The sequence below is a fragment of the Ambystoma mexicanum genome, chromosome 2q (assembly GCF_040938575.1).
Source record: "Ambystoma mexicanum isolate Mex_15411 chromosome 2q, UKY_AmexF1_1, whole genome shotgun sequence".
In the NCBI taxonomy this organism is placed as follows: domain Eukaryota; kingdom Metazoa; phylum Chordata; class Amphibia; order Caudata; family Ambystomatidae; genus Ambystoma; species Ambystoma mexicanum.
Window position 1 is genome coordinate 451371702 of NC_090924.1, and position 144179 is coordinate 451515880.

At 47.0% G+C, this 144179-nt stretch overlaps 1 protein-coding gene across 1 annotated transcript; it reads left to right on the top strand.

Annotated features, from left to right (window-relative positions):
- Window positions 1-20255: 20255 nt before the first annotated feature.
- LOC138569508 (myosin-4-like) lies at window positions 20256-107715 on the top strand. Its single transcript, XM_069647543.1, has 40 exons — window positions 20256-20297; window positions 25214-25429; window positions 25514-25657; window positions 26219-26375; window positions 26480-26507; window positions 26610-26727; window positions 26821-26913; window positions 27002-27065; window positions 27159-27257; window positions 31671-31774; window positions 31872-32010; window positions 33540-33658; window positions 33756-33905; window positions 33994-34164; window positions 34250-34556; window positions 34652-34734; window positions 34880-34967; window positions 35062-35179; window positions 35893-36016; window positions 36104-36240; window positions 36332-36587; window positions 36680-36922; window positions 37063-37239; window positions 63928-64073; window positions 64401-64491; window positions 64587-64976; window positions 65058-65184; window positions 89646-89764; window positions 102615-102811; window positions 102902-103085; window positions 103176-103341; window positions 103703-103827; window positions 103922-104230; window positions 104371-104574; window positions 104658-104783; window positions 105036-105206; window positions 105292-105396; window positions 105625-105720; window positions 106158-106292; window positions 107575-107715. The coding sequence occupies exons 2-40, from the start codon at window positions 25229-25231 to the stop codon at window positions 107593-107595; spliced, it is 5832 nt and encodes a 1943-aa protein (XP_069503644.1). The 5' UTR covers window positions 20256-20297; window positions 25214-25228; the 3' UTR covers window positions 107596-107715.
- Window positions 107716-144179: the final 36464 nt, after the last annotated feature.

Sequence of the window (144179 nt, forward strand, 5' to 3'; positions counted from 1 at the left end):
GTGGATCCGTTATCGACATTTTTTTACCGCAGTCTTGACATTTCTTGAAGCCGGATCGGGGCGTCGTCAGTTCCGATGAAGATGCCATCGAGAACGAGTAGGTATTATTCGAGTAGATATAGAGTTATCCTGACTGAACTGAGCAACGACGTTCCGAGGCCCCATGAAGCGCGGAAAAACGGAACTGAGCAACGGACGCAGCGCGTGGCTATTCATGGGCATGATGACGTCGGCGCCGATACGGTGGCCGTCGAGGGACATCGACTCGGCGGATGTCGACGTGCAGCGCCCTCTACAGAAAAAATTTCTGAGGCCAGCAAGCTGGAAACGTAATATCAAAGATAAGGAATACGTCGGAGGACACAATCCCTTCGAAAACAGCATTGCTGCGCATTAAGGATTGCATGTGCACAATTTACCACCCCCAGGCCAATGCGGATGTGGAGAGGATCAACGGCCTATTAAAAAGGAAATTGTCCAAGTTCGGCACCCCATTAAAGAAGAATTGGGTGCACTGCTTGCCCCTTGCGCTATTTAGCATGTGTATGCAGCCCTGTAAGGATAACCATTTATCACCTCAGCGGTGCTAATGGGACGACCAATGCACACACCGCTATCTCCTATCAGGAGGGCATCTGATGCTCACCGGGCTGCCTCCGTGTTGGGTGATGAATTCAAAAGTTATCTGATTGCTCTAATAAAAGCAATACAATGCGCCTCATTACGAGTTTGGAGGTAGCCATGGCGCCATGGCTGCCAGCAAACTCGTTCCGAACTCCCCATTCACCAGGGCCCTTCCCCATTCCCATTTGAGCCCCCATAGGGCTCAAGGGGAATGCGCTAATAACGGTACCGCAAATTGCGGTACCGTTATTAGCGCCAGAGTCCCTTTGCGGGTCCCGTCCTCAACACCTGGAAAAACCAGGCGTTAAGGGAGGACCCGCAAAGGGAACTCGTAGTAGGGCGCTAAGGGATTACCGGCACCGGTGCCCTTACCGGTGCCGGTAATCCCTTAGCGCCCACCTCGTAATGAGGCCCAATGTGTCTCTCAACAGATAGCACCACCAAGGACTGAAGCCCCAACCAGCGCTGCATCTGACACACCAGCGACATCAACTCCTCTCCAGCTATTCCCAGGCGACTGTGTGTACATAATGAACTTTGGTGAGCCTAGATATAAGGGACCCTTTGAGGTCGTTTATGCCACTCCTCCTGTGTGGCAAAAGTTCTAGAGTTGCGATATTGGGTGCACCTGTCTGATGTACGCAAAGCACCCCAGACCCCAGCACCCACCCAAGTACAGTAAATAACTAAGGAGGGAAAAACCAGTTGTGCACCATTTCTCACACCATATTTGTGTTGCGCAACTGATCCACCTCTGCGATAAACAAAAACGCTGCTATGCATTATTTGCACAAAAGCTCTCTTGCTCTCTCTCTCTGTCTCTCTCTCTGTCTCTCTCTCTCTCTCTCTCTCTCTCTCTTTCTCTCTCTCTTACTTTGCAATGGATGTACACAGTTCCAATCATATCATTTATAACGAGCAACATTCTGGCTTTCGAGGATACTCTCTTATAACAGTGTTTTCCTCCATGTATACCTGTGTTATGCATTGTGGCTGGTCTATTTGCTATTTCTATGTTTGGATTAGGTATATATTTAAGGTGTAGTTTTATATGGGGTGGTCATTTAAAAAAAGGGGGAAATAAGACATGCAAACATTACTAATGATTCCTTAACTAATGATTTGTTAACTTATAACAATGCTGTATATATATCCTTATCAAACAGTTACTGAAATGTATAATATCACGGCCGCGGCCCTTGATACAAAGCCTAATGCAACTGCTAATGATACATCTTTCAGCCAGTAACGCATGGGGAAGCTTGCAAATGTACTCATGTTGTCATTATATCCTAACGTGTTTTCTGACATAATTGCAAATGTCAGTTTCTCTCCCAGTGTACCACATGTTACTGTTTCAAAACGTTTTAAAAGACAATTTGGAAGGGCCAAGTACGATCAGTACCAAGGACTTTGGTTAGATACAATAGAAGATGAGCACCATTCAGAGTTAAGTAATAGTTGGTACGCAGAAATGAGCTCAGTGGGGAAAAAGAAGGTTAGTGGAAGCTGTTATGTTTGTTCCTTGATACCACATTCGTCGGAAGCCCCCAATGTATTAATGCCACAGGAAACTCCGAATTTGGAGGCTCAAAGTTTACTCCATCTTACCTTGTGCAAATTGCAAAGCACTTTCCAGGCATGAAGCGTGCGACTCAAAATAATGGATCCAGATCCACTGCAATGTGCCCAAAACCCCAAACATGTGCAGTGCTTGCAAAGACTGTACCTAAAGTTGGAAGGCGTGAAGTTTGTGGCAAGCAGATGGCAAGAAACGACAATGAGCTGTATGGCAGGAGGGCTTGTAGGATTTGGAGAAGAAGTGATGTAAAAAGTGAATGTGGTATGCAGTGGGTACTGAAATGAGCATGTGGCAAAACTCACGGTAGTTGAGGCAATGCAGAAACCAGTGAAGGTGCAAAAGCAGGAAGAATATATACTGTGTTTTTATAACAAATGGAGCCTCTTTGTGGGGACCAACAGCATGTGCAATAAGACATTATACACCCCAGTAAAATTTCACACACTTCATAACCAGATGTTTTAAGGACTCCTCATTAGCCAGGCAGAACCTGCATCTAGCCAGGTCCGCTAATATCAGCCCTCTTCTGACCAAAATTTGTCTAGTTGGAAGAACATTCCATCTAGCTCTAAGGACAATACCTCGGTATAATCTATCTGGAAATTGTAAAATAACCTTCGTGGGGGAACCATGGGCTCTATGTTCATGGTTCAAATACAATAGTGAAGGATAAGAATGAAATGTAACTACAGTTTCACACCAGTGAAGATTGAATAATGCACGCTTTACAGACATAGGGTTACAAATCAAAGTCTCAGTTGACATCCCTATCTTTTCCAATAAGGACTCTGATCGGTCCCTTAAAGAGATCAATGTACGCGAGAGATCCAGGTTTCCATCCAAAAGATGATACAATGTGTTTGGCACTCTGGTTTTCATTTTTAAGTACTGAGATGTACAAGCCCACTGTACCTGTGACCACATTGATACAATTACCAGGTTACTCACCGTAGTGACCACCTTACTCCTAATCCATAGTCCCCTTTCCTCCATACTTGTGGGACATCTCTCCGTCCTGTGGGACGGGACCGGAGCACTTTGTAAAAAGCATCCACATTTTTTTCAAAAATGTGTCCCTCCTCTCTTTCCTGCGCAGGGCCCAGAACGCGGCTATAACCCCGCCCATCTTGGCTCCGCCCCGCTCATCGCCCATCAGTCCTTTTCTATCGCCGGGTCAAAGACCCATTAGCAATAACAGAGGAACCTTATTAGAGGGGACGGCAGGCGGGTGTATGGAGGAAAGGGGACTATGGACTAGGAGTAAGGTGGTCACTACGGTGAGTAACCTGGTAATACTCCTACGTCCCGTCCCCTTTCCTCCATACTTGTGGGAGATTCCCAAGCACTCCTTACAGGAACTACGGATCGATGGAAATACCCCTTACTGAAACAGGTTCTTCAGCACAGCCTGACCAAACTGAGCATCAGCTCTAGAGCTCATGTCGAGACAGTAATGCTTACAGAAAGCAGATGGGGAGGCCCAAGTAGCTGCCCTAGCAATGGACTCCCAGGGAACATATTTCTGAAAAGCAACCGCGGCTGCCTTGCCCCGCACCAGGTGTGCATGGATACCTTTAGGAGGTTTCAGCCTTTGGACGGTGAAAGACTCTGTGATGCAGGCGGCAATCCACCTGGAAATAGTTGCCTTAAATGCCGGCTTGCCCTGAGGGTTACCGAAGGTCACAAAAAGTTAAGAAGAACTCCTAAGCTCGGAAGTCCGTTCCAGGTAGAACTTAAGAGCTCTTTGGACATCAAGACAGTGTAGAACTCTTTCAGCCTCTGAGGTAGGGTTCGGAAAAAAGACCGGAAGGGAGATCGACTGATTCAGAGGGAATTCGGTCACTACCTTAGGTAGGAAAGCCGGGTTTGTCCAAAGGACTACCTTGTCCTTGTGAAAGACCAAGAAAGGATGCTCCACCGACAATACCTGGAGCTCACTCACTCTCCTCGCCGACGTAACGGCGACCAGAAAGGACACTTTCCAAGACAAGTACTTGAAGTCTACCGTAGCCATTGGTTCAAAGGGTTTATGGCACAGCGCCGTCAGGACTACATTTAGGTCCCATGGCGGGTGCGGATTACGAACCGGAGGGTAGAGGCGTGTCAAGCCAGCAAAATGCCTCTTCACCACTGGGTTAGTTAGAGAATAAGAACACAGGTCTGTAGAAAGGTAAGCGGAAAACGCTGAGAGATAAGTCCTGCATGACAGAACTTGAATCCCTGACTCTGCTAGGGAGGACACGAAGGGCAGCACCGTGTAAATCATGGCCACCCTCTGATCCAACTTCTTCTCCAAACGCCAATGACAGAACCTGAGCCATTTACTCCTGTATTGAGATCTGGTCGAGGGTTGCCTGGCTGCCTGGATAATGTGCATGTTATCCGCAGACAAACTCAGATGCTCTAAAGACTTGAACTCAGGCACCATGCTGCAAGCTGAGCGATTTTGGGGAGGGGTGCCACATCTGTTGTTCCCCTTGGTGAAGAAGATCAGGAGTTACTGGTAACCTGATCGGCGGATACACGACAGGTGTTGAAGTTCTGAGAACCAAAACCTGGCCGGCCACCAAAGGGCTATCAGTAGAAGGGAACAGTTCACAGAGTTCTTCAACTTCCAAATTGCTCGATTAACTAGAGGCAGAGGCGGGAAGGCGTTAGCTCTCATGTTGTGCCATGGAATTTCGAGAGCATCCCCCAGAGAGGAGGCTCCCAGCCCCCCTCTGGAGGCATACTGAGGAAGCTTCTTGTTTACCACCGCAGCGAAGAGGTCTACCTCTGGTGCGCCCCAACGCGAGAAAATCCATGAGAGGACCTCTGCCTTCAACTCCCACTCGTAGCTGACCACTGTCCGCCGGCTGAGGGCATCCGCTGCGACATTCAGCTGGCCCGGGATGTGCACTGCAAGCAGCCAGACACCATGAAGCACGGCCCACTCCCAAATCTGGATGGACAGGTCCACGAGGGGGGGAGACTTCGTTCCCCCTTGCTTGTTTATGTAATACATTGATACCACATTGTCCGTTCTTATGCAGACCACCTTGTTGACAATGAGCGGTCTGAACGCCCTGAGCGCTAGGAAGATCGCCATAAGCTCCAAATGATTTATGTACAGGAGCTTGTCCTGAGGCAACCAGAGGTCCGAGACCTGAAAAAGATCTAACGTCGCACCCCACCCGAGGAGGGAGGAGTCCGTCGTGATCGTCACCGTGGGGACTGTGTCCTGAAACCCTGCGCCCCCAGACAGATTGCTGAGAGATGACCACCAATCCAGGTCCACTCTCATGGAATCCGGAATCATTATCCGCATGGAATCCGGATCCACTGCCTGACGCCATGAATTCCGAAGAGCCATCTGGGTCCGTCTCATTTTGAGACGAGCAAGAGGAAGAGCCAGTACACACGAGGCCATGAGGCCCAAAAGCCTCTGGAACCACCAGGCCGACATGCTCTCCGACTGCGCAAGCAACTGACACGTGGCCAACAGATCCACCATTCTGTCTCCGGTCAGATACACTCTGCAGTCGATCGTGTTCCAACGAAAACCTAGGAAGATCAGGTCCTGTGAGGCCGTCATGGAGGATTTCCGCCAGTTCACCGACAGCCCAAGATGGAACAGGAGCTGAAGGAGAGACTGGAGGTTGCCTGCTGCTGCCAACGGACAAGGGCTGCGTAAGAGCCAGTCGTCCAAATAAGGATACACATGGATACCCTGGAGACGAAGATAGGCCGCAATCACCGACATAATATTCGTGAAGACAAGCAGCGCCGAGCTGAGGCCAAAAGGAAGCACCCGAAACTGGAAGTGCTCCTCTCCCAAAGAGAAGCGGAGGTATCTCCTGTGTGGACTCCAAATCAGGATATGCATGTACGCATTCTAAAGATCCACCACGCTGAGCCAATCGCCCATCTGCAAAGAGAAGCGAATCTGGCCGGGCGTGACCATCTTGAATTTCTCTTGGGGTAGGAAAAGATTGAACTGGGAAAGGTCTAGGATGGTGCGCAGGCCAGCCTGGTTGGGTTTGGGCACCGTAAACAGCCGGGAGTAGAAGCCCTCCCCTCGCTCCCTAAGGGGAACGGGTTCCACAGCTCTGAGGTCCAGAAGTTTCTGAACCTCGGCCTTGATGGAGGGTGAACCCGACAGCTGAACAGGAGGGTTGAGGGGTGGGGTAGGGGGTAAAGGTAAGCGGAAGCCCGCTCGAGCGACTGACAAGACCCATCTGTCTTCTGTGATGGTCTGCCACGCCTCCCAATGAGACGCAATGCGTCCTCCCACCCGGGTCTCGTGCGAGCGCGGAAAACCCTCATTTGGCAGGCTTATCGGTGGCAGTGCCACCTGAACCTGCTGAGGAGGCTGAGGAACGGGAGAAAAACCGCGTATGCTGTTGTCTACGGCGGTTATTCTCCGCAGGAGTATCCACTCTGCGAGATTTGCGGTCGAGGAAGCCCCTAAACCCAGAGGAAGGTCAACTTTGCGACAACGGTCTCTAGGATTTGAAAGGAGCTTTAACCAGAACAGACAATGATTTAGCTGTCTGAGTGCTATCCTTGGTTTTGGTGAGCTCTACATTAGTAGAAGAATGAAAAAGCTCCTTACCATCGAATGGAAGGTCCGACACCTTGTCTTGCACTTTCTTAGAAAATTTAGTGGCATGCAGCCACGCCTGCCGTGAGGTATCAACCCAAACATCAGGCCCCGAGCCGAGGTGTCTACGAGATGAGCCGCAGCCTCCAGGAGTTCCTGGGCCAAGACCCTGGCATCGGAAAGGCCTCCTTTGAAATGTTCCAGCTTCTCGACCGGGATGTTCTCCTCAAACTCCAACAGACCTTTCCACATCCGCATGTTAGCTCCCGCCAATATCAATTCGGCGTTGGCCTGTCTGAGCTGCAAAGCCGAGTTGACGAAGATTTTCCTCCCGAGGGAGTCGAGGAGCTTGTCCTCCTTTCCCAGAACCTGAGTAGCCGCCGTGGAAGAGGATGCTGCAGGCCTGCACTGCAAGGTGGCCGCATCCACCACTGTGGAGGAGGGAGGTGGACAAGACGACAGGGCCACCTCTTCCGAAGAATGCAGCCTGTACCTCGCGTCAATCTTTTTATTGACAAAAAGTCCCGAGTGTGGCTTTTCCCAGACTCTTCGGAGCTCGGCCAAAACGTCCTTCTGCAGGAACAGGCCGTTACGCTCCAAAGGAGACAGGGTGAACGCCCCAGAAAGCACGCCCTCCTCCGGAGCGGGTGCCTCGGGCACCGGAACATCTAAGAAACTCATCATGTTCAGTACCCGGTCATGAAAGGCTCTGATAGAGCGGGGAATTTCCTCGTTGTCCTGATCGCCTTGAGGGTCATCTGACAGGTCAGGATCCTGCTGAGCTGTGTCAGGCACTGCCTTGTCCATTGGGGACAATGGAGGCAAAGGCGGGAGAGCAAGGGGGCGCACCACGGGCAAGGGAGGCGCCGGCGGAACCACCGGAGGAACAGGTGGAGCCGGAGGCGCCGGTGGACATATCTCCTTGAAAAGCCCTTTGAAATATTCCCTCATGGGGTCGGTGCGCATAAGCGCTTGAAATTTACCGAAAAAGGCATCCTCGGGAGATTGTTTCGGGACCTGCGGAGGCCTCTCATGAGGTGGACAAATCCAGGGACGTAACAGGGAAGCGTGCCACACCGGCCCCTTCACCGATGTATCCACATAAATCAAAGGAGCCGCCCCAGCGGGCAACGAAACATTGTGCGGAAGAGGCATCTGGACGTTCCAATCATAAATCGGCCGGAAAGGATGCGCACAAGGGACCTTAGGTTCACCCAAGAGACCGAGCCCTACACCAGAAGCCGATGGCATAGTTGTAGGGGTAGCACCTAAAATGGCCGCCGTGGTCTGGTCGTGCCGGGAACGGGCGCCATTTTGTCCTCATCTGAGGGGAACTGCGGCACGTGAGGAAGTGAGGCAGGGGTCCCCATTGATGGATCAGGGGTCTTAATCTTAACCTTAACATAAGGAACCTCGGCCAAACTGGTACTACGAGGCCTGGAATGTTTTTGTGACATACCAACCGCCAACTGAGCCTTCGAAGGAAGGACCTCGGCACTGCCGGTTAAAGAAGAACTTTGCTTCTTTGCCCCCTCAATAGATCTGGTGTCACCACAAGAGCGGGAACGGTGCACTTTCACCGACAAAGCCTTGACCGGCCTCCCAGAACTGTTGGTAGCTTTAGCCTCTGTACGAGGGACCTCGGACCCAGGCCCGGTAAAAGCCTTTTCTGCGCGGGCCTCGAATATCCGTTCGGTAACTACAAGCCCAGCCAAGGCCTCGGGGCGCACCCCGGTTTTGTTTTTGAGGGAAGCCAACAGAGAGGCCTCAGAGCGAACTCCGGTACCCCACGACTCAGTAGAACTGGGTCTACAAACAGCCCCCACAGGATGGGCCTCGGAGCGTACTCCGGTGTTCACAGGCCCCTTACGGAGACCCTCGGAGAAAACTCTGGTAGAATTATTAGGCCCAACGGGCACCTCAGGGCGAACCCCGGTAACAGAGCGATCAACGCCCCTCCCGGACCGAGAGGAACCCGGGAAGGTATCCCCTGGCCGGGGTGCTCTGAAAAGTAAAGAATTTACCGGGCGTTTTTTCTTCTCGTCGATGAACGCCTGAAAATGCAAAGGAGGAGTTTGTCGGAACACCTCCTCCCACCGCTCCAACCGACGTTGAAGTGCCCGGACCGAAAGGGAGTTACAATAAAAACAGGAGTCCCAACGGTGTTCCAGACCCAAACACTCTAAACAAAGAGGATGGGGATCCGCCCTCGCGAAGCTACGGTGACACGATGAACAATCTGGAAAGTCTAATTTGAAAGACATAGACAGACTAGTAAACGAACGCTAGCGAGAGCCAGAGAGGAAAAAAGGGAAGAAAATCTTCCGAGGATGCAAGTGCGTCCGGCCCCGATCGAGCGGAGAAAAGGACTGATGGGCGATGCACGGGGCGGAGCCAAGATGGGCGGGGTTATGGCCGCGTGCCGGGCCCCGCGCAGGAATGAGAGGAGGGACACATTTTGGAAAAATGTTTTGATGCTTTTTACAAAGTGCTCCGGTCCCGTCCCACAGGACAGAGAGATGTCCCACAAGTATGGAGGAAAGGGGACGGGACGTAGGAGTATACCCAATTCAAATCTAATTGCAGAGATCGGGATCGCATTTGGCATGCCCAACAGTCTTCTCCAAATGCGACCCTCTATGCGATTCAATGTATCGCTCACTCTCTCAGGAACCAATTCAAGGCCATAGATTATTTAAGGTATAATTTTCCTCTCATAGAATATCAGGGCGGGCTTCAAAGATAATTTACCAAACTTTCGATCAATCCTGACCACCTGCGCTTCTAGCAATTTTGCCTTATGTAAGATAGGTTTGGTTAATGCCTTAGAGCCAGGGTAGGCAGGGATATTAAAACCCAAATATTGCATAGACTCAACCAATTTCAAAGGATTCTCACCCAACTTACCAATGTAACCCGAAATCGTGACCCTCGCTTTTCTAAAGGATAAAATTCAGGTTTTAAAGGGATTAATTGTTAACCCATTGGTTTTAGCATATACTTCAAAATTACTCAAAGACCCTTGCAGCCCCACTTTGGTATTGTTAAAAATCAACAGATCATCAGCATATGCTAACCAAATCATTTTGTCCTTGCCAATCTTAGGGGCCAGGAGTCCTCCTTGGGAAAGTGAGATGGCTACATCTGAAAAGCATTGGTTGAACAGCCAGGGTGCCAATGTGCAACCCCGTCTAACCCCCTGAAAGGATCTAATTCTCATTGAAAGATCTCCTCCATGATTCAAACGACCCCGAACTCCACAGTTCTCATAGACCCCGCTGATTAATCTCAGGAGCCCTGCAGGTAGACCACAACTGGCCAGTTTTAACCACAACCTGCCCCGGTCAACCTGGTCAAACGCGGCCGTCAGGTCGATTGAAGCCATATACGTGCAGCCGCCTATTGTTGACCATGCCGCCTCTTGTACACACTTCAGGGCAAGCCCCTTTACATTGGTTGAGTGACCCCTTCTAAAACCTGTCTGGAATTGATCCAGCAGGTGACTCCTGAGAGCCCACTCCTCCAAGTGTGACAACAGGAAAGTCTGCATCGATTGATGAAATCGGACGATAATTAGCCGGATCAGTTCTGCTGCCACACTTGAAGAGTGGGACAACATGAGCTGTGTTCCAAGATACAGGGGTCACCCCTGAGGACAGTATGTCACTGAACTCCAGACACAACAACTGGGCCCACAAATTAGGATTATCCTTGAAGGTGTTATTTGTGAGGCCGTTTGGGCCTGGAGCTCTTGAGCGCTTACATATGGACATCAGTGCTAAAATGGTTTCTACCTCAACATGCGGATCCCACCTGTCCTCTCTACTCAGGTCCCAAACCAGCAGCGGGTCCATAGAGGACTTCCCAAATCTACTCTCCAAGAACACAATCCATTCTTTTTCAGAAATCGAATTCGACTGACAACTTGTATAATTTGGGTCCTGCCCATTTACCAAGTACCAATGTACTTGTATCTGCCGCAATTAGGGCTCCAAGCATCTTTTCTGAATCTTTCTGCAATATTACAGATTTGATAGACTTACAGTAGTTCTTATATGATTGCTTAAGTTTCCCAATAAGCTTTCTGCTAACTGCCTCATCCTGATTAGTGCTCTGTTCTACGTAACATCATTTTTGCAGATGCTACATCAGTATTATAACAGTGGGAAACGCTAACTTGGCCAGAACCAGTTGCTCTCATTCCCAGGGCCATTTTGTCAGTAATTTGACCCACAAATGATTGGAACTCGACTGCATTGAAATTTTGGAGTTTCCAATCATAAGTCGAGTGGTTCAGTACATGATATATTTGGGAATTCATGGCACGAATTTTCGGGTCAGTCCATTTAACAGCATTACGCCCTACCTTAGCCACTAACTGTAATTTTTGCCGACATTTTCTAATATTCAAAACTCAATTAAATTGTGCCATAAGAATGCAATGGTTGCTCCAATCATTTTTAAGTATTTCAAATGACAGACAAGAATTCATAAGGGAAGTGTCTATAAAAATATAATCAATCAGAGACGAGCTATCCCCTCTATGCCAGGTAAGACATTTACTGGAATACCTTGATTCAGTGCTTTTCCCCGCCAGAGGAAAAAGGCCCCTACCACCTAGAGCTGTTATCCACTTCTGTCCAGCCACTTGCTTCTCTGAGCTACTCCCACCGATCTCTTCCAACTCCCACAATTTCTGAGAATGAGTACAGTCTGCATTCAGATCTCCCATAGCTATGACCCTGCCATCTGGGTGAGTTTCCATCCACTCATCCAGCACCTGGCAGAGCCCGTCTACAAATGGATCAACCAATTCAATACCCTTATGCCAGTAAATATTGAGTAGTAGTAGATTGATCGAACCATCCATTGACCTACAATCAACCCCCAATACACCAAAGGGCAAGTCAGCATTTACCACCCCACTGAAGCCAAGCGAAACATCCAAAGCAGTCAAAAGGCCTCCCAATGGTCTCCCCCCGTCCCATCTCTAGCAGGTTGGATAAAAACACTATATCCGTCAAGGGTGGGTGTAGGAGTTAACCATGTCTCTTGCAGACAAATGCTATTAGCCTTTCTCAACATTTTCATACACACAGAATTAGCAAAAAGATGGACATTGCCACGAGTATTCCAAGATTTCAAACATAATGTTATACTCTTCCAATGATCACCCAGAGAGGAATTATTTTCATGGGACCAGTTCTTGCCATAGAGAGGAGATAATGGATGCCCAATCCATATCATTCAGCACTCCACTCTGGGCCAATTTATCAGAAATAGCGGCAACCTTGGGAAAGCTAGCAATGGATTGGCTTATACCATTCTTTACGATTTCCTTACTTGATTCATGAATCTGAGAGATTTCGAAACCCAATCCTGCCAGTTCTTTTTGAGTGAAGATTAGTTCTCTTACTAGCGGAGAGGATAGAGACATAATGCTAGTACTCGTATCCTCTCTAACTGCGAAGGAAACTCTCCCAATATCAGCCGATGACACCAAAGCCAGGCTTGGGATAGACGCAAAGAAGGTTCGAATGTTTGGCCGATTCATACAAATCTAGTAGTCCAAACCCAGAGTACAGTGAATTTTAACTTGATGTATATCACGGCCCCCACCCTTCACCCTCTGTTGTGTAATTGCTTTCCCTTTAAGTGCATCAGAATAGGAGTGTTTTATTGGTGGAGCACTTTATGGACCATAAAACTAATCACCATTCCCCGCAGGTGCACTAGTGAGTCCTTTCACCGTAGCACCTGAAGAATAGTGAAAACACTGCAACTGATTCTTCATTCCAGCTGAAACTCTGGGATAGTTAGATTCCGGGGGGAGGTCAGCCACCTCTTTAAGGAATGTTGATTTTCCCATACCAGATCCTGCCACCACCCTGCCTATAGGCAAAATGGGGTTAAGACATGGGAGAGGCAGTTGTGTTATAGGTATATCCTCTGTAACCAGCCTAGGTCTGATAATGTCCTTCACAGCGCCCAAATTCACCACCGGTATCTCATTCGGGACTACTAAAGGACTCACTGTTGAACATGCATGAACCACTTTTCCCTCCACTCTGTTCCCCAACATTGTAGAGGTAGTTGCCCCCTCTGATGGGTCCCAGATAGACTGAGATTGGCTAGAGAATGGGCTGAATCTATAAGGGTCTCCTCCCTGCTCACCCCAAAACCCATGTAGGTGTGGAAATAGAATAATGGGAGAGTCTTTCAACCTCAAACCCAGGCTCATATCGGGAGCTCCCACTATCTTATTAAATTCCATGTTCTTCACAAATGACTCTGTAATAGGATTCCGGGGAGCTGGGACTCCAACCACCCTGTACAGCATAGTTGGAATATTCTCAGGTATAATCTGAGATTTTAACACCGGTTCATGGATTGAAAGTGCCTGTTCTGGTACAGGGGATAATCTGACATGAAACAAAGTAAAGTAATGCTTTTTCACGCGTGATAGTACAGTTGAAAAACACAGTGTTGGACGGGCAGGGGAGAAGGGTGGGTGGCATGGTCTGTAGGGAACAGGATGCCAGGTAGAGGCTTTGATTTGGGGGAGAAAGGATATGTGGGAGGATGTGCAGAGGAGGGGGGGCAGCAAAAGGGGCTGCACATGGTCTGGGGGTGGCAATGTGTTGGAGAGGTGAGAGGTGGCAGAAGGGGCCACATAGTTCTACTACTTTTACTTGTACACATTGACCCCTGGGTTTACAAATGTTTGGAAGCTTTTCAAGGTATAGGGCCTAATTTACCAAATGTTTTGTGCGGCATAAGGTGACTTTGCACTGCAAATGTAAAGGGATTTTGCGCTGCGCACAATGGGCTCTTCCGATTCAGAGATCAAACTTTCCACTGGCCCTTCCCAGTTAGCGCTGTGCAGGATTGCTTTGCACTACACTGAACGTAACGCGTAGGAAGGGCCAGCACAAACAACAAAATAGTGGGCGGAACATGCAAAATCCCCATTATATGCAGACAATGAGGAAGAACATGGGCTTGGGGAGTGAGGCACCGTGCAAACAAACAACACACCCCATGAAGTACTAAGTAAACCCTATTCAGAGAAACCAACGAGCAATATGCTCGATTACAAAGGCGAACAAGCACACCACCAGCCGTCACAAGTCGCAAAGCCCAAAGCGCAATAAAAGCCCAGAAAAACCGAAATGCAACCCGAATGAACATAGGATTTACACAATGCCGGACCCTGCATTGCTAGCACTGATCCTACTACATGGAAGAAGGAGGAGGAGGAGGGCCAGAGTCATCCATCAGTGAACTACATTATTTGGGATACAGATTAGGAGGTATATGGAAGATAGTGCTTGCCTCCCCATGTCATCCTAGTCCTGGTCAGGGAGTGGGAGAATGACCTGGCATCACCTACCATTTGCTCGCAGGCAGTGACACCTCTGGTGAAAGTACTATCAGCCTTACACTTCCTGACTACTGGATAATTCCAGCACACCAAAGCTATTGTTGGGGGCATATCACAGCCCAAACAATCCAGGTATTACACTGCATTTTAGCACGTGTGCATAGGTACATATACATGCCACGCACACTACTGCAGGCAAGGCTGAGAGTGTGCCAGGAATTCTATGCAGCTGCACACTTTGTTGGGGTCCTGAGAGCCATTGACTGCACAAATGTAGCACTGTTACCCCCCTCCACCCTCCCACCGAGAGACAGAGCACATATATATCGCAACAATCAACGTGCAGGTGATCTGTGATGCCAAGGGACACATCATGCATGTCAATGCCAACTTCCGAAGATGCATGCATGACAGCTACATCTTTCGTCATACACCCGTATACCAGGCCCTTGCATCGGGAACCTTCGGAAACACCTGTCTTGTGGGTATCAAATATCATGCACACACGCAAACACAGTCACATGACACAAGGCAACACAAGAAACAACAATAAATGCAAACAATAGCCATTTCCTCCTTTGCAGGGGACAGTGCCTACCCACTCTCACCATTCCTGTTGGCACCGATCAGGAATCCAGCCACCCCAGGTGAGGCAAGCTACAACATAGCACACATAGCCACTAGGGTCATTTGAATGCTCATGCCACGTCCCGCTTCCTTGACCACTCAGGTAGCGTCACCTGTAGTATGCAAAATCATTCTGGCATGTTGTGGTTTGTACACATTCCTGCCAAGCTTCTACTTGGTCTGTCACATGGGGTCCCCCATCCTCTTGTAGACTTCTTCTGCAGTGTGCCTCTCCACACCACAGGCATTCATGTGGTTGGTGACCTCCTGCAATATCCTCCACCACTTGGTCACAGGAAGGGTGCTGCCAGCCCAGGTCTACAGGTGGTGGTGTGTTTACAGGGCCCTGGTGTTTTTTTTTACATAATCAGTGAGCATTGTTACAGTCCCACCTGAAAAGCGCTTCTTCCTTGGTGGCCCCATCTCCTTGACCTGTGCCTCTTCGTGTGGTGCAGCCTATTTCCTGCTCTGGAGGCTGGCCACTCTTGCCTTAGTAGACCGTGGTGGTACAGGGGCACCTGTAAGCACACCACCAGGTTTAGCAAGTGGACCCTTCTTCTGCCATTTCCCCGTCCAGGTCTTCTCCCTCCCTGCTGAGCTCTACCATTCATGGTGCAGTTATGGCAAGGTATGCGCAAATCTATACGCTAAATACATGTGGAATTCCCAAGATTCGCCTGCTCCGGGCATGCCAGGTAATGCGCATTGCACCTCCTAAATGTCTCTGGCACCCCGCAGCAAGGTAGGGCACGTCACATACAGCATTACGTGAGTAGGCCCTTCCTCCCACTTTCATTATGCTGCTGCATGCAGCAATGGAAGATACCTGTTCATTCGTGTCACTCCTGCCTTGTGTCATATCTTGCCTCATTCTGCCTACAAAGCTCAACATCTCCTGGTGCCTAGTAGTGTGTCATTGGCTACTGACCACTAGCACTGCCTTGGAGTGCCTGGTATTCCCTCCTAGCCTGTTCTCCTGAGGCTCACCTGTCAGACTCTGTGATCACCTCATCTGCCATATTAGGAATTCCACACCTTAGAACGACCACCACAGCACCACACCAGCCTCAATTGAAGCCATGTCCAGAACACTGACCAGTACCCGCAAGGAAAGGGTAAGGGCTATCAACTTCAATGCTGCAGAAGTTGGCATCCTGGGTGAGTAGGTCCTGTCCCATTACAATGCCTTCTTAGATTTGCAAAATCAGCTTGGGACATATGGGCATCAGAAGATCTGGGTGGACATCACGGCCGCTATCAATGTGGAGGAGGTGGCAGTCCGTGCCAAGGACCACGCCAAGAAGGGCTGGGATGACCTCAGGATCCGTAGCCAGGTGAAGGCAGACCTCAAGGCTAGTGCTTCCATGGAGGTGCATCATGCAGGCCACCATCGGGAGTCACCCCTTCACCTACGGGTCCTGGAGAGGATAAACCCAGCTGTCCATGCCCAGGTCCTTGACCTGCAGGCACGGGTCCAAGCTGCTGGTGCATACTCGCAGGGTGTACCTTTCCACTGAGTTTGTGTGTCCTGCATGGGTTTGCATGATTTGAGCAAGTCAGTTCTTTTCACAGCAATTCTTAACGGGCATGCAGCCTCATGCAGATGCTGGGGTTATGTAATGGCACACATCTATGAAGTGGACAGGTATAGGTATGAGCTCTTTCATGTTGGAATGTCAGGGGTGCATGTTGCTAGATGTGGTTGGATGGAGATGTGCCTATGGTGCTACGGTTACATGTGGCCAGGTGCCCTTTCAATGGCCCTGCCTGTAGGATAGACTTGGGTCAATACAACATTAGTATTGTGAGGTGAAGTTAGTTGTTGCCATATATATGTAGCCACTCATCAATGTGCTAGGTTCGCATGTGCATGTCTCGTCTTTTTTCTTACACCTGTGAGACTGTATCCATTCTGGTTCAGGGCATGGGCCTGTGCGCATGAGGCAGTTACTTGTTCACCCATGCTGACTGAATACTACTGTTACTATTGCGGAGACTACACATGAATTGGCACTGATGTTCTATGTTCCCTTTTCCACAGTTGCTGCAGCTGGGGAAGAGGGTACAAGCTATGCTGTGGATCTGCAACCCAGGGACAATGCCTTCAGATCCAGGCGCCGACCCCAGCCACACCAAGTTGTTGCCACCTGTTCTGAAGGCGATGTGGCTGGGGGAGGTCCCATAAATCTGTCAATACTCCTGGGGCAGGGACATAGGGGGGTTCCCAGGATTCCACCATTGAGGTGAACACCTCGGCGGCAGTGGGACAGGGTGGTGTTGACATTGCCACACCGGGGCCCTAACCCATGGAGACCTAATTGGAGGTATCTGGGTTGATGGAGGAGAAGGCCTCTATAGGGCTCAATGGGAATGGGGAAGGCGCTATTTACGGGCCTGCTAATGGCAGGCCCGTAATTAGCGGCCTGGTCCCCTAAAGGGACCCGTAAGGGACGTGTGGTCCGACCATGTGTCCCTAGCGGTTCCCGTTAGGGGACCTCGGAATCGGGCGGTGGGGGATTACTGGCACCGGTCTCCTTACCGGTGCCCGGTATCCCCTCCGCCCGACTCGTAATGAGGCCCTAAATCTCAGATGAGGTAAGCCCTAAAAGCCCTCAGAATACAACAGAGGCCCGCCTACAAGTGGAGGAGGTGGAGCGGGCATCGGCCTTGGCTGAGGCATTGTCAGAGATCTCACTGGAGTAGCCTGCTGACTTAGGTATATAGTTCAGTATTTGTTTTTTTTTTTTGTATTATTTCTTTTTTCCTGGACAATTACTCCCTTTCCATGTTTGTACATAGTTTGTCTTCAATACATTTTTATTTCATGATTCTACCACACCATGTGCTGTTCCTTTTGTTTGACCATATTCTCAGAGTGAGTATGGTTTACGGCTATCATGCGGGTTTAAGGAACACTCTGTGGGTCATGTTATTGTGCTGTTTGCTGGGGGACATGTGTGCATGCTTCATGTGTGTTGTGATGTTCAGTATGTTGCATTCATGGTTGATGAACGTATGTAGTCTATTGTAAATATGGGAAGGCATCATGTTTTTGGAGTCACGTGTTTCACATCTTTGTCATGCACATCTGTTGATTGCCTACTTCCATGCTTTGCAGTACAGGCATGTTGGCCAATTGTGTACATGGTGTGTATGGTTGTGTGAAACATGTATGCTGTGGTTCACATGCCACTTCATTTGTGAATATGTACATGGGCGTTGGGTAATGTTGTGGCCTGTTTGTGGTTGGCACGATGGAATTACTTTGACTTAGACATGTGGACATATGTTTCACATGTAGGGAAGGGACCATAAAACAGCTGGAGGTGGCAAGGGATGGTTGTCTGGTGCCCTTCCTTGTGCATGGGCACTGCATGTTTGGTATGGGTGTCTCAGTGTTGGTTTAGTACATTTTTGATTGTGTGTCTCGTGTTGTCAATGTGGGGATGCATTTGGTGATGCGTCAGATGTTTCATGATTGTGTTTGGGGTCCCTCATTGGGGATGGGTGCTAATTTTTTCGTCTGTCTTGCCAGATGTTGCACAATGTATAGATGTTTGTGGTATCTGGTGACAGCTCATCCACCTCTATCCATTCATTTCTCGAGGTTCGGTTTAGTGTGTGTTGTGTTCCTTTCTGATCCACTGATGTTTTGATGTCCTTTTGGGACTTGCTTGTCAATGTGGATGTGCTCACACTTCTCTCACAGGTATGGCTTACTGGCCTTGGGGATATTGAGACGGGATGTGGCCTCACTCTGGATCACTGGGTTACACAGATCACATGTGCACTATGTCACATACACATCAAGAGACCAAAGTGTAGCTGCATTAATAGTATGGTTGGCTGTTGATGTGCAGCTGAGTGTGATCCAATAGGGAGCCATGGAAGAGGTGAGAGTCCTGGATTCAACGGCACTGCTCCCGGGCATTCATGTTGGCGGAGGATTACTGGCTGGTGCACTTCATGGTGGACATCGGACAGCAAAGTTGAGTTAGGTTACTGCTCCACTTTGGACTGGGACGAGGGAGGATTTGTGAATACCTCAGCTTAGAGGTTTGGGACACAAATCAGTGAGGGTACTGGGTCCACAAGGGAGGACTTGTGGGTGCTACCTTAAGTTAGAGGCTTGGGGTACAGATCAGTGGGGGACTGCGACCAGAGAGGCCTTGTGCGTGCTGCCTTAAGTTGGGTGTCCGGGGTGCAGTTTAGCAGATACGTGGGTACTGCCTTAAGTTAGAGGGACGGTGTGCAGTTTAGTGGAGGTACACAGGTGCTGTCTTAAATTCGGGGGCCGGGGGAGCAGTTTAGTGGCGGGAGGGGAGTGCATCCTTAAGTTAGGTGGCTGGGACACAGTTTTGTGGGGCTGCTGGGATGAGGACTTGTCGGATGCAGGAGTGGAGTAGGAGTAATGAATTGCTGGTAAGTAATTGATTTTTTCCATGGTTCCGGCACAAAGGTTTTTCGACACTGCTATGTTCGGTTTGTGTTGGGACGTTCCGGGTGCTACTCGTTATTCTTTGCGCTGCAGGTTTCTGCGCACATTTAATTTCATGAATCAATTCCCAGGCTATTATACTCCCGCTAACTACTTTGCGCTGACTTTGCACTTTCTTTGTAAATTAGGTCAATAGTGTGAAACGAATAAACCAGTAATTCAAGTTGATTTCAAAATCAAAACCAAAAAATGGTAACACAAACCGAGCCAAACAAATCCTCTAGCCCATCTCCTGTCATCATGATGTTTGATTTTACGGAGTTAGGAAGTGTTGAAGTGCCCTGCCCACTCTCCCATTAACTAGTAAGCCACCTCGTTTTTACTACTGCTGAATCGTAAAGAATAGGCCCTTACAATCATGACAGTTATATTTAGTGTTCAGAGCGAATATAGTGGTGCTGGGTTTCTGCCAGCTAATCAAACTAACTTGGCTGAGCGTCCGTCCTTAAGAGGGAGGGCACTAATGCTGAACAAGCAGGCGGCCATCCTATATAAGAAAGGCTGGTGGCTCCCGTGTGTCCAGGTTGTCGGTAAGTAATGGAAATCTAGCATTGCTGCTTGGTTATGGTGTCTTGTGATGTCTCGATTAAAAAACATTATGTGATTAAGTAAAAATTATAGCATTTTTTATGAAACCATGTTATTTTTCATCAGAACATGGCCTTTTCCAGAACACCAATATGCTGTGTTTTATAACCTGACACGTTGCTAGTTAAAAATGTAAATATGCCGAGATTAAGCTCGCTGAGATACATACACACAAGTAAAATAGAATACCTTCAGATTATGTGTTCATAATTTTTAAACAAATCTTGCACAAGCACAAAGGGTCTGGTTTACAAAGCCTTTTTCAATGGGGTTTTTCCATTTAAACGTGTTTTTGTAAATCAGGCCCAACATGTTTAAGAAGCAATCACAAGATTATTTATTTCTCTCTGTCACGTTGTTCCTTTTCACAGTGGCCTGGTCAGAGATATATTCTTAGGAGTGGAAGTGCAAGGTAAGGATTGGTGGCATATGGGTGGTGGTTAGAACAAATAGCTTTGTACTCCTGCAAGCAGGGATGCCAATTGTCATAAGGAATGTACTAAATACAAGGGTACTTCTGGTTGTGCACCTATATAATTTTGCCTTAAACTGCATTTGTTTTGTTCAGACCAGAAAACCCCTCTGGCGTCTCTACGCCGAAATCAAATCATGTGTAAGGCAGCTCCTAAACAAGTGCAGCGATGTTTGGAATGAACAAACATTGGGAATATTTGCATGTAGTAGGAAAGTTGAATTTTCTAGAAGATGCCCCGTACAATAACATATGCAGTCTATGAACAATGTAATCAGGTTATAGACCAGTGTATTCAGAGACTGACATGAACACACTCACACGTTTCCTGATGTAGCACTTAACTCATTCCAAAACCTGCACATCGCATTATTTCTTTTGATATTTCTAAAATAAGAACAAAATCCACAGAAAAGCATTAAAGAACAGAATAAACTCATTCACTGCCAACAATGTACCTCAATCATTTAACGTGTGCGTAAAAGAGGTCAGATATCCCCAACTGGGTTTACAAAGTATCCCACTGAATGGTGTACACATAGATTACTTATTTTTCACCGTTTTCAAATGCTTTTCTTCCTCACATTTCATACAATATGTATATTGGAAATCCCCATACTCCTTCTGGCTCGCAGGGCCTTGCTGTAGCACTGAAAAGCATTTCTAATGACTTGCTTAGCTTTGCTCTTAGAGGACTGCATATTAAAGCTTTTATTCTGGAAATAAAATAGGGTGGGTAGGGAGTGTAAACAGAAATACTAGGAAGGTCATTTTACATTGTAAAATGCAGGGACTTCACCACATGCAGTCTGAAATGTTGTGATGACAGCAGGATGTCAGCAAGTCTTTCACCGTTCACAGTTCAATGACATGTGTAACGTTACACTCGGTAAGAGGATCCCCGAATATTATATTCTAACGGCCTTATTGTGAGTATGATATTTTAAACACCACTTCTTTTCAAAATACCACTTAATTATGAGTTGGATACACAAGGAATATTTATTGACTGGGGTGCCTATAAAGTACAGTAGGGTTTGAAATTAAGATTCAATGAGCAGGAGCAATAACCAGCTCCTGGGTGTCAGGCATCACCCAGTAAGCAGGAGCAACCGCTCGGGAGCCAAGCGCGAATAGATCGTACACTGCAAACCTAACTTTCATGTGAGATGCACACTTACCTTTTGCCCTTTATTTATGATTCATTATATTTAAATGTGTGCTAATTCTTATTTATTTACATTCCAAACACTCAGGCACCAGGTGGCATGTGAAGCCAAAAGTAGCTCCTGGTCAATGTTAGATGTAAACTAGCCAAGCTCTCCTAGGGTAGAACAAGGAGCTTAATAGCTCCCAGCAATTTAGAACCCAGCACTGGAAAGGGTAAACAACACAAGTTCATACAAAGCAGTTCTTTCTATGTACACATTGCTGTAATTATCGCATTCAAGCCCAACTCACAATTAGGTGGTACTTTAAAATTAGGCCATTGGAAGTGGGAGGCACCCTGACGGAACCACTGTATAAAATCCTGCTATTGTCATTTAGCATTATTATAATATTACTTATTTATTTAATGTCATATAGTTTGAATTCAAACTTTACCCATAATTAAATACATGCATACATACATCAATCTTCAATCCATTCAATAGTTTTAGAACCACAATAACAACAATATACATACATAAATATTTAAAAACAACCCTAAAACAATAACATCTAAACACATAATGTCATACTGGACAGTACTTAAAAACTCCAAGCACGTACACAAGTGCCAAATTCAAATGTCCTTACAACCCTAAAAATAATGCTTCCGTACATATAGCTAGATACGATAAAGTGCGATGTGCATAGCTACTGAGTTTGTGTTAAGGCAGTAGATCCAAATTTCTTGAGATTTAATGGAATCGAGATCGTAAACCTGGTTACCCAAAGTTGCCACAACACAAGCCCAATATCGGGCACTCAGTAAACATGTGTTTCACTGTCTCTTTCTTTTCTGGTAGCTGGCACATTCTACAATACCGTAACTCACTAGTCAATTTCCATCTGGCCCGTGTGAGGCTTGCAATGGAAGTTGGTTTGTGTGCATTAAAAGCTGCAAACAACGCACTGCTAGAGCGGGCACAACAAAATGTATGGCTGAGGCTTCTTATAAACATGGGTGAATGTGGCCACGGGAGCATAACTATTACTCAGCCCCATCTTTCCAGTCTTCTAGAGAAGGCTCCCTTCACCACATTAAAACCCTTTCCCAAATCAAAGTCAGGAAACCATTTTAAACTCTCAAAGAGTCCATTATTCAATTTCGTAAAAGGTCCTATTATTATTATTATTATTATATTAACAGCACCAATGTAATATCTTAAGTTGCCCCAATAAAATAGTAATACTTAAATCAGGTTTTTGTATAGTGCTTCATGATGGATTCTTCACGATTCGAAGCACTGTAATAAACGCTGTTGTATTTGCCCAAAGTAATAGTTCTTAATTTACAGTCCTTGGAAGGGTGAAGGATTAAGTTGGATCTGTAAGGAATTGAATTTGATGTGTAGGCGTGTCCAATGTCACAACAAAACGTTGAAAGTCTGGTTCTGGCTGCAAAAGTTTTCATACCCTCACACAGACATAATCATAGGTTTTTCTCGAATTTTATAGCATAATTGTGTGTGTCATTGTCCTAGCAATTTTACTAGCTAGGTGAAGGTCTATCTATCTAGCACTCATTTCTTTCCTTGTAGCATTATTTTAGTATACATGTTGTAAACTATATACTTTTCACACGGTCTGGACTGGTGCCTCTTATCTCTACTTTATTATTGAATGTATTATTCTTATTTGGTAGCTTACATGCTGCTCAAAAGCTGCTTCATAGCTTTTTCCTGAACGTGAAAGGCAGGTTGCAGCAGTCGTATGCAACTTGATTTCCCAGCCTTGTGCATTGCCTTTAAAGGAAATACTGTAATGTGACATCACTTCTTATAGCACATGCAGTGTACTTTTGTCCCATAAGGAAATTGACGTTATTAATTGGTGTTAAATTGTAAAGTTCAAATCATATTTAGGGGTGATATATAATATTTGATTATTGTAAATACCAAGAAACTAGAAAAACAGGAAATCAAAAGAGAAAAACCCTTAAGCAATTTGTCGAGTGCATCTAAAAATGCAGGAAGAAAAGTAATGTCATAAAAAAACAGCACTAACATTCACACCATTGCAAGTGACAACAATCATTAAAATACTTAAACAAAATAGGAACAAACTTGAAACCTAAAAGTAGGACAAAACACACACTGTTTTGTAATTCTTCGTAAACCTGGGCTATTTTCATTATATTGACAACAGAGGTAACACATTGCAAATAAAGCACACAGAACATTCCCCCTTTTCGCAAATATAGATGCTAGAATTATACAAAATGGGGGCATAACGACAAATCACTGCGGCTGATTTGTTTTCATAAACATTTTCCATCTACACTATCCTTAAGGATACATTTCGTTTAAGTAAGTGTATTTATGGAAAACATATGAGCCAAAAACGAAGAGAGGAAACTGCCAGCTATGAGTCCATTCCTTGCAAGCAGACCCGGCATACCAGCGCAAGTGCACGTTACTTAAAGATCTGATACAAAATGAAACATCTAGCAATAATATTTACAGGTTTAAAACAAAATGTTGATACATCTAATAGATACGTTCCGAATATGATTATATGAATTTTGGTTGAACCTTCTTAGTGGATAGTATGTCAGGCCTTTTAACAATTAAGCAGACATGGAAAGATACTGAGAAATGATTTGTTTTGTATTTAATGGGATTAAACCTTTTTATCTATGTGGGAAGTCAGGATACTCTAGCAATATTATATCCTGAGCGGAGATTGGATTCCTTTTAACCTTACCACCTGATTATCCATATTGGGGTAGTTCGTATTTTGTGTCATCATTACTTGTGTAATAGGATATTAATTGTGTAAATTCGATGTAATGTCTAAGAGATTGAATGTAATTGAGTCAAATACAAACAACGAATGAAAGGAACGGGCAGCCGTATTTAGTTAACCACAATGAGGTGAGTAGCAATAGCTTTCATTGGAACAACACAAAATGGGCCTGATTAGAAGTTTGGTGGTAATTCTTTTGGAGCTTGTTCACTGTGATCATTTGTAGTGCATATTTACTGCAGAGTTAGGAGTGGCGGTAAAAATGTGTTAATTCCCATTTTGGAGTGTAAAGTGGTTATTTCGACTCAGCAAATCTGACGATTTTTGAAAGTAAAGTGGAGTACTTATCTCTAGCCATGTGCTGGGGGTAAATCCTCCTATTCACTACTAAACTCGAAATTCTACAATGGAGTAAAGTGATGGTACACTGGTGGTAATTCCATTGCTCATTTTTTCCCTCACCACCAAAATCAGAATCAAAATCAGAATGAGGCCCAATGAGTGATAAAATACTATAGAGCTCAATCGTTGAAAGATAAATTACTTTTATACAACAGTATTGAAAACAACTATACTGTAGCAACATAAGAACGTAGCTCATTGATTTTTTTTTTTTAATTGGCTTTGAGTTCAGAAATCTCCCTTCCATGAAAGGATTGAAGATCGATGGGCATGCCATTGAACTTGTGAATCACATCGGCAGACTGAAAGCATGACCTGAAAAATATGTCCGTATACACAGAAAATATTTTTGGGAGTTTAAAACAAGCCTCTTTATTATATTCACAGTAATGGGGGACTCAGAAATAGAGTCGTTTGGGGAGGTGAATCATCCCAGAGTCATGTAAACAATGCAGAGAAAATGTATTTTGGAGTTTAAAACCTCTTTGCTATCTTCATAGTAACACTCTGCAGTCATGGGGGACTCAGAAATGGCGGTGTTTGGGGAGGCTGCGCAATACCTGCGTAAGACTGACAAGGAACGTCTGGAAGCCCAGAACAAGCCCTTTGATGCCAAGAACACCTGCTACGTAGATGATGAAAAAGAGCTTTACGTCAAAGGAACCATCACAGCGCGTGAGAACGGCAAAGTCACTGTGAAGACAGATGATGGAAGGGTAATGAACAAATCTGAGTGAATGACAACAAAAACAAGTGCATATAACTGGATGATAACGTTTTCCGTGTTTGTTTCTTTTCAGACTGTGACTGTCAAAGACACTCAGGTCTACCCTCAGAATCCTCCCAAGTACGACAAGATTGAAGATATGGTCATAATGACCCATCTGAATGAACCCTCTGTGCTGTATAACCTCGCTGAGCGATACGCGGCCTGGATGATCTATGTAAGTATTGCAGGCCTTGCATCACATGTCAGCTACTGCAGTAGGCCTCTGAGACCACAGAGTTAACATGACTGGGGATGTGAAACAATACCACAGTGCTTACTCCTCTCTGCTGATCTGCTGGCGTTCCTATGAAAGTTTGTAGCATAAAATGTGTTTTGGAAGTAATAGAAGACTAACTACAACATGCCATCTGTAAACTTTACTTACAATGTCTTCACAAAAGTTCGGGGACAGAAATATATGCAACACATCTGGTTAAATAGATGTGGAACTTCACACAAGTACTGCAAACAAATTCCAATGTTAACATCAAATCAAAACATGATTAAGCGCACCCATAAAATGATCACATCTTCAGGCACCTAAATAATGCAGGGTATGGCACTTTCTGAATCCTTTTAATGAAAATGCTATAAAACACATCTCATCATGTGTTTATGATCCGGAAGCAAAATAGGAACATCACAGTCCTATGAAACGTTTTCTGCCCTTTGAGAACAATAGCTGTTCAAAGTCACTGCTGCAACAATGATTTCTAATTATACTCTTTAATTGCAGACCTACTCTGGCCTCTTCTGTGCCACTGTAAACCCCTACAAGTGGTTGCCAGTGTACAACCCTGAGGTGGTCGCAGCCTACAGAGGCAAGAAGCGTCAGGAAGCCCCACCTCACATCTTCTCAATCTCTGATAATGCCTATCAGTTCATGTTGACAGGTAACGTTTCTCTTTGGTGGCTACATTATTATTTTCAAAAACACATAAAGAAAACAACATTTTTAAGCAAATCTTATTCCTAAAAAACAATCTTCTCTCATCAGATCGTGAAAACCAGTCTGTTCTAATTACGTGAGTACAGTCTTGTAAATAGGAAGTGATTGTGCTTGTATTGTGCTTAGGGTAGAGTTGGGTTTGTGTTACTGTTTTTAAGTGTCCTCTCTATACCATTAGTGGAGAATCTGGTGCCGGAAAGACTGTGAACACCAAGCGTGTCATCCAGTACTTTGCAACAATTGCAGTGGCTGGTGATAAGAAAAAGGAGGCCCCAGCCATGGCCAACAAGCTGCAAGTCTGTACACTCTATAGAATATTTTTAATATATGCTGCTCATTAGCAATCGTGTAATCAACTAATCAGTTTGCATACAACATTGCTTCTCTAGGGAACTCTGGAGGATCAAATTATACAGGCTAACCCGCTGCTGGAAGCCTTCGGTAATGCCAAGACCGTGAGGAATGACAACTCCTCTCGTTTTGTAAGTCTTTCGCACTTCTTCACTGACACGCATTCATAGCCTGTTTACAGAAACCCGAAGTCACTGAAACCTCTTTGTTAACCTCTAGGGTAAATTTATCAGAATCCATTTTGGAACCACAGGAAAACTGGCTTCCGCAGATATTGAAACATGTAAGATACCCTTGATTGCCTTGCAAGGTGTATATCAGAGATGCTTGTAACTGTATGTTCATTAAAAAATGTAATGTTAACTTCCTATTACAGACCTGCTGGAAAAATCCAGAGTAACATTCCAGCTCTCAGCAGAGAGGAGCTACCACATCTTCTATCAAATCATGACAAACAAAAAGCCAGAGCTTGTTGGTAAGTCCCTTAAGTATGTATTATGTCCACATTTTAGCCCAGTGTAAAAGAACTACATGATACAAGCGACAGGTGCACAATATAAAGAATGTGGCATTCATAGTCTTCTTCCGTCAGTTAGAGCAGCACATGCACATTTGCTGACGTGCTGGCATTACTATTGATATCCGAGCGATGCATGGTCAAAATGCATACATTTGTGGCATCGAAAATGCGTTACTCCAAGTTCTAGCGTTTTAATGAGGACATACATAAAATGTAAAGACCGGAAGTCATATGCCTGCAATCCACAGGTTAGAGCATCTAAACTCTGTAGCTAGCTGATTTGTGCAGACATTTTCATTGTTTATTCAATGCGGTTCTAATTACACATTTACACTCCAAGAGGTCAATTCACAAAAATATGCCTGAACTTTCCCTTTGCACTAGCACAACTGGAAACTTGCAAGAAATCTATAAATGTGTAATTCAAAGAACGCAGGCATCTAACATGTGGCTTAAGATGCACACTGCAAGCATGCCAATTGGGTTGTGGGGGTCTGCCCCAATGCTGCCAAATCGCAGAAAGATTATGAACAATAATGTGGTGCTTTCACTCGTCTAAACTCAATGTTGTCCCATTTGTATGTCACGCAAGGGTCAATCCCGAACCCTGTGAAGGAGTCTGTGCTGCACTACTTTCAATTTTTAAGATTTTGCTTAACTGCCAATGAGGGTCAGGAGGGGATGGACGTGTTTCACAAAGAAGATAATAAACAGAACCTCATAATGCCTTTTATATAGGGTGGGCAAGATCAGGCGCAATTAAAGTAGGTACTTTATAATACAGCTAACAATGACCACCCTTTTAAAATGTTCTTGTGACTTCTTTGGTGGTAACAGATGAGCTATGGGAACAAACGTTGAAGACAACAGCTGGGGGGAGGTTATGCTCAGTTAGCCATTGGTTCAGGAAATCAGTAACTTCCTTGGAGCTTGAAAAGCTTAATCAGCTCCGCTAATACCCTACATTACACTCGTGATCCCTCACAATTGGGGAGTCGTCCGTGTGAATAATGTAGTTGCCAAGGAAGGAATTCGCAGATCTGAGCACGATTTCCACGATTTATCTTCAAAGTTTTATTCAGTGGAGTGGCTCGGGCCAAGTACCCCACGGTACATCGCATGCCTATCAGACCAGTTGAGATTCACATCGTCTGAATGCATTTATACATTGCTGAATGAAACACACTGCCTACATTTAAAAAGGGATTCCGTTATTACAGCGCTGCTAATTGAGCACTCTCAAACCAGCACGTTGACACCATCAGCATCAGAACTGTAAAAAAAAACGCTCGCACTGACGGCGGTTCGGGTTATTGTGCTAGAATAGTAAAGTGACTGTTTTAGCGCCTGACCTTCTTGTCAGTACGTTGCTACTGTCCCACCCTATGCTCCTGACCCTTAAAGCAATCCCTGCAAGTGTTTCAAGAAGTATTTCAAGGGGACAGATAGAGCCCGACAATGCGACTGAAAGGGAGGCAGGAAGTGATCTCATGGAGCCATAACACAAGGCTCTGCTTCACGTCATATCTGTAAGGCCAGAGAAAACCCCAGGGCATAATAGAATTTATGTTAGGGTTAAACAGGCCGCCTATAGTTGGAGGCCGTGTCATGCTGTTCTCTTTGGGGCAATTTTCAATATGTTCCTATGAATGTATGCCTATTATGTCTAGCTTATGGGAAAATCATACACAAGCAATGAAGATTATCGTTGGTGGTGGTTTGCCCTGGTGCAGCCAACAACACTCAGCTGCAGTCAGCCTATGCTCAGAGTCTAGCCTTATGTGCCAGATAAAGCCATGGTATAACCAGGTGCAACTCATATGCCGAGTACAGTGCTGTATATCAAGGACAGCATCTCATTTTTATTACGTTTATTTATTTGTATCACACATATCACAAAGTAAATTGCCACTAGTGCTAAAAGTTCCCACAGGGTGATGGTAAAGTAAAGTGGGAGTGCTGGGGAGGGAAAAGTCATGTGAAGATATACAAGTCTAGGTGGCAAGTTCCTCAATCATGCTTGAATAGCTTTAGGAGATTCCAGAACTATAGCAGGAAAGTGGCAGCTGGAATTATGTTTCCATAACTCAGTGGCCATCACTGAGAACCTACCCTCTCCTCAGCTAGTGCATCTAGAGATGGAACTTTTAGAAGTAGTTGATCACTCAATATAGTCCCATGCCTTGACCGTGTGTCCCATATCACATTTGCCTCACCCTGGGAAAATTCTGCCACCAGACTGCACATCTCGAAATCTAGTCTCAAGATCAGTATAGAAGCCTACATATACACTCCACCTCAGTACAGATATCCCAAAAGAGCTAAAGCTCCCTGAATGCACCTGCATCAGACTACTTATCCTTGAATGCCCTTCAGCCCACTTACTAAAAAGGCCTTCATAAGACTATCTATCCCTTGTAGTTGAATAGTACAGTACATTGTGGGAGATATCGTTTTTGAAGCATAGTATCCAGAATTGCTTTCCAAGGAAAATTTAAAAATGCATATTTAGGCTCCAAAGCATTCAATACTGCAGCACTGATCAAGGACGTGACTATAGGTTAACGGTCACCGGTAATGGTACCGGTGACTGTTGACCCTTACCGCTTTACTACGAGGTCCCTTTGCGGGTTGGTACTTTAACGCCTGCTTTTTGCAGGCGTTAAAAACCAACCCGCAAAGGGACCTTGGTGCTAATTACGGCACCGCAAATTTGCAGTACCGTAATTAGCACCTTCCCCATTCCCATTATGCCCTATGGGGCAAAAATGGGAATGGGGAAGGGCAATGGTGGAAGGGGGAATTATCGCCCCGCCAACCTTGGAATAGGGCGGTAATTCCCCTTTCCTCCAAGGCGGTGCCGGTAATTTACCGGCATGGACCAAAGTGCTAATTGCACCTTGGTTTACCGCCTTCCGTGTAATGAGGCCCTATATGTTGAAAGTGCATATTCCAATTCCATGTCAGCTATTAGATTTGCACAGGGCATTGTGGGGGTTGCAGTGATGAAACGTGCATACTATGTGACCAGGTCTTGTAGTAGACCAGTACCATGCACTGCAGGAGATGTAGTATTGTTATCATAAGCATGCAAAATAACGCATACAATTGATGAAGTCTTCTTGCAACAAATTATCTTGACTTTCAAGTCTTAGACTATCAAACTATTCCACCCTCTTCTAGCCATAGCCACAGATCCTACACCAGAATTCATGGTGACTCACTCAGAAGACCTATCCATCATGACTACATGTCCCATAATGCCACTGATTTAAAGGGGAGGATGGAGAACTACAGACAAATTAGTAAACTCAAAGGCCCTTTCAATCCTAATGATTAGCCCACCCATTCAGTCTTCCATTCATTAAGAACAATGGGCAGTGGTCGAAGTGTAAGAAAAGAAGTAGTGGAACTATGTTCCATGCTAACCTACCCCACTCCACACAAACCCCATTGCCCTGCCCCCTCCGACACACAATACAAACTCCCAAACACATTTGCCTGCTGTTTAAGGGAACGTTCAGTGTAGTGCACTGAACGTGAAAGTTTCAACTTCTTTCTTCATGTTATTTTAAAATGAAACCGTTCCGGAACGGTTTCTTTTTAAAATAAAAGTATAGGAGCTGTAAAATGTAATTTAAAAACGTAGAGGAGCACTGCTCCCAACCGCTCCCGCTCACTTCGACCACTGACAATGGGGTGAGCTTAGGGGGAGGGATGTCACGGCTGCCAAATAGCTGATTTATGCAGAGACAATAGGACTAAGTTGCCAGCTACAGGACAGGAGAATGACTGGCTTCCCTTTCTAGCTTTCATCCTTGTCATAGGGACTTTTTCATGGAAGGAGACACACTGAACAAGCAATTTTTACATTTATTTTTCTATTCTAATAAAATAGCACTGGTTGACTGCGGCCAGACCTAAATAAAAAAGGAATGGTGCAAAGTGTTTGCTATGTTTGCTCCAGCTTTAGTGCTTTCTGATGTAAAACATACAAAAACTACACATATTGACAAATGTTTTCATGATGCAAGATTGTGTACTGATTTTTCACATCGTAATGTATGTTTTAAAATATGAAATTATCAGGAAACATATTATATGGAAGGGAAACTACAGAATAGCAACCCTAAAGGGTCTGCACTCGATCCGATCAGCCAACCAAAATAAAGGCTACGCCTAGTGCAAAAAACTTTCAGACCCAAATTAAGTCCTCATAATGTCCAGTTTTATTATTTCTTAACCATTTAAAAATAAGACAAGAGAACCACGGTACGACACGTTTTGCAGCGTCCTCGCTGCTTGTTCACATAGAAAAAAATAAAAACTACAATAAAATAAAATCATTGAACTGTTTCTGTTCCACAGAAATGCTTCTCATTACCACCAACCCATATGACTTCCCATCCATCAGCCAGGGAGAAATTGTGGTGAAGAGCATCGATGACGTAGAGGAGCTGCTGGCCACTGATGTAAGTTATATGCTAAAGTTCAAACGTCTTTGTAACGAAAAGGAACTTTCAGTTTAGCTAAAGTAACATGCAATTAATTCCACCACGTGCTTTACAGGGGGCCATTGACATCCTGGGGTTCAATGCAGATGAGAAGATCGGCATCTACAAGATGACTGGCGCAGTAATGCACCACGGAAACATGAAATTCAAGCAGAAACAGCGTGAGGAGCAGGCCGAGCCTGATGGCACAGACGGTGAGCCTCTGAATGCGGTCTCTTATTACTGCATAGGAAGTGGTGCTTGCAATACTCTACTATATTTGGATAGTGCAGATATCCAAGTGCAGATAGGTGAGCTACTTTACTACTGGAGCAAGAGGAGCAATTCATTCTGCATTTCAAATAAAGAGCACCTCTTCATTAAGAAGCAAAAATAGGCAAGTGCATCCTACGTTTATAAATGAATGATTATTCCAAACCATTCCACTGTAGGCAAGTCAATTTAAAACACTAATGAAACAAGAAAAACTAAATATGAACAAAGACTGGATAAGTATTCATATTCTAATCTATACCATGCTACATTAAGCTTTCAGAAGCATTGCCAATAGCATCTCTATTTTTGTAGGGACTCTATTAAATTCAAAAATGTCTTTACTTTAATTATTCAGTTCTATTTCGTGTGCATTTAAAACTATGGGGTGATCGTACACAAGGCACGTTACGTGTGTGTGCGTACGTACGTGCGTGCGTGCGTGCGTGCGCGTGTAAATGCTTTTTGGACCACATCTTTCTTTCATGACATTAATGTAATCATTTAACATGGTGTAAGTATGTAGATAGAAATGCTAACAAATTTTGCCACGTATAATTAAACCTGTGCATAAATGAAGCTATATAATGATGGTTATTGGTTTTGATAAATGCCAAGAAAATAAAAGGAAACATTGTTACCAAGAATTGACAATCCGAATCTCGGGTTCAGATGATGTTGTTCTTAGCTCAACAGTTCAGCAGAAATATGAAAAATGGAGCAGATAGAAGAGAGTCAAAGTAATTCATGGCAAGAGGCAAGCCAGAACTGAGCCACAGGATCTGGCTTGGCTCTAAGGTACAAAGACGAGCTGAGCCGGCTAGAGATTGCAACCTGCCATTCTACTTTCCTGCATAAAAGACCCATACTAGGTGTCTGCCTCAATACCTCCCACAACACAAAACCCATACCTGGTGTACTACTGTTGACAACTGCAGCACAATGAGATCAAAACTATTCACCCAGAGCCACACACATTAGATGAGAGGTGAAGCCGAGATGCGATCCCTCTCTACAGTATATAGATTTGACCATATATCTTCTCAGCCCTAGCTAATTCAAAGGTGTGAAGGTTAGGTTTTAAATAGCTCAAATATGACTATTTTATAGCGAAAACTTGAAAAGTGCACATATCACATTAAAAAACCACATGACCAATATATACATCTTTATTTTAAGATAAAAGAGTATAATTGTAGCTTTGTTTCCTCCATCCTGAATGAAGGAATACAAGTACCAGAATGTAAAGCAATGTTAACCTAAAAATCTCCTCTGGGACTTGCACCTGTAAAATTTAGATGCAGAAAAATAAAAAATAAAAAACTGTGTGCCAAGCTCACCTGCTTACAGCTTGTTGTTTTGCGTTATGCTAAGAAATTGTGAATAAAAGCTTTAAGTTAACACAGAAATTAGGGATTAATCCATAAACGTGGTAATAGTAATTTCTTTAACACCTCCTTTCCACTTTTAGTTGCTGACAAAATTGCTTATCTGATGGGTCTGAACTCAGCTGACTTGATTAAAGCGCTATGCTACCCACGAGTGAAGGTCGGCAATGAATTTGTTACCAAAGGACAAACTGTCCAGCAGGTATATATAAAAAAAAGTAGAGGGGCTTTGCAAGAAATAATTTCACATGCAAGTAAATAGTGCTTTCCCCTCACAGCCGTGATCTTTTTTCCACCAGGTCTATAACTCCATTGGTGCCCTCTCCAAGTCTATTTATGAGAAGCTCTTCTTGTGGATGGTGATTCGTATCAATCAACAGCTGGACACCAAACAAGCCAGGCAGTACTACATTGGTGTCCTGGATATTGCAGGCTTTGAGATCTTTGATGTAAATTTATGTTTTTCATAAGGCATTGTAGCTCAATGGTGGCATTTAAGAGGATACACACATCTAATAAAAAACTATCTGTGTTCAGTTTAACAGCTTGGAGCAGCTGTGCATCAACTTCACCAATGAGAAACTGCAACAGTTCTTCAACCACCACATGTTCGTTCTGGAACAAGAGGAATACAAGAAGGAAGGCATTGACTGGGAGTTCATTGACTTCGGGATGGATCTGGCACAATGCATTGAGCTTATTGAGAAGGTGGGTCACTGTCTAGAGAACAGCTAGTGGAGTATATATCCTTCTATTCTATGCCCAAGGCTCACAGATGTCTTCTATATTTTAGCCCATGGGAATTTTCTCCATCCTTGAAGAGGAGTGCATGTTCCCCAAGTCCACAGACACCTCCTTCACCAACAAGCTGTATGACCAGCATCTTGGCAAGTGTAAGTGCTTTGAGAAGCCCAAGCCAGGCAAAGGAAAGGCTGAAGCGCATTTCTCCTTGGTGCACTACGCTGGCACTGTGGACTATAACATTTCTGGCTGGCTGGAGAAGAACAAGGATCCATTGAATGAATCTGTTATTCAGCTCTATCAGAAGTCATCTGTGAAACTGCTCGCCATGCTCTACAGTGCTGCTGCTGCTGAAGCAGGTAAATACAAATCTATAAAGTATCTAAAACATATGCCCACATTTAATAAACATTGCTGTATTAACAGCAGTTCCTCATGTGTTCCTTGACTATAGAGGCTGCTGCTGCTGCAGCTTCTGGAAAAGGTGGAAAGAAGAAGAAGGGTGGTTCCTTCCAGACAGTATCTGCTTTGTTCAGAGTACGTTCTACAGACGATTATTAATATAAGTGTGTGTGTAGTGTACTTAATTCCTAACAACCCAATTTGTCACAATGTATCTTTCTGGTCAATTATTGCGAAGGTTTCTGACTTAGTTTGAAAAATCTCATTTGTACTAATATAGGAAAACTTGGGCAAGCTGATGACTAACCTGAGGAGCACTCACCCCCACTTTGTGCGTTGTCTGATTCCTAATGAAACAAAAACACCAGGTAGAGTATCTCTGAAATGAACTACCAGTTATTGAAATACTCTTAAAATAAACTGAAAATACTGTACTGAATTAAATGTGATTTTTATTAATAGGTGTTATGGATAACCACCTACTGATCCACCAGCTGAGATGTAATGGTGTGCTAGAGGGCATTAGAATTTGCAGAAAGGGGTTCCCAAGCAGGATCCTCTATGGTGACTTCAAGCAGAGGTAAAAAGCTTGCAGAGGTAAAAAAACTTGTACTATTTTCTTTGAAGTCTAGAAAATGAAGCATTCAGTGTTTCATGTACACAAAGAAACAATGTTTTAACATTGACATCCCAATATATGGTATTGTTAAAAGTTGGAACACAAGAGACCAGAATTCAAGTGTTATTGTACTGAGCCTGGGAGGTTTTTAGAGTCAACACTTCCATCTCAAAGGGGGCGAGATAATGTCCAAGTGGCCCTGTAGTGTATGTGGAGAGTAATCTAATGAAAAAAAACAAAGATCTGCCATGGGATTGGTGCGAATTAAGAGAGAGGGAACGCGGGCACACATCCAAATACAACAACAGCAGGATCTGTATCACTCCTGTGCAAACATATCCTAGCAAACTCAAAACTCTGTTCCAAAGATGGCAATAACCCTGAATTTGAACAGAATATCATCTGTTTTTCAAGCTCAGTATTAAATAAACAATGATTTCCTGCATTTGATATGACATGATTTCATAGGTAGATGTCATTTTAACAAAAAGTCACATTGATATCTTTAATTAAAAGCTGAATTTCATAAGAATATACGCAAACAAATAGAAAGTGGGCAGAATATAGGGGATAGTACATGTGATGCCCTATATATAATTTATTTCACAAGTAATTGTTACATTTGTACACTTGTTAATGCACAACAAATAACTTATAACACATATTCTTTAAAGGTACAAGGTTCTCAATGCGAGCGCTATTCCTGAAGGACAGTTTATTGACAGCAAGAAGGCATGTGAAACATTATTGGGTTCCATTGATGTTGATCACACCCAGTACAGATTTGGACATACTAAGGTAGGAAACCATGCAATCGACTACGGAAAGTAGAAAGGTAATACCACAGTAAAAGAAATAATCAATGCTCCTGCATCCTTCTTAAAGGTATTTTTCAAAGCTGGCCTTCTGGGTACTTTAGAGGAGATGAGAGATGAAAAGCTGGCAGAGCTTATCACCCGCACTCAGGCTGCTTGTAGAGGGTTCCTCATGAGAGTGGAATTCAAGAAGATGATGGAAAGAAGGTATTTATTGGAATTGTGACTGAATAAAAACATATATTAGCAGGATGCACTGTAAGCTATTTTGAATGTTCTCTACTTCCAACTTGAACAGGGAAGCCGTACTTGTCATCCAGTACAACGTCCGTTCATTCATGAATGTCAAAACCTGGCCATGGATGAAGCTTTACTTTAAGATTAAGCCTCTTCTGCAGAGTGTGGAAACAGAGAAGGAGATGGCCAACATGAAGGACGAGTTTGAAAAGACAAAGGAAGCTCTGGCAAAATCTGAGGCAAGAAAGAAGGAACTAGAGGAGAAAATGGTTTCCCTTCTGCAGGAGAAGAATGATCTTGCACTGCAGGTTCAATCGGTAAGAGAATATATAATGTAGACATTCTACAGTGTTTGAAACCTTTAGAAAATATCTAAAAATAATCTAACTCAAATAACATTATTCACTAGGAAAGTGAAAACATTGCAGATGCTGAGGAAAGATGTGAAGGTCTCATCAAAAATAGAATTCAGCTTGAGGCTAAAGTGAAGGAGCTGACAGAAAGATTTGAAGAAGAGGAAGAAAGTAATGCTGAACTGACCGCCAAGAATAGGAAACTGGAGGATGAGTGCTCTGAACTGAAGAAAGATATTGATGACCTTGAGCTCACTCTAGCCAAAGTAGAGAAGGAAAAGCATGCCACAGAAAACAAGGTAATACTCAGAACTACGGAGAATTATATATGTACCAATAAAACTATAAACGATATCCTTTAAAAAGTACCTAAATTATTTTTCCCATGAACCAAAAAGCAACATGCGTAATACAAATCCATAACTTATGACATTTTCAGGTGAAAAACCTGACAGAGGAAATGGCGGTTCTTGATGAAAACATCTCAAAGGTTTCCAAGGAGAAGAAAGCGCTTCAAGAGGCTCATCAGCAGACCCTGGATGACCTCCAGGCAGAAGAAGACAAAGTCAGCTCTCTGACCAAATCCAAAACCAAACTGGAACAGCAAGTGGATGATGTAAGTATTCATGTATCAAACAAACATCTTATGATACAATGGACATCCATGACTGCATATCTCCATGTATCCCAATCAGAGAATTGCCAATTCAACTGCATCATTGATTATTTTGCATTTATAATATCTCTTAGCAGTGTTTCTTCAGAGTTCCCGGGACAGAAACAAATAGATTAAACACATTTAAACAAATTCACTGAAGGCCATGCAGTAATAATCAAGATTCAAATGCCTGCATATAGGCCCTGGTTTGTGTAGTCCCTTAAATATGTTGTGGGAATGTGCAAGAAAAGTTCAGTCTTCCATCATTGTACCACTGGAGAGACAGAGTTGAGTTTATCTAGCATCTTCAAATGAGTATTCTTTCTACAACAATAATTACATATATATTTTTCAGTATCAAAGAGATCTGTTTTTTCTCGAGCAAACAAGCTCAAGCAACCTCAGGCTTCGATCTTGGGATCGAGGAAACTATCTGAGAAAACATCCTATATAACTCAATGGAAGTAAGAGAACTGCCTCTGACTACAGGAGTCCTACACCTCTAGACCAAGGGCATTTTGCCAGATGCATTAGGGCCATGACCCTACCTTGTTGCATCTGTCACATATTGTGGTACGCTATAGGATGAGAAGCAATATTTGATATACATCTGAAGGCATAGTCAAATTCATACTTTTCTGCATGAAAACATCAGAATTAATTATTTCGTAGATAACAAGCTCCAAATGTAGCCCTTTTATTTCATCTATCATCAGCTCAAGACACTATTGTTTTAGGCTATACTTGGGAATACCCTGCTATTTAATTAGATTCCGCCAACATATGGAAAATGTGGTAAACTGACAGGAAATTTAGCTGAGGAAAAACATATCAATGACAGCATGACCTAGGTCTTCTGGTTGCCAAACATTCGAAAAGAGGATTTATTTTAAATCATTCAACATTGTACTCAAGGCTTTTGTAGGACAGGGCATCCATTCCTGTCCGACTATATTCTACCTGATATGCTTAGGGTGGCCTCAGAACATCTGATACCACCCAGTGTAACAAAGTAAGCAAGCACTGGCAAAGCCAGCTGTTGTGGCTTGTGTATCAGTATTAGATAGGCATTTGTCAGGCTCTGCTAATGTATGCCCAGGTACTCACACCATTTTCCAGCGGTTTGGCATTTTATGACCAGGTAGGACCATTATGGCCGAGCCTTGAAAAAGCCTACAGAAAAGCCAAAACTGTTTGGCAGTGCTTATTATTAGCACGTATTTAGTGTAGGAAAATATATAAATCAAGTGCATGAAGGCACACTTGGTTTATAAATGTTATTACACCAATAGCACATTTACAGCACCAAATAATCCATAACCTCTCAGCAGATTACTTGGAAATAACTCTGGCAGGTCAAAGTGTGATGGCATTGATGGGTTGAGCTAACTCAAAGAGATCCAAGGAGGATGTGTTTTGGGAGGAAGGGGGCAGGAGATGGGTGGGAATGTCCGTAGTGAGTAGAATGGCCATGGGCACTGAATGGGGGTGGGGGCAGTTAAAAAACAACACAACATCCAAAGACTGTGTGTCCCTCATCACATGTTAGGTTATGTTATTTGGCATTTAAATAGCGTCTTTCACAATTGTTTTGATTTCAAAGTGCTGTGGGTTGAACGACCTTGAGGACCACAGTCCAGGTCAGTAGAAAGAGTAGTGTAGTAAATCATGATTGGGTGCACTCAGTATGTGTGCAGCCAGTGTGCAATAGGTTGTGTGTAGCTGCATACTAGTGCTAGGTGTGATGCAGTGGATAGTGTAAGATCAGTAGAATGTGTGCATCAAGACCAATGGACTATGGTATCTGCATTCTGGAGGCGCTGGTGCTTGAGAATTACGTTATGTGTGCAGCTAGGTCGAATTCGAAGGCAATAGCTGCATTCTAAAGACTGTTGAGGTGAACGTGGAGGTGTGTGAGTATCTGTGCAGCTAGGCCAAATTAATTGAGGAGTGTAGCTGAGCTCTATTTGTTGGTGCAGAGACAAGAGTTAGCATAGTGTGTGTTTGAGTGTCTGTGTGCTTTCCAGGAAGACCTTGATCCTGTTCAGGTTCCAGTGCCTGTCGAGTGTGTGATATCTCCCTGTTTCTTGATGGGTCAGATTGTTTTGGCGAAGACTGACAGGTGGCGACAGGCAGATCTGTCCCAAGACACTTGTTGTTACTGTATAGGTGCTAGTGATGTCCTTGGGGGGCAGTTCTGTTAAATAGACTCCCGATAGGCAGATCTACTCGGACATTCCCATATAGTTGGGATTAGCATAGAATAAGTGCTTGAATGTTCCTTGCTATATAATTCCCCACAGGGGATGTGTAGGATTAGCAAGCAAGGGAATTTCCTGGATTGATAGCGTATTGCATGTTTGCAGGGCAATGATCAAGTTCAAAGTGCTATTGGTGCTTGGGTTGTTAGCTGCGCTGGATAGATTGCTGGTGGGAAGTTCTGCTATATACATTCACTGGTAGGTGTGATTAGCAGGATAACTGCTAGACAGCCCCCTGGTATTTAGTTCTGCTCTTGGATTTCCAGGTGCATAGAATTATTAGGCAAGTGCCTTCTTGAACTGATTGCGCAGTGCATAATTACATAGCCTTGATCAAGCTCATGAGTAGTTGGTGCTAGGGTTACGAGTCTAGCACAATCTCCCCTAATTATTGTAGATAAATAACTCTAGGCCTTAGAGCGTACAGCATTCCTGCACATGAGGTGAGGAATACATTCTGTCAAGTACATGGGTGCTGCTACGATTCGGGCAGAGGCTCTAGGTAGTGGAATTAGTTATCGTCAGGTCTGACAGTCTATGTCAGGGTCTGTAATCCGTGTGGTACCACGCCAGGTGTCATTCATGGTAGTAGGTCGGGTGGTTCATTGCAATCCGTTATGTGTTATTAGGCGAAGAGCTAAGCTTTGAGAGCCTTCCAGAACACCATGTAGTCTTTGCTGTGTGTAATGCAGGGAGGCAGTGAGTTCCACAAAGTTGGCTCCAGGGTTGAGTAGGCTGACACTCTGATCCTTGCCGGATTGGAGGTGGGGACCACTAGGAGGAGGGCAGTGCTTGACCTAAGGGTGCGAGTTGGGTGGTAAGGCGTGGTTATTTCTTGTAGGAATTTGGGGCCTGCTTTGTGCACTGCACGGTAGGTAATATATAGGAATTTGAAGGTGGCCCTGAATCCAATTGGTAGCCAGAGTAGGGTGCAGACAGCTGGTGTGATGTGGTCCATTTGTTCCAATGTGAGGAGCAGTCTGGCAGCCGAGATTTGTACTCTTTGGAGTTTGTTTAACTGGTAGACCGGTGCATCCAGCCCAGGTAGAGGGAGTTCGCATGGCAAGTCTGGACATGACAGTGAACATAATTGCAGCCAGTATGTTCGGGTAGGTGAGGTAACGGAAGATACGCTTCAGGAGCCTAATGTGGAAATGACAAGCTTTTGGATGTATTGTTGATGTGGTGAGAGAGAGTTCGGTCCGAGTCCATTGTGCAGTCAAGGTTTTTGACAGTGGTGGTGGTCGCGGGAGTGTGGGGGCGAGTGTGGGTGGCCAAGGAGTCGGTTGGGGGAATAGAGCAGTTTTTCAGCATACCATGATATCCGTTTTACCTGGGTTCAGGAGGACATGGTTGGTGGTCATCCCGCGGCCAGTGTCTGGGAGACATGCTGCTAGGTCAGGGCTGGTGTAGTTAGTCGATTTAGGAATTCTCAGGATGATTTGTGTATTATCTGCATAATTATAGCAAGTGAGGTTGTGTGAGCGGATGATCCTGGGCAGGGGGTCAAGTAAAGGTTGAAGAGAAGGGGAGAGAGGCAGACACCTTGAGGTACTCCATTGTTTACAGGGCGTGCAGTGGAGAGAAAAGGGGGGAGATGGGTGATTTTCTGTCTATTGGAGGGGAATGAGGCGATCCAGGAGAGAGCTGAATCACGTATTCCTAAGGAGTGCAGTCTGACAAGGAGGATCATGTGGTTGATGGTGTCAAACACTGCCAAGAGGTCAAGTAGAATAAGAGCTGGACATCCTTCCGAGTCTGCTGTAACTTTGAGGTCATCCCAGATAGAGATCAGCGTGGCTTCTGTTCCGTGGCGCTGACGGAAACCTGATTAGTCAGGGTTTAGAAGATTGTCTCCACAAAGCCATTAAGCTGTGATTAGGCTGTGCGGTTGATGAGTTTTGCCAGGTACCTGGTGTTTGAGATTGGCCTGTAGTTGATTGGTAGTAGAGGGTCATGGGATGCTTTGGGTCAATGGATGCTTTTTTAAGCAGAGGGTTGACATGCGCAGTTTTGAAGGAGTCTTTGAAGTTTCCCAAGGTGAGTGAGTCATTGAGAATGGACCTCGCTGACTCTTCTGCACAGGTGGAGGCGAAGATTTATTTCAGGAGAGAGAAAGGACAAAGGTCTAGGGGAGAGCCGGAGGGTCGGCTGATGGATACTAGTTTTGCGAACTCCTTGCTCGAGATAGGGTTAAAAGAGCAGAAAGGAAGGTTCTCGGGGGTAGGGGTGGGGTTGGGGGTGAGAGAGGATGTGTCTGGTAGAGCAGGTGTAGAGTGGGTGGGCAGGAGAGTTTGGCGTTTAGGGTTGGCGTGTCCTGTCTAGGGCTGTTTTGCGGAAGTATTCAGACAGGGAGTTGCAGAGCGTTTGTGAGGAGGTAGTCAGGGGTGTTGTGCAGGGTAGGTTCAGGAATTCAGTGATGATCCGGTGGAGCTCTTTGGTGCCGCTGCGGCAGTTCAGTATCCTTTTATTACAATATGCTTTTTTGGACTTTCCGATCTCTGATTTGTAGTTTCTGTGGTGGTGGGCGAGTACTGATTTGCTTTGGGGGGTTTTGGAAGCTCACCATTTGCGCTCAAGGGAGTGGTTATGGGTTTTTATAGTCCTCAGGAGTGGGGTGAACCATTTGGGGGTAGGTCCTATGCGGGAGGGAGTGGACTTGGAGGGGGTTAGGGGAGTGAGGGAGTTGTTCAGCCAGGAGTTGAAGAGCTCTTTTGTTAAGGATCTAGCTGTGGTCGGGAGTGAAGGGAGGGCGCTTAGCAGCGCTTCGGCCAGGTCTAGTAGTACCTTGACCTTGTTCCAACACCTGGATTGGGATGTTAGGGTAGAGCATGGCTTGGGAGTGGCAGTGGTGTGAGGATGGAGAAATGTATGGCAGAGTGGTCTGTTCAGGTGAGGGGTAGGGGATGGACATGGAGATGAGGTCGGAAGAGCTGAAGATGGTGTTGTTGAGGGTGTGGCCAGCAGTATGTGTAGGTCCTCTGATATGCTGGCTGAGGTTGAGTGCCTCTAGGCTGTCGGCCAGGGGTAGAGTCATGGAGTTGTTGGGGAGGTCGAACCAGATGTTAAAGTCTCCCAGTAGGGTGAGTGCAGGGTGGTTAACTAGAATGGCTGCTAGTGAGTCTTATAGGCTGTTGGCGAAGGGACTGTCACAGCCCAAGGGTCTGTAGATGAGTAGGAAGCTGTGTGAGAGAAAGGGCAAGAGAGAGAGTTTGACTAGGAGGGATTTGCAGTTCGCTGTGCTGGGTTATGTATCAGTGGAGGTGATGGAGGCATGTGCAGCATTGCTAATCCGCCTACTCTGGAAGGTCTGTTGTGGGTGATTAGTGAGTAGTCAGGTGGGAATGCTTCGTGAGTGATAGGCTTGAGGTCATCCGAGAACCAGGTTTCAGTGATGAAGATAAGATTGGAGTTTTCGGAGGTTAGAGTCAGGTGACTTTGTGAGAGGTAGAAGGGGCAGTGGTTACCTGGGTGTCCGGGGTTGGCCGGGCTGGGAAGCTTGGGGTCGTCGGAGCGTTGGTGTTGGTGGTGGGGAGAAGGTCAATTGGGAAGGGCAGTGTAATAGGACGGGCAGAGATAGACGGGGCGGGATACTGTAGTGGGTGCGTAAAGGACCATAGGTGGCTAGGGGCTGGGAAGAGAGGGCAGATGGTGGCAGGTCTTTGACTTAGTAGTGGTGTGGCATGGGTGGTTCAGCTGGTAGCGGAAGGCTTGGAAGGTTGAGGCATGGTGGTCAGAGGTGGTGGGTAGTATATATGTGTCTGGCTAGCAGTTGTTACAGGATGGTGTATGGGGGCTGGGAGAGGGGGAGAAAAAGGGGTGAAGGAGAGGGAAGTGGGGATGCTGTCTACAAGGAGGGGGGTGGGAGGCATAGGTGGTAGAGGGGTTGTGATAGTGGGTGTGGGAGATGGGAGGTGGGTCGCGAGGTGTAGGGCAAGTGAGGAGACAAGAGTTAGCATAGTAGGGCAGTTGAGGCATGCAGAGCTGAGGGTGAGGGTCATCTGCGAATGGGTACTGAGGCAGTGTGCGAGAGGGAGGGGGTCAGCGGGAAAGCGGGTGGAGGCGATGGTTCAGGAAAGAGCAAGCAACACCATGCTCAGCGCAGGGAAGGGGGTTGCCAGGGTAGGCCATTTGGGGGTTGTCGGTGTGATGGAGATGGAGGTAGGGAAGTGTGCAGTGCTTGCAGAGGGAGGTGTGGTTGGGGCGAAGCAGGTGGAGGTTGCACCGGCGTAAGCTGTTACAGTGCCCCTGGAATTCCTCTGGTTTGGAAGTGGCGAGAGTGAGGGACAGGTCGAGAGTGTGTGTGAGGGAGGGTGTCTGTTTGGAGGATGCTGGGGGACAGGAGGAGCAGTTTGCTTGTGGCAAGCCTCCCATCGTGTGAGGGGTGGGCTGAGGCCGATGTGTGGTGGTCGCTGGGTTTGTAGCTGAGGGGGCAAGGGACAGGGCGGCAGCACGAGAGGTGCAGGGTATGTTTCTGAAAGGAGGTGCAAGGGTTGAGCTGGCTGAGGAGCCATATTTTTAGAGCGACAGAGAGCCCCTCTGGTATGAGAGTTAGATGTTGGGCGGTGGGAGAAGTGGAGAGGGGAAGAGGGGGGCAGGGAGGGAATGGGCCAGGGCTGAAGAGAACGGTGCAGGGATCAGTTGTTTCTGGGTGCACCAGAGTGCCCCCCTGGTCTAAGATTTGGAGGGTGCTGCTCTCAGGGGGGAGGCTCTGGGTTCTCGCTGAGTGGGGGTTGGAGGAGAGCATGCGCCAGTAGTTGGTGGGACGGTATGCAGTGGGTGGCTCAGGGTGGGGCAGGGAGTGTTAGGACAGTTTTTCTAAAGTCCAACTAAGGGCTTGGTAAAACCATTCAACTGAGGCAGTACAAGACTCCCCTCTTAGTATAAGGCTGCAGCCAGGCTAAGCTTAGGAGGCAGAGGGAGAGAGGGCTGTAGAATCAGTGCAAAGAAATTGTAATACAAAGGGTCAAAAGAAACACTGAAACACTGAAACGCTAAGTATCAGACTTTCTGCAGGAGCCAATCAAATAACCCTGCAACATTCAAACTTGGGGGGTTGGTAATCCTTACAGAAAAGCCAGCCTCCCAGTTTTAACTGGATCCTCACACTCAGGCTGGAAGACAAAGGACTCCTCCCTCGCTTCCTGCCTTCACAGACACTCTGGAGCCCGGGTGGTGAGTCCAGAGGACTCCCGCCGAAGATAAAAAATCACACAATGAAATCTCCCACCCTAAAGGTCACGGGAAGGAACAAGAAAGGACAAGAAAGCTAAAATGGTGAAAAAAGAATATAGGGGCTATTTTGATAAAATGGGCACCCATGGGTGCCTTTAACGGGGCTGTGTAAACAGCCTGCAGTAAAGGTGCACCAAATTGATAAAAAGGTTCACTGCCACCAGCCATTAAAGGTAAGTTTGTATTTGTAACATAAATGTTACATTTAAAATGAGAAAGGGGATACCCAATATCCCCCAGCACACCACATAAGGTGGGTGGTGCTGGTCTCACCTAGTAATATGTAAAAGGGATACAAACATCCTTTCTACCCTTGGGAACTGCAGTTCTCACAGGGTTAGCCAGAGAAAGTTAAAAGGGGAGCCCCTAGGGCAACCCAGCAACAATAGGCACTTTTTGCCAAAGAAGTTGTCAAAGAGGATCACTTTTAAAAGACACTATGGAGAGTCTTAAAAATGACACCCATAAAAAGGTTCCCACTCACAGAGATATAAGGAAAAATTATCTACCAGTAAAAGTAAAATGTTCTTGGGATGACCCAGGTCAGGAAGATTTATCATTACTATGAAAATCTTACCTAACTGGGATCTCTTCTGGTCAGCCAGTTGGGGGCCAGGGGGGTGGGGGCTTCGGATAGCGGTGCTGATGAGTCGGTGTGTGGGATTCGAATGGATGGCTCGGAGGTGAGGAGGTTTGTGGGCTGTGAAGTGGGTTTAGGACTGAGGGTGTTTGGGTGGAGGATGTAGGTCGCAAGGGGTGTAAATGGGAATGTCTGAGAGCTCTGTATGTATGAGAGTGAGGTAGTGTGTGGTGAGAGGTGTGTATGTGAGGGATTCTGGGTGTGTTTGAAACTGGGTTAGGGAAAGAGGGTGCAAGGGTGAATGATGAAATACAGATGGGGTGTGTTCCGGAGGGTCTAAGAGCTCCATGTGTATGTGAGTAGGCGGGTGTGTGGTGAGAGGCGGTGTGTGTGTGCAGTATTCTGGAGTGTTGTACTGGGTTTTCGAGTGGGGGTGCGTGGGTGGGTAGTCTAGGTCAGTTGTGGTGTACTCTTTGAAAGCTGCTCTTGTATGTGGGAGTGGGGGTGAGTGGTAGTGTATGGGTGAGTGCGGTAGTGGTGTACGGGAAGGTGAGGGGGTGGGGACCTAGGTAGCGCGTGTGTGTGGCTTGGTAGTATTCTGATTGCCATGGTCGAGTAAAGGTGTGGCTGGATCAGAGCGGGTTGGAGGCACTTGTGGGTGGCTGTAATTTAAATGCTACTGTCGATGTTAGGGCTAGGTTTTAGAGAGATTGTTCAGTCTGTGAAGATGCCCAGGGTTGAGGCGGCAGTGGCTAGTGCATCTGTGTTGAGGGGCACAACAGCAGGCGCAGTAACCCCCAGATTCGGGACACCTGGACAGAGGGAGGAGGGCCCAGAATGTATGCACAACAGCAAATGCGGTAACCCCTAGCAATTGGGATACCTGAACCTGAAATGGTGGCACAACCACAAATGCAGCATCACCCAGATTTGGGGCACTTGGGAGAAAGGCCCAAAATGTGGACACAACAGTAAATGCAGTAGCACATAGATTTTGGACACCTGGATAGAGGGAGAAGGGCCTAAAACAGGGACATGAAAGTAAAACTAGTAACCCCTAGATCTGGTACACCTTGACCTAAAATGGTGACACAACCGCAAATGCAGCACCGCCCAGATTGGAGACACCTGGACAGAGGGAGATGGGCCCAAAATAGGGACACGACTGTAAAACTAGTAACCCCTAGATTTGGGATGCCTGGACCTAAAATGGTGGGACAGCAGTAAATACAATAGCACTTAGATTTTGGACACCTGGATAGTGGGAGAAGGGCCTAACACGGGGACACAACAGTAAAACTAGTAACCCCTACATTTGGGATGTCTGGACCTAAAATGGTGGGACAGCAGTAAATACAGTAGCACTTAGATTTGGGACACCTTTATAGAGGGAGAAGGGCCTAAAACGGGAACACAACAGGAAATGCATTAGCACTTAGATTTGAGACACCTGGATAGTAAGAATAGCAACCCCCAGATTTGGGATACTTGGAGACATAAAATGGCGGCACAGCAACAAATGCATTAACACCCAGAAGAACAAGTTACTTACCAACTGTACCATTCTTTCGACTGGATGTTCCTCCCACGTATTCCTCATCTTGTGATAACTCGTTATCGGCAGCTTCGCTGCTTCGGAATTGTTTTTTTCGGTAGAGGGCGCTGTTACGCTCACCTGGTCTCCACAGGGGCGCCGAACAGGACTGACAGATCTGATGTTAAATGGTTTCACGTGTCTCCACTATATCCATGACGTCACGAAGGTGCGCCTAAATGGTTAAATGAAACGGTACTCAACTGTTAGGCGGAAGGCCCACACCCGCCCCAGTGGTCTTCTGAAAACCCCTCTGCAATGTCTCACCTTTGTTTTAAGAATGGCAGGCTCTCCGTCCTGCAACAGTATGCAGGGGTGCGTAGAGTTCTAGGATCCAGTTACTTCACTGATCCTGTCGAGTCTCAGACAACGTTGATTCAATGGGTAAGTCTTTACCATCTATATGGTTCGCCAAAGAGTTCTTTGTTGTCTTTCCCTTGTAGGTTTCCCTTTGATGCGTAAGTACGTAGAACGCAGAGTTGTTTTCCAAGAAAAGGTAAGTTCACCCCAGCGTTCTGTAATAAGTCTTTATATGTGCTATTGCTCTTCTGTGCGACTGACCTGCTGCTCTTCTATTGCAGGTGCTGTACCTCGGACTGCGTGGTGAAGACTAGCGGGATCGCTATTAGGAGCGGCCTTCAGGTGAGTATGACGCTGCAATGAGTTGACTGTTCAAAGTGGCTTTTCCCCAATATGCGCTAACCTGATGTTTTTTCCGGCATCCGACAGGTGCGGCGACTCCGGAGCGGCGGGCGAAAGATGGGAGTGGTCGAGAGATGGAGGTTCGTTGGTTCGCCGGAACGAGCAGCTCTCAGGTAGGTATGAACGATGCGCTGGATAGCGATGTGGAATCCTTGACCAGCGCGGCTAACTTGGTGTCTTTTCCTTCCTTTGCAGGTTGCCTGAGAAGAAACTGGACTGGCGTTGCAGCAGACTGGCCTGAAAGTAACAGACACGGTGAGCGTTACGCTGCAGGAGTGCAGAATAATGCGAAACTTGTTCTCTACTAAAGGCGTGGTTTATATAGCCTTCAGAAAGTAGTCCCCAGGTAAAGTAGTCCCAGCAACTACACCCAAACAAATAGTTCCCTAGGCAAGTAGTCCCTTCAGCCTGCCTCAGATTGATCCACACGTGCTTCACTTAGTTTGAAACTTGCCATGTTGGTGATGGCAGCATGAGCCTGGCACCAACGGCACCAGGACCAAGTCCAGGAGGCCCCTGAGAGAGCCTTTGGGGCCTTAAAGGCTCTCATGGAAGTCGAAGTCTTGGGCAGGTTGGTCTGCACCTGATGTGTGGGGGTATGGACCATGACAGGCACTGTGCTCGAGGCCGTGGCGTTGATTGTCCCTTGACGGGCTCCGTACCGTGTCGACGTCACTAATGGTATAAGTAGCTCGAGCCGCGCTCGTTGGCTTCAGTTCTGTTTTTTCCTCGTGGAACATCCAGGCATATGCTGTGACTGATAGGCCCATAGTGAGAGGAAATTGCAGGAAAACATAAACTGTACTGCGGGGTAGGCTGGGAGGGTCAATGAGGAATACGTGGGAGGAACATCCAGTCGAAAGAACGTTACAGTTGGTAAGTAAATTGTTCTTCAAATGGATTGTGTCCTCCCACGTATTCCTCATATTGTTATAGACTCCCATAGCAGTGATCAATTTGGAGGTGGGAGTGATAGTTCCTGTTTTCCAGAACAGAGTGAAATACTGCTCTGGCAAATAGATCCTCATCGGCGGAGGAGGCATCTAAGCAGTAAGGCTTGATAAAAGTATGCATTGATGCCCATGTTGTAGCCGAGCAAATATCTTTTGCATGGACTCCCCTCTTCAAAGCCGCAGAAGTAGCAATTCCCCTAGTGGAGTGAGCACGTAGGCCATCCAGTGGGTCTTTTCCTGCTAATCTGTAGCATTCCAATATAGCTAGAATGATCCAGCGGGATATAGTTTGTTTTGTCACTGCTAACCCCAATTTACGACCTGTGTAACCCACAAAGAGTTGGTCATCTTGACGTAATTCTGTCATTCTTGAAATGTAAAAGGTGAGGGCCCTCTTGGGGTCCAGTCTATGTAATCTCTCCTCTTCTTTTCCCAAATGAGGAGGATAGAATGTTGGTAAAACAATTTTCTGTGACAAATGGAAGTCGGAAACTACTTTCGGTAAGAAAGATGGTTTAATCTTCAGAACTACTTTGTCCTTGTAAAATGTGGTATATGGAGGTTTACATGAGAGAGCCTGTAGTTCACTAACCCTGCGGGCTGATGTTAATGCCACAAGAAGGACAGTCTTTAGTGTTAAAAGCCTCAATGGACAGGAATGCAGAGGCTCAAATGGTATATATGTTAGGAATTTAAGAACTAAGTTTAAATCCCAAGTTGGAACATGAAATGGTATTGGTGGATATACATTTGTAAGTCCTTTCAGGAACTGTATTATTAATGGTATTTTAAAGTAAGAAACCTCTTCCGAGGAGCGCTTAAAAATGGACAGCGCAGCAAGATATCCTTTCATTGTCCCGATCTGGAGCCCCAGATTGGCTAGATGTAATAGGAAAGAAAGCACCATTGGTGTGCTACATTGAAAAGGGTCCACATCCCTATCTTTGCACCAGTTACTGAACTTGTTCCAATGACACCGGTACAAGGATTTTGTTGCTGGCCTCCTGACCGAAAGCAAAATCTCGATTATGTCATCCGGAAGATCCCAATCCTTGTATCTCAACCTCTCAGAAACCACGCGTGAAGGTTGAGTGTCTTGACCTCTGGATGGAGAACACGACCTTCCTCTTGCGAGAGAAGATCCTCTCTTTGTGGAAGATGTACTGGAGGGCAGATGGACATGTCCAGAAGGTCCGGGTACCACTTTCTCCTGGCCCAGTCTGGGGCAATTAGGATCATGGTTTTCCTGAACTTTCTCAACCTCCTGATTACTTGAGAAATCATGGGGACTGGAGGAAACGCGTACAGCGGGGAAAATCCCAATCCACTACGAATGCGTCTTCTAGAACTCCTCTCAGGGGAAATTCCCTTGAGCAATACTGATCGCACTTCCGGTTTACCGTGGTTGTGAACAGATCCACTTGAGGGGGTTCCCCAAAGGACGTAGATCTCCAGAAGGACTTCCTGAGCCAACTCCCACTCATGGGAGACTGTGCTCTGCCTGCTCAGAGTGTATGCCGCTGTGGTCTGCTCTCCGGCTAGGTGAACTGCCGATAGAGAGATTCATTCTCGTATTGCCCAGAACCAGAGCTGCATCGCCTCTCTGCACAGAGGTAGTGATCCTACGCCTCCTCTTTTGTTGAGGTAGTACATGGCCACTGTGTTGTCCGTCATTATCAGGACATTCTTTCCCTTTACGGAGGGCAGGAAGGCCTTCAACGCTAGTCTGTTTGCCCTCAGCTCCAATAGGTTGATGTGTAGTTTGGACTCCGATGGAGACCAACGTCTGCTGATTGTCAGATCGTTGGTGTGAGCGCCCCACCCCGTGAGTGAGGCGTCCGTCACTACTGTTATCTCCGGCCATGGTTGCCAAAAAGATTCTCCCTTGAGGATATTGGCATTGCAAGCCCACCATAATAGATCCTGAGCAACTGCGCTCAGGACTTGCAGAAGATCTGACATATTCCCTGAGAATTGGGACCACTGAGTTGTGAGGGCCCATTGGAGGGATCTCATTCTCAGTCTGGCCTCTGGCACCAGAAAAATGCAGGATGCCATGAGGCCGAGCAACCTCAGAAAATTGAAGGCCGGCAGATGCTGGGCTTTCTGGAATTTTGTTACCATCTGCTGGATGTGGAGAGCTCTCACCTCGGGCGGCGAGGCTTTGCCCAAGGAAGTGTCCAAGACTGCTCCTATAAACTGGAGTTGTTGGGATAGTATCATGTGAGACTTCTTGAAATTGAGGGAGAAGCCCAGGTTGTGGAGGAAGTGGCAGGTGATCAACAGATGTTCCTGAGCTTGTTCTGGAGAACGTGCTCTGATCAGCCAGTCGTCCAGGTAGGAGTTGACGTGAATCCCCCCTCTTCTGAGACTCACTGCCACTACCGCCATCAGCTTGGTGAAAACCCTCGAAGCGGAGGTCAGCCCGAAAGGCAGAACTCGAAACTGATAGTGAGAGCCGCCAACTGCAAACCTCAGGTATCTTCTGTGCTTGGAATGGATTGGCACATGAAAATAAGCATCCTGAAGGTCCAATGATACCAACCAGTCTTGGAGTTGGAGAGCCTGAAGAATCTGAGAAAGGGTTACCATCTTGAACTTCCGGAGAAACTTGTTCAATTTTCTTAAGTCCAAAATGGGTCTCAGTGCTCTGTCGTTCTTTGGGATTAGAAAATAAGGGGAGTACCAACTCTTGTTCCTCTCCGCTTCAGATACATGGTCTATTGCACCTTTCTCTAGCAGGGTTAAAATTTCCTGCAAAAGGAGCGGATCTGGAATTTTGGTAGAGCTGGCTCCCGGTGGATTATTGTGAGGTCTTTTTAGGAAGGGAAGGCAGTAACCTTGAGCTACTGTTTCCAGTGCCCAAGCATCTGAAGTAATGCCCCGCCATTCTTTCAGATGCCGAGAGATTCTGCCTCCCACTGGTGTTTTGTATGATAAGACCTCAGAGTGATTTGGAGGCGGCTGCAGAAGCGGCTCAGGGCATAGATGCCGTTCCTGATGATGGCTTTGTGGTCTTTCCCCGTCCTCCACGAGTGACATTCCTTTTTCCCCTTTGAAAAGCCTGTCCTCTTCCTCTACCAACAGAAGAGTAGTATCAAAAAGGGCGACCCCTCCAGGAAAATGAGCCCGAATAGGGTTTCTAAGGCTGTCGCATGGAGGCACTAAGGGATTTAGCTGCCGCTTTTGAGGTCTGTAGTTTTTCTAGGCTCTCATCAGCCTTACTACCAAACAGCCTCGAGCCATCAAATGGCATGTTGAGAAGTCTGGTCTGCACATCTGGTGCAAACCCCGACTTTCTGAACCACGCAAATCTGCGTAGCACTGTGCTTGATGCCATGGATCTGCTAATACTGTCGGCAGTATCCAGTCCAGACTGGAGACATTCCCCCATTGCCTCCTTCCCGTCATTGACTATATTCAGGAAGCCTTCCCTTTCCTCGCCTTCCGGAATACGTTCAGCCGCCGCTGAACCACATTCCCACAGGGTATGTGTGAACCTGGCCAGGGTACAGGTGACATTGGTTGATTTCAGAGCCATGCTACCTGAAGTAAAAGCTTTACGAGCCCAAGCATCAACCTCTTTATCCTCCCTATCCGGAGGTATGGTTGGGTATGCTGTCTGCCTGGAAGTAGTAGCAGCCTGAATAACCAGACTTTCTGGAGTAGGGTGTCTATTTAGGTATTCTGGATCAGAAGTAGAAGTTCTGTACTTCTTTGGAAGATTGCTGCCTACTGCAGCAATGCTATCAGGCTTTTCCCAGTTCCTTTCAACTGTCCTTTGGAGCGCCCTATGGAAAGGGAGAACTGGATCTTTCCGGGGTCCCCGCACTATAATGTCTGTCATATATTCTTGCTCAAAAGTAGGGGAGGCTCTTCCCCAACCCATATATTCTATCACCCTACTCATCAAATTCCTGTACCCAGAGTCTGCATGTTCTGCAGGATCAGGTGCAGCAAACTCCAATTCAGGTGATGTGTCAACACCACTAGCAGAATTCAGAGTTTCACATAGGTCTCTCATTTTAGTTTCAGGGTTTATAAGGTCCTCTGGAACTTGTCTAGTGCCATATTTTACTTTACTCCAAAAGGAGTGACATCTTCATCCTCTGAGCCAGATTCTTCAAAAATTGAAAGACATGGACCTAAACAAATATGACTTGGGTAAAGGTCTCTTCCTCGTGATTTTCCGTCGAAGGAATATGGTTTTCTTCGAAGGGGTCGAAGGAACCTTCGACACACTCGACAAAGCCTTCGATAAGGGTGTCGAGGATAATGTAGGCTTCGTTGTCGGAGAGTCGACGCCATCGGCGCCGACGAAGTTGCACTCGACTTCGACAACTTCTGCTTTTCATGAGGGATCGGAGAAACACTCAATCCTCGAGGATCTCTCAGTGATTTGTCGACTCGAGTTTTATGGGTACTACTGGGTTTTACCGCCGTAGTTCTCGACTTCCCTGTGTCGTCCTGTGGAGCGACCGGGGTCTGGCTTTTCTGAGGTTTCTTTGAGGGGGTCGAGGCCACGTTCTCAAAGACCTGCATCATTTTTCTTCTAAAGCGCTCGCATTTTGAAGGGGAATCCAATCTTGTTGGACATCGAACAAATTTGGTCGATGTATCGGATGATGACGATGGAGATCTATGTCTCCTTTTTAGCTTTTTAGAAGAAGACCCAGTTTTGGGAGTTGAAGCGGTTGATGAAGAAGACATTTTCTGACAGAAAATCTCGAAGCGCGCCGTTCACGAGAGCGAAGCAATCGGAAAAACAGAACTGAAGCCAACGGGTGCGGCTCAAGCTACTTATACCATCAGTGACATCGACACGGTACGGAGCCCGTCGAGGGACAATTGACGCCACAGCCTCAAGCACAGCGTCCTCTGCCAAATGTTTTTTTTCCAAATCAGCGAAGCTGGCGATAACGAGCTATCACAAGATGAGCAATACGTGGGAGGACACAATCCATTCGAAATTATGTTTATCAACACAATCTGGCTAAATGCGAGATATGGCAGATTGACACAATCTGGCTAATCTGACCAATCTGACTTATTTTTGTCAGTCGCTGCTGCTTGACAGCTGTAGACTCCGCTGTCGAACCTAGGCAAACACAACTGGAGCTGCTTCTTTATGCAAGGGACCCTTAGCCGAGGCTGCCCGGGCAGAAGGCTGCCCTAGGGGTGTGCCAGGTCTCAGGGAAAGGCCCATGGGCCAATCATCGGGTGGGAAGGGAGGCGGGCTTGGAGAGAGGGAAGCGCCAACGAGAAGGAGCGGGAGGGAGACAGGTGGCGAGTGTGTAGGGGAAAGTAAATTGACTAAAACAGGCACCAAAAAAACAAATATCTTTTGGCCAGAACGAAAATGAGAGCGTTGGAGCACTTGCCCTAAGTTTGCTCAGATTTCAGGTAAGAATGAGTCCTTGGGGGATTAGCTGCAGGGATTTGTGCGAAGATGCCGCTTCCGGTGAGGGAGACAGGTGCCGTGTGCACAGGGGAAAGTACATTGACTAAAATGGGCACCAAATAAATGCACATTGTACCCTGGACTCCCCCGTCACATGCACACTGCACCCAGGACTCCCCCTGCCATATGCACACTGTGCCCTGAGCTCCGCCCACCACATGCATACTGCACCCTAGACTGCCACTCCACACATGAAAGCTGCATCCAGAACTCCACCCCCACCACATGTGCAGAAAACCCATGACTCCCTCGTGCTCTTGTCGGCATGCACCCAGAACTACACCCCATTACATTCACACCGCACCCAGCAATCTCCCCCATCACACTGGCTCCCTTAAAAACATGCGACCCCTGCTGCATGCACTCTGGACTGCCCCTGCCACATGTTTGCTCCACCCTGGACTCCAAAACCACAGTATGCACACAGCACCCAAGACTCCACCCTGCACCTCCTGCACACAGGACTCCACCCCTGCACCACCTGCACGCAGCACCTAGGGCTCGATCCCCCACCTCCTCCACACGGCACCCAGGGTACCACCCCTGCACCACCTGCACACGGCACCTAGGGCTCCACCCCCACACCACCTGCACACTGCACCTAGGACTCCACCCCCACACCACCTACACACTGCACCCAGGACTCCACCCCACACCACCTGCACACTGCACCCAGCACACCACAACCTGCTCACCGCACCCAGACCTTCCCCGCCCCACATGCACACTGCACCGAGAACTTCCCCCACCCGACATGCACACTGCATCCAGGACTTCCCCCACCCTACAGGCACAATGCAATCAGAACGTCCAGCCCCCCCTCCCCACTGCATCCAGCACTTACAGCCACCCCACATGCATCCGGCACTCAGGGCTTCCCCTGCATCCTGCACTCAGGGCTCCCCCTGCCCCACATCGCCATCATATGCACATTGGATCCTGGACTCCCCTGCCACATGCACACTGCACCCGGGACTCTCCCGCCACATGCAAGCTGCACCCAAGTCTTCACTCCTTCACCACATGCACAGAACACTCAGGACTCCACCCCTCATATGCACACTGCACTCAGGAGTCTGACCCACCCCACCACGTGTGAGCCCCCCGTCACATGCACACTGCCGCCATATGTACATTGGATCCTGGACTCCCCCGCCACATGCACACTGCACCCAGGAGCCCCCACCACATCCACACTGCACTCTGGACTGCCACTACACATGCAAGATGCACCAAGGACTTCACTCCCCACCATATGCACAGAACACCCAGGCCTCCCTCCTGCTTCACAGTCACCATGCACCCAGGACCCCACCCCCATCACATGCACACTGCACCCATCAGTCTTCCCACCACACTGGCCCACCCACCACATGCGACCCCCCCACCACATGAACAATGGACTCCCCCCCCCAACATGCATTCTGCACCCTGGACTCCAGCCCCACACTACCTGCACACTGCAACCAGGACTCCATCCCCAAACACCCTGCACCCAGAACTTCGCCCCACCCACCTCACATGCACACGGCACCCAGAACGTGCCCGGGCCCACATGCACAACTTCCCCCACCCCACAATTGCTGTCTGCACATGCACACTGCACCCTGGACTCCCCCACCACATGCACACTGCACTGCACCCTGGACTGACACTCCACATGCATGCTGCACCCAGGATTCCACCCCCACTACATGCACAAAACACCAAGGACTTTCCCTGCACCACATGCCTTCTGCACCCAGAACTCCACCCCTTTCATATGCACACTGCACCCAGGAGTCTCCCCGCCACACTGCTCCCCATCACATGCGACCCCCTCACCACATGCCCACTGTACTCTCCCTGCGTGCTGCACCCTGTACTGCCCATTCACATGAACACTGGACACCAACCGCACTGCGTGCATGCTTCACCCTGGACTGCCCCTCCACATGCATGCTGGCTGGAGCCTTTCGCATATTGTATCGTGATTCACCGGCAGGCAAGAAGCCGGCCCGCCTTCTAAGGCCCAACTACCAAGGCTCCTGTCCCAAGCCTGTCGGTAGCCGGGAAGAGCGGGTCCATAAAGGTAACCTAAAATTGACTGCGTCCTATTCTGCCCGTTCTCCTCCCATCTACTCTGCTGGTTCACCTACGCAGCAACCCTCCTAACTTTATCTGGGTGGCTACCCTTGAGCACCTTTGCAGTACTTTGCCTTCCAGTCACTTAAACATACAAAACGAGTGACGACTCACTGAACCCCTACTAATTGAACTGACACCAAAACTTTGCCAAGTGTCTGCATACGCTGCGAAATGCTTTACAACCCTAGTACGCTCATAGGTGCCCTATGTATCAACAGTTGTAAAGCCATATTTGTCCTGTTTCCATATGCATGCCTTTAATGCCTGCCCATAACTTGCCAACTGATGTGCACATTTCCCCACCAAAGAGCCTCCACTCTTCGCCTAACTTCCACACAGGAGCATCCTGCAGAAGCCTGATGTTAGCTAGCGAACTGTTAGGTTGGTCATCTAATCTCCTACGATTTCGAGTGCTATACTTCTGAGAAATGTGTGAAGCTACACGTTATGGAATTTTATGGAATTGTTTACACATGTACTGCCTGTCTATAGTGTTCCAGCCCCCCCAAGGTTTGCATGCTGCACCCCCGGCACCCACGCTATGCGGCGACAATACTTTACAATCATGCATGAAATTGTTGCCTCCTCATGACCTGTGCATGTACAGATACGTGTTGTGCCCAACACATGTTCGCTCATGCTGCCTGACATTGTGATTCATATGTACCTAATGCTATAATGCCCTTGTGCCTGTACCCATCTCGCACCGCTCGCTCTAACGATCTAGGACTTTAGGCTTAGCACCCACTGGACCCCCACCTACATGTCCAACACTATCGATCTAGGGCAACCCCCTCACCTAATTCTACCTAGCTAGGGGCCCCACTGGTCCTCCTTCACACCAACAGTCTCGTACAGAGTGGCCCCACCCTCACGACCCCTCATGATGTGCCCAGCGCGTCACACCCAGTATGCCAGTCCTTGTACTGGGGGGCGCATTCAACCCCCTTAATGATGGTCTAGCCATGAATGGCTGCATCCGACACCACCACCTCCCATGCCCAATGCTATTTCTCCCCAAGACACCTCCCTTCCCCTCCACCTCCTCAACAAAGGTGCATCCTAGCTATTGCCTAGGCAAGGCTTCAGATTCAGTCAGACCAGGTCCCCCTACGTCGGATCCACTTATAGCTGGTTATCAATCTCCCCCTAGTAACACCTATCCCATTAAGGGTGCACAGCAGAGAGCTAGGCTCAGATCTAGACTACCACAATCTTCCCCTGCCACCCTGCGCCTCGCCAATGGTATGAATAGTATAACCAGTTCCACACCACAGTTGGATAACAATAGGACCCATAGTGGGCGCCCAGACACTTTCACCATGGAAACAGATCAGTATCAATCAAGAAACCAATAAACAGCTCCATATCCATGTAATCATCAGCCAATACCCCAAATTTGACTCCAGGCTCCCCACCCAGTCGACCTCAGCCCCAGTGCCCTCCACCTTCCCCCACAAACACACACACGCTTAAAGGCGCCCTACTGAACGTGCGCTCTCTAGGAGCGCATGCCATCGAGATGCACAACCTAATAGACCAGCAACTCGATTTCTTAGTCCTCACTGAAACCTGGCGACGCCAGCTTCAGGGCCCATAATAGCCATTGCCCTCTACCCTGAGTTCACCTTACACAGAGCTGTCCGCCTTAACTCAGTGAGAGGAGGGATTGCTATCATTGCCAACTCTGGCTTAGACCTTAGAACATGCACTATTGATACTATTGAGTGTTACAAAATGCTTATTCTCAAACTTGCTACTGACCTTAAAACGACTACCAACATCCTAATCATTTATAGAGCCCCTAACCAGATAAGTCACCCCGAATCAGACTTCCCCGATTATCACGCACTACCTCAAGCCTAATACGAAATTCATAATCCTAGGTGACATCAATTTAGGATACAACAACCCTCAACACCACAAAGCCAGTGCATTCCTCAACACGCTTCATGACATGAACTTCACCCAACTAGTGTCCAAACCCACCCATGAAAAAGGGAGAACCCTAGACTGGGTACTGACCCTCAACATCTGCTTAACTATCGATTCCATTACAGAGATCAATTGGTCGGACCACCACTTTATTAGTTTTACACTAACCACCCCATAGGAATATATCCTACCATTGATCTCACCCTGCCCCATTGAAACAAGAAATATCTGCAATCTCACCTCGGACAACCTCTCTCCTGCGCTGGTGGAAGCCCTTTCCTCCATGCCCCTGGCCAATCAGAATGCAGACCCCACTTGTCTGGCAAATGCTTATCAGAAATACCTGAAAAACACCATTGATGCTCTAGCACCACTCGTAACCAAAATACCACGTAAAGCCAATTTCTGGTTCAATGATGAACTGGTTTCTCTTCAGCATAACAAAAGAGCTTTGGAACATACTAAAAAAAAGCCCCCACCTTAGAATCTGCCACAATTCTCCAAGAAGTAATAAAAAACTATAAAACCACTGTGATTAGACATAAAGCAAATGCCCTGAATACCCGTATCAACAACGCATCCTCTAACTCAAAAGAGTTGTTTACCATCTTACGAGAATTGGAAAACCCCACCCCTTTGACCAATCTGATGTCCGCTAGCAAAGATTGGTGTATGGCTATACAGGATGCACTTGCCACCAAAATAGAAAAGCTCCAAGACAAAATATCTGCCAAACAGAAACTATTAGCCAGTAAAGGCCCACCAGATCCGCTGCAGGCCAATGAGCCAGATAAAACAGGAATGCAGTTTAATTTCTCCTAAGTCAACCAAAGTCAAGTACAGGAGATTATAGCCAGGCTTAAACCCTCAAACTGCAAAGAAGACTGCTTCCCCGCCCATCTAATCAAAGTTTTTGCCCCCACTCTTTCTCCAATCATTACCAACTTCGTTAATGCCTCATTCAGGACCAATGTGGTACCCACCAACATCAAAGAAGCCTGGGTCACACCCCTCCTTAAAAAACCCTCTCTGGATCCCGCCGTACCTACCAACTACGGCCCCATCACTACAGTACCCTTCCTCCTGAAAATAATAGACAAAATTGCCTATACACAAATACAAACCCATTTGAAATCAAACCACCTCCTAGGAACCAGACTCTCCGGCTTTTGGCCCAGCCATAGCACGGAAATGGCCCTAATGGACCTTAAATTCCAAATGGACTATATTAGAGACTCGGGCAACATCGGCATCTTACTGCTCTTAGATCTGTCAGCCGCTTTTGACCTGGTCGACCATGACAAACTATGTACCACCCTGGCAGAAAACATTTACTTTTCACAAGATGCCACCCTCTGGGTCAAATCCTTCTTAGCTGACTGTACCTCCAGAGTAGCCATAGGAAAGGAAGCAGCGGATCCTATCCCAGTACCCATAGGTATCCTGCAAGGCTTCTGCCTTTTGTCCACACTCTACAACGCCTACACTAAACACCCCTTTGCTGTCCTTGACGCCATGGGTGCCATCTACACAAACTTAGCAGATGACACCCAGATTCTGATCCCCATCTCAGGAAACCATGAGCAAGATACAATCTTAGGAAATCAAATGTACGCCATAATACAAAACTGGATGGCCGTCAATAGTCTTTGCCTCAATGATGAAAAGACGGAGATTCCCATTGTGGCTGTACCATCCAAAATCAAGTTGATACATCCAGACTATGCTTCCATCCACATCGATGGGACACCCATACCCATCCTCAACCAGGTCAAAACGCTGAGGGTCTATTTAGACTCTAACTTAACTTTGACCAAGCATATCAATACATTAACATCAGCGACGTCATACACTGCCCAACTCATTTCGCTTAGTCCGCAATTCCTCACCCCACAAAATTGTATTACCCTTGCACGCGCATTAATCTTGTCTAAATTAGATTACTGCAATGTGCTACTACTCGGAACATCCAATACCAATCTGGCGAAACTCCAACTCCTACAAAAACAAGCGTTGAGAGCAGCAGTGGGTATTAAAAAAGCAGACCATATCTCCAAGATCAGAAGGGAAGCCACTGGTTGCCCATCAAGGCAAGAATACATTTCAAAACACATTGTATCACACACAAATGCCTAGCCAAGACGGCCCCTACGTACCTCACTAATACAGTTGCACTGAATACCTCGACAAGATTACTGAGATCCAACAACAGCTCCCAACTCTGTGTCCCGCGGTTCAAACTCACAAGGGCAGGGGGAGCAGTTTTCAGGTCCGAGCTCCAAAATCCTGAAACTCCCTCCCAGCAACACTGCGAAACGAGTCATCTCACCCAAGAGTCAAAAAAACATTCAAAACCTGGCTTTTCAATAAATTCTAGACCAAGACAGCCCCAAACACTATGGCCAGTGACTTAGATCCAGTACCCCTCTGCAATCCCGTGTCAACTTACTGGGAGTAGTTTCTTGCTCTTTACCTACCCTGACCTCGGAATGTACTGTATTTTCTGTCTTCTATTTGTGTAACCTTTACTTCACTGTAACCAGACATGCAAGCTTTCTTAACCTACGCCGTGTTACCCCCAGGTTTGGGCGTATAACAAATGTAATAAATACATAAATAAAATAAATAAATGCTGCAGCCTAGACTCCAACTCCACAACATCCAGGACTCCACCATGGCACCGCCTGCATACTGCACCCAGAATTCCACACCGCCTGCCCACTGCACCCAGGACTCCACCCCACACCACCTGCACACAGGACTCTACGCCCACACCACTTGCACTCTACACCCAGGACTACACCCCCACCACATACACACTGCATCCAGGACTTCCCCCGCCCATCCTGTCACGTGCACACAGCACCCAGTACTGTCCCCCTGCCACATGCACACTGCACCCAGGCCTCACCCAATGCACTTCCCCGCCCCCCTGCACCATGCACACTGCAACCTGTACACCCCTGCCATGTGCACATTGCACCCAGCACTCCCCTCCACATGCACACTGAATCCAAGGCTTCCCCTCATTGCCACTCTGCACCCAGGACTCCCTGCTCCTCCTCTCTCACTCTGCACTTAGGGGTTGACCATGAACGCCAACGTTATTCATTCCATTCGGTAGACACAAATCCAGTCCTGATTGTAACCCTGCATTCTGGGTCATGAAGTCTTGGATTAATAATGGGGGAATCCAGGAATACAAGTCCCTATATGCAAAGTTAAAGCCAGGACTGGACTAAGGCATACCAAAGCCCTCCCCCCACACTCTCCACCAACTCCTACATCTCCCTGCAATCAGCTCCCCCCTCCGTCCACCCAAGACACCCTTCCTTTCCTTCTGCACTCAGTGTATCGCCCTTCTTTCTGCCCCCATAGCACCTCGTTCTCTCTGTACCATAACTAGTGAGAGCCAAGTTGCAAGCTGTTCCTGCTACTGCTCTGTCCACCTTATCTGATCTGCTGCTTGAGGCTACTGATGATTTTGCTCCCTGTCGTCTTATTCAGCCTTGCCGTCTCCCATCTAAACCATGGTTCAATGAGCATCTCAAAGAAGCTCACCTTAAACTTAAAAAGTTGGAGCGTAAATGGCGTACTGCTTATGATCTTAATCTCTGACAAATCATGTTCTACAGCCTATTATTTAGCCATAAAAGATGCTAAGAAAATATACTTGGCCCAGAAAATCGAGGCTGCCCTATGCCAACCCAAAGCCCTGTTTGCTGCAGTTAAATCACTATCCCAGGCAGACAAATGTTCCCCTATGATTGGTCCTTCTCAGGCCCACTGTGATTCCCTTGTCCAGTTCTTTGAATAAATAATAAAGGCTATCCGTAATAGTATCCTTGCGTCCGCACCTGTCTCTGCTCCTGATAGGCAACTGTCAGGACCAAGTAATCTAGCCACAATGGAAAAATGGTCCTACTTTCCATTCTTTACTGAGGAGATGGCTGCCTCGCAACGTTTTCGATCTGGTTCGCCCCAGGATGTGATACCTCTAGTCGTCATGAAAAAGATCTTTGGTGATCTCCTAACGGATTTTACCACGGCCATAAAAGTATCTTGTCAGATGGGAGTGATCCCTTCTGCATTGATGATTGCCACTGTCACCCCCCCTCCTGAAAAAACCTACATTGGATCCTTCTGTTCTTTCTAATTTTCGGCCCATTTCCTTGCTAACTTTTTCTATGAAGTTGCTAGAATCTTTGGTCTCTCCCCTTCTGTCTTCTTTTTTGGAAGCCTCTTTATTGCTTGACCCTGCCCAATCGGGTTTTAGACCCTGTCGAGGTAATAAAAGCGTTCTGGTTTCGGTTCTCAATGACATGGTCCGATTGGTTGATGCAGGTGGGGTGGGTACCCAGATTTTATTAGATCTATCAGCGGCATTTGACACCGTTGACTACCCCACTCTGCTCACCGGCCTATCGCAAATTGGCATTTCGGGCCAGGTCTTAGCATGGTTTTCGTACTTTTCGGCTGATCGCACTCAGGTGTTGCCTCTTGCTTCTTTTCTTTCAGGCTCTTTCCACCTGTCCTGTGGTGTCCTGCAGGGATCTGCCCGGTCACCCTTTCTCTTTAACATTTATATCTGGCCACTGATCTGTCTCATACGCTCCCTTGGCATCAGGTGCTATTCCTATGCTGACGACACCCAGTTCCTGATACAGCTAGACGTTAATCAGACTGAGGTGTCATCAGGCCTTCATCAGTGCCTGACTTGTTGGTGAGTGGATGAGCCAGAATTGGTTGAAATTGAATGGGGAAAAGACTGAGGTGCTGGTGGTCAGACCCCCGCCCCAGATCCCACCCTCTGGGTGTCCTCCTTTTGGCCTGCTTGCCTTGGTTCCCTCGCTTTACCTGTGACCAAGATGAAGAATCTGGGAGTAATTCTCTCCTCCTCCCTGTCCATGAACGATCAAGTGTCTTCCGTTTGTAAGACGGGTCATTTTCATCTCAAAACTTTAAGGAAGGTAAGCCTTTCTCTGGAGGTGAAAATCCCGTTTTCGGCTACATTACTGCCGGCTGTATTAGCCCACATAATTAGCGCTGAAAATGCCCCATTGAATCCAATGGACTCAATTGGGAATGGGGATTTACCGTTAACACCCAACCCGTGATCCGGCGGTAATGGCGCCGGACCGGTCGGTGCTATGACTATTACAGTCGGGCTGTATTACAGCCGGGATACAGCCCAACTCGTGATGAGGCCCTTTGTGTAGGCATGGGAAAGGCACCACTTCCCTAATGCTTATACACAAGCCATAAATGTTAGCTTTGCCAATGCTTGTTTAAAATAGGCCTTCAGTAAAGGATGCGCATCATGCTTATAAATTGAGTGGCTGAAGGCAGACCTGGGTAAGACATTTTTATCACACCAGTAGCATGTTTATAGCTCCAATCAAGACATTATGGGCCTCATTTCCAAAACTGTTTTAACATGGGAAAGTCCCATTGAAAAGATTTTTGTAAATCAGGCCCAGTGTTTCAGAAGACCGCTTTGCAAAAACAATGGCAGGCACTTCAAGTGCAAAGTTTGAAGGTAAGTCTTGATTAAAGCAAGCTCAAAGAGTTCCCATGAAGCAGGGCTTTGGGCGGAGAGGGGCAGGAACTGGGCGGGAATGGCCATAGAGATTAGGATGTCCATGGGCTGTCAATGAGTGGGAAAATAACAGAACAACACATACAAACTTTCTGTCCCTCCTCATATGCCATTTCCCACTCTTCGTACATAAGTATAATTGCAATCTCATTATATAACAATAGCTTCAACAGTGCTATGTTTTTATTTAAATGCACAGCTTGAAGGTTCGTTGGAACAAGAGAAAAAACTTCGTATGGACCTGGAGAGGGCCAAGAGGAAACTTGAAGGTGACCTGAAGCTGTCCCAGGAAACCGTAATGGATCTTGAGAATGATAAACAGCAAAATGATGAAAAACTGAAGAAGTTAGTACACCATTGCAATATAAGGAAAACATGAACCCCATGTTCTTAAATATTTTAAAGTACTTCAGAGTTGACCTTGTTTTCTCTACAAAAGCAAACTCCATTTGTGATTAGCACATTGAAAGTAAATTAGAACTGATTAGAGGGACCAAGCAGAACTGCTAAATTTCATATCTATAATTACACTACATTAATTAATAATAGACTGCTGTATATCTTCTCTACAATTAATTTTGTGAAAATAGTGAATCGGGATAAAGGCTAGATGCAAAAAGGTAAATAATAATGCAACAGAATTACAATTATAAAACTATATTTTTTATACAGGAAAGACTTTGAATTTTCCCAGCTGCAGAGCAAGATTGAGGATGAGCAATCTCTCGGAGCCCAGTTGCAGAAAAAGATCAAAGAATTACAGGTAATTAATTTTTCTAAAAGGTACTGTGTTTCGAAGTAATAATTAAATGGCCAGTTTAAATATGAATTTAAGACTATAACAATTTGATCTTTCAGGCTCGCATTGAAGAACTAGAGGAAGAAATTGAAGCCGAGCGTGCAGCTCGGGCAAATATTGAGAAACAGAGATCCGATCTATCCAGGGAACTAGAAGAAATCAGTGAAAGACTGGAAGAAGCTGGGGGAGCCACTTCAGCCCAGATTGAAATGAACAAGAAGCGTGAAGCAGAGTTCCAGAAATTGAGACGGGACCTGGAAGAGTCCACTCTGCAGCATGAAGCTACCGCTGCCGCTCTCCGTAAGAAGCACGCAGACAGCGTCGCAGAACTTGGGGAACAGATTGACAACCTGCAGCGTGTCAAACAGAAGCTGGAGAAAGAGAAGAGTGAATTCAAGATGGAAATCGATGACCTTTCCAGCAACATGGAGAACGTTTCCAAGTCCAAGGTTGGAATTTAGGAAATAATTCATTATTTCAAATGCAGAGTTCAGGAGTTCATACTAATGATGATGCTATTTTTATTGAAGTCTAACCTTGAGAAGGTGAGTCGCTTATTGGAGGACCAACTCAGTGAAGTGACAACAAAAGATGATGAGCATCAGCGTCTTATTAATGACCTTACAACGCAGAAGGCACGCTTCCAGACTGAAAATGGTATGTATCCATCTGCATATATCTTGGACCAGAACAAAAGTTAAAGTTAATGTGTAAGGAAACAGAAACATATATCATTCCACTGGTATAATGTCATATTTAAGATAAGCATGTCTATGTTGTCTCCAACACTGGTATCAGACTGTTACTATTTATGGCAATGTCTCATAATAATAGACAAAATAGGAAACATCTCTGAAAATGTCAAAACGCTCATGATATGATAATAATATATTCATAGAACTTGTTGAGAGCATACTACCTTAACTAGGTGACTACGACAGGAATGTCCTCTATAATTAAGAAGTTAAAAGCAATGACCACTGTAGTATACTACCATCACATAGGAGTATCGTACAGGTAACATTATTTTATGTAATGCTTTCTTAATAACAGCTATGTTTTTGCAATGCCATTTTGCAGCCTTGCACACTGCCTCTGCTATTTCTTTCACTCCCCTCACCTGTTTGAATGGTGGCGCTGGCCTCATTGTAACAAAGCTAACCCATCTGCCCCTCTCTCGCATTCTCACCTCTTCTTTCGAACACATTGCTGTTGATTGTCTCTTGCCAAGCCCTCTGTTGTCTTCATCTAGCACCCCTAATGTCACCCTCTTCATAATCTCTACCTCAAATGCATTCTCACACACGTACTAGCCATACTCTGAGGGGATTTCAAACTTCTAACAAACCTTAGCTAGAGTTCCTTTTCTCTGACCATTCTCTGATTGCTCTCCACAATCTGCAGAGCACAGATATGCAAACTCATTTATCTCATCCTCTATCTACCCTTCACTCAATTCTTCTGTCCACTCTGTTGACCCATCACCCTCTGCCCACTCCCCTTGGACAATTAACTGTCTCTGTTCCTCCTTCCTCCCCTCGCACCCCTCTTTCTATAATCACAAATTTTAAATTCAAACAGGAATCTGTGGCGACCTACAGAAACATAGCCAATACTAAGTAAGTTCTACCTCACTTCTTGTTGATCCCATTGCATTTGCAAATCTGGAGTTCAATTCAACAAGACTTTATGTATTTATTTTATTTGGAGCATTCACTAAGTGGGAACCAAGCTATGGGAAGCAACAGAATACTGTACAGCAGTAGTGGGAACAGGACCACATTAGATGGTAAACAGAGGGAACAGTCCTTACAACACAGCATTTACTACCGGCATACCATTTAGGGTATGAGGGAATAGTTTGGACTTACAATTAGTGGAGAAAATTTAACAATGCTGAAAAGGTGGTGGAGGGAGAACAGAGAGGTGGCTTTTAGAAGGTGGTTATTCGAAGGGAACACTGTAAAGGTGTTCATTGAAGAAGAGGTTCTTGTGTTCTTTTCTGAACTGCATGAGGGGGTGGTCGAGATTGATGTTAACGGATTTGAGGTTCTGCAGTCTGGGGGTAAACACTGAGAATGCTTTTTTTGTGTTTCTTTCTTTTTATTTCCGTTTGTGCAGCTCCAATCTGGTCAGGTACTGATTTCTTTAACTTTAACTTTTTTTTAATCAATGTGATATAGTTTATAAATAAATAAACTTTACACATATAATACAGAAAAGAAGAAAAAACAACATATAAAATGAATACTACTTAACTTATCACATGATCTCCATTACATTACAAATCATCCACATTAAAACCTTCAAAGGAAGATAACATTCTAATCATAATATCAACAATTTCTTAAAATTAACTAATAATCTAAAACCTCATCACAGTCAAAAGGAAATCAATGTTAACTCACTTAACCCCAGAGAATATCAAATCTGAAGCTAGAGTTCTTCAAATTGAGATCCCCAGTAGGCTTTCAATAACTAACCATACATTGTACATTGCAATAAAGACCTTGATGTTAGTAGTATTGATACTGCGCCACCAAAAGGCTGCCTCTGCTATATTTTCTTCTTCATGTACATATCTGCCATACTGGTTCTTATTTTTTTTATTTTCTTTCATTAGTGTTAATTGTATTACAATTTTTACAAAGAAAACCAGAAAAAAATCCAATAGTCTCCATATTGGATAATCTTCCTTATTGTCTTTATGTCTGTTTTGCTCCCCTGAGCTGAGTCCCAAAAAGTCCTCTCCTCGAACAGAGTTCAATCAAATGTCTAGGGTTTCCAAACCAATGTTTTTCATGAACAAGGTTACTGCAATTACCCACTGTGTTTTTTCGCTGCTCATCAGAAGGGTCCACCACTCCTCTTCATCTAATGTTTTTATTGGTCTCCTGATTTTGCCCAAGTAGGTCTCTCTAGCAATCCGTGTGCCAGGGCAGGTCAACAGAAGGTGTCGCAGACTCTCTATTTGGTTAATGTTTTTACAAAACCGGCATTCGTTGGTGGTAGATTTATCTCTAATTGCCAATATTTCCTGAGTTTTCAGCAAATTTAGACGCATTCTCATGAATGATCTACTCAGCTGTTTATTCAGGAATTTCTTCAGATACCCTCTCACTTCATTGACCTTCTTTAGGTCAGTAAAGATCTTTATAGAGAGGTTATGAAACGCCGCCTTTTCCAAAGTTTTACTCCAGTCCAAATCTATTAGCTTCTTTATTGTTTTACAAAGATTTTTTATAAGTTCGTCTTTCGATGAACATATTTCCTCCAATGTGTGTGTATTATCAGAAGCCTATCTTTTTAGGACGCTATGTTTGCCTTCCTCACGTTCTTTTGCAATGATTTCGAATATTTTCGCTTGCGATTGTTGGATGACTTTCGGATATAACGATAGCAAGTTTTGATCAATTATTGCTTTCAACGAGGATAGACACAGTTCTTTACGAATCAGGGTCACTGGAGTAGAAGAGGGCATGCCCAAGACCTGACACCAAAACATGCCTTCCAGTTTAGGCCAGATCTTTCCCAGAATCTTGGACTTGGCCTCGGCTCCATATGTTACTGCGGGAACCACTTTAACTCTGTAATAGTTCAGAATCGGGATCAGGGAGAAACGACAATACTGCCTGTCCAGCGCCTTTGCTTGAGATGTTAATGATTTCATTTTAGCATAAAGGTGTATTTGCATCAGTTTCTCCACAGAGTTGTTACTTAAGGTAATGCCCAGGTATTTAAAGTCTGTCACTTTTTCCAGGGATACCCCCTCGGCGTACGATTTTGCGGTCTTAGATTTTCTTGAAGTTTTTTCAAAGATCAGAATTTTTGTTTTAGTTTTGTTTAACTCCAGATTGTTTTCCTTCAGGTAGTTCACTGAGTTGTTTATCTACCCGTGCCTACTGTCGGTGGGCTCTGATTCCCTTTTCACTCTCTTCGAAATCTGCAGTGTAGGCATTGTAGAGGGTTGGCGCGAGTGGACAGCCCTGTTTGATGCCCCTGGCAGTTGGAATTTCTTTAGTAAGGTTGCCCTGTCGACTTAGTCTTACTTTCATACTGGTTCCTGTATGGAGTGCTTTGAGAGGACCCAGCAGAGAGTCAGGGCAGTTTGTCTCAGTTTTCTCCAGAGGCGGTCCCGGTTGACTTGGTCAAAAGCTTGGACAAAGTCAACAAACACCATGAACACTCTCGGTCTCCCCTGCAGAATTTTTGCTTTTAGGCTACATAAGAGTAGGATGTTTGCCGTAGTTCCAGTTTGCTTCCTGAACCTCGTCTGAAACGGGTTAATGTAACCTACCTTTTGTAGCCAATCCTGTAGTTGTTCCAGAAGGAGAGTCCCAAATACTTTGCCAATCACGTCCAGCAAAGCAAGGGGTCTGTACTGGCGTGGGTCATCATTGGCTCCCCTTTTAAATATCGGGACTACATTTGCCTTTTTCCATGAGGGAGGAATTGAGTTTGATCTATTACAGTTTTTGAAGATTTTTGACAGACATTCAGCCCATGCCTGTGGGTACTTTTTTAGGTCCATATTCGAAATCCCATCCGGGCCTTGGGCCCTAGAATTCTTCAATCTAGTGATTTCAGCAATTATATCCTCCGGGTCACTGGAGACCCGCCAACTTTGAATAGTCTGAGATGATGTTTCCAGAGCGATTTTGTCAAGGTGTTTAAATAGGTTTTTCGAAGTGGTCCACCCATTCTTTTTCACCCACATTATTTGCAATGGGGTCTGTGATGTTTTTCTGTGTGGTTCGTACTAGAGCCCAAATATCACGAGGTTTTCTGCCAGCAATCACTCGAAGCATTTCCTCTGCATCATGCTGATACAATGTTAATCAGTGTTGGCTCAGCCAGTTTTTATATGCTTTTCCTGCAGTTTTGTCTTTCAGTATATTTTCTGGCGTGTGAAATTTCTTTGTTATCCTCTTTATGTGTCGCAAATTTCTCCTTTGTTCCACCAGCTGTTTATCGCATATGTAGTTAAAGGTTTGAGGAGGGCCTTTTTTTACTCCTTTCTCACAGCAGTTTGTTGTGAGAAGCAGGACGCAATCCACTGTTGCTTTTAGGTGGATATGGGACTTTAATAGATCAGGCTAGTAGAGTTCATATTGGCTAGAGATTTTTGTAATTGCCCTTTCCGAGAGTTTGAGGCCTGTACCTCTGCTGTTTGTTTTCACCTCAGCTGTCATATGGTCTCTGTATTCCCGTGGTGCGTTCCATTCAGTTATTAAGATATTGTGGTCACTGCTTCTGGTTCTCTGCACCTTAAAGGAATTGATCACGGGCAACATGGATCTTGAGAAAGGTATAGTCGATAGTACCCCTCTGGTTTAGCCGTTACCAAGTTGGTACAACTTCCTTGATTTTTGTGCTCAACCAATGGAGATTATGTAAGTCCCGTGCATCCATAAGGTCAGCCCATTTCCTCCCTCTATCACCCCCTAAAGATATTTTTAATTGGGGATCTTTTAGTTTGCCGATTTCCAGGCAAGTCGAGTTTAAATCTCCAGTTATTATTATATGGTCCGCTTGGTATGTAGGCGTCCTCCAGAATTGTTTCAATTTCCTTAAGCTAGTTTTCCTATAATATGTTTTTACCATATTGGAACACTTTGTCAATACATGTTTCCTAGTCTCAGTATATTCTTCATTCTTGCATATTCGGCAGAAACGTTCAGTGAGCAGCAGCTGATTAATTATTCCAGTAATTGCTAGTACCGGCAAGTGGTTTAGTCTAACTAATAATATGAAGCGTCTTAACCTGACTGCCAGACATAAGTTTAAATACAGCTGCGGTTTTTTAAAAGTGTACAGCATCTAGACTGCCTGGGGGCGCAGAGCATGACGGACCTGTGAGCTCGCGCTCCGTCAGCACTGCAGGGCCTAGTGTGCCTTCAAAATCCCCGGCCGTGATTTAAGAGCCGAGCTGAAGGAGACCCTTGCCCGCGTGGGTTGCCCCACTTGCCGAGCGGGCCAGGAGACCAACCCCTGCGCAACTCTGGAGAGAATCACTGGGGGAGAGTGGGTGAGGAGACGCAGCCAGCTGAGCGCGATATACGCCTAGGGCCGGGGAGGCATTTCGCGCCTTTGCCCTGTAGGCCCCCCGGAGGACCGCAGAAGCTGCCCGAGACTCAGAGGCCACCCCCGGCCACCAATACAACACGGAAGCTGGACGGTGGGGGAGGCATCCCAACACACGCGGTCCTGAGCGGGAGGCTCCTCTGGGTGGAAACGGCCAGGACGCAGAGCTACACGACGCGGGGAGAGGAGGAGAGACCAGCCCGGACCCACAACGGGGATCAGTGCCCCGAACAGGAGAGGGGAGGTGAGCGCCCCGCACACACCCAAGCGCTCCTCACCCGCACCTCGACAGTGGAACCCCAATCCACCTCCTGAACGTGAGGGCCCAGGCGTCCTGAGCACGGAGGACCCGAAGTGAGCAGGGCCCGGGCCCAGAGTGTCTGCGCCACGTGCAGGTGAGGACTGAAACCAGGCCCCGTCAGCCTCACGGAGGGGCCCAACCCGGTGATAGCAGCCAGACAGAGGTGAGGTGTCGGAGGGGGGAAAGCGGGTCAGCGGAGACGCAAGGGTCAGAGCTCCCCCCGCCCTAAACCCAACCTCCCCAGCGCCACAACACAGAGCTTTGCCTACCTAGGAACAAGGCCCGAGCAGCCTCGCCCACACAAATAGCCCCCCACTTGCCCCGGGCCTGAGGACAAGAACTAATATAGAGAGGAGGGCCTTGTCCTGGAACGGGTACCCCCACAGCACTACGGGCTAACGAGAGGGCTCTCAACTTTCAACCAGAGGTGAAAAGGAGCTAGAACCACCTAGGAGAACGTTGGGATCTGGTCAGGTGAGCCCTGATAGTGACACCACCCTGGGGTACGACCAGAGAGCATCATCCTGGAGCAGACCACACCCAACAGGACAATCCTCTCACTCCAACGCTTTTGCAGGTCGCCCATCGAGGCTTCCCGGGCAGCGGCGCTCACATAGCAGGGCCCAACGGTGTGACAGTGAAGTTGTGAAGGTGATGAGGCGGCGGGGGGGAAGCGGAACGCAGGAGGCCCAGTAATGGGGGTTGCCCCCCGACCCCTCCTAGCTGATAAACCCAAGGACTAGCCACAGACCCTTGGGGGCCCCCCCTCTTCATGGTAGCAGGGGCCCAGCCTGCTGAGAAGGCCCTGGCTCTGGACCCGGAACTTCCATAGTGGCCTGGGGACAATATTAAGTAAAGCAAACGGAAACTCATCACTCCGACAAAGAAGTAGGGCTGGTGCCCCGACCTGAACATTGTGGACACCACAAGGAGAACCTGCATGGAGGCACCACCCCCAGGTGCCTCACCTTACCCAGATCCTGGAGCAGACCCCACCCTCTGGAGCAATCACTTTCCTGCAGTGGTTTCGCTGGCATACCCCGGCCCAGAACGAGGCCCCCGGCGCCATCATGCCCACGGTAGGAGACCCACCCCCCCCCCCCCGCGGCACTCACCAAGGACGACCTCAGGGACATCCTCCAGGAGATCAAGGCAATTCGTACAGACATACAGGCCTCCATCGTAGACCTCAAGGGGGGAGTGGATACTCTGGAAGACAAAATGGAGGGGATGGAAAACAACCATCTCCAGACAGACCTTCTAGAGATGAAATATGAGGCAAGACTAACGGACTTAGAAAGAGAGGAGGACATAATTTGCAAGATGGATGATTTAGAAAACAGACAACGTCGAAATAACTTGCGCATTATGGGCGTGACCCAGGAGAGAGGGGAGACAGCTGCCGACGTGGGGAGAAAAGTCCAGGGCCTGATCAATCAACTTTTCATGCTTGAAGGGGGCAAGGAGGTCCAGCTGGAAAGAGCACACCGAGGTGGAGGAGGCGCAGTGGGTGGCCCAAGGACCATCGTGGTGCGGTTCCTCCGCTATAGGGAGAAAATGGAAGTCCTGGAGAAGGCAAAAAGGCTGGGGAGCTTTATCTTTGAAGGGGATACAATCAAGATTTATCAAGATCTATCAACCCTCACGCTCACCCGCAGAAGAGAATGCCGCCCGCTCACCCAGTGGCTTACAAGCCAGGACATAAGATATAGATGGTCCTTCCCGTTTGCCTTATCCTTCGAACAAGCTGGGGTAGACTACAGGGTGATCAGTGGTAAAGAGGCCAAACAGGTGCTGCAGGTGCTTAAGGGAGACTCCCAGAAGGAGGGAGAAGGAGCGGGAACCCAGGCAAGGGCAGAAGCTAGGAGAGAACCGGAGGGCCCCTGGTCGACAAAGAAGAAAACAAAGGGCAGGAGAAAATTCAAAAAACCAAACACCCCCTCGTCGGAGGCAGGAGGAGATTAGAGCAATGAATATGCTCTGGCGGGGAGTGCGAGGACAGCAGCTGGATAAACCCGGCCGGGGACACGATTTTTGATCTTGAGAACTGCGGTGCACAAACATGCTTTCACCCTGGTGGCTTGCCCGTTGGCAGGCGTCGCAAACAGGGGAGGGAGGTGGGAGGGGGAAGGACAAGGTCTGGGGGTAGGGGTTCTCGGGCTCAACTCAGATCCAGCTCCAAAGCGGAACAGGGCAGCTCCCACGGGACCAGGAAACTAACAAACGCAATGTATAGAAGTAATGGCAGACAATGAGAGAAAGGGCCGGGTCGAGTCTCAATGTCAAGGGGCTTAATTCCCCAACAAAGCGCTCCCTTCTGGGGCGAGAAATGAAGAACGCAGGGGTAGATGTCCTCTTCATACAGGAGACCAGAACTGTGAGGGGCGAAGAGAGGGCCATCCCCGGATAACATGTGGGCCAGGCATTGTGGGCATCCGGCACCACAAAGAAAGGCGGAGTCGGGATCCTGCTTCATAGGCACAAAAAACTAACTGAGGTAACCCGTTGGGAGAGGGAGGATGGGAGGGCTTTAGTAGTGTCTGGTAACCTGCATAACTCCAGGGTCACTCTAGTAGCCATATACTGCCCCAACGTAGGTCAGAGGAAATTTATCCAAGAGGTCATGGGAGAGGTGATGCTCAAGGCAGAAGGTCTCTTGTTTCTGGGTGGGGACTTCAACATGTGGGCGGACCGGGACTTAGACCACAGTGGGAGGATCACTCAGCCAGGCAGGGTAGGGGGGAGTCCGGAAACTGGGGCTCCAGGACCTGATGTGGGAACAGGGGCTGGTGGACATTTGGAGGGAACTTCATCCAAGGGCAAAGGGATATACCTTTTACTCGACAGCCCATGAAACCAGGACGAGAATAGATTATCTGTTTACAGGACACCAGTACATGAGCAGAATAGACGCATGTGAGATTCGCCCCGTCCATCTTGACCCAGTGCTTCTCTTTCCCCTTGTGGAGCCATTCCCTGATTACCCTAAGTTGGGTTGCCTCATCATATTGTCTAAAATAGGGTAGGGCTAGACCCCCTCTGTCCTCGGGGCTGTAAGTTGTTGCCTGCTCACCCTTGCTCTTTTACCCTCCCATATGAACTCATTTGTTATGGTTTAAAGCTCCCTGAAAAAGCTCGCCGGGACTGCCTGGGCGATAGTCTGAACCAGGTAAAGCAGCGGTGGGAGCACAACAATTTTTATTGCCGCCAGTCTCCAAAGCCAGGAAATACCCCTTATCAGTGGGGGATAGTTCGTCGCATACCACCCTATGAGTGTTGGTGTTATCTTTACACCCAGATATGTGATCCCCCTGGCCGCCAGGCAAATGGCGTTGTTCTTTTTAGCTGTTCTCTCTCCTCTTTCCCCAGTGTCAGGTTCATTAGTTCGGATTTTCCCATACTGATGCGTAATCCTGATGCCTCTCCATATTCCTCTAGTAATAACCCACTCGCCTTACTTGATTCGGAGGGGCTAGTGAGGGTAAGCAGCATATCGTCGGCAAAAGCCGCCACCTTGTGTTGTCTGCCTCCAAATGGGATACCTTGGATCTCCTCTGTTTCTCGAATAGCTTGGAGTAAGGGTTCCAGATAGATGGCGTACAGAAGCGGAGATAGAGGGCAGCCCTGTTTTGTTCCCCTTTGCAACTTGAATGGTTGTGATGTCATGCCGTTTACTATTATCCACACTTGGGGGCCCTCATAATTCGCCTTTACCATTTGCAGGTAGGTGCACAGAGCCCCATCCTTTCCATGGTTTTAAGAGGAACGACCACTCCACCCGGTCGAATGCTTTTTCGGCGTCCAATTATAGTAGGACCGCCAGGGTGTTTGTTTTGTCCACTGTTTCTAGAAGGTGTGCCAGCCTCCTTATGTTATCTGCTGTTTGCCTGCCTTTAATAAATCCTGCCTGGTCCTGATGTATCAAGTCTGGTAGGAGCCCTTCTAATCTATTGGTCCGAATTTTTGTGTATATTTTAGCATCCACATTAATAAGCGCTATCGGTCTGTAGGAAGATCTTTCTACAGGTTATTTGCCTGGTTTCAGTATCAGGGTGATTTTGGCTTCTTTCATGGATGTAGCTATTTGGCCTCTATCTTTGAAGGAGTTGAAGAGGTGAGTCAGTTGTGGTGCCAATATCACCGCAAAAGTTTAACAGAAAGACGCAGAGCATCCGTCGAGGCCCGTGGGCAACTTCGCAATGACCAACCGCCCCTCGTCCTCCGTTATCTCTTGATGAATGGTGTTCTGGGCTTCCCTGCTTATTACCTGTAGCTTTATCTTTTCCAGAAACTCCTCCTGTCCCTGGGCCTTGGGGACCTGTGACGTGTATAGCGCCTCATAACATTTAACCATGCTCTCCCAGATGTCCTCTAGTTGTGTGGTTCTTTCACCTGTCTCTGTTTTTAGGGGCGTGATTATATTTCTCGACGGGGCCCCCCGAAGGAGACGCGCCAGTAGGGCGTCAGCCTTGTTTGCTTTCGTGTAATATTTTTGTCTTGCATAAAGTAGGGCCCCCTCCGCTTTTTTAGTCCGCAGGATCCCTAGTTGACCTATTGCCCTTCTATATTCCCTCTGGTTGTTCCTGTTGGGTGCCTCTGCCACCTTTTTCCTCGCCCCTTCTACTTCTGCCTCCAGTTGTATCTCCAGGGCATGAAGCTGTTTATGTCTGTTTGCTTTGGCCACTATGAGTTGCCCCCTCATTTTAGCTTTAAACGCGTCCCATCTGATGTCTTTCCCCATGTCCCCCCTTTTGTTATTCTCCAAGAAATGTCTCATCTTTTCTTCTAACTGTTCTCTAAGCACTGGGTCCCTCATTAAGTGTTCCGGGTATTTCCATCTCCAAATTCCCCACCTTCCATTTCCCAGTTCCAATTACATTGATATTATTTTATGGTCTGCTGTACCCATGGGGCCAACCTATATCTCCTTGACTTTACACACCAATTCCGCTGAAATCCATATATAATCTATTCTTGATTGCGTCCCATGGATTTCTGAAAGGAAAGTATAACCCTCTGCATTCCCTTTAACTTCCCTCCACACATCTCTTAGACCCATGCCTGACATTCTCTCCCTTACTTCTGGCGAAGCCACGGCACCCCCTCCCATTTCTTTATTTCCTGATCTATTTCTGGCTCTATCCCAGGCTATGTTCAGGTCTCCCATTATAATTATTTGCCCCTGTGCTTGCTCCTCTAGTTTTCATAGGATGGCCCGCAGAAACGCTTCCTGTTCCGAATTGGGCGCGTAAATAACCGCTATTGTGTAAATTGCATCTCCCATTTTGCCTTTTACTATAATTTACCTGCCTTCTTTGTCCCTTATGGTCTCCTCAACCCTGAGGTTTGCTGTATTTCAGATAGCCATGGCCACCCCCCTTATTTTGTCACCCCTGCTGTCTTGAGTATTTAGTCAAATCCCCTTAACCTAAGCCGGCTATGGTCCTTATGTAGCCCCAGGAAGTCTGGCCTTTCTCTTTTCGTGAAGAGTTCTAGATTTTTCCTCTTCAGCAGGGAATTAAGACCCCTAACATTATGGGTCACCCACTTGAATGAGAATTTCTCGGTTTTCCCAACTCCGTGTAAACTCCTCGACTATTGCTCCTCCTCCATTGTCTTGATCATAGACCCTGGGTCTGACTATGATTGCCCGCTTTGTTCCCTGGTAGGCACCTTTTCCTCCCCCGTCCCCGTTTCCTCTTCCCCATTATCCGCCCCATCCCTGAAGCCCCTGTCCTGTGAACATCCTGCCTCCCCCCTCCTCTCGGGCAACATCGGCCTCACCGATCCCATGATGTTTGCTCCTCACTCCTCCGACCTTCTTTGTGCACCTTTCTGTCCACCACCCTGTTTATCTTATACTCACTCTGGGTTATTCCCCATCAGACTCTGCCCTCTCTTTCGTAGCTGTCTCTTTGCCCCTTTCCTTCCCGGCGGGGCCCGGTGGTGCAGGTCTCCTTCTTCTCCCCTCTCCCACGATTGTCCACTCCCATGGTCTAGGTCTCGTCCCTCTTCCCGCCTCTGGCGATTTCCCTCTGCTGGCCATCTCCTGGTCTTGTGTCAGCGCAATATGTAGGATGTCCTCCCCTTCTTGCAGCGTAGTTATTCACCTCTGCGCGCCGGCCCAGTCAAATAGCAGGCTGAATGGAAAGGTCCATTTGTATTTTAACCCTCGCTCTTTGAGTTTCGCAGTTACTGGTCCCATCTGGTGTCGTTTAAGTAGGGTGCTTTTAGACAAGTCTTGGTATAGTTCAATTTGTTGACCTTTATATATGATCGGCTCTTTCTGTCTGGCTGCCCTCAAGACCGCCTCCTTTTGTGCATATCTAGCAAAGGCAGTTAGAACATCTCTAGGTCTGCTGTTCTGATTTCTATTGAGGCGGCCAACTCTATGCACCCTGTCCAGCTCTATCTTGGCTGGGGTAGCCTCCCCCAGCAGGTCCTCATATATTTCCTGGATTGTTTCCTTTAAGTCTCTGTCTGTCACTGATTCCGGCAACAACTTCAACCGAATGTTGATCCTTCGGGACCTATTTTCCAAGTCTTCCATACTGAGCTCTAGGTTCCGCGTTGCGGTGTCCAGCCTCTCAATTGCTTCACTATTCTCCATTGTTTCTTTGCACACCTCTTGTAGGCCTTTTTCTATGATATCGGTTCTCTCTCCAAACTGGCCTACCTCCTGTTTAATTTCCGCCACCGCCTGGTTTATATCTGTTCTTATTAGTTGGAATTGATCCTGAAATGTTCTTGCCAGTGTGGTTTGCAGGGAGAGCATCTCCCCGTGTAGATCTTGGCGGGAGATTTGAGCTGCCGATCCTAATTCAACCGCCAGGTCCTGGCCTGTGGCCCCTTCTTGTTGTTCCCTGCGCTCTTCGGTGGTATCTTTGTTCGCCCACATTGTTATGAGAGGGCCAGAGTTGTCCCCCTGCAGCAGTCCGCTTTTATTCGACCTACTCTTGTTCTTGGCGGCCATAATTGCGGGGCCTGGTATGTTATCGCTTGTTATTTGTCTGTGTGTGAGGGGTTGGACCTCGGCCTATAGTTCCCTCTGACACCCTTGTTCTAGGTCTAAGTTCGTCGTGCTTCACTCTTGTGTGGTAGGTGGAGGTATCAGATTTGTATCTGAGGCGGGGGATCCTGTCTCCCCTCTCCCCAGGCTGCCCCTCAGTTCTTGGTAGGCGATCCGAGGCCCTTACCCCCCTCTAATGTGGCTGCTCTGTTATTCCGTATTGCCGTTGTGCCCAGTGAATGTTCCTTTGTCGGTGCTGGATTCTTCTGGTGGCTAGTTTAGGGGTAGCCGGCCCTATTTCCCAGACCTCTTTACTGCATCCACCCTATTACCGGTGGCTGTAGATGTCGGCTTTTGGAGGGTAGGCGTATTCTCCTGAAAGGCTCAGTACCCGCTTTCAGAGCCTATTATTCGATTCTCCGGGTGCCAGTATACCATCTCGGCCGTGTCTTCCCCTTTGTTATAATGCTGGGGGTTACTCTCCTTCCTAACACGAGTGAGGGTTGGGAGTCTGTGCTCTTCTGGGCAGTTTTCCGCCCGTATGGTTCTCTTGTTCCCCGGTGGGCAGAGACCCCCTCTGGGTGGGGCCTTGTGTAGGGAGGCCTCCCCTTTACCCTAATGCAGACTTTGGGGAAGCAAGTTTGGGGCTTCCCGCTCCCCGCGGTTTCCCGGGCTCACCTCGGTATCTTTGCTGCTGGGCGGCCCTCGGTCCTCCGCGTGTCGGTGCCTCCTGAAGTCTGCTTTGGTGCTAGGTTCTTCTGCTCTCCTTCCGCCTCGCTCGGAGCTGCCGTGATGGGTGACAGGAGGTGTATGGTTGCTCCCGGCGCTTCTGGTCCTCCCTCTTGAGTGGATGTCGTTGTTGTTTCTTCCGCCACTGTTTGTATTCTTCGTTCGCCGTTCCCGGCGGTACGCGCCTCCATAGGTCAGAGAGATCCAAACCTGGGTGGTGTGCGCCCCGAGGCGGACCGTGCTGCGGATCACAGTCTCAGCTCACCCCGTCTTCATAGTGAGCTTCAGTCCCATCCTCCAGGTCCTGGGCCGGGCCAGCGCTTCTCCTGTCCTCGATTCTTCTGGTCTTGAATCTTTGAGTACTGCTGTCAGGGGTGCCATCTGATATGCTCCCCCAGCGTGAAGGTCCTTTTTCTTGTTTTTTGCCTCTCTTCCGCCCGACTGGGGTGGTGGATCCGCGTTGCAAGGCAGAGGGGTTATGGAGCGCCGTCGACACACATCTATCTGGTGTCGGCGGCCATCTTGGAATCCCGGTTTGGATTTTAACACAATGTTAGCAAGACCATTCGGTCCTGAAGCACGCAATTATTTTAATGTTTTAATCTTAATAAGAAGCAAGTCAGTTGTAACTTCAAAAGGCGGTAAAGGTGGGACACCATTCTCTATCAAGTTACCCATTCCGTGATTAGGTATATTACGATCCATAAGGAACCTCTCCCATATATGCGCACCAATTGGATTAATAAAGGGAGTTGTCACCACTCACGTCCCCTAACAAAGACCAGATGTTTCGGGAATTCCTTTTACATAGAAGGTGTATTGTTTCTTGCCATTGACTAAGCTTCTTCTGATATTTCTTTTGTTTTAACCAAGCTTGAAACTTCCCCCTGAGCAATTTACAGGTAGAGACATATGAGCTAATCGTGGGGCATGTTTTCTTAGCCCTACATATCTCTGCTCTAAGCAATCTTTTTGAGTCTCTAATCTGTCATATTGCTTTCTTATGGGAAGGCCATTCACTGCAATTCTGATTCTGGAAGTGGCATGGTCATTAGCAAAAGAGGAGAGCCAGTTTTCAATATTATCAATGGACATCCCCTGAAACAGGCCGATATCCATATCACATTAGGTTGTCAGTACTTGTACAGCTTTTAGGATGTTCTTTTCAGACCATATAATACGGGTACTGGCATGGCTAACTCTAATATTCCCCAGAGGTTTCAGCACATTACTTATTATATCTGCGGCCAATATCAACCCAAGTGATGCATGATCGCTCCAGACTTGCCTGGTCACCTCCATATCCTTTACCCGTACTGCAAGTACAGGGGTAACAAAAATATAATCTAGTGTACTACTGGAACCATCATTCGCCCAGGTTTTCTTACCTGGGTAATCGCTACTAGTTCTTCCGTTTATCATTTCCATATCCCACAATTTGAAAAAGCTAAGACAGTACAGGCCCTCAGGATCATTGATAGCATGTGCCATTACACTCTTTGACCTTAACTGGGGGTTACTCGTTGTCCCAACTCCCCCTGTCATATGGCAGTTGAAATCCCCCATGATTGGCACCAATTTGTTTTCCTGGTTGAACGTCCAGTTTAGCATGATTTCATGGAGTGTTTCTTGAATGGTTTCACTCTTTAACACTCCTGGGGGTCTATAAATGTTTTCCAAAAGCATTTCAAATGCACCATCTATTGGAATTTCCAGCTCAACCGCAATCACAAATTCGTCCATACCACCATCAATGTGACGCAACTTGAGTTTATGACAAACCCCAACAATGAATCCCCCATATGGTCTGCCCCGCAAACCTTTTTTTGCTAAGGATTGCTACACTGTATAACCATTCAACACTACTGGGGATGTAAGCCAAACCTCCTGGAGGCAAATACAAATATATTTGGTTATAAAGGGCAATGAGCCATCAGGGGGGTGTGTAAATGACTAAAGCCCCTGCAGTTCCAAGTTAAGATAGAGTAGCCTCATTGCTTTTGAAGAACCACAGGCAAGGACTCAGCCAGGCATTTCAGTATGTTTTGAATGTCTGCCAGCTGACCCTCCTTCACAGCTGGCAATTTAGGCACTTTAGACTTAGGCATTAGTTCAACAACCGGCTTCCTTGGGCAGTCCTGATCTTCTTTCTCTGGATCCACATCAATCTCCACGTCAGCTTCAAATAGGTTCTCTTTGTACAAACGCAACATCTGGGTAGTAGCAAGAAATGTACAGTGTATAGCTGATACATTGGTATTTTGACTATCGAGTGGCTCTATATATTCAAAATCTTCTGACCTCAAGACCCTCAACTGTGGTATTGAGTGGAGTCGGATCAGAAATTCAGTTCTCGTGAGCCAGTCATGGTCGTTGTTCTGATAAAGATTCTTTATTATACATATCCGGCTCTTAATTGGTACTGGCTTCTGCACATCCTCCACAAATGCTAGTTTTACGTTCTCCCTGTGCAAGGGAGTTTGCCTTTTGCTGTGTGGAGTGGAGGAAACCTTGTCTGCTTCCTTCTCAAGTTGTGAAGTAATAAACTCTGGCAGTTCTTCTTCTTCTTCGTCTATTAGCTCCTTATCCTTCTCGGGGATCAACCAGCTAGTGAGATGCCCAGCCCTTTCAAAATGTTGCTTTTTTGTCCGGGCTGCTTTCTTCCTGCTTTTTGTCATTTTTTTGGTCAATTGCATGTCTCAAAAGGTGGTGACATAGCATTCTGTGGCTGTTTCCTCATTGCCTCCTTCTTGGCTAATCTCTGTTGTTTACGAGAGAAGAATACCACTGAGTTATTTGTCTCATTAGGGTTTTGTTCTGGGTACGCAGTTGGTTCAGTGGCCAATAATATAGCCTCCAAGAGATTATTTTCTACCTCTTCATTGCTGTTATTCTCAAAGAAGCCAAATTTATTCTATTTGGCCACACATTTTCAGGAGAATCTTCAATGCAAATTGTAGCGAAGCTACTGAAGACTATCTCATTCAGAGCATTAGGGCATGAAAAGAGTCTGCATTTAATTCTGTCTCCGAGTTTTCCCCCATGAATTGCCAGGTTAGGTGATACAGAAAGTCTGTCCGTGGTTACAGTTGATTGTAATTGCTCTTTGGCTACCCTTCCCCGAATACCGTCTTTGGCCAGCTTACTTAGTGCAAGAGTCATTGATCTTTGCATCAATAAGCACAACTCCAAAAGTGAGTTATTATCTATCTTGACTCATCTTGGTGGCTACTACCATTTAGAATAGGTGGTTCCCCTTTCTCAGATGTGTTCAATTTCTTCTCCGTTTGAGCGTTAGGCGAGAAGAAAGACTTAATCGCTCCTTTTCTAATCTGCACTTGCTTTTTCAATTTAGATTTGCTTTATGGTCTCTCCGTCCTTTTTTCAGGTTGTTTAGTATTCTTCCTTCGCAAATTATAATTGGCTTGCAATGTTTATTTTTGCGTTAACATCTTCGCCCTTTTGGCTTTCCTTCAGAGTGGTTTAAGTAGTTTAATATGCAGGATCTATAAAGTAGCTTACAATCCTCCACTAACAGTGTGCCGGGATCAAAGGAATTTCTCCCGCAGTCTCCTGGCACTACTTACAACCAATCTATTCGCCCACTCAGGGACCACCAAAATTCACTGTGCCCCACAGGTGCGAATACCAGTAATGAACAGTAATGAACACCTGAGCGCAGATGAAGAACCGCACAGTATTAATACTCCCAGGGCACAAGGCACAGTTAGTCTATTAGAAACACACAAGTAGTTATGTTGTTGTTTCTAAACTACATCTGCACCAATTATGTAAGGATACACTTAGATATACACCATAATAGATAGTCGTAAACAGTATCCTTTAAGTCTCCCCCTCTGGGTTATGAGCCACAGTAACAGACCTGCACTTTCTCTCGGGCACCCTACTCACCACGTTACACACCTGCCCCAGCAGTTTACACAGCCTCACTCGGAGTGCATTTAGCCCCACTCTGCTCAGCAGCACTGGGTAGGCAATGGGTGAGCAATACCCAGCAGCAACCTCTCACCGCGCACTCGCTCTCTCACAGGATCACAGGAGGTTGCAGGGGGTCTCTCCCCCTGGCTCTTTAATATATATCTGGCCCCTTTGGCCTTCCTGAACTCTACCTTTTCCTCTAACTTTCAGTGTTATGTGGATGACACGCAGCTCTCTTTCAGGCTACCCTCTGACTCCTCCTCCTCATTGCTCATCCCTGACTGTCTATCTGCTATTCAGGCGTGGTGCGTCTCAAACGATCTCTGCCTTAATGGCAGTAAGACTGAGACCCCTGCTATCCCTTTTTCTCTCTCACTCTGGCTGCCCTCCTTGGGCCCTCTGCGCTCACACTGCTGTGAGGCAAAAAACCTTGGGGTCATCTTCGACCCCAGTCTCTTCTTCTCTCCACATATCACAGACTTTGACAGGAAGGCCCATTTCGAGCTTTACCTCCTCAGAGGAATTCTCCCTTTTCTCACCTTCCCCCAAAAGCTCACTGTCTCCAGAGCCCTGGTTCTCTCTAGGCTGGACTACTGTAACAGCCTCTTTCTCAATCTTCCTAACTCTACTCTTCACCCTCTTCAACTCATCCAGAACAGGACGGCAAGACTTATCCCGGGAGGATAGCTCAGCGGCAGCGTGCGCGTCTTGGAAGCAAGACGACACGGAGCAACAACAGGTTCGATCCCCGGGTCCGCGCTTAGAAACCTTTGGGTGTTTAAGCGCGTTATAAATACTAAGAAAAAAAAAAAAAAAAACAATTCCTGTAACAGCGCCTCGATGCCTGCGGGCTGTGTGAGCGCTTTATAAATGTGAAATAAATAAATCCGGGACTGCATCTCTCTGGCTCTGAAATCCCCCCACTGGTTCCCGGTGGCTGCAAGGATCAGGTTTAAGACCATCTGCATCATTCACAAGGCTTTCTGGGGCTGTGGCCCTCACTACCTTCAACTCTCTCTTCCTAAGTACCTTCCTCCTAAAGACCTGCGCTCATCTACTTCTAACACTCTGAGGTTGAGTCGCTCTCAAAGTATAGAATGGGGAGTAGACCTCTCTCCTCTGCAGGTGCCTCCCTCTGGAATAGCCTCCCTGCCTCTCTCCATCTTTGGCCGGATCTCCTTAAGTTCCAGAAGCTCCTCAAGACCTTCCCTTCTTTCTCACTCCCACTCCCCTCCTAACCTTCCCTTGCTCCTGCTCAGTCTTCTGACTGGCTGCTCGGTGTCCTGAGTCTTACAGGACGCTAGGCCCCGCCTGATCAGTCCCCCTGCACTTTCCGCCTGGCCCACCTTGCACTGCGCTTGGCTAACCTTGCAGTACCGGGCTGGGATTTCCAACTGTAGTCCCAGTGTTCCTTAACTCAGGGCCCTGCTGCTCTGGGTGCACTTCACTCTGTACCCTCTCCCCTGCACTTCTTGTTTCACATTTGCACAATCTATATGACACTAGGCCTAGTAAGATTGTTTGTCTTGTCTTTCCTTTGTTTCCCCCTCCCATGCCTGTTTGCACCTTGAAAGACTTGTGTATAGGCGCATAATAAATAACAAATCAATCAATGACTCCCTTGCCCCAGGCCTTTCTTAAACTTTTGAATGCAGTACACAGCGATTCACAAAGGCTGGGCAGAATGACTCCCTTCCCCCAAGCCCTTCTCAGACTTTCACAATTCACAGTTCAATATTACCAAGGAGGAAGCCTCCCTTCCCCTGACTTGCTTTGCACTTCAAAAGTTCACAATTCACATGAGCTCCCAAACTTATGGGTGTGGGTCCCAGACCTGTGTATTCTTCTTGATTTGGTGCAGTAGTCCTGGTTCACTTTTTTGCCAGGTATTATTATTGTGACTATGAAGATGACTTGGGTTGATCTTCATTGAAGGGTGCAGGTCCCAGACTCATAGGGTTCTCCCCTTCTGGTGCTACAAACCTGGTTCACTGTCCTGCCAGGTACTGTGACTATGAAGATGACTTAGGTTACTCTTCATAGACAGAGGCGGGGCCCAGACCCGTGGGATTATCTCCTCTTGGTGCTGCAGTTCCTTTTTGCTAGGGGGTCTTAGCTTTTCCCACAGGGGCTTACCTTATACCCCAGTATCATGGCTCCAGCGGCTGCCAGTGCCCTCTGGTACCCCTTCCCAGGGGTATTGCTAGGTCTAGAAAAGATCTGGGGCTACGCTAATGTTGGGATTGTCAGTACTCAGGACTAGCTAGCCTCTTGGTTGCAGCCCCTGAGCTTCTATCCGGGGCTACAACCAAAAGACCTGTTTTAGCCTCCTCAGCCCCCCCCCCCTAGCAACGCCTATGCCCCTTCCAACCTCCCTGGTAGCCCATTTACCATTAGGGTCTCTACTGCCTCGGCCTGGACGATCTCTGGAATCCCCATCCTCTGTTTCAGGCTTATAGAGGCTTGTCCTCTCTTCCAGCGTGCTGCAGCATCTCCGCAGCACTTGCAGATAATCAGCGTGCGTGCCTTCCTGCGACTGCACAGTCCTTCTGCTTGGCTTGCCTGGACATTCGCTGCTGTACTTTGCCGGAGGGTCCTTCCACGTCGGACCAGGTAAGAGCCTCTCCGCCTGCCTCGTAATCTTTCCATTAGCTGATTCGGTTCTCTGCCGAGCCGAGCGTTCCCCACGCTCGCGGTTCCTCCAGGGAGGCCTCAGCACCTCTCGCTTCCGTCTAGCAGTCCCTCCAGGAAGGGTTTCTCTTTTCCGTCTCTTTCCTTCCTGGTTTCCCACTTGAGTTTTGAATTGGTTCTGCCCAATCAGGTTTCCAGAAAAACTAGACTGTTCATTCATGTTCTCATGCGTGCTTGGTATCCTTCTGCACTTCTTCCTCATACCAGTACTGATCTTTAGGTCTTCCAGTGAGTCAATTGGTCTCTCCCTCGTCTCAGTACTTAAGGGATAGGCATCCAAACTCTTCCTCTTCCCAATACTTCCTACATTGGTGGTATGGAAAAAAACATATAGGAACACTTGGGAAAGTGTTGGTGGAAGGGGGGTAGGAAGTTGTGTTAGGGTTTGGTGGGCTATGGGGATGCCATGTTCTCCCCAGGTCATCACTAATCCCATAGGGGGCTTTCCTCGCCATGAAATCCACCCGCTGAGTACCACCCCCAGGGGGACTATTGGGTAGTGGCCTCACCTCCCTGTCCTCATGAGAAGGGGCTCACCCTCGCAGAGAAGTGACAACATCCAAGGATTCGTCACACCCCTACCTCCCATCCACCCTACCCAGCATATGCTGTGGTGAGGGATCATGAGAATCATAAGACAAAACATCTGGAGGACAGCAGGTTGACCACAACTAGTCTACTGTTTTGAAACGTCACAGAGATGTCACAGTTTAGCAAGAGGAAGAGGTGTCAGTCATCCAAGATGCATTGTCTACCACTTGGATGGTGTCTGTCTCCATGCTGCAGCTGGGTCTGAAGTCTGATTGATACGTTTATAGGAGGCTGTTGGTGTCAATGTGTGCTTGAAGTTGGGCAGCATCCCCCTTTGAGCGCCATTATCCTGCTCGCTATTTCACTCCCTCTAAGTCTCTCTGACACCTTCAACCATGGATCACCCCAATCTTCCAAAGCTGAGAACAACCATGGGCTTCATCCTGCGCTCATGATGCAAACCCCAATTGCCATCTGTTCTTGGTTCTTACACATAATCACTCTGAATTCTGAATACTGAATACGGCTCTGGACAATTCCAACTAGTGTACTCCTAGCTCATCCTAGCAACCTACCCATGGTCCACTTGTGCATTCGTCCTCCTCGATTCCCGTCTCTCTCCACCCACATCTGAGAATACTACAATCAAGGAACCTGCACCCTTCAACTGCTCCTACATCTCTAATATCTTCAACCATTACATTTCCTGTGGTATCTTCTTAGTCTGTTTTAAAGTGGCCATTGTAATACCCTCCCTGATAAAAGCAACCACTAACCATGACCATGGTGTTTCATCAGACCATGTTAAAACAAGAGGAAAGGTATTTGTGAGGAGGGCATAATTAGATAGAGGTTGGGGAGGAGAGAGTGAAGAAGATGCATTAGGGCAATTACCCCCATGAAGGCAATGAGGGACAGAAGACATGCACAATCGAAGTAAATGAATGGGAATCAAGCTGCCTTTGCTGAATCAACATAAACCACCCAAACAATCTAGCCAACTATCAACCTGTCTCGTGCAAACTCGTGCCTGAATGTGTAGCCTTCAAATGCATCACTGCTCACCCGGAGGAGCAGGGTATGCATGACCCCGTCCAATCTAGGTTTAGCAGCATAACTACACAGACAGCACTCCGCTACACCACTAACTCTCTCACTGCATCTTACCACTACAATCTGTCATCAATCTTACTTCTTCTTGGTCTCTTTGAACCCTTTGGCACAGTTGATCATCCCTCCTCCCTTCAGTCTCGTTCACATCTTGGCTAGCAGGATAGCCTACTTGTGGCTAGTTGCTCTGCTTTCATATCCTGAAACACTAGAACCTCCTCCATCACCTACCTCTGGGTAGTGGAATGTACAAGTGCCTGTTCTTTATCGCCTCCTCTTCACACTTTACAACCTCTCGCTCAGCAAACTCATCTCCTCCCCTGGCTTCTCATATCATAGTTATTATGCATTGGTCAAATTGTGTTTTTGCACAAAAGGTAAGAATAAAGCAAAGATGAAAAGGAAGGAATGAGAGTGGTGGAAAAAAGGCATATAATAGAGCAATTCATGAAGAGGTTTCTTGTCTCATCTCTTTGCAAATGATACTCAAATACTCTTCTCCTTTACCTCTGCCACCCAAGAGCTATCATCTTGCACCACCAACTGCAACTCAGCTGTCCATCAATCAATGACCTTTTAAAGGCTCTCTGCGTTTTCTCTTTTTAGCTCATTCTCCACCACCATCCAGTTTAGTGTATTAGAACTATTACAACTTGACTTTGTTTAGCACCCAATAATGGGCATGTTCCAGACATCCATATGCCCTTTGTATAGAGCTTCCAAGTAAAGTATTAACATTTTCAATAAATAAATACTAATAAAACGCAAATAATCAATTGTAATACTTTTGCACAACCAATCTAACCATGGATGAAGGTAACAGCTCATATGTAATAGTTATCTTACACCCCAGATTACTGCTTCATTCTCACTTAATTTGAGCTCTAATTATTGTTATTTCCAAAAAATAAGATAAAGTTTTACGAATAAGACACATCCATAATTATTACAATATATCATACCTGAGACACTTAATATATGTTTATGGCATTAAAAATGACGATTGACTAAAATCAGCCTGTAACACTGTATTGTGAAGTATGAACACTAATGCTTCTTAGCTCATATATGTGATATATTGAGTAACCAACTTAAAATTTACAATCCAATGTCATGTTTAATATTAATCAACTGCAATGTGTTCCCCATGGCATGCCAATTTCATCAACACTTTACTATTACATTTTCTGAAAAACAACCAGAGTAGGGATACAACAATCATACATTCAAGCCTTGGAAATTTGTAAGCACTCTCAAGCAGCTTGTTTTTCCGCAGGATAATGCATTTTATTTAAAAGGGAACATGGCCAGGAAAGTAAAAGTTTATGTTTTATTTGTAAGGCTCAAATTAGGGGCTTTTGTAGGATCCTATATCCTATCTGGAGCCTGTTCCAGACTGCAAGGGATTTACTGGAGGTTATAGGAGGTGAGAAGTAAGGTCTGAGGGTAGGAGAATGTGTCTGAATGGAAAGCAATGCTTAAGGATAGATAAGCTGACTAGAACAGGTTAACTTCAGACCAGTGGGTCACAGAGGGAGTAGAGGACGGTTCCATATGAACGTGGCATGATAATACACAGATCTATCATCAAAACATCTGAATATGGGCTGGCCTCAAGCCACCAGGTTGTGAGAGGTCAGCATTAGGCGCATGATCGGCTGCTAATGCAGGAACAATTCAGAGAGGGTGAGGGTGTCAAAAGCTTTGTGGATCAGAGAAGGAATCTTGAAGAGAATCTGATGCTTCTTGGGCAGACAGTGCACTGTTTTCTTGGCAGTAGATATGTGGTCAGATACCTAAGCCTAAAGTTGAGGCTGGTGAGAAAGTTCTGCACTGGCTGTAGTTTGTGCAAGGTGTTCGCCGTGAGCCCAGAGTCTATCCAGTCATAGTAGTCATGAAGCATCCTGAAAACTGCAACGACGCAGAACAGTCTGTGAGTAGTCTCTTCGCTACTGTGATGAATATTCAATGTATTTCAAAAATAAATTTGAAGAGGTAGGAATAATGTGTTTGCTCAACAAACACTGCAGTTTGTTCTTGCCGAGACGACATTCAGGGCATCTTTCAACACCACTGAGATCTCTTCCTCATGCTGGCAGAAGAGGCCTTTGTGGTCTTAAAAGCTAGCAGATAAAAAATATTGACTTTGCATAACAAAGGAACCATCCTTGCAATACCCTGTGTTGTTTTTTGTTTTTAATAACAAACAACCTGCAAATAAGGTGATTAGAGGAAAACTAAAAAGAACATACAAATGTGCCTAATAAAGAGATTGTACAGTAACTAGTGGAAACGCATGGGTAAATAATTGTATTTACAGATGCCCTTCGTATGGGGAAAGGTGAGAAGTCAATTATTTTGTTATGTTAGAGAAATAGTGCTTCAAATTAATGTTTGTTTATATATTTATTGTAAAATGTAATTATGTTATTAGTGTAATGTTTTCATCGTCATAGAACGTTATCACTGGGATACAGAAGATACAGTAGGTTTTCATTAACACAGTCAGACCACTTTATACCCTAAGGCAAAAGCTCCCTCTAGCGGTAACAACAGGTGAAGCGGGCAGTCTCTACTACACATGACTGCATCTTACAAACATTTATCTGGTCTTTTATTTATTGTTGATAATATGCTGTATACAGTAATGTAGCATTGCTGGTATTCTCCAATAACGAGAAATGCAAAACAAAACAATACAACATGCTGAATTATATTTTAAAGGTGAGCTCTCTCGACAACTTGAAGAGAAAGAATCCTTGATTTCTCAGTTCACAAGAGGAAAACAAGCTTTCAATCAACAAACTGAAGAACTGAAGAGGCAACTAGAAGAGGAAACAAAGGTAATTGCTGTTTTTTCACGCCGTACCAAAAACTAAAAAGTGAGCGTTTTCACATTAAAATTATACTATAAATCCTACTTAAGAAAACAAAATTACAAATTAAATAATGGAAAAATGAATGTGGCACCAACAGGGACAAGGGAGAAACAACATTGCAGCATCTCACCGATGGATAGTTTAGTTTCCTTAGTAAGGAACACGGAGGCTGTACCTATCTAAAACCAGTATTTCTAATCGCATACCATTTCTGTGGGCAATACGCTCTTTTTAGAACACTACATTTTACAATTTAAAGCTGTATGTGGAACGTGTTACTGTCGTTGCTACTGTACTGATAGTCAATAGTCCCCTTTTCTTTATATTTGTGAGTAATCACTGTAAAGCCTGGAGGGGGGATATCTGTATACCTGCCCTCTATATGGCAGAGTAGAACCACAGAGCACCCCAGCCAAGGTTCTCTATTGTGGTAGCAATGTACGAGCATCCAAGCCTTAAGCTCATAGGAGGTGATGTGGGCTGGTTCTTAAGTACAGTGTAGTCCCCAAGCCCCCCACAAAGGAATGTCCACACACTGTTATGTGCTGACACAGTTCTTTATATAAAAATAAGGTTCAATATATATACACAATTAATAACACACTTTGTACAAATCTAATATGGCAAATATATAGAATGTCTATGTGGTACCACCGTAGCTATTGACTCCTTTAAAATGCATCCACTGCTGACAGTTCGAATGGCATACAAATCAAACAGTAATGTGGATCAGCATAGGACATAGGAAGGAAGACAGGTTAGTTTGAACAATGGCAGAATACTTTGTCCAACTACCCAGACACAGTTCTGTGTGAGGATCCCCCCACCTGGGCAACCTGTAATAAAGAGTATTAACAAGCCCAGTCCATTAATGTTAAAATGTTCTTGTTTCTTGGTCAAAAATGTTCCACTACCCCAATGTACCTGAGTTTAGCAGAGTTTCTTCGATTATTCGTCGACGGATCCCTTGAGGGTGGACTCCCTTTAAAGCAGGAGCCACATGGCGTCAAGAGTCCTCAAAGAAATGTGAATCTCTGTGTCGAGAGTCCTCGAAGAAAAGAGTTTGGTGCCGCAAAGAAGACTCAGTGAAGAACATAGGCCCGGCAGTGGGCGCCGAGTGTCGGCGTTGGATGTCGGCGTCGACGATCGGGCCTCGACCACAGCTGGACATCAGATCTTCACTTGTCGGCGTCTCTGTGGACTTCGGGTGGCGGGAAATCCACCAGCGGATTCTCGTTGGTCGTCAAAGACATCGACTTTCTCCGGCGGGACAAAGTGGTCGACAGTGATGGCAAAGGAGCCCTTCTTTCAATGTTCTTAGGCAAAGGTGGAGCGTTGCTGCTCCGGTCGTCGAGCAGCACAGCGTCAAGCTGTCCCCGATTCTGGGCAACACGACTCGACTGGCTTCCAGCAATTACGGAAATCCTCCAAACCCTGGTCAACGGCAATGGACTTCGATGGTCTCGATGTCCTGGCGCGTTACTTCAAGATTTCTCGGCGGACCCTGTCTCCGGTTGACAGCCTTTCGGGACTGGCTTCCAGGGTGCCTCGATGAAGATCAGCTTCTGCCTGATGTTCCCTCGTAGCTCAGGAAGACGTCTCCTAGCCCGGTCCCCTCTTGGATCAGTCCTTGACAGACTCGACAGCTTTTAGATTTCATCAATGGAAAGCAACACCAAACCTTCTTCTTCCAGCTGGGCTTCAAGGATAAGCAGCTTTAAGTTTCAACTTCACCTTCTGAACAAATTTGTGAGAGTCCCAGATATACACATCTGTTTCTCATTCACACTGCTGAGCCAAGCTCAGCCAGCCAATCAGTCAGAAGGGCATTCATGTAGGCAGCCAATCAAGCTCTCGGTGCATTCAGGCCATTCACTTCCACCCAGACACCCATAACAAGGAATGTGGATTGGGGCAAGCACCCAGCATTTCAGCACACCACACTGCATTCATGTCAGTTTCAGGCAGAGCTGTTTCATTATTTCTGTCACAAACACAGATACCAGACACCCATAACATAGAATGCATATTGGTCACACACTCTATTCACACAGGTCCCACCCCAAGGGTGTACCCACAACATACAGTCACTGGGAAGGCTCCAGCCAGTCTGGCCTGGAATTCCCCACAATACCTTATATGGTTCTTCCACCCAACAGCCAGCGAGGGGATGGGACAGAGTCGGGTCTTCCCAGGACTTTGGGAAAACAAGGTAACAGGTAATAGAAACCAAGAGGCCACAGGGGACATCTTGCCTTCTGTCTGGAATCCACTGATTCATATGACAAGGCCTGGGTATCCCAAAATGGAGGAAACTCAGAGCCGCCGTCAAATTCAGCATGGAGCTGCCACCAGCCCATACCCTGCTCTGTGGGCCGCACACAGGTGTCCAAAAACATACACTAGGGGTACAGGGTTGCATACCCACCCATGGGTGCCATAATGGTATCCCAAGGGTTTCTGTTCACCACAACCAAAAAGAGGAAGAACTGCACTGCCAGGAGTCCCAACTGGATGCATGTACAGAAAACAACACAGAACACACATGATAAGGGAGTACACAAGGACATGCAGGCCCTGTCCCTCCAATGCATTTCCAGCATCATAATCATCCCCTCTGGGGTGTTACCGCACCTACCTCTGGAACTCTCTTGCGGCCACCATCAGAAACGAACAATCATACACTGCTTTCAAAAATCTTGTAAAAACGTGGCTTTCTGATAAATCCGATTAAAGTTTGTATCTAATGTACTTCCTACTTCTGTCTACTGTACTAAATGCCATGACACCGCAGGGTCTGGCTGTTACAAAAATAAATAAACATCAAATCAAAAGAAAACAGCATTTGGGTGCATATGTGGATACACTCACGTCACGCCCCCACCTTCATGCATGTTCCCGGACCTGCCAGCTAATCCTTTTATTTTAGCATATAAACAGGAACTTTTTCAAAAGGGGGATGGAGGATGGGCCGTATGGCAGAAAGGGGCATATGGACTAGGATTACATTAGTTACTACATACAGTTAATAACTTTTTCGTATTCCTACACCCTGTCCACGTTCACCCCTATTTGTGGAATATGACTAAGTATAAAATCAGAAGGAAGGATACAAACAGAAGAATCTGCTCAGTTCTCTAAAAAAAAGGCAGCCAGTCGAAGATGTGGTGCAGCATTGCCTGTCCAAAATGGACAGTTGCCATCGAGTTGGAATCAATGGAGTAGTGTCTGTAGAAAGCATGTGGGGTAGCTCGCATTACTGCGTTGCAATTTTTCTCAATGGTGAAGTACCTTTGAAAGGCGACAAAAGCATACTTCATTAATCTTTTATAACACGCTTAATATAGAAGAACAGTCTCTAAGCACAGGAATGGGGTTCGAACCTGTGTTGCTCTGCTCTGCTTTGCCTTGCTTCCAAGACAAGCGTGTTGCCCCTGAGCTAATCTCCGGACCTGACTTCGGCCTGACCAGATATAGGTAGAGCCCTTTTAGATGTGAGACCTTTTTGATTGAGTAGCTGTGCAAAATATAATCTATGATCCACCTTGCAATTGAGCTCTTAGCAGTTCTGAACCCTGGTGAAGAGCTTCGACAGGTGACAAAGAGGGTAGGGGAAGAACTACTATCCTCTGTTTTTTCCCAGTAGAAATTCACATCGCTCCTGAGGGCAGGATTTATCTCTGTGTCTTCCGCTGGAAATTAAAAACTCTGCTTTTCTAACTACTTCCTGACAGCATGTCTCTCGCTCCTGAGCGCCAAGATGCCTCCGGGCGAAAGTGTGCTTACACAAATGCCTATAACATAACATAAGACCCTGCTAGCATCTGATTCTGGTTTTGAAAAAAAAAAACAGAAGATTGATTTCCTGATATAAGTAGGAGTCTGTGAACACCAAGGGAAGAAAGTGAGGGTAAGTCATATTCTTTTGGAACACTAAGAGAAGGGAGTCAGTGCAAAGTACCTGCAGCTTGCCTATTCAACGGACAGAGGTGACTGCCGACAGGCACACTGTCTTCAGGACAAAACAACAGGGCTATAGAAGCCATCGGTTCAAAGGGCTTGTGAGCCAGCGCCAGGAGCATAACTGACAGAGGTATTTTCGCACCTGGGGACAAAGACATCCAAGTCCAATAAAGTGGACAATGGGGTTGGAAAGATAAAATGAGAACCCTTCAAGGGTCTGAAGACACTGGGAGCTAAACTATATGTCCAACAAGAGACAAATTTGCTCTCTGACTAAAGGAACCTTGAAATGAATGAAAGAACATTCTAAAGAGCAGCCTGCAATGGGATGATTTCGCTCTCCTGGCACCAGTAACAATCTAGCCACTTTCCTAGAATACTGGGATCTATTAATTAGTTTGCTTGCAACCGTGATTGATTATGTCAGGGTTTTCCTTAGAAAGACCGAGATCACAAAAAATGTATCAGGTAACAGGCTGCAAAGTTGGATAGCGGGGAATGATAAGGACCATGTCCTCCGGCTGGGAGAGGAGATCCATCTGATAATATCCATTGAGGGCCCTAGGCATTACCAGTAGATCCGAAAATCAACATCTCTTCGGCCTGCCTTGAGCAATCAAGGTCACCATTGCTGCTGTGTCTGAGTTGGTGGATCACTCTCGGAATCAACGGAAGGGAGGGGAAAAGCATAAATAATCTGCCCCTGCCAGTGGAAAAGGAAGGCATCTAATAGCAAGTCATCCCCTTCTAGGAGGCACACAGGGGAAACATCATGTCCACTGGTTAGCAAATAGGTCCATGAGAGGTGGAGTGTGTGATAAGTCAAAGAGTCTGCTCTGTTATTGAGGGTCCCTGCTATGTGTGTAACGACAAGGTGAACCCCCATTCCGAATATCCCAGTTCCAAATCTTTGGAGCAATGCCTGTTTGCAGAGGTAGAACATAGCCATGGTGTTGTCTGCGCCAATCAGAACCTTTGAGTTATTAATGCAAAGCAGAAGGTAATAAGGCCTTCAAGGCCAGGATGGTAGCCTTGTGTTCTGGGTAAATTATGTGTGCACTGAAGTCTTAAGCATTCCAGAGGTTATGAACTTACAAGACTCCAAGGGTAGCTACACGGACGACTGGCAAACATTCCATTGTTCTTACTATTGAAGAGTCCAGTTTGTGAAAAGGGGCACCCCGTCAAGATTTCTGACACTGGTCAACCATAGAAGATCAGATATGACCTGAAGGGGAACCAAATTCATAGTGGGAAGGGGCTGGAACTCCTGATCACAACTGTTCAGCAGATGATGCTGCATGATGCTGATGTGCAACATTGCCTTTTTAACTACCAGAATGAAGGAGCCAATAAGGCCCAGCACCCTCTGGTAGATCAATGCTGGGAAGGAAATGGTCTGGATCACGTGACTCACTGGATCAGGTGCAAAGCTAAGAGCCTGTTTTCTGCAGTGAAATGCCCTGCTTTACTACCAGACAAGACCAATGAACAAAAGATTTTGAGACATCAGGGAAGAATGTGTGTGTTTTAACAGGTCCAGAAAAAACACTACGTCGAGCGTTATTAAAGGGGGTGACGCATTAGCAGGCAAAGAGGCCCTGCTGTATTGCTGCAAAGGTCTGAGCCCTGATGCTCATTTTGAACTTCTCTTTGGGCAAGAAGACATTGAAATGTGAATCTAGGACTGTATGAATACCTGCTTTGTCCTTTTGAGGGCTGCAAAGAAATGGGAGTAGAAGGATACTGCCGGACATCATTGACCCTGACCAGACTGGTTTTATCATGAATAGATCGGCCCCAGATAACATACGCCGAGTCTTAAACATGGTGGAGATAGCGCAACGAGACTCACGCAAATTGGCAGTGCTGGCTCTCGACGCGACTAAGGCCTTTGATAAAGTGGACTGGTCCTTTCTCCGACTCACTCTAGAGTCCTTTCACTTCGGCCCCACATTCCAGAAATCCATCTTGGCGAACTACCAATCCCCGAAAACCATGCTTTGAGTTAACGGCTTCCTGTCTGATCCGATCCCCCTATCCTGCGGGACCAGACAGGGATGCCCGCTGTCCCCGCTGCTCTTTGCCTTAATAATGGAATCTCTGGCCCAGCAAGTTCGCCTTAACCCCGAGATTAAAGGCCTTCAGGTGGGCCCCACTCAACATAAGATAGCGTTATACGCAGATGATGTGGTGCTGACCATAACGGACACCGCCCAATCGCTAAGGTCCTCCCTGGCCGAAATTCACTCCTTCGGCAAAGCTTCAGGCTTCGATATTAACCTCACTAAATCTTCCGCCCTAGGGGTGAGACTGAACTCAGAGGTTAGAGCATCCTTCAGAGCCCTCTGCCCGATCCAATTGTCGGAAGAGGCAATACCTTACCTAGGAGTATGGATCAGCCCCACGCCCAGAAGACACCTATCGAGCGAACTTTCAACCGTTAATTAAGTCCTTGGAAGAAGACCTTGAACGCAGGCGCTCTCAAGAGATTTCACTTCTGGGCCGTATAGCGGCGTGTAAGGTGAACCTCCTCCCTCGACTCCTCTACGTTTGCTCAGCTCTTCCGATAACGATACGCAGGCCCCCTCTTCAACGTCTCCAGAGAAAAATGCTGCAGTTCATTTGGAATGGTAAAAAGTCAAGAATTCCACTGAAGACTATGCTGACCAGCCCGAATCTAGGAGGCCTGGGAGTCCCGGATCTCCAGAGATATCAGGTAGCGGCACAACTGGCCTGTACGCAGGCTTGAATCATTAGCTCGAATCGACCAAGATGGACAGAGATCGAGCAATCCCGCTTACCTCTCCCTCTCCGTTTCCTCTTACACCTGTCTCCCGCCTCAAGAAGAGCATGGCCAGCTATCCTATCCTCCACCAAGCACACCCTAAAAGCCTGGGAATGGACTCGTAAACATAGAGGCATCCCGAGAGACCTGGGCCCATCTGCCCCAGTCTTCCCTAACCCGGCGTTTTCCCCAGTAGCCCACCCCGCGAACTTTAAAAACTGGATTGCCGGGGGTCTCTGCACTCTGGACCAGCTCTTTGAAAGGAATCGCCCCCTCACCTTTGAACAATGTAAGAGCGCCTTCGGCTTAAGAGAAACTGACAGGTTCTCATATGCTCAGCTTCGACACTGGTGCTCCCATCCGTCAACTCGCCTGGCAGCCACACGAGAACTGGACCCCATGGAGCTGACACTCGCAGACCCCCCACATCGAGGTCGAATCTCAACGATATATAAACTACTGCAAACGAACTCTCTCATCACCAGAGCGTCCTACATGGCGCAATGGGAAACTGACCTTGGTCATGCAATAGAGGACCAGACATGGACAGACATTTGGTCACGCACTAGCTCCTCTTCATATTGCATCACTAATCGGGAATGTGCCCATAAACTGCTCCTAAAATGGTACTATCCCCCACTCCGACTACATCGCATTAACCAATCCTTAGACCCCCAATGCTGGCGCCAATGTGGCCTCCCGGGATCATTTATACATATGTGGTGGACATGCCCAGTTGTGAAACAATTTTGGTCCCAATGCACCCTGGCGATCACAGATATAACAAAGATCACGCTACCTCTAGAACCAGAGTCAATCTTACTTGGAGCCCCGATCCCAGGTATATACCCAAGATCTGGCAGAACAGCAGCCCTCCTGACTCAGCTGCTACTAGCTGCCAAGATCACAGTAGCACGGTCATGGAAATCCCCAGAGGGCCCTCTGATGGTCTTGTGGTGGCTAAAACTGTGGGACATTTTTATTGCAGAGAAAATTACAGCGGCATCTAAGGGAGTGCTTCATCGCTTCATGAACATATGGTCACCCTTGGTTGATTATGATGAGAGCTACCCGGCTCTGACATTCAAGCCGCGGGCAATAGCAAAGGCCCTATCGGCCGAGCTCCGGCTCTCGATGCAGCGAGATGAGGATCGATAATTAGGCGAGGACTGAAAGTCGATGGTAGGAGGGTGGAGGGATGACAGAGGGAATAGAGCCTGAGAGGCTTAATAATTGTCTAAGAAATTGCTTGTTATAATGTATGTTCTCCTGTGTATCGAACAAAAATAAACACGTTTACAAAAAAAAAAAAGAAATGGGAGTAGAAGCCCTCCTGGACCTCCAAAGGAGGAACACCCACATTGCCTCTGAGTGTGGCAAATTGTCCATCTCTTTGCCAAGGTTCGAAGAAAGTTGTTAGGGGATGGGGTTAGGGGTTAGGGTGGAATCCTTTGGATATACAGAAATCACCTGTGCATTTTGAGTGATGCATCTCCATGCATGAAGAAAAAGGGTAACCCGACTGCCCCCTCTGGTGGTGTGTTCCTTGTGTTGTGGACAATCATACTTTGGGTTTGGCCGAAGTGGCAGAGGTGTGCTTCTCATTCCTGGATTGTGAGGAATATGAAGAGGTGTCTCTCAGAGAGCAGTCAAGGCTACTAGAAGGGAACCCTCTAAATCTCTGAGACCCTGCCGCTTTACTGATAAAAGGTCAAGGATCTGATGGTTTGAAGGATAATGTCATTGATATGGCTGACAGGGACGTTTGCCTTCACCTTGTCCTGTGCATCAGCCACCCATTTAGTGATAATGAGCAAGTCCCTGCGAGACATGTTGAGTCCAAGAAACATGCTAGAGATAAATGGCCTACTGCATTCTCCTGCATATCAAGTGCCACCTGCTGGCATTCACAAACCCAGGTAGGAATGTTTCCTCTCTGTGTGGGGGTAGGTTTTGGGTAAACGTTGCTACCTATTTTCACAATTTGTGGTTACAGGCCTCCAAGACAGCATCTAAATTGGCCTGCCCCAAGTGTAACAAGTTGTTAAGCGCTAACATTGTACTCACGCTGGACTCTGTGAGTCACTGAGACCACAGCTGATTGTTCTGGACTTTAGAATTCTAGGCATACCTTCGGTTCTATGTGAATTGACCTTTTTTTAAAGGCCTCAAGAGAAAAGGACCGATTTACATTGACTGATTTTCTTTTGATCAGAAAACCGTCATTGTAAAGGTCTTTTTCTCCTGAGGCCTTTAAAATGTGGTTCCCCCATTGTGATCTGCCCCACCCCCACACTCTACTGTAGGATTTCAGTCCCAGCCCCCCCCCCACTCTCCTCACACCACCCACCCCCTAAACCAAAACACATACACACACACCAACACACATTGCACCCACAAACCCCGTCTCTCAGCTCCAGTCCCCACCCACAAACTCCACCCCCACACCAAAACACACATTCTTGCAACACACACACCAACACACACTTACCCATTCTGCTGGTCCTGCGCTTCCGTGTCCCGCAGAGCCTGTCAGACCCTGCATGCACTCATGTGCGGCAGGGGCGTGACAGTGCGCTTTAGAAAAACTGCTCCATGCGGTCACAGAGCAGTCTTTCTAAAGTGATCTTTCAGTGAAAAGATCTTTAGAAATAAGATATTTTCACTGGGAATGATACCATCTCCTCTGGGGTAGTTCTAAACTATGCAAATCATCACATGACCCTCATCATGCATTTGTGGAAGGCTATGACAGTGTGAAATTGTTACGCTCACCTGGCTCCCACAGGGGCGTCGATCTGGACTGGACAGCTGCGGTCTCCACCAATGTGACGCGTAGTGCCGAGATGACGGACTGGACTGGCCCACCTAGCTTCGTTTGCTTGGCCCGTAGGAATATTCTTCTGCAAATGGAGAAAGGGAATTACCCACCCGTGGAGTTGAGTGTTAGCCCCCCCCCCACTCCTGCTGATCTCCCCACTGATCACCTTTGATGCCCCCCCTTAGAGTCTCACCTGATGGTTTGGAAAGATGAGCTCTCCATCCTGCATTGAGCGCAGGGGCGCGTAGATAACCAGTTGCTTCACCGGCTCGAAGGAATTGGTGAGTTCCAGAACAATATTGACTCTGAGAGTCCCGGCAAGACGCCGTAAGTATGTAGTTCGTAAGAGTTCAAATGTCTGACTTTCACTCTGTCCGATTCCTTGCAGGTTGCAGCTTGACCCTACTGAAGAGTTCCTTGTGGCAACCGTTAATATTCAGGTAAGGATTTGTATTATCCAACACAGTTCGATAAATTAATGTCCATATGTAACCTGTTGCTTTCTCCCTTATTCAGGCGCTGAGAGAAAGTATGAAGTCTCAGGGAATAATGCCTCCGGCGGTTAAATCAGGTAAGTCTATTGTGGTGAGGAGGTTTCCCCTTGTTTGTCCCTTTGTTTCACCTTGCTGTCCTTTTGTTTCCCCTTAGGGACCGGGGTTCGGCGAGGATGCAGTGGAAGCTGCGCCGACCCGTGAAGAGGAATAGTACCCCCGGTGGTAAAATCAGGTAAGTCTATGGGGGGTAACTAATATTGCCTCTGTGTATTCCCTTGGCTCACCTTGCTGTTCTTGTCTTCCTCTTAGGTGCCGGAGTGCGGCGGGAACATGCAGAAGGATGCGGTGGAATGTGAAGATGCTGCGAAGGCCGGTGAGTTCAGCGCGGCGCTGCAACTGGCGAGGCGATGCGCATAAAATAACTTCTTTCTTCGAGCTCGAAGGCGCGATGGATCGGGAATTCAGGTAAGGATCAAAGTTATTGCTCTTGTTCTAACCTTTTCTCCTTCTTTCTCCCTTTTTCTAGGAGCTCCAGACTCGAGGCAGGCGTGACAGAAGACTGGATGCAGACTTGCAGGCACGGTGAGCGTTACGCTGCTGGATGCAGAATAACGCGAAGCGTGTGCTGCTCTTCGGGCGTAGTTTAAATAGCCTCCAAAGTAGTCCCAGGTAAGTATTCCTCCCCAGCCCCACCCGAGTAAAAAAATAGTCCCTAGGTAAAGTATACCCTTGCAAGCCTCTTTTGGCTTGGAGCTCTTGCAGCATGGTCTGCATCAGGTGAGTTTGTAGCATGGTCTGCATCAGGTAAGTTTTAATCTATGAGCCTGGCGCCATAGGCGCCAGGACTGACTCTCCATATGAGCCTGGCGCCATAGGCGCCAGGACTGCACCCAAATAGCCCCTAGCAGGGGTTGTTGGGCTTGCTTAGAATAAGTTGATGCCTGCTTCCAGGGGTTGCTGGACTTGGTCTGGGTCCCCCTGGGTCCCCGGGGTAGGCATCATGACAGAAATGGCTTAGTCTGTGCCTGCACATGGTAATGGATCTTCTTGTGGTACTGAGACTGAGTTAACAGTCCCATAGAAATGGTTGGGATAGAGGCCATCATAGAATCCTCCTGATGTGGTCTTGTTGATGAGATCAGATATAATGGTAAAGCCTGGGTGTAGGCTTCGGTCATGTGCAGATGCAGATGCACTGCAGATAGATCTGGAAATCTGGAGAACATTAAATATGGTGTTGACTGGAAACAGACGTTAAACAGTTCACACAGAGTTCGAAGTGCAAGGTCTGCGATAGGGAGCCGAGTATGGACTCAAAGGGGTTTAAGGCCCAAAATCTGGATAGATGCAGGCTCTGCGGAGCGTTCCCTCTCTCTGTGATCACAGGGGCTATGTGCCGACCCAACGCCAGAGAGGGCTTGGATCTGTTATGCTTCTGAACATCTAAAGGGGCATTTGAGCATTCCCTCATTTTATGAAGTCTGACGTGCAGGGACTGCTTATGGATCTCAACCGCTGGTAGAATGTGGCACCCAAGGCTGCAGGATGTGTCAGGGTGTGGCAATGCCTGCGCTGCTGCATTGCAGACTGGTGTAGGAAAAGCGGTTCTGTGTTTGACTAGTTACCCATTAGCCAGTGCTTTAAAAGAATTGTGTGGGGCATTGATAGAGGATGTGTGAAGGTCTTTGGAGGCTTCTGGTGCTCTGCCCCAGCCTTGCCAGAGGGACTATGCTGTAAAAAGCAGATTAGATGTTGGCAAAAAACGGATTGGGGGAGGCTCTCTGCAACCTCTTTAAGGCCTGCACAGGTAACCTCATAGCATGAAAGTTACCTCCGGTCGAAGGTATAGTGATTAAGCAGACTGTTAGGAATACGCCCACCTTTAGGCCTATGCGTTCCCCCGCATGAGTATTGTTGACTCATGGTACATGGAAAAAGTTGGAGAAAGCCCTCTCAGTCCAATAAATTGTTGGGAACATATAACGTTGATGGGGGCATCTGAAAATAAGAATCGATTTACCTTCCTGCATGAAGAGGGATTTTCAAGCTGCTTGGTGCCATCCGGTGGAAGATCCCGCTCCGGCCTGATGAGATGCATAGTGTCTCAGGAAAATACTGTCACAGAGCATGCTGTCCTGCTAGCAACAGGGATGGGCTCAGGTGTCACAGGCACCGTGCAGATAGGAAGCCACAGACGATCTGTGACAGGAGGCAGAGCATCAATACCCAAATGAAAAGGGCATAGAGGTGGTGGGGGAAACATTTTTAATCTTTTTATTTTGCGATAAAGAACAAAGAAAAGGATGGGCAGGCCAAGAGTAGGCACACAACTGGATAGAGGTGTGGCTGCATCCATGCATATGCCCGGATCCTGTGTATCTTTTGAATTAATTCTGCTATGAAACATGCCGCTGTCCCCATATGGGACAATTACCCTCAAGTATGGAGTAAATGCACTGATCTCAGGAATATACTATTTAGCAGATGAAAGTCATTATTGACCTCCTTTAAACCTCATTCGAAACAATATATAGCCTGATGGACATGCTGCAACAATGAGCCCTTCTTTAGTCTATAAGCCGTAACAAGTCATAAAAAAACAGAGTGGAAGCACCCTCAACGCATTCTATTAAAGTTAGTTGAAAAAAAGAAACAGAAATACATATAGGCTGCATATTCTTTGCTGGTAAAGTGGATGCTAAAATAATACTAGCTATCTCATGTACTGACATGTTTGCCTTTTTACAGGCAAAGAATGCCTTGGCTCACGCCTTACAATCAGCTCGTCATGACTGTGATTTGCTTCGTGAGCAATATGAGGAGGAACAAGAAGCCAAGGCTGAGCTCCAGCGTGCAATGTCCAAAGCCAATGGAGAAGTTGCTCAGTGGAGGACCAAGTATGAAACTGATGCTATTCAGCGCACTGAGGAACTGGAAGAGGCCAAGTATGCTATGTTCCGCAAATTAGTGACTTTATTACATAGTATCTGTGAGACACATGAAAATAATTTGACCAAATGTTTCAAAAATTACAGGAAGAAGCTTGCTCAGAGACTGCAGGATGCTGAGGAACAAGTTGAGGCTGTGAACTCCAAGTGTGCATCGCTGGAAAAGACAAAACAGAGACTACAAGCTGAAGTGGAGGACCTCATGATAGATGTTGAAAGAGCCAACAGCGCTGCTGCAGCCCTCGACAAGAAACAGAGGAACTTTGATAAGGTAAACAACTAAGCACATTGCTTTATAGAAGACATTTCATATACCTCAAACGAGAGGTTTTATGCTTTTACTATGCTTACTTTTCCAAAGGTTCTAGCAGAATGGAAGCAGAAGTATGAAGAAGCTCAGGCTGAATTGGATGCATCGCAGAAGGATGCACGTTCCTTGAGCACTGAGATCTTCAAGATGAAGAATGCATATGAGTCGTCACTGGACCATCTTGAAACCCTGAAACGTGAAAACAAGAACCTGCAACGTAAGTGTGCTCAGTTCTACCTCAAATTAATCTAATAAATGTGGCCTGAAAACAATGGAGGACTTTTCTTCATTCTCTAATATCCACCTAATCTCTTTTAAGTAAATACTTTTTTATTGTACAAGTCTCAATTGAATTCAAAACAATATCAGAAAAGCTTCATGACACAATTGCATGCACAATAACATTTTGATATAAGTATCAGTCTTATTTTTCAGTAAATACTACGTTTCATTTACAGGAAGCAAATTGGGTTTATTGTGACTGCTTTTATCAAGCAATATTGGGTTTTATTTTGGGTTTGCCCATCATGAACATACATATTGTGTTATACTCAAGAATCTAAAACATTTGCTTCTAGAGGAGATCTCAGATCTTACTGAACAAATAGGAGAGACTGGGAAGTCTATTTATGAACTGGAAAAAGCCAAGAAGCAGGTTGAACAAGAAAAGAGTGATTTCCAGGCTGCCTTAGAAGAAGCTGAAGTATGTAAATAATCACTTGGGCTGCTAAATATGCTGCATTACATTTATTGTTTTACAACATTTTGATTTTATCTTTAACTTTGTTTTACAAAAGGGATCACTGGAAAATGAAGAGGCAAAGATTCTGCGCACCCAACTTGAGCTGAACCAGATAAAATCTGAGGTAGACAGGAAGATTGCTGAAAAAGAGGAGGAAATTGAACAGCTGAAGAGGAACAACCAGAGAGCTGTGGATTCACTTCAGGGTACATTAGATTCAGAAATCAGGAGCAGGAATGAGGCCCTGAGGCTAAAGAAGAAAATGGAAGGAGATCTAAATGAAATTGAGATCCAGCTCAGTCATGCAAACCGCCAAGCAGCAGAAGCACAAAAGCACCTCAGAAATGTACAAGGTCAACTAAAGGTACTGTTATCCTATACAAATCAAGATGCCACCCTTCTCTATATGACCTTGATTGTCAAGGCTTCAAAACTACATCGAAGTAAATTAAAATACTTGAATAGTTGAGATTTGTGCATAAAATATGTCCTTTCCCCAAAAAGGATGCCCAACTACATCTTGACGATGCTACTCGAGGACAAGATGACCTAAAAGAACAAGTTGCTGTCATTGAACGCAGAAACAACCTGCAGCAGGCAGAAATCGAAGAGATGAGGGGCGCCCTTGAACAGACAGAAAGATCCCGCAAAGTTGCTGAACAAGAACTTCTTGATGCAAGTGAACGCCTGCAACTTCTGCATTCTCAGGTACAAATCCTATCAACGCAACATCATTAGTTTAACACTGTATAATACAGATTTTAGAGAATATGCCCCTGCTTTACTTTTAGAACACAAGTTTAATCAGTACCAAGAAAAAGTTTGAGAGTGATAGTTTACAGCTCCAGATTGAAGTGGAGGAAGCGATCCAAGAAGCCAGGAATGCAGAAGAAAAAGCCAAGAAGGCCATCACTGATGTAAGTATCTTATTGCAAAGAAATTATTTTGTATATTTTTAGAGGCAACCTACATTAGAGTAAGCAACTGTAAATCCAAGGTACGATATTAAAACAATAGTTCTGAAAACATAGTTTAGTAAGTGTAGCTGAATTATTGTTGTAATATAGGCGATGAATTCTGCAGCCCAATAGAGTTGACATGAAACGTTAGTTCAACCTTTATAAGAACACTTTCTTCCAAAGTAAGATGCATGCATATGTATTTTAAAGGCCGCTATGATGGCTGAAGAGCTGAAGAAGGAACAAGACACGAGCGCCCATCTTGAGAGAATGAAGAAGAACCTCGAGCAGACTGTGAAGGACCTGCAGCATCGCCTGGATGAGGCTGAGCAGCTAGCAATGAAGGGAGGGAAGAAGCAACTCCAGAAACTGGAGAGCAGAGTGAGTTTAATTATGAAGAGTCACACCAAATGGGTTTGTAAGTTTTTATCAACATTATCATTATTTATATCACATCACCTCTCAGGTACATGAGCTGGAAAATGAACTCGAATCAGAGCAGAAACGTGGAGTGGAAGCAATTAAGGGCGCTCGCAAGTATGAGCGAAGAGTCAAAGAATTAACATATCAGGTACATTTCTTAATTCATTGGATACAAAAAGAAATGTTTAGACAAGAAATATAAGCGTGATCATCCACCCAGCTGCAACATCATGTTAAAGGCCAGTACAGTAGACCAATAATGTCAAACAGCACAGCTTCTATCCAACACTAAGTGTGACTTATCAAGTAAAACTTAACAGTTCTTAAATGAACATTTTACTGTTGTTATGTCTATGTATCGTGATTGTTGTTCTAGTCCGAGGAAGATAAGAAGAATGTTCTGAGACTACAGGATCTGGCAGACAAGCTTCAGTTAAAGGTTAAAGCCTACAAGAGACAAGCCGAGGAAACTGTAAGTCCAACATGTTTTAACAGCATTAGTCTTATTAAAGGAAGAATTGAGTGTGTTTCTCGAGTGCCTACATAAGTAATATTTGTGTGGGTGTATGTATATATCTCTTAATCATGAGAGGATATGCTGGTAGTCACAGGTCCCTCACTTTAATGCCTCACAGTTTAACTTCATACCCATCCCTCGATCTCAAGCAATATAACACAACTCTAAAAATATAGGCACTGATAGTAAAGTGTAAATTGGGAAATAACAAAAGTGGAAGCTTGTATACTACGGCATCTATGTTGGAGGAATTTTGTTACCTATTATCCCAGAATATACATTAATCACATCATTTAATATAATATTTCATTTCCATGAAAATAATGTGCTGGTGTTATATTTGCAAGCATTGCCCCTTGAATGTAAACTGTACACCCTTTTTTTCGATCTAGGAGGAACAAGCCAATTCACATCTTTCCCGATTCAGAAAACTGCAGCACGAGCTTGAAGAGGCTGAGGAAAGGGCAGACATTGCAGAGTCACAAGTTAATAAACTTAGAACAAAGAGCCGTGATGTTGGTGGCAAGGTGAGGATCAACAAACATACAGATAGGTTTACTGGGTGATGTCTCTAGTTCTCAGCAGTGCATACATTTTGTTCAGAGGATATTGGCAATTGACATCTTTGTCAACAAAAACATGGATCCATCAGGTTTAGTAATAATTAAGATTTTCAGCCATTTGTGTGCAGTAGCTGCAACAGGCAGATATGTCACCTCAGTGGTAAGAAAGGATAGCAAAGGAATTGTAAGAAGCTTCCACACTTAAGTGAAGGATGATTGGACACAATCTCAACAATTAAATATGCATTTGAGAGAATTACCCTAGGTTTCATGATCTAGTCCTCAGTACTAACATACCTTTAATTTATTAAGCATTATAGTCTGTACAATAAGCAACATTAACATGACCGAACACATGAACACTTCGGGCCTCATTACAAGTTTGGAGGTATCTAAATAAACTGGAGGTAATTTATTGCCTCGATCACGAGTTACAAATCCAACGTGAGGTAATACCCTCCAGTGTATGCATCGAGGTAATACTCAGAGCGGAATTAACTTCAGAGGTTATTCTCCCATTTCCCAATGAAGCCCTATGTGACTTCAGAATGGGGACTAACCACAATTTTATAATCAGGAGGAAATTCCTCAATTGACAGCAACTGTAATTCTACTTGCAGCATCAACTCTGCTAATACCTCCAAACTCTTAGTGAGGCCCATTGTGCTTCTCTAGAATGTGTTTCTCGTTGAGCATTTAGAAATATAGTCGCTCTCAGAATGAAAAAGAAAGTGCCCAATAATCCAATTTTAAGTGCCAAAGACAGCCAGTAGTGAGAAAATTCTTGACTAAATTGTGAAAACATTTGAGGAGAGTTGCAGAGTGGATTGTAGAATTTCAAAGGCCAAGTAAGATCAAGCTTGGAGTAGGAATGGAGAACTGGATGTATTGTCCCAAAGGTCACGTAAGATTGAAAGCCTCTCTTCTGCTCCTTGCGAGTATGGTCTATGTTAAAGAGCAATTGAAGCAAAGACACAGCCTCACCAAGAAAATGATATGGATAGACAGGTGAGGAGAATATGCAGAGACATAATTATACAGATCCTGGGAATAAGAAGCATCTAAACTGCAAGGGGGAAATGTATCCTACATATTGAGATAACATTGGCAAAGTACCTTAAGAATGAAGCACATCTATGAAATATTGTTTCGGTAATGATTACTTCAATGGCACTGTTTCTTTAATGCTAGATGTAATAAAAATGTACATATATATATATACATATATATATTCTTTTTATCCTAGAAAGCAGACAGCGAAGAGTGAAAATAAAGAAAAAAACAAGGGAACAAGTTGAAATTTGCAAAATGTAAATTGTCTTCTCTGAACATATTGTTCCATTTGTTTGTTTTTTAACAAAAATAACAAAAATAAATGACTGAAACTTCTAAGAAGCTTGTGTTTTAGTTGTTTAAATAAGAAAATTCTTGTTGGCACATCTAGAAAGAAGGATCACTTGTTTTCCACTATTTATTACTTACAGATTTGTATAGAGTGCTGTTAGAATTCAGCTATACTATGCTGCATGAAAGACTGGAATTATAAAATGAACAAAAGACAACCCATTGAACAGGTAGTAATGGCTAAAAGGATTGCTGTTTTGGTTTGTCTATGATGTGATAATGATATTATATGATATTTATAACGCGCCTGTACACAAGTGTTTCTAGGCGCCACGCTATTCAATGGAGGCAGAGCTAAGGAGAATTTTCAGTGGGGTAGGTACCGTGGGTCCAATTCATGAAGGATTTTTTTGTGGTCACAAATGCATATGTGGCAGTGAAAAATCATATATTGCAGCTGCTGTCGATTGAGCATAATTCACAAAACGGATGAAATGGCCATTTACAACCAGTCGCAATGCAACAGCGCATACCTGTGGCTTCATGTGCAGAAGCAGCGGTACCTCCAGGCATACCCACTTTAAACATGCAAAATGGGTGTGTCTGGCTGATTGTCAATGTCTGGGCAAGTGAAATGAGGGGCACAATAGTTCAGTTCAGTTAAAGTATGTTTATTCGGATTACAAAAATCCATCAAACAAAACATAATAAACAATGAAACATCATAAAATCAAGAGATAAAAACATGCACATCACATGGAAGGGTAATATCAGGGTTGCATCACCTTTACATTCTCACAATGGAAATATAAAACAGGTTAGTAAGACTAAGAATAGAGGGAAACACAATAGTCCTGATTCACAGGGCGTTTTCCAATGGAGGTTTGCCATTATGAAACGCTTCTGTGAATTAGGCCAATGTGTCCAAGGCACTTACTGCATATCTTTTTCATAGCACAATTTAGTTCTTCAGTGCCATGCATCTTTCAGAAAGCAGGCAAAGGCAACTCTGAGATTCCAGAGGGACAGCAATAGCAGAAATGACGGTCTCTAGTGCCATAAACTGTCTAAAAAATTGTCTCTGCAAAATATCAGAAATGTCAATGGCGTAGCCGCACGTATATATTAGAGTGCCAGACTGAGTTGAGGTAAAGCTGTCAAAAAGTACTAACTTATTGAGAAATAGATGCAAGACCAAATCCTAAAGTCAAATACAAAAATACAAAATGCATTGTACAAAACACATACCCAGGATTGTACAAGAAAAGGTAAGGTTACTCATAGTCAACCTCCATACAGCACATCGATTTTACGTAAAATAATTACTGACTCAAATCTTTAAAAATGAAAAAAGCAAAAACTGTGAAATGCATATTGCCTCATTTTAAATTAAAAGTATAGGACTGACACTAATGAAGCTAGGCTACTTTGTCATATCCTGGTGCACCAGAGTGACAAACAGTTGAAGTTCGTGTAATTTTGACTTATCGTTAAAGACAAAAGTTCTTGTCTTTTTCTCTAACCTTTTCCTTTCTGGTCCCTCTCTGGAATGCAGAAGATTGTTCATGATTTGAAATATTATATCCACAATTGACAACCAAGGTTGCAACAAGTAACATTTCCTTATTCATAATTCTCCCTTCATTCATATTCATAAACACTGAATAGAGATACCATCTCGCACTGACTAGGGGTGGAAGTGTGCAGGAAAGTAAAACAAAGATGGAAGGGGAGAGAAAACAACATCAGTAGAATTACTTGTCCCACCTGGGCATCCACTTATGAATAAAGATAAATAAAGTGCTGCAATGGTATGGATTCACTAACATTTGACAGGCTTACATTTTTCAAAGAGTGAAGTGTTCCTTAAAAGGGACACAATAGCTGCCGTCCCTCTTGAAGAATGAGCCAATAGGCTTGCCTGGAACTGACTTGTTAGCCTTCTGATATCACAGAGTAATGCAAGAGACTACCCATATTGCAATGGATTGTTTTGGGATAATCGCTCCACAACTGACAAACATGTATTTAGAATTCCTAATGCCCTTTGTCCCCTCCAGTTTATATTTGAGAGACCTTCTTCCATCTAGGATGTGAAGTTGGTTCCCCAAAGCTATGGATAGATTAGGAAAGAATGCTGGTACTCAAGTTGTTTGAATATTGTGGAAATCCAAAACCACATTTGAAATGAAAGAATGATGCATCCCAAACGCCACCATATTGGAAAATTCTATTTAAGGCTAATTAATGCCAATAGCATCTACCTTATGATTTTGATAGTACAATATTCAATTCTCCTGATGGAGGAGGACACCTAATTTGAGAATAATGTTCAATCCTTCCAAACATCCTTTACAACCAGAATGGTGAATGGATTCTGAGAGGCATTTTCAGTACCTTTAAGGGGGAACATTGCAGGCCAGATTCTGTGAAATGAAGAAGATATGTAAGACCTTTTTTCCTGATAAATTCCAGGATTCACCCCTCTGTGTAGACATCAAAGGCATAACTTCTTCCGTAGCTGTGGGGGCAGAGGCTGGGCTTAATGGGTGGGTAGAGTTCCAGATTGTGTACCCCACCAACCCTGCAAAATAAGGTGGCCAGCCAGTGCTTAATTTTTGGCAGGGTCTCTGCTACATCTTTCTGTGGGTTGTAGCAGAGACATGTCAAGTGGGGAAAAAGAAAGACTGAGCAGAGAAAGAGCACAAAACTCAGTAGAGAAAGAGACCAAAGATGGACTACAAAAAGTGGGCAAGACACAAACACAGATGTGACAGAAATGATACTGGAAAAGATAGAAAGAGAGAGTGTGGGGGAAACATACGAGTGAAGAAAGACAGCGCAGAGAACAAGATGGGATACAGAGAAAAAGTGAAAATGAGATTTAACTTAAGAAACCGAGTGGTGGAGAAGGAAAGGAAAATTAAGAAAAGTTGAGGGGAAGGATGCCCTATCGACAGCAACTCATGTAGACGGTGAAACATCAAGGGTGCTTACACAGACAGAAATGTGCCTTATATTTATTTATTAAGCACAGTACCGGTGAACAACCTACATGTTGTGTATAGGAGGGTTGCAACAACGGGATTGAGGTGGAGATAGGTGATGAGCGTTACGAGTTGCAAAGCCTAACCCCAAGGTTTAGACAGCTTGGAGACTTTGGGAGGGAAGAATCATCAGGCCTAAGAATCCACCCCCATAATTTCAACTGAGGGAGCAAAATTTGAAAGGCGTCTGAGCAAGACCCCTACAGTCCTCCAAAACAAACTTATCAATTATCCAAAACTGCACAGGCATGCTCCTCCCCAGAGAAACTCTGAGCAGCTATGGTAAGGTTCTCGCACAACGAGGGAGTTCATAGGAGTGAGCTTTCAGAGGACTAAACCAAATATAAATGTTTTAACAGAAATATATTTAGCAATTGTGAGACCGACTACATTAATAAGGTGTAGAAAGCTTAGAGACTTTGGGAGGGAAGAATCATCAGGCCTAAGAAGCCACTCCCATAATTTCGACTGAGGGAGCATAATTTGAAAGGTGTCTGAGCAAGACCCCTACAGTCCTCCAAAACAAACTTCTCATTTATCCAAAACTGCCCAGGCATGCTACCCAGAGAAACTCTGATCAGCAATGGTAGGATTCTCGCCCCAACTAGGGAGTCCATAGGAGTGAGCTTTCAGAGGACTAAACCAAATATAAATGTTTTAACAGAAATATATTTTGCATTTGTGAGACTGACTACATTAATATAAACTGGGTGATTGAAACTAAAAGGAAAACTGAATTTTGAGTTGTGAGATTACCCCCAATGCGTGAGACTGTTGATATAAGGCTCACATCCAACGAATGGCAATGCTTGAAGTCGTCAGACTTACACCCAATGAATGAGAGTATGACCATGAGTACTATTCACATGCCATGAGTAAGACAGCATGCTAAGATTTGAGTTTCACATCAAATGAGTGACACTGTGCTCAAAGCTATGATTCACACACCAAATCTGTAAAATAGGACTGAAAAGGACAGAGTAGATGGATTCACCTTTCTGGAGCATCATTAAAACCAAAGCCGAGGAGGCTGATAGAACACCAGAGACAATAAAAGGTAAGGAACCTTGTACTTAAGTACAAAGTATTTAGAAATGTGTGCCCCAGAATATGTTTTTTTCCAAATGTGCAAACGCTGCTAAGGAAAAGAAGAATCCATGCCGAAGGCTAGTTTATTTGGTTTTCAAGTTGTCAGCTTTGAAAAAAGACCCCCGCAGGAGCCTTTACCAGAACTTGTATCCTCAACAGGGGCAAGAATTGGTACAGCTGAATTTGGCATCCAGGGACTGTAAACAGTGATATAGCAGCAGCCAATTTGAAGAAGCAGAGCATACTCTGAAGGTTGTGATGAGAGTGGTGGAATTCCTTTTATCAACCTTTGTCATTGATTTCTTTTCTGCTTATTTGCTCTATTTGTATTTATTTGACTTATTTTTTTGCAAAGGGAGCAGGCTTCGCTGTAAACACTGACAAATACTTTTTTTGGCCAACAAAAACAATGCACATTGACTGTCCTCCAACCTAAGCTAGAACATCTGCAAAAATTAAAGAGGGAGGCCTGCAGCATAAAGAAAAAACATGCAAACTCCCTGAAAATGAGCAAAGTGGCTAGCGGTGGCATCATGGAGAAGGCTCTGGTATAAGAATGGCCATTTTGCTGAAATGAGTGCCGCTGGCTATACTCAATACAAACCAAACTATGCTTTTAGGTGCTTCTTTTGTTTCCATGCTGCTTTTGTACATTACTTTTTTGTCTATGTTTATGACACATTACAATGTTTTTGGTATTATTGTTGTTATATATGCTGCTTGGTACATTGATATTTTTGCTATTAGAATTTGCCTTTTATTTGTTTACAGCTGCTTGCTTTAGTCCGGGTAAATACTTTAATAGAAAGGCTCCCAAAAGATGACAATCAATTGCTCCATGGTGTACATAGTACCTTTCATTTGCCCATTTCATCATAATTAAAACACTGCGTTTAGAGGTGCCACTTGGGAATGGTAGGACATGATAGGTAACGTTATAGTTTACAAGTGTGCATGTCAGCCCCATGATAACGTTTCTATTCACTGTGAGTTTTCCTTGTGTGTGATGGATTTGAGATATAGTATATAATGTAACTATACATTGCAGGGCATTACATTAGATTAGAACATTTTCGCGTACAGATTAGGATGTATTGCAAGATAAAGTTGCTGAGGGGAGGGGCGGGTCTGCATCATTTTGGTGAACGCATCATTTGACATTTCTTGTCAGGAAGACAACAGTGGAGTCTATTCCAAACAACAGGTCTTCATTGGTATAGAAATTAGGCGTAGGGACAATTTCTAGAGCATTCATGATAGGTACTGGACAGAGAAAATCAAAGAAGACTAAGATTGCAGTGCAAACAGTGATCTTGCCAATCTCAGGCACCGTGGTGCACTTCTTACCCCATGGCTATTCAGAGATTTACAGAGGAAAGTGACTACCAGGCAGGTCATTCCTCGGGAAGGCCTTAAGCTACATGGACACCAAAGGCTGAGGCTCAGTTATCTGCACCGCAAACACCACAAGCACCCCAAGCAGCAACAGTAAATAAAGGTTTACTGACCAGTTCATGCAGCTTTTGAGACTGCAGCAGATGACAGGTATCCTAAACAACCTAATTAAAGAGATAGTCCCGCAAATGCAGCCTCACGCTCCACCTTGGATACCATAACCAATGCTGTCCCCTTCACCACTTCCTTTTCCTCCACCATGGCTTCCTCTTCCACCACCACCTCCTCCAGTACAGTCGCTTATACAGCCAGTTCCTGCTGCGCCAAGGCCAGTGCAGGCCCCAGCCGCGCCTACTCAGCCGAATAAGCCCACACCTAAGAATCTGGCTCCAGTAAGAAATACCCAGAAGGATTTAGCCCATTCTTCCACCACTACACTGGGGGCAAATCTCCTCAGCACCAACATACAGAGGATGATGAAGAAGAGGATACGAAGTCTTCGGCTCACGCCTTTCCTGATCGAATGGAAGGGTGGGCAGAATTCCTGGGAGTACCGGCACCTCATCAGTAGCAGCCACAAACTGGTGTTTTAGCAGACATTTTGCCACCGAGAGCAAAGAATCGCTCTGGCATTCTGCTTCAAAAAGTTGTACTTGCGGTTGCAAAATAGTTGTACTCAAACTACACTCTACCCCATCTGTAAATAAATTCCTTGACACCAGGTTTAGGCAGCTGGAGGGTGAATCTATGCTATTATCCTCTCATCCACAGCCGCATTCCTCTGTGGTAGCTGCAGCCTCTTTATACTCCAAGCCTTCGTTAGGGTCCGCTTCTTCTGCAGCATCATCAACCTCTTGTCTTTCTAGTGTGCAGTGATTGGATCACTCTGGAAAAAACCTGAAGATCGGTTGTATTTCAGGCAAAAACCTGGCAGGCTACGTAGAGCCATCTGGATGAACTTTGGTAACTCAAGTTAACTTAGTACCCTTACACCCCCAAAGGGGTATCTCCATGGGACCCATGATAGAGGACTGAATACTTCCTTCATAACAACATCCGGTATTTGTCGCTGCCTTAGGCTCGTCCATCATCTCAGGATCGGTGGCCCTGGCGAGAGGCCAAACAGAGGCCTGAGGATTGGTATCCCTCCCAGCCCCAAAGAGTAACTGGATCAGTTCTCCAGGAACAGGTGTAATTCTAGGGCCAGAATCCTTCCCTGAGCTGCTGACTCGTGTGAACATATCACCTGGGTGAAGAAAAGCGGCGGCTTCCTTTTAAGGATTACTTCTTGGTTGGGTGCATTAAACTGAGGCGGATAGTGAGGGAAAAGCTCTATCAAACTTTTTTGTCCTGTTTCACAGGAGCAACATGGATCAATAACGAGGCTAACACAGAAATGGTGATTTAACTTATAGTTCTTTACTTTCCGGAAAACAATATAGGGTACCAAGCTATCCCAGACCTGGGAAAACCAACCCAGAACCAATAGAAATAGTGGCAGTTGGGGGCAAGTCACCCCTGAAGAAAGGGAATGAAGACAGAGGGCATCATTCCGAGATTGGAGGTAGCCATGGTGCTTTTATCACCATGGCTACCTCCAATACCGCGTCTGGTCTGGTTGAATGGGGATTTACTGGGACATTCTGACCTGTGCGGACCCGGCAAATCCCCATTCAACCAACCATTCCACATTCCCATTTGAGCCCCCATAGGGCTCAATGGGAATGGGGAAGGCGCTAATAACGGGCCCGCGAATAGCAGGCCCGGTATTAGCGCCTTGGTCCCTTAGTGGGACCCGTAAAGGACGTGTTGTCAGACCACACGTTCTTTGCGGCTCCCACTAAGGGACCTCGGAATAGGACGGTAAGGGTTTACCGGCACCGGTCTCCTTACCGGTGCCCGGTATCCCTTACCGCCCAAGTCGGAATGAGGTCCAGAGACATAGAGCCTCATCATCAGTTGGGTGGTATCCCAGCGGTAAATGTACCGGGGTAGCACGCAACACAAATGTCATTACCGCAACTCGGTCTGGCGTTATTAGCGCCGGATTCCGATCTGCGGGAGAGGCGATAAGTCCCCATTCTCATTATGTCCATTGGACCCATTGAGGCAGTAAAAGCACTGGGGTAATAGCGTTGTAAATGGGCAAAATGTCACCAGATTTACCTCCAGCTCAAAGCTGGTAATGCAGCGGTAATACTATTACCGCTGCATTTTTACTGCTCTGCCCATCTTATGATTTGAGAAACCTAAGCTCCAGGGTCGGGGAAACAGAACAACGCATATCGAACTCCAAGGATGTGATAAAGCAGATGGAGTCGCAAGTAGCAGCAGTTACCCAGAAGCTCACACATCTGGAACACAGGGCGGAAGACAGAAGAGGAAGGGCACAACTCAACAATCTCTTTATCCTCCAGATGCCAGAAAAGGAAGGGGGGGCCCAGCATGTAACTCTTTCTGGAACACTGGCTGGCGGAACTGTTTGCCCCCAAAAAACGTTACATTCTTTTCTGTGGAAAAGACGCACAGGATCCCGACGGGTCGTCCCACCCTAGGGGCGCCACCCGCACGATAATAGCACGCCTCCTGAATTTTCAAGACCAAGATGCCTTGCTACAAATGGCACGTGTCACTGGCCCAATCACGTATAATGGCTAGTGCATTGTTTTTTTTTCCTGATTATACCAGGAAGGTTAAAAAAGCACACCAATCGCTTGACTCCATTAAAAAAGAAGCTGCATGCATTGGGCACCAAATACGCACTCTGCTTTCTAGCGCAACTAAAAGTGTACCATGAAGATATGCTGCATCTCTTTAATAACCCGAGGGAAGCATGGACATGGCTGGAAACTCACGTCCTGTCATTTCCTGTCCCTGAGCTGCCTGGTGGGCAACTGCGAAGGGAGCCAGATCGGGGATCATCCCCGGTCCTTTTTGAAGCGCATACTGCAGAACTGCCTATGCCTACAGAGACAACTCTTAAGGATGCGGGCAACGGCTGACTCTAGAGCTGGACAGTGCTGGCTCACAACTGGGGGAGAGTAAAGTGGCGTAACCAATCATAAGGAGCCACTGCTCGGAGATGGAGGCTCACTTGAACTGCTTCAATGGACACCCCATAGATTTTGACTTTGTTTTCCCGCACCCGTTGGGTGTGGTGTTAGGGCGACAGGTGCTTCATGTTGCGTGGGGGAGTACGGAGCGGGATGGGGGAAGTTTGCCAGATGTCACTGGCTCTGTTTTGGTTGCGATACTTATTGGAAGGTACGTAGTAAAGTCTTGTAAGAGTGTGAGGGCGATACAGGGAGCGGCAACAGGAGGCAGGGAGATACACGGGCTGGTGGGGGAAGCCCACGGTAGGACTGGATTTCATTGGGGGATGGCTCATAGCCGGAAGGTCTCGATGATGACCTGGAATGTCAATGGGCTCTGCTCGAACGTTAAGTCCCCTGACATTGCATTTCTTACTGAGACGTATCTGGTGTGAACGGAGTGCAAAAGCTTCCTTAGCTTAAACTACAGGGTAGCGTTCCATACAGGATTCTCCAGGGGCTCCAGGGGGGTGCCGATACTCATTCACAAGAGGGTCCTGTTTCAGGTAGAGGAGATGAAACCCGAAACCCGATGTTTTGGTTAGGGGGGAGCTATGGGGAGCCATTTGTGGCATGGTGGCGGTATATGCACCCCCACCACTGGCACCTGACTTGTTGTCCGAGATTCAAGCACTCACTCTCCAGGGCCAAGCTGAGATATGGGTATCAGGGGGGGACTTCAATGACATGATGGACCGGGGCCTAGACAGAACAAATATAGGCACCAGGAGCCTAAACTCAGCTCTTTCACCACAGCCCTAGGCTGGGTGGACGTATGGAGACGATATCATGCGTCAGATAGGAGCTAGTCCTTTTTTTCCGGGGTCTACACCTTCATGTCAAGAATTGACTATTTCTTTGTTCCATCCGATATGTCTCATAGGTTGCTATCCGCTAAGTTTCTGACCAGAGGGATATCGGACCACTCCCCATTAGTTATTGAGCTAGAAAATGGAAAATCCAAGCCCACAGGGCACTGGCGACTAAATACTTATTACTTGGGGAACCTGGGATTTGTGGAAGCTTTATCCACAAAAACTGAAGAATATTTCAACATAAATGCAGAGACTTTAAACAGCCTTGCTATACTTTGGGAGGGCTACAAAGCAACGCTGTGGGGGAAGCGCTCTCAATGGTGGTAGCCAGGCACAAGGAAGGCAGTGGAGGAGACAGAGCAGGCGGTGCGTCGCGCAGAAGAGGAGTTCCTCTCCTTGGGGTCACCAGAAGTTAGGTTAGCCTTGACTACGGCACAAGAAGCACTACGTAATTTAGCAATGGACAATGCAAGGGAGGTGCACTGGGCAAGGCAAGTCAAGCAGGGCATAACACGGGGAAAATGTTGGCGTGACTTGAGAGGAGAGACAGGGGGAGCAGGTACGTGCGGGCCATACAGAATGCCCAGGGGGATAAATTGACCGAGGACGTGGCTATAGCCAAGGCCTTCACCCAATATTATGGGGCACTCTACAGTCCCCAGACGGTAGTGCTAGTGTAGGGGGAGCCTACCATACTGTCCCAGGTGCCACTCCCAAAGCTCACAGCCCAACAGGCCCTGGGACTCGAAGCAGGTAAATCAGAAGAGGAGCTCTTGCCTGCGCTCACGCAGCTTCTGACAGGCAGGGAACCCGGACCTACGGTTTCTCGGTGGAGGTGTGGGAGTGACTGGGGGAGCGGGTGATGGGTGCTATGCACCGTCTCTTTATGCAGAGCAGACAGGAAGGGATTCTCCACCTGATCTCAGAAAAGCTAGCATAGAGGTTCTCCCAAAGCCCGGTAAACCCCCGTAGCAGTGTACTTCATATTGGCCAATATCCTTGATAAATGGGGAGGTTAAGATCCTCGCCCGGGTGCTGGCTAATCGCTTGTTGGGGGTAATCGATTCCTTAGTACACCCTTCATGCTGTCTAGATCAACACGGATGAACCTACGGAGAGTGCAACTTTTCATAGACCAGGCAGCTGAGGAACCAGCCCTGCCGGCCCTCCTAGCAATAGACTTTGAAAAGGTATTTGATTTAGTTAGGTGGGACTCACTCTGGGTAAACATGAACCGCATGGGGTTTAGGGAGGGTTTCCTGTCCTGAGTCCATTTATTATACCCCTCTTCCGAAGCGGCAATTAGGGTGAACAGTGTCACCTTTCGGTCCTTCGCCCTGGGAAGAGGCACGAGGCAGTGTTGTCCCCTCCCCCCACTCCCCACTGTTGTTTACTCTGGCCATAGAGCCACTTGCAATACAGTTTAGGGAGAGCCCAGAGTGGGAGGATTTCTACTGGTCTGGGGGGCAGGGGGAGAACTTTGACAGACCTTCTAATCTACATGAGTAACCCGGATGTCGCATGCCTGGCTGTGACCCGCATTTTAAAAGTTATATCAAAGTTTCAGTGGGTTAAAAATCAATTGCCAAAAGTCGTCTCTCTTCCCGGTACAGAGGGGCGTTAATTCAATCCCACAGGAGTGCCCGTATGCAATAGCAACTTCGGGCTTCAAGCACTTGGGCATTCACCTGAGCACCAAGCCTGTCCGACTTCCCCAGCTCAACCTCTCCCCTGTAGTGTCTCCCCTGTAGTGGATAGGTTTGTGCATGATATTGCACACTGGCAGAATCTCCCACTGACCCTATTGGCTAAGGCGGCCCTTTTTAAAATGTTAACGCTACCCAAATTTCTCCACATCCTGCAAAATCCCCTGCACCCAATTCCTACATGAGTTTTAATAGAAATTGAGGGATCCTTGCACGGGCTGCTATGGGGTGGGGAGCAACCCCGGGTGGCAATGAAGAAGTTGCAAAGGTCTGGGTGGGAAGGGGGGATAGGTCTCCCCAACTTGCAGAGGCACTATTGGGTTGCACAACTCAGGATTGTAAATGATTGGCTGCATTGGGACCCAAGGCTTCCACACATTGTGGCAGAGCACAACAGAATGTGGGGCCGGCCACCCAAACAGGCACAGTATGTGGGGGGGCTGGGGACAAAAGGACCCTTCCTGGGTTGACTAGACACACATGTCAAGAGTGGGCAAAAACGCATTGAGACATAGGATGTGGTGGACCAGCCCATCTGGCATAATACAAATTTGCCTGAGTTCCTGAAGATGGGGCATCTTGGGAACTGGGAAGCAAAATGGATAGCCACTCTAACTGATGTGGTGCAGGAGAGGCGACTTTGCTCTTTCTGGGAATTACAGGGGAAGTTTGGCTTGCCAGAAAACGAATGCTTCATTACATGCAACTAGCGCATGCCATAGGTGCCCAGTTTCCCTCCTTGGAAGAGACTCCAAAATGTTCACCTGTGGTGGTCAATTTGTTCCCGGTAGGCATCCCCTCCAAGATAAAATCCACACTCTACCAAGTGCTCAATGCTTTCGGGACCAAGGAATTAACTTGCCTGAGAGAGAGGTGGGAGCGGGACATAGGCCAGCTGGAATCAGAGGAGTGGCTGGAAGCATTAATGTTCCCAAAAGAAGTGGGAATTGGGGCCAGATTACAGCTAATACAGTTCAAGATCCTCCACTGAGCATACTACTCCCACACTGTGCTGGCCAGATGGGGCATTGCGGGTAGTGACTCTTGTCTTAGGTGTGGGAGGGACGGTGGCACCTTTTACCATATTCTGTGGGAATGCGCACAAATTCCGGTCTTTTGGGGGAAATGCATACACAAATTGTCTGCTTCAGTGGGTGCGCAGGTGCCTCTAGAACCAAAATTGATACTGCTGGGAATATGTTAGTACAGTGGGTTTACGAGATACAAAAAACTGTTCCTGGCTGTAACACTAGGTCTTGCAAAAAAAAATGATGGCAGCATCCTGGGGCGCTGCAGAGTATCCAAAACTAAGCCAGTGGACTGCTGAAGTAGACCGATGAACGTCCCTGGAGAGACGAGTCTACAGGGCAAGAGGCTGCCCCCAAACGTTTTTTGAAGATATGGGGGAGATGGGTGGGGAGGGCTGAGGGAAGTAACCAAACTTTTAATTAGGGACTGAATACCCTTCTGCTTTCGTGAATCACGGTGTTCTCCTGTATCTGTACGTCCTCATGAAGATGTTTGCATTATGCTCAAGAAGCTATGTCTGTTTGTTTCCTTTTGTTATATTGAAAATTCAATAAACAAGATTGATATTTTTTTTTTTTTAAAGTATTTTATTGGCATTTATATAAATACAACGCAACCATCAAACGGTAACACAACAAACAAACTAAGTCAAATTAACTAATTAACTACCACAGTCTTCGTAGTTCAGTATATTGTTCGTAATTGTGGCGGGGGGAGAGGGGCTGGTGTGCGGCACACCCAAGGTCACGGGGGCTTGGTTATCAGGTTGACCATTCTTGGGGGTAGGTCACAAGCAAGTCTCTAGTAGGGGTGAAACCTCAGGGGGGTTTGTGGTCGGAGGCAAATTGGATGTCGCGCACCAGGGCCTTCCATGAGTCTAAGGTGTCGTTGGAGTCATCATCGTTTGAGCGGATTCCATCCTGCCAGGCCCTGGTCTCTGCCTCCGTCCACTTTTCCAGGTCCTTAAGCCAACGTCCGTGCCTTGGGCCCCTTGGGGATTTCCATGCCATTGCTATGGACCTCTTTGCAAGGATGCAGGCTAGGTCCATTAGTTTGACCAGGTGTTTGTATTTGCTAAGTCTGGGATGCGCTCCCAGTAGGCATTCCTTTGGGTTCCACTCATATCTCGTGAGTCCCGCTTCGGTGCAGGTACGTTCCACCATGGACCAGAAATTCGCTGTTTTGGTGCAGGTCCAAAACATATGGATCATGTCCGCTTTGTCATTTCCGCACCAGGGGCAGTTCGGCGGTGCATGTTTGTTGAAGGTAGCAACTCTTAGTGGGGTCATGTATGTCCTGTATAGCACGTTCAATTGAACTTGTTTAAATCTAATGTTCCTCGACACCTCTTTGGGGTATAGTAGTATTCGCTCCCATTCACTGTCAGTTAGCGTGGTCCCTAATTCGGATTCCCATTTTTGTCTCAGGGACACGCTTTTCGGGTTGGGTCTGTCATTTAGTTTGGTGTACAAGCGGGAGACCGGTTTCCAACCGTCTGCTAAATCGTACATCTCCTGGAGGAGGGGGTCCGGTGGGGTTTCTTCTGGCCAGACAGGCCACTGTGCCTTTGCTGTCTGCTTGAGGCGGTGGTACCACAGGAACTGGGTGTTCGGGATGCCTTCATTGGCTTGTAGCGATTCGAGTTCTCTGAACGTGCCGTCTTCAAACAGATCTCCCCATGTATAGATTCCGGCTCTCTCCCATTTCCTAGCTGTCGCTAAGTCTGCCTGGGTTTTGCACACATCCGCCAGGATGGGAGTATTGGGATTGTAAGGGTGTTTCAGTTGTCGAAGGAAGCCAATTCTGGCCCATACCTGCCTGCCCAGGGTAACAATCATGGGGACTCCAGAAGTTTGTTTCGTCGGGTTCCAAAGCATTTCTTTAGGGAACAGCTTGGGAGTCGGATGTCGCAGGAGCCCTACTTCTGCTGACAGGTCGTCAGAGAGTCATTTCGTTGTGTGGCTGAGCTGCGCGGCTAGGTAGTACCGTTGCAGATCGGGTAGTTGTATCCCACCTTCTTTGTACGGGAGCGTGAGTGTGGGCAGGGAGATCTTGTGTCTGGACGACCCCCATATGAAGTCCTTGATTAGAGAGTCTAGTTTTTTGAAGAAGGGAGGTCTGATGTAGAAGCATACATTCGTGAAGTGGTATAAGAAACGGGGGAGAACTATCATCTTGACTATTGCTGCTCTACCCATTACTGCCAGTGGTAACTTCGACCAGAAGTTCATAGATTTGCGAAGGGCTCTTACTGCTTTTTCCGTGTTGTGTTCGTGCGTGAGCGCTGGGGTATGACACACCTCGATTCCCAGGTATTTAAACTGCTCTGGTTGCCATTGTATCCCAACATCTGGGAGGTCGGGCTTATCCAGACCCCTGAGTCTGGCCAGTGGGAACGCACACGACTTTAGTTTGCTAAATGTTATTCCGTCCGCATACATGGATATTATGGCGTGATCACTGCCCAGTCCAATGCCCGCGTCGAAGTGTTGTGTCCTGAAATAGGCAGCCGCTGGCTCCAGGCCCAGTATGTATCACATTGGGGATAGCGGGCATCCTTGCCGCGTGCCCCGTTGTATCGGCCAGGCTTCGGACAACGTTTTACCAGTCTTCACTCTCGCTGTCGGTGTGTTATACAATACCTCGACCCACTTTACAAAGCTCTTGCCAAAGCCGAATTCTTTTAGCACTACGATCAGCCACTCCCAGTAGATGGAATCGAAGGCTTTTATGGCATCCAAGGAGAGTACTGCTGGGTCCTCGTCCCGATCATAGGTCTCTGCCATGATGTGTTGGAGCCTCCTCAGGTTCGCGGTGGTGTTGCGTCCTGGCACAAAACCGTTCTGGTCCTCATGAATCAGGGTTCCAATCACCCTTGCCAGCCTCTTAGCTAGGATTGTGGTCAGGATCTTGCAGTCGTAGTTTAGCATGGCAATTGGGCGGTATGATTCACAGTTGTTGGCGGGTTTGTTGGGTTTGAGTATAGGGATGATAATTGTCTCTTTCATGGAGTTGGGTAAGTTTCCGTTTTCGTATGCCTCCATATACACCTTGTGGAGTGTCGGAGCAAGGCTCGCTTCGCACGCTTTGTAAAATTCAGGCGGGAGCCCATCGCTCCCGGGGGTTTTGCAGGTGGTCAGCGATTTAATCGCGTCCGTCACGTCCTCTGTAGTGATTTCCGCGTCCAGTAACTCTCTTTGGGCCTCCGTCAGTCTTGGGAGCTCAATCTCGGCCAGTGTGGCCTTTATGTCGTCCACTGGTATTTTGGTGTCGTGGGCGTACAATCTGGAGTAGAAGGCCGCAAAAGCCGAGTTAATGTCTCGCTGCGTCCGGTGAGTTATCCCCCTTTCATCGGTTATTTCAGTTGGGAGGTGTCTTGGGAACTCGCGCTTACATAGCCAGGCCAACATTCTACCAGGCTTATCCGCTTCTTTGTGAGCTCTGGCTATGTAGGTCGTGTAGTCAAATTTGGACAGTCTGTTCCAGGCCAAAAGGCACTCCTCCCGGGTGCCCTTCAGTTCTATTTCGGCATCCGGCATGATACTGATTTCGGACTCCAGGTGGGTGATCTTGTTCTCCAGTTCCTCCAGTTCCAGTCTCAGGTGCTTACGGATACCACCGGCACCTGATATAACTTCACCCCTTGTTACAACCTTCATGGCCTCCCATAGTGTGCTCCAGCTGGACACTGAGCCTGTGTTAATGTCTAGGTATTCCTCAAGTTTGGTGCCAAGTTCCTCCCTAAATGCGTGGTCTGTGAGTGCTGCGGGTGGCATTCTCCATAGCGGGATAGGCGGTCTGGGTCCTCTAGGGGCCCATTGCATGATCAGCGGTGAGTGATCGGATATGGTTCTGCCTAGGTAGAGTGTGTCGTCCACTTGTTGAGCCAGCTCACGATCTATGAACAGATAGTCTATTCTCGTGTGGACCTTGAGCGGGGCAGAATAATAGGAGTAGCACCTCTCGGTGCGGTGTTGTTCCCTCCAGATGTCCACCAGGTCGAGCTGTTCTATTGCAGTGTTTAGCGTGTTGGATGCAGGGCTATTTGAGAGACGGGGGGGTCTGATCTGTCCACAGCACCGTTCCTGATGGAGTTGAAGTCGCCACCCCATATGAAAGCACTCTCTCTCCGAGGAATCATTTTGGCACTGAGCGTTGCGAGGTGTGAGGGTATTCCGTGTTGCGGAAAGTATGAGTTCACCAGGCAGATTGGCGTGGATTCAATGGTACCCCATAATATTAGGTATCTGCCCTCTTTATCGGCTTCATAGCCCAGTAGGTGGAAGGGCACAGTCGGGCTCACCCACGTAAACACTCCTCTGGCGAATTTGGAGTATGGCGCCCCTTTCCCTATACCTCCCCATCTATCGGATAATTTGGCCGTGGTTTCTTCCGTGAGGTGGGTTTCCTGAAGCATCGCTATTGACACCTTTTTCCTACTCAGGTAGGAGTGGATCCGGTTCCTTCTCAGGTACGTGCCCATGCCCCTCACATTCCACGTCATCACCTTAAGTTGGAGTGCCATTGGGCTTGTGTCTTGGTTTCATCTTCCCTGTCGCCCCTGTCTCCAGGTGGTGCGGCTTTCCCTCTGGGTTCTGGTGTTTTCTCTTCCGCCGCCCCCAAGGGCCTCCGGTCCCATGTTTCCGCTCCGCTGATATTCTGAGGACTGTGGTGTGAACAAAAACAATTAACAAAACTGTAACTGGTGCGCCCAGCAACGACAAGGTCTTGCTGGTGCTCTGGCGCTCTCGTACCGTCAGGACCCATCCGGGTGTCGGGCACGAGGGAGGTCGGTCAGGCAACTGGCCTGTCCTGCACTGTTCGTGGGGGTGGGGCACTGTGCCTGGCGTGGGCCGAGCAAGGGCCGCATCATCATTGCTAACTGTTGGGTGATTTTACCTTCTTTTAGGTCATTTGCCTTACGTCCGAGTTGGGTTTATGAGTCACGGCATCTTCGATGTCTCAGGCGCGGAAGGTTCTTCAATTTTCAGTGGGTTGAGGGTCCTTATCTGCAGCTAGATTGTTGTCTTCTAGCCACATGTTTGCGGCTGCCGGGGATTCCAAAAAGATCGCCCTGCCCTTGTGGATCACTTTCAGTCTGGAGGGGTATAGCAACATATACTTCAGGTTCAGTTGCCTGAGTCGGGCTTTAATCGGCACAAATGAGTTCCTCTCCTGTTGGACTTTCGGGGTGTAATCGGGGTAGATCGTGATCTTCGGGCTCCCGCGTTTAATGGGGCCCTCCTCTCTGGAGTGCCGGAGGATGATCTCTCTATCCTGGAAGTTGAGAACTTTAGCAATTATCGGGCGAGGGTGGGAGCCCGGCGGGGGTCTCTTCTGTAGTGATCTGTGCGCCCTTTCAATCGAAAATCCTTGCGTCAGCTTTCCAGCGCCCACCTCCTGTTGTATCAGGGATTCTATATAGGCCGTCGGGTTCGGGCCCTCACTTCCCTCCAGTACCCCCAGTATTCTGATGTTGGCGCGTCTGGCTCGGCCCTCGGCCTCCTCAGCCCTGGCCTCGAGTGTGAGCACCTTCCGTTGTATCTCCCGACGTCTCCTTTATGGTTGATTCGGCGGAGGTTACTCTTTCCGTCAGGTTGAGGGCATCCTGGCGCATGAGTTGTAGCTCGGATTTGAACTCCCCGATTCTGGAATCTATAAATGCGCGCAGTAATGCAATTGCCTCCAGCACTTGAGCTTGATTTTCGGGAGAGTCTGCCGGTTTTGCTCGGGGAGGTTCGGGAGTGGAAGCGCATGGCTGCGGAGGAGTTTTTACTTTAGCGGACACATACGTGTCCATGGTGCTTGCCTTCGTCTTGTTCCTGGCCGCCATGGTGAGAGGCGCCACTCGGTCGTGTGGAGGTGAATGACGGCGGGCGAGATTGGGGAGCTTATGGTTCCGGAAGCAGGGTGGTCCGGTTTGCGCAGAGTCAGTGATGAAGTTCTCGAAGGAATATACAATGGCACATGTTCAATTGGTTTATGCCCTCGCCCAGCGCTCTCCTCACCTCCACCTTCTTCTGCTGTCGTTGGCAGGGCTCCCCGCACCGGGGGGTCGGCGCAGCCTCTCTCGGTGCCGTAGTCCAGGGCACGGGCCCGGTCTCCCCGGTCGGGAGCTCCCGGTTGGCTCCCCGCAGCAGAGGTTCGGACCCGGGTGGAGGTGGAGGCTCTTCTCCCCCGATTCAGTCGCAGCAGCAGTTTATAAATCGGTTTCGCTGCAAAGGTGGCTGGCGTTCTCCTGCGACATCAGCTTCGAAAGATGCCCGCCATCTTGGGTCCCGCCAGGGGGGGGGGGACCTTTATCGGGAAGAATCCGTGGGTTTGGAGGTCCGAGTCCAGCGGAAGACCACAGTAACGTGTCCGGGGTCGGTTCCCCTTCCCTCGGAACCGGTTCTTTCTGTCTCAGGTGCAATTTTAGGCAGGCAAAAGGATCAGGATACGGCGCCTCGGCCGGAGCAAGGCGACTCAGCTTCCACTCGCCATGAGCTCCAGGCCACGCCCCCATAAACAAGATTGATAAAAAAAAAAGATTGGAAGACGCTGGGAATGTGTTGAGCCCTCACCTTGGGTGGTAAAGCTTTTCCTGAGGCCGCATCCAGGACTGCTGCGATGACCTGGAGCCTTTGAGATGGTATCATGTGGGACTTCTTGAAATTGAGGGAGAGGCCGAGTCTGCAGAGAGAGTGGCAGGTTAGGCTGAGATGAGATGAGTTGTTCCAGGACCTGTTCGGGAGAACAGGCCGTGATCAGCCAATCATCCAGGTAGGGGTAGACGTGAATCCCCCCCTCCTGAGACTCGCTACCACCACAGCCATCAACTTGGTGAAAACCCTCAGGCGGTGGTCAGCCCATATGGCAGAACTCAAAATTGATAATGAGAACAGCCAATGTCAAACCTCAGGTACTTTCTGTGTTTTTGATTGATAGGCACATGAAAGTAAGGATCCTGAAGGTCCAACGACACATCCAATCCTGAAGCTAGAGGGCCTGAAGGATCTGAGAAAGGGTGACCATCTTGAACTTGTGCTTCATGAGGAACTTGTTCAAACATCTCAAGTCCAAGATGGGTCTCAATCCTTTGTTTTCTTGGGTATTAGGAAATAGGGGTTGGTCACCCAAAGTTACCTGGGGGGAAACCAGACGTGGACTCCCTGCTCACTGTGCTCGGAGAGGCACAGCTCCACCTCACTGATGAGGCCCAACAAGGCTGAAACACGTGTATGGGGTTGCTGTTGGTACTCTTATTCAGAAGGGAATTGCCATAGCATTTCGGAGCTGGACTGCCCATGTGGGCGGGACAAACACTGATATGCACATGGATATTTCCCATCTATGAAAGGTACAGTGAGCAAAAAGCAGACGGCTGCGAACTCTCAAAGTGGTTAAGAACCACTAAACAGGTTATCATGCCGTGTTCTTTCGAGAGAGAGGCGTCTGCTACCTTTTTTGTAATTTTGTGGGTTAAGGGCTCAGACAGGTTTTGAGGCAGCTGAAGCAGCAGCTGAGGGTAAAGTAGCCGTGCTGGGCAGGCTTGGCACCTCTTCCCCGTCCACTCTTAGGGAATTTTCTTTGGCCCCTTTGACCAGCCAGTCGTCTCGCTCTACCAAAAGAGGAGTAGTAACGAAAGGACCTACCCCTCCAAGCTGGTCCAATCGGGTGTGATGTTTGTGGCTGTTTTATGGCGGCACAAAGTGATTTGGCTGCCGCCTTCCGAGGTCTGCAGCTTCTCCAGGCTCTCGTCAGCCTTGCTGCCAAACAGCTGAATGCCATCAAAGGACATGTTGAGCAGTCTGGACTGCACGTCCGGTGCAAATCCCGACTTCTGCACGTCTGGTGCAAATCCCGACTTCCTCAATGACGCAAACCTGCATATTACTGTGCTCGCCGCCATGGCTTTGCTGATACTGTCTGCCGAGTGCAAACTGACTGGAGAGACTCACACATTGCTTCCTTTCCGTCTCTCACAATGTTCAGGAAGCTGTCTCTCTCGCCACCCTCCGGAATGTGTTCAGCCGCCATGGAGATACAGTCCCACAAGTTGAATGATAACTTTGCAAGTGTGCAAGTGGCATTGGCTGATTTTTGCGCCATACTCATGGCTGAAAACACCTTTTTTGGCATTGCGTCGAAACGCTTATCATTCCTATCTGGCGGTATGGTGGGGTATACCGCTTGCTTCGACGTGGAAGTTGCTGCTTGGATTACCATGCTTTCCAGTGTTGGGATAAGTACTCCGGATCATTACTTGAAGGTCTGTATTTTTGGGTGAGGATCGTGTTGACAGCCGGCCTTGTATCAGATGCCTCCCAATTTCCCTTAATCCTCTTTTGCTGGGCAATCTCAAAAGGCAATACAGGATCCTTTTGTGGTCCCTTATCTAAAATATCAGTAAGATCCTCCTGTTCATTTGGAGGAGCTGGCCTGCCCCATTCCAAGAATTCAATGACTCTAGACATTGACTGTCTATATGAAGCATCTGCATGTTCTGCTGGTCTGGCTTGCCAAATACCAGCTCTGGCGATATATCAATGCCACTTGCTGATTGTAAATGTTAAGAGGTCCTTCATTCTGGATTCCTACGAAATGAGGGCCTCAGGAACATTAGGTGTTCCAAAGTCTAGTCCGAAGGGCAGTGTCAGGGTACATGGAGTACTCAACAGTTCTCGAGGGGTTGATGGCTTGTCTCCTGGGCTCGAGGGCATGCAGGATTTGGCCTTAGACGTCTCCTTGTTGACTTTTGACGGCACACCAGGAACATGGCTTTTCAATTTCTCTTTCAAGCAGCCCGGTGCTGCCTTCTCAAAGATTTTGAGCATCTTCTGCCTGAATACCTCCCATTTGGCTGGAGTCTGCGACTTACTTGGGCAGGCTATTTTATCCTCTGGCGAGGAATCAGAGAATGAGGAAGGAGATCTATGGTGCCTTTTTTTTCATCTTTCTAGATGAAGTTGAGGGGTGGTGTGGACCGATTCGGGAGCGAGAGCGTTTCTTAGACGTCTTCCTCCGTGGAGAGCACCTTTTTGACAGAGTTGTCTGGTGGATTTCTTATGGGGCCTACCCACTGCTAACTTTCCCTTGTACTCCTTTGTTAGGCAGAATCATATGCAGTACCCTTTGGGAACACCACACACAATTAAGACTACAAGTGACAGTACAAATTCACCTTTGGTACAAGCCTGTACTACACAGTAAAGTGGTAGCAATGGCTGAGCAGCCAGAGTTATCTCAAGCGTAAAGTGAGCAGTACCAATAGTTACACAAAGCACAGCAATTACTATGGTTCAAACAAACACTGACTCAAGGTTTCTGAGTAAAAGAATATACATTTATTTACACATCAGTTATAAAACATTTCACTATTATCAAGCAGTTGAAAAATCACAATCTTAATACACTACACCACACCCAAGAGATTCTGGACAAGTTAAGCTCAATATGAAGTGTGAGCAAAAGGGCACTCAACTAATTTAAAAGGGAGGTAAAGACAAAGTTAGACAAGAGTTGAGCAGCACCAACAAGTAAGTAAGCAGGGCAATCTAGAAAAAGTAACTACAGTGAGGAAATCAAATCAAGAGGCCAGGGCCAAAGTCAATGAACCAAAGTCTTTGCAGAGGATCACACAGTTCAGAGTAGTTTGCGATTAAGTCTTTGCCAAGAGTTCAGAACGAAGTTGGTCGGACGAAAAGTTACTTTAAAGAATAGAGAAGAACAAGCCCCCGGATTGGCAAAAGATTTCAAACACTTTTACTGCAGTCGGACGGAACGAACGACCGGATTTGAACAGTACCTTAAATGGAGAAGAAGGCTGTAGCTGAGGCAGACGTTCCTGGCAGGTCCTGCAGGCTCACGATTCCTGAAGCGACTGTCGGACTGACACGAAGTAGGAAGACTGGAGGGTCCTGCACTGCCCAGGGAAGAAACCAGCAGCAGAGCAAAGCAACAAATAAAAGGTGCGCTCCTTAAAACCCAAGCAGGGTCCCTTCCTCCTGGCTATCCGGTTCACTGTAGCTGTGCACAGCAAATTCGACCAGAGGGAGGCCTGGCTTGCAGTTTGGCGAACTGGTTGATCCCACCAGCTCAAGGGGAGAAGATTCCTTGCAGATCTTCCCTATCACAAAGTTTGACGATTCGGACCCGCAGCAGGGCTTCAACGGGAGGTTCAGTCGTGGTAGAGGTCCTCTTCTGTCAGCTTCTCTTCAGTTCTCTCGATCCAGTGGTGACTCTGCCTTCTCAGTCCCAGAGACCTGCTTTTTATGCAGCTTTCCCCCATTCACACAGCCTGGCTGTCAATCACACTGCAGGGTGGCTGTCCCGCCGGGACAGTCACCACAGCCAATCATACCAGAGTGCGACATGGTGCAGGGAGTCTCAAACCCCTCCCTCACATCCTGTCCCCCTCAGACATTCAGGCGCCTAAGGAGGGCTTCTGTGCAGAAGCCCGTGAAAGGACGGCGAAAAAAAGGAACCAAACCTGGTTTGGCGCGCAGAGTAAAACACGAGAAAGACTTTTACAAAAACAAATGATGAATAAACCCAGCCGGAACCGTATAAAAGTAAATATGGTCCACCGGGCTTAAGTTCAAGGCTACTAAGATACCCTTAAACAGTACCAAGGCTATTTAAAATAACCGTGGTAGGAAAAATACGGTAGCTACCACTGCCACCAGGCAAATCTTAATGAAAAAGGAAACGAAACAATGTTCCATGAGAAACAGACAAAAAAGGATAACTATTAACCCTTTCCAGAACTCTATGTACGATAGGTTGTACTGGTCTGTGATTTCAAAAAGACTAATAAAGTCAATGGCAACTTCACATGTTCTGGGAGACAGTAGCCCCAGAAAATGGAGTTTAAACTGGGAAGTCTGAAAAAGACAACCCTGTGTCACTGCACTGAAGGTGCTGTGTAACACACAGTAAAAAGATGATGCTTATGGAGTAGGTGAGGCTCCACAGTCGATGAACACAAAAATGTTAAACACACACAGCAAAACACATGTAAGAGTGGGAAAAAGGTTCACACTCTTACCAGGTGAAAAAAACAAATCCTAGAAATCCAGCAAAGCTGCTGAGGGACTCAGTAGGTAAGGGAAATTAGCCATTCTGGAGAATTCTCCCTAACACTCGCCTCCCCCCAAACCCCCTGACTAAGGGACAGGAGGATTTAATCCACTCCTGGATGAATCTCTTCACTCTAGTCCGTTAAAAACATCCTAGAGAGACCATCAGCATTTTGGTGGTGACATCCTGCTCTGTTCTCAATGGTGAAATCGAACCCTTGCAGGCAGATTGACCATCTTAGAAGTTTTGGGTTCTCCCCTTTCATTTTCATTAACCATCTCAAGGGTTGGTGGTCTGTTTGAATCACAAAAGTAGATCCATACAAGTATGGGCTAAAATTCTTCAAAGACCACACAATGGCAAAACATTCACGCTCTATGGTTGCCCACCTTGTTTCTGGTTCCTTCAGTTTCCTACTGATGAAGCAAATGGGGTGCTCCCTACCTTTCTCATCCAGTTGACTAAGGACTGCACCTAAACCTGTACTGGATGCATCTGTCTGCACAATGAAGGGTGGGTGATAATCAGGAGCTCTTAGGACTGGAGCTTGACAAAGGGTTTTCTTCAGGTTTTCAAAGGCTTGAGTGCACTCCTCATTCCATGTAACCTTTTTAGGGAATTTTGGAGAGGAGATTACATTCAAGGGAGAAGCTATGGTCCCATTATTCTGTATGAAATTCCTGTAGTAGCCAGTGAGACCTAGGAAGGCTCTCTCACTTGGGTTTGAGTAGTGGGGTGGCCCAGTTTTGTACAGCCTGTACTTTGCTAGGCAATGGCCGTATTTCACCTCCTCCTACCTTATGACCACGGTAGACCACTTTGCTATGACCAATTTGACATTTCCTTGCCTTTATGGTCAGATGGCCCTGCTCAAGAGCCTGCAAAACATATCCTAAGGGATCAACATGTTCTTTCCAAGTAGGGCTGAACACTGCAATGTCATCCAAGTATGCCATGCAGAAGTCCTCCATCCCATTCAGAACTTGATTGACCATCCTTTGGAATGTAGCAGGTGCATTCTTTAATCCAAAAGGCATAACCTTAAACTGGTAGAGGCCTACTGGGGTTAAGAATGCAGTTTTCTCCTTGGCATGGTCTGTCAGGGCTATTTGCCAATAGCCTGACGTCAGAGCAAATGTACTGAGGTACTTGGCTGCACCAAGTTTATCCACCAGTTCATCTATCCTAGGCAAAGGATGGGCATCAGTCTTAGTGACTGCATTTAGAGCTCTATAGTCCACACAGAATCTCAACTCCTTGGATCCTGCCTTTGGCACTAGAACAACTGGACTAGACCATGGACTTGTAGAGGGCTCTATAACCATGAGATCAAGCATCTTGTTGACCTTTCCTTTGATGTGGGATATCACATGTTCTGACATTCTGTAACCTCTGCTTTTCACAGGTAAACAGTCACCATTGAGAATATCATGCTGGCCCTAGGGGGTCAAGCCTGGTGAAAGTGAAAACAGGGAGGCAAACTGATTCAACAGAACTTTGCACTCTTCCTGTTGTTCAGATGTCAGTTGAGAAGAGAGATTGACTCCTTCTATGTTCCCATCTAAAGGTTGGCCTCTGAGGAGGTCAGGGAGAGGTTCACTCTCCTCCTCCTCTTGAGCTAAAGCTAGAAGCAAAGCTCCCACTTCTTGTCTCGAGACATATGCCTTCAAACGGTTAGTGTGAAAGACTCTGGGAGCCTCTTTAGGTCTGCTTAAGTCCACCAAATAGTTAACCTCTCCAAGTTTGCCCACAACCTTGAAGGCCCTCTGCCTTGTTGGCACCATAACTAGTACAAGCTGGTCTTGAGTAAACTCAACCATGCTGGCCTTCTGGTCATGCCAATGTTTGACCAGAGCCTGACCTGCTTTTAAGTTATCACTAGCTTCTGCCATCATGTGTGACATTCTCCACCGGAGACCTATCACATAGTCAGTCACTCTGACTGGCTTGGGGGAAGGAGCACTCTCCAACCCCTCCTTAATCAGGGCCAATGGACCTCTGACTGGATGGCCATAGAGAAGTTCTAAAAGACTGTAACCAACTCCCTCCTGAGGGACTTCTCTATAAGCAAAGAGAAGGCATGGCAGTAGAAGGTCCCACTTTCATTTAAGGGGTTCCTCTAAAGCACCTATCATGCTCTTTATAGTATGATTAAACCTCTCTACCAGCCCATTTGTCTGTGGATGGTAGGCTGGAGAGAACTTGCAAGTGACACCACAGTTTTTCCACATGGTTTGCATGTAGTGGGACATAAAATTGGATCTCCTGTCGGATATCACTTCCTTAGGAAACCCTACTCTGGAAAAAATACCAAGTAGAGCTTTAGCCACAGCCTGAGCCGTAACAGTCCTCATAGGTATTGCTTCTGGGTATCTAGTAGCATGGTCTACTACAACCAGGATAAACCTATTCCCTGAAGATGTGGGAGGGTAAAGGGGACCAACAATGTTGATGCCCACCCTCTCAAAAAGAACTCCCACCACTGGGAGAGGCACCAGGGGTGCCACATTCTTGGCTCCACTCTTGCCAGAGGTTTGGCAAGTGTGACAGCTCCAACAGAATTTGCCAACTTCTGAACCCATTTTAGGTCAGTGGAAGTATAAGGAGAGCCTTTCCTTGGTCTTTTTGAAACTCAAATGACCAGCCAAAGGTATCTCATGGGCCAACTGTAGGAACTGTAGTCTGTTTGCTAGGGGCTCTACAAGCTTTTTGCAGTCCCCAGGGATAGACTCAGTCGGTTCACTGTAGAAGAGGCCATCTTCCCAGTACAACCTATGCTTCCCAGGCTCTTGCCCATCGAGCTGAGAAGCTGCCTGAAGGCGAAGACCTTCAAGAGTAGGACACTCTCTTTGTCCTTTGCTGAAGTCTGCCCTTTTGGGTCCACCTTCTGCCAGTAAAGACTGCAGCTCAGGATGGTCAACAGGGTCTAGATCTCCAACTAAAACAATGTCTTCCTCCAGATCGGACTCTTCAGAAACTGGATCAACCACACAGGGTTGTACCTCACACTCTGCCTCAGCAGGTGGAGGAGTCACAGGTTTTCTTGGAGGTCTTGGGTTTCCCCTTTCACTCTTTCTTTACAGAAATAGCAGTGAGCAACTCCTGTGGAGTAGGAGTGATAGTTTCCTCTATCAACTCCTCTGGAGAGCCTCTCAAGGTCCTCTCCCTTGCAGGCCTAGTGAGCTCCTATTTCCTTTTACTGGGAGGCCTGGGGGTACTAGAAACAACTCCAAGAGTTTTCAGGTCATTACCCAACAGGACTCTCCCAGGCACTTCACTCTGCACACTAACAGGAATCTTGACAGTCATACCATTACACTGGATGAGAGCTGGCAACTGGGGAAGCATTTGCACAGGGCCTCCAGCTAACTTGGTTAGGCGTTTGGGTGCCTTAGCAACATCCTCCACCTTGAAAAATGATTCATCAACCACATTTATGCTGGCTCCAGTGTCTCTGATGGCAGGAGTCTCCTGGCCATTCACAAGAACTCTATCTTTATAATACTCTTTAGTATTATCTGGGATGGAATTATAGACATCTAAATTCTGTTGTTCCCACAAGCCCAGGTACACTAAAGAAACACTAGCTAAGAGTCTCACGGGTTCATCAGTCAGTAGGTAAATGTTTCCACTTGCCATAGCTCCTTCTTTCTCTGTGGAGAAGGCTAAGGAGACAGTGTGGACCCCTGAAGGTTTACCCTTACATCTGGGATCCCCTTTCACATGGTCAGTTGACCCACAACCATAACATTTCCCAAATGTTTCGAAGAATGGGGGCTTGTTCTGAGCTCCATCTGGTTTGGGTCCAGATGGTACACTAGCCTGATTCGGTTTCCCTTGTGGTTTACCCTGATGTTGCTGTTTGGGGCCCTCTTTTGGATGGGACGTATTTGAATTCTCCTTGTTGTCTTTCTTTGGCTGCTTTCCCTCATCCTTCTTCTGAGTTGCCCCAGAATCGTTGTGAGTGGCCCTGTTGGCAACCCACAAGTCAGCAGCCTTAGCTAACCTCTTTGGATCTATCTCCTTAGAATCAGCCAAGTGCTGTCTGAGCTCAGGGGAGCAGGCATCATAAATTGACTCCAACATAACAAGGTTTTTCATACCTTCATAAGTGTTTACTCTGTAACCCTTAACCCAACCATCTAAGTTCTTCAAACATTCACATACCCAGGTAGCCCAAGGGATACCATCATGCTTTTTGAGGGTCCTAAACCTCTTAAGGTACTGGGAAGGGGTATTCCCAAATGGAGCAATTAAAGCTAGCTTCGCACAGCCATAATCCATCCTATCCACCTCCCCCAACTCCATCACAACATCAGATGCAACAGTGGGTAGCCTAGAGAAGAGCCAATGAAGCAACTGATTCCCTGTAATGTCTTGAATCCCATGGCTATATTTAATCATTGTCAACCAATCCAAAATATCAAGCTTAACCTCATACATACCCACAATTTATTTAGGGATACAGGGTCTCTTAGGACTGTAAGACCTAGAAGACTCTGGGAGAGAAGCATTCTCAATAGACAACTTTTTCATTCTTAGGCATGGTTCATCTCCATTTCTCTGAGCTTAAGTTCTTGATGCTGTTGTTCAGTTTGAGCATTTAGACGTTTAAATTCCAATTCAAGACTCATCTTTTCTAGAGCAATGAATTCAGGACTGAGTGTAGGACCTGATGGGGTCCCAGTGGACAAAGGTTGAGGTTGCTGAGCAGGTAAAGGAGAAGTGAGGCCTACATTGTGGGACACACCTGTTTCATCTAACTCATCAATAATAGACACATTATCATCCTCATCATGTTCCACATTTGCTGAGGGGTTAGGTATTTCAGACCCACCCTCCAGACTTTGTTTCTCTAACAACCTTTCAATCAATTCAGACTGTTTGCCTTTAACAGAGAGATTCCTTTCTCTACACAGATTTTTTTAGATAATCCACAGTGTAACTAAGGAAGGTCTCCTGACTGTAGCTTTCCATATCAGACATGATTAATATTGCTTTTTAGTGATGTTTAGCCTTGTGGTTAGCTGATCCAAGGTAATAGCAGCACTCTAAGTGTAATCACTATACCAAACACTGACTCAAGGTTAATGAGTAAAAGAATATACATTTATTTACACATCAGTTATAAAACATTTCACTATTAGCAAGCAGTTGAAAAATCACAATCTTAATATAATACACTACTCCACACCCAATAGATTCTGGACAAGTTAAGCTCAATATGAAGTGTGAGCAAAATGGCACTCCAGTAATTTAAAAGGGAGGGAAAGACAAAGTTAGACAAGAGTTGAGCAGCACCAATAAGTAAGTAAGCAGGGCAATCTAGAAAAAGTAACTACAGTGAGGAAATCAAATCAAGAGGCCAGGGCCAAAGTCAATTGACCAAAGTCTTTGCAGAGGATCACACAGTTCCGAGTAGTTCGCGGTTAAGTCTTTGGCCCTCATTACGACCCTGGCGGAAAGCGACTGACCGGAGCGCCACAGCGTAAATAGCGTTTCCGCCATTGCACGAAGGAGCAAAGTGCGGCCCATTCCGACCCATCGGGCACGAGCACCACGGCATGGCGGAAGTGCAAAGTCCGCGATGGCGGAAATGACCCCAAAACGGCCCACACCGCCGCCGTACGGCGCCCTAGGTGCAATACCGCCACCCCTCTTAGCGGTCACCGCAGTGTGCGCCTACCGGAAAGTACGGTGGCCGGAAATATACGGAAACGGAAGCTAAAACATGGGCCCGGAACGGGAAACATCCCGGCGTACACCTATAAATACACTAAAACCACACAACCACTAAAATCACTACCCCGAAACACACCCCAACCCGCCAACCACCCTAGCGAAACCAAGAATAATGGGAAAAGCAGCGAAGAAAGCGTGCGACCGCAAGCGGCAGGTCCACTTCTCCCGTGAGGAACTCACCGTGCTAACAGAGACCCTCCAGGAGAATGCTGCCGTCGTCTTCTCCACGCAAATGACCAGGACGGCACTTGCAAACAAGAAGGCCATATGGGCTCTGGTGGCACAGCGGGTAAGTGCGGTGGGGACCGCACCCCGCACCCCACAGCAATGCCGCAAGCGATGGGACGACCTGCGGATACGCGTCCGCAGCATACTCTCTGCCAACCGCAACATTGCCACAGCCACCGGGGGAGGTCCTGAATCACCCATCAAGTTGACCCCCTGGGAAGAAATCTGTGCCTCCACCATCGGAATGGAGAGCATAGAGGGAGTCGGAGGGATGGAGAAAGGAGTGCAGACATCCGAAGATTCAGGTAGGTGGCCCAGATAAAACAATGCCAAATCCACAAAGTCCATTCATGTGAAGTACCATGTGTCCCCATAGTGCAACAGAAACACATGTCCAGGAGAACGTCCACACACATCGGCCTGATAGCGCACGTTAAAACCCACAATAAATACATAATTAATCAAAAACCCCTAAAACACGCACCACACGTGCGGCAGGCACACCCTAACTGCAGGCTGCCAAACAACTGCACCCTCACTCCACACACAAATGAAACCACCCCCAAGACCCCGACCCAAATCACCCTCAGGCACCACCCCAATGCATGTGATACAATGCCATTCCAATTCCCACTGACCCATCAATAACCCTCGCCCTCCTTTACTCCACCACAGGGTCCGATCCGAACGACGAGCTACAGGACACCCCTACCAGCACACCTGCAAAGAGGGCCAAGACCAACGGCCAGAGACCCTCCACCTCAGCTGCACGCATCAAGACACGGCAGCAGCACAAATCAGGTGGCAGCACAGAGGAGGGAACATCAACAGGCACCCCAGCAGCCAGCATGCCCACAACACCAGCACCACCGGCCCCCCAATGGATGCCACAGAAGGCACTGCCTCTGGTGGCAGCAGCACCATAGGTGACACCCCATTGATGGCAGCATGCTCCGACACAGAAGACGGGGATGTCGAGGTCAGATCCATCCATGACCTGTCCCAATCCCCCTGTCTGTCCCCTCCCGTACAACATGAGGATACCACGCAGGGGCACCCACAAGACGACGACTGGCCATCCCCCACAAGCCCTGTGGCAAGGCAACATGAGGACAACAGCCCCTCTGTGACACCACCGCAAATGGCCATGGCCCAGCAGAGGCAACAGTCCCTCGACAAGTTAATCGTCCAACAGCAGCAAATGGCCACACTCCTCAAGGGCCATGCCGATGAATGTGGGGGCACCAAGGCAGACATAGAAACATCAACAGAGACACTTAGGGCAGAAATGGAGAGAGGTACAGAGACGCTAAGGGCACAAATTGAGAGTAGCACCGAGAGCCTGAGAGTCCAAATGGAGAGTAGCACCGAGAGCCTGAGAGTCCAAATGGAGAGTAGCACCGAGAGCCTGAGGGGGGAACTGCATGCGACGTCCAAAGACGTATGTGCCGAACTTGCCGCAGTGCGCCGTGTGCTCACTGAGCTCTCGCAAACCCTTAGGGACATGCATGGACGTGAGCAGGCAGACACATCATCCGTTGCAAGTTCCGTCCAGGGCAGCCCCCAACGTAGATCTGGAAGGAACCTGCGCTCCACAGGCAGGGGTGCCCCTGATACCCGCAGAGGGGGCATGCAATAGCGACAGCCCACTGACAATGAGCATCTTTGGACACTGGTGTTCGGGGGGGGAGGTAGGAGGGTGGAGGGGGTGTGTTGGGCTCACTTGGGTGGCGGGTCGATAGGGTGTTCAACATGATGTCACATATGCCATAAAAAGTGCACGATCAACCGATGAGAAGTGTGGACATTGATCTTTGTGTACTAGGCCATCATAGGCGTACAGTCCATATTGTGCATGTCCCAGACACACGCAGTGCCACGAGTCCCGTGTCCATGCATCAGCCACCAGGCGTGAGTGCTAGAAGCATACATCAATGAGATGCTGACGAATGTCACGGCCCTCCGGTGCCTCGCAGACTCCATGAGGTGCTGCCACATCCCCACCCTCATCATGACCATCTTCAGGTGCTTGCAGTTCTGCGTCAGGGGGCATGGGCACATTTCTACGTACGCACATGTTGTGGAGCATGACACATGCCATCACCATCTTTGCAACCTTCTCATGGCGGTACAGGAGTGCCCCGCCAGACCTGCTGAGGCAGCGGAAACGACCCTTCAGTAGGCCGAATGCCTGTTCAATGACTACACGGGTACGTGAGTGGGCATGGTTGTAGTCCTCCTCATGCTGGTCCCGTGGGTTCCGGACTGGTGTGAGGAGCCATCTCTTCAGTGGATATCCAGCATCACCTGTATGTGGACGAGAAACGTATGATGTGGAATGCCATTGATACGTACGCACACCCCCCCCCCCCTTCCTGGCAGGTCATTGCCGCATCACATACCCCACATCATCATGCATGTAATGAGACTCACCGAGTAGCCAGGATCTGTTCCCTGCGTGTCGTTCCATGTAGCGTGGTATTGTAGAGTTCCTCAAGACCATAGAATCATGGGTTGATCCAGGGAATCGGGCACAACAATGTGTAATGATCCTGTTGGAGTCACACACCATCTGTACATTCAGGGAATGAAATTGTTTTCGGTTGCGGTACTGGGCCTCCATGGCATGTGGGACGACCAATTCAACATGGGTGCAGTCGATGGCACCAATGCAACCCGGTATGCCGGCAAGTGCATGGAATCCCACTTTTGTGTTGGTTATTTCCAGCTCCGAGCGTGGTAGAGAGATGTAGTCGTCTGCGTGCTTCAGGAGGGCATCGAGCACTTGCAATAGTGTCCGTGAGAACAGTGGCTGAGAAATGCCATGCAACTGTCCGACTGTGTGCTGGTAGGTGCCTGTGGCCAGGAAGTGTAGTACAGACACCACCTTCAGTAGGGGTGGGATGGCGGTTGGGCTGTCTATCATGCTGACAAGGTCAGCCTGTGTCATGTCCACAATGGCGGCTATGGTGTCCCGGTCCAGACGGTAGAGGGTGTGGATCTGCTCATCAGTGAGGTTGAACGGATGTGCTCGGAGGCGTTGAATTGCGGGCTGCCTGCGTGGTGGTAGTGGCTGTGCTGGTGGGCCTTGCTGTCCCTGCCTTGGCCTCCTCCTCCTCCGTGCGGCTGGTTGTAGTTGGTGTTCGTCTACTTCTTGGAGTCGGAGCACTTGCAGTGCTATCAGGTCCCCCAGGGCCAACATCGCGAGTCCTGCCGGTAGCATTTCGGTGTGGTTGTGGGAGGGGACTGGGTGTGCAATTTATGTGTTTTCAGGCTGTATGGCCTCCACCTGTGGTGATTAATTCCACCTGTGCAAACTGCTCTCCCCTTTGGCCGAGCACGTCCCGCGCACAACGCTGCAATTCGGGGAATGGCATCTTGCTATTGCAATCATGTATTTGTACCCGATGGCCGTGTAAGATTGGTTGATATGTTCATTCTGCTGTGGTCCCATTGTTTCACGTACTATCTGTGCAGTCGCGAACAGACTTGTGAGGGGTCAGTGGGACGTAGTACTCGGTTAACGGTGGGCCCTCATGCATCACTGTACCGAGTTGCAACGACGGGCGGGGCGTCCCATTCGTGGGTGAAGGCAGTTGCCATTTTCACACACAGCCGCACTCGATGGGATGATTAGTGATTTCAAACGGCCACAGATGCCTTTTCGACGTGATGTTGCAAAAGAGGAATTCGAAGGGCGGCGCTTTCGGTTTCCAGCTAGCGGCGAGGAGATGCCCACAGGTCTGACTGCAAATGTAACGTTCTATTGTTCTATGTCCTTGAGACAGGGCCCATGGCGAGGGAGCAATGATTGATATGAATAGTTTGGGATGCGCAATAGCTACGTGGGCGATGAGGCCGTCCGTTCCCAAATACATGTTACTTCACAACACTGGAATTACGGGCTGGGGCACTGTGGATTTAGCAGGCTGCATAACGCACAGACTCAATGGATGTTTCTAATGTCATGTGAGTAATTATTCAGGCATTTTGATCCCGGGATGAGGGAATGATGGATGGATGCATGGGCAGGTGATTTGGTACAGAGTTTGCCATGTACAGGGCTTCTTGGGATCTATCCGCCTCCCCTACGCTATGTGATGCAGGGCTGCCATAGTGGGACCATCGTCCATCTGGCCTTGTTGAGCCCTCCCTGTCTCGACGCGCCCTCAGACACTCGTTTGTGATGGTGTTTGCACCTCGATATAGATGGTTGTGAGTCGCAAGTGGTTTTGGGGTGGTGATGTTCCTTTGGAGTGGGCTAGCATGCATATGGCTGTGGATTTCGTGTGATCATTGAAGTGAGTTGTTCGAATGTAGTTCTGATGGCCATTCTGTTCTTTTTCTTTTCTTTTGGTTGACAGGTATCTCCTCCCCTTTTGCCACTGCCATCTGTATGCCACTCCTGCAGATGGATTTTACTCCCGACACCTGCTGCTTCGTGTTAATCAGTGGAGCAGCATTACGATCTTATGGGACGATCGCCAATGGCCCACATGCCCTTACGCAGTACTGGTGGCTCGGAGCAACATTTCGGCCTTTCAGCTGGACTAGTGCCTCCCCATTGGGACGGCCCTGCGGTTCTGTGCGCTTCCATGTTGCCTTTTCGTACGTGAATGTGGCTCTGTGTACCATGGGGGAACAGGGCGACACACAGGTAGTGGCTGGTCGTTTCTTGCGGAAGCAGCCCACAATGGTGGTTGGTGTTTTGGATTTCATGGCCTGATGGCTGTATGTGCTTGGTGATTTTGATGTGCATAAATGTCTATTCTGATTTGGCCCGTGTAGCGTTTTTCTTTGCAAGTGATGTGGCATATGCCTATTTGGGGGGCGATGTATTGTGAGGAGATCTGCATTGGGTTCCAGCTTCGGGGTTTAGTTGCGTGGTACTGTGCTGTGCGCGTTTGCCTACGAAGCCCAGTGAGGTCAGGGATGGGGGCTGCCAATATGCCAGTTTGAATGTTGTCATGCTCAGGGGCGGGGGATTGGGTTTTGTGTAACAGATGCCGGTCAGCCAGGTGGACTGGTTGAATGATGTGGTTTTCGGTATATTGCTGGTCACAGGTGCCTGTGTTTGCGTGCGTTTCTTGGTGGGGGACTGTGGTCATGTCCATTGGGATGGCTTGTGTATTCGTGCCATCTGTGCCCTGCAGCTCCCATTGGCCCCTCTTGTGTTGCTTTTGTTCGTTGGCATGCATGGGTGACTTGTACATTTCAATGGTTGCATTGTGGCTTCATTGCACCTACGGGGAGTTGTACTTTGTGGGCAGGGAGCGGTGTACAGGCACTCAGTGGGGCCGTTTACGGTTGATTCGCGATGCCGTACTTCTCGCCATGGCGGAATGGTCCATTCCGCCATGCCTGATGGCGTTAGGTACATGTCCGCTAGGGTCGGAATTGGCGTACCGTTGCACCATGGTGGTGTTTGCGGTTTGGCATGGCGCGCGCGCGCGTGCTTGGTGCAGTTAGCGTTGGCGTTCACTACGGTGTCGCTAATGGCATCGTACTTTGCGGTGACGGGTCATAGTCGCACCGAGCGCTATTCGATGGCGGTATTGCATTTCCGCCATCGTTTTTCGATTTCCGCCAGGGTCGTAATGAGGGCCTTTGCCAAGAGTTCAGAACAAAGTTGGTCGGAGGAAAAGTTACTTTAAATAATAGAGAAGGGGGGGCGTGACTAGGCAGCACACCATGAATACGTGGCTGCTGTAGGCTCCGTGAACGGGCACCTGGTAACACTATTTCAAATGCCCTAAACACTACAACTTAGCAAAGAAAGTTGGCGGCAGGCTTCCTGAACTAGGGGAGCAGACTTTGATGCAGATTTGCGCTTTCTTGGAGGAGTCCGACGCCTGAAGACCCGGGAAGAGGAGGTGCGGGTCTGCAGAAAATGGCGGGCGGACCGTTGGAGCTGCGGCGCTCTACTTTGTTAAAGAAGGCTCCGCTCCGGTGACAGCTGCTGTCGAGGCTTGCGGAGGTGCCACCTGGAGGAGATAGCGGCATAAGCGCGCGAGGAACTAACGAAAGTGAGGCGAGTAGGCGGCGGATGCTCCGCTGCAGGCACCGAGAGCACGGGAGAGAGGAGGCGTCCTGTGCGGCCTCGACCTGAAGGTTGGTGCCCGGAGGAAGGCAGCGATCCAGAGGTGGAGAGCGGAGAGGGGCGTTTGAAGCTAACGTACGCTTGCTGTGGCGTCGGCCCCCTCCTCCCCCGGCTTGTTGGTGTGCACCTCTTACTGGGGGCTTGTTGGGCTTCCTCACCTCCTGGAGTGGTTGCATGGGGACTGTAGATGGCGAGCCCGACTCCGTTTGGCTGGATGAGCGGGCCCGCCCTGCTGTTGGATCCGGAGTGGATCTCTTGATGCCCTAGCACACGGCAAGACACGCGGCATAGGTAGAGTGCCTGCCATTGTGGAAATTAGGAGAGTGGACATTGGAGCCAGATAGGAGAGTAGACTACGGAGATGAGGGAGGACCCATGACAGATGCTGAGGGGGAAGCTGGGAAGGGGGCTGGCAGCTTGTGGCTGGTTATCCTTGCCCCTCTGTGTCACTTGCCTGCAAGGGGGGGAGGGGCACAGGGGCTTTTCTTGATACACATTGTGTCTGCTGATTGAGGAGCCTGGCAGCGGATAAGGCGCTGAGCGCTCCCAGACACTCCAGTGGGCTGTTTTATGGCTGGAAGTAGGTAACCCTAGCCCGGATGGAACCCTATTTGGACTTCTTGCTCTTGAGCGTCATTCGGCTGGTGCACTGCCCTTGTTCAGTTCATCCTACTGGGTTGGGGAGTGGATCTTCTCTTGTTCTCTCCGATAATGCCCAGGTCTGGATACAGCAGAAGGGGAGTGAAATTACAGCGTACCTGGCCCCCCCTGCCCCGACTGTTCAAAAGATGCAGACCACCAAGGCGGATGTACATGCCGCGCAGGGGGCAGATTCTTCCCCGGAATCCTCTCTGTCCATGGAATGCTTTGAGGAAATGTTGAGATCCCTTAAACGTGACATTACCCAGGAGATAAAATCCTAAATTAAATCCTCCAAAGACTCTTTAGAACGTTCCATCGCCGATCTGGATTCTCACCCATCTGGATTGGAAGCTAGAGTTAATGATATGGAAAATCTGGCCTGTGAACAAACACATGGGAGTGAGGAGCTTGCCGGGAGGGTTGGGAATATTGAGGAGCGGCTGGAGGAATTGGGGGCTAAGCAAGCAGATCTGGAAAATCGCTGAAGAAGAAACAACATCCGCTTACGTGGCATTCCAAGACAAATTGTGGATCAAGATCTCCCCGGTTACGTTAAAGCTC

Excerpts from the sequence above, each read along its gene's own strand:
- LOC138569508 (XM_069647543.1), top strand. The coding sequence starts at position 25,229 with ATGGGGGACTCAGAAATGGCGGTGTTTGGGGAGGCTGCGCAATACCTG. Across the intron at positions 64,977-65,057 it reads AGAACGTTTCCAAGTCCAAG|TCTAACCTTGAGAAGGTGAG; the intron begins GTTGGAATTTAG and ends TTTTTATTGAAG. Across the intron at positions 104,575-104,657 it reads TGCAACTTCTGCATTCTCAG|AACACAAGTTTAATCAGTAC; the intron begins GTACAAATCCTA and ends CTTTACTTTTAG.